This window comes from Equus quagga, chromosome 10 (assembly GCF_021613505.1).
Source record: "Equus quagga isolate Etosha38 chromosome 10, UCLA_HA_Equagga_1.0, whole genome shotgun sequence".
NCBI classification, from domain to species: domain Eukaryota; kingdom Metazoa; phylum Chordata; class Mammalia; order Perissodactyla; family Equidae; genus Equus; species Equus quagga.
Genome location: NC_060276.1, coordinates 83,095,436 through 83,200,391, shown reverse-complemented (window position 1 = coordinate 83,200,391; position 104,956 = coordinate 83,095,436). Strand labels below are relative to the sequence as shown.

At 52.1% G+C, this 104,956-nt stretch overlaps 6 protein-coding genes across 7 annotated transcripts in view; 2 read left to right on the top strand and 4 right to left on the bottom strand.

The window, feature by feature from the left end:
• The window catches only part of PRICKLE3 (prickle planar cell polarity protein 3), a 9,584-nt gene extending 5,334 nt beyond the window's left edge, over positions 1 to 4,250 (bottom strand). Inside the window, exons 1-3 of the mRNA XM_046673637.1 lie at positions 4,073 to 4,250; positions 2,774 to 2,859; positions 1,674 to 1,857 (exon numbers count right to left, since the gene is read on the bottom strand). Coding sequence (XP_046529593.1) covers positions 1,674 to 1,857; positions 2,774 to 2,859; positions 4,073 to 4,114 — 312 coding nt within the window. The 5' untranslated portion in view covers positions 4,115 to 4,250. The remainder of the gene's footprint in view (positions 1 to 1,673; positions 1,858 to 2,773; positions 2,860 to 4,072) is intronic.
• A 1,489-nt stretch (positions 4,251 to 5,739) lies between these two features.
• On the bottom strand, positions 5,740 to 17,193 carry SYP (synaptophysin). Its single transcript, XM_046673490.1, has 7 exons — positions 17,139 to 17,193; positions 15,898 to 15,963; positions 14,611 to 14,735; positions 11,684 to 11,879; positions 10,817 to 11,008; positions 9,238 to 9,568; positions 5,740 to 7,185 (listed from the first exon to the last, which is right to left on the bottom strand). The coding sequence occupies exons 1-6, from the start codon at positions 17,172 to 17,174 to the stop codon at positions 9,242 to 9,244; spliced, it is 942 nt and encodes a 313-aa protein (XP_046529446.1). The 5' UTR covers positions 17,175 to 17,193; the 3' UTR covers positions 5,740 to 7,185; positions 9,238 to 9,241.
• A 3,094-nt stretch (positions 17,194 to 20,287) lies between these two features.
• CACNA1F (calcium voltage-gated channel subunit alpha1 F) lies at positions 20,288 to 43,796 on the bottom strand. The gene is made up of 48 exons (XM_046673369.1): positions 43,772 to 43,796; positions 42,106 to 42,355; positions 41,624 to 41,729; positions 41,281 to 41,420; positions 40,888 to 41,030; positions 40,633 to 40,785; positions 39,828 to 40,024; positions 39,618 to 39,721; positions 38,820 to 39,001; positions 38,485 to 38,577; positions 38,278 to 38,371; positions 38,072 to 38,098; positions 37,758 to 37,918; positions 36,622 to 36,847; positions 35,491 to 35,698; positions 35,278 to 35,398; positions 35,081 to 35,162; positions 34,142 to 34,187; positions 33,904 to 33,955; positions 33,292 to 33,445; positions 32,973 to 33,102; positions 32,429 to 32,488; positions 32,183 to 32,289; positions 32,011 to 32,098; positions 31,484 to 31,591; positions 31,344 to 31,396; positions 30,180 to 30,326; positions 29,185 to 29,386; positions 28,939 to 29,097; positions 27,999 to 28,109; positions 27,673 to 27,756; positions 26,817 to 26,837; positions 26,482 to 26,610; positions 26,073 to 26,138; positions 25,718 to 25,809; positions 25,138 to 25,297; positions 24,776 to 24,903; positions 24,408 to 24,504; positions 24,112 to 24,214; positions 23,745 to 23,846; positions 23,438 to 23,568; positions 23,059 to 23,193; positions 22,637 to 22,806; positions 21,833 to 21,940; positions 21,586 to 21,713; positions 21,375 to 21,487; positions 20,795 to 20,992; positions 20,288 to 20,518 (listed from the first exon to the last, which is right to left on the bottom strand). The coding sequence occupies exons 1-48, from the start codon at positions 43,794 to 43,796 to the stop codon at positions 20,288 to 20,290; spliced, it is 5,925 nt and encodes a 1,974-aa protein (XP_046529325.1).
• A 1,443-nt stretch (positions 43,797 to 45,239) lies between these two features.
• CCDC22 (coiled-coil domain containing 22) lies at positions 45,240 to 58,302 on the top strand. Its single transcript, XM_046672538.1, has 17 exons — positions 45,240 to 45,447; positions 46,542 to 46,719; positions 51,566 to 51,698; positions 52,468 to 52,574; positions 52,720 to 52,786; positions 52,879 to 53,057; positions 54,397 to 54,591; positions 55,122 to 55,184; positions 55,270 to 55,389; positions 55,944 to 56,063; positions 56,153 to 56,269; positions 56,373 to 56,474; positions 56,558 to 56,665; positions 56,924 to 57,019; positions 57,275 to 57,334; positions 57,415 to 57,489; positions 57,935 to 58,302. Exons 1-17 carry the CDS (start codon positions 45,398 to 45,400, stop codon positions 58,046 to 58,048), a joined length of 1,884 nt encoding a protein of 627 aa, XP_046528494.1. The 5' UTR covers positions 45,240 to 45,397; the 3' UTR covers positions 58,049 to 58,302.
• A 2-nt stretch (positions 58,303 to 58,304) lies between these two features.
• Positions 58,305 to 66,102, bottom strand: FOXP3 (forkhead box P3). The gene is made up of 11 exons (XM_046672539.1): positions 65,268 to 66,102; positions 64,638 to 64,742; positions 64,409 to 64,547; positions 63,917 to 64,004; positions 63,743 to 63,847; positions 62,792 to 62,879; positions 62,527 to 62,607; positions 61,635 to 61,785; positions 60,880 to 60,956; positions 59,498 to 59,599; positions 58,305 to 59,295 (listed from the first exon to the last, which is right to left on the bottom strand). Exons 1-11 carry the CDS (start codon positions 65,601 to 65,603, stop codon positions 59,146 to 59,148), a joined length of 1,422 nt encoding a protein of 473 aa, XP_046528495.1. The 5' UTR covers positions 65,604 to 66,102; the 3' UTR covers positions 58,305 to 59,145.
• Positions 66,103 to 77,149: 11,047 nt separating this feature from the next.
• On the top strand, positions 77,150 to 92,286 carry PPP1R3F (protein phosphatase 1 regulatory subunit 3F). 2 transcript variants are annotated; one of them, XM_046674181.1, is made up of 4 exons: positions 77,150 to 78,161; positions 87,561 to 87,616; positions 87,843 to 87,922; positions 90,522 to 92,286. In XM_046674181.1, exons 1-4 carry the CDS (start codon positions 77,170 to 77,172, stop codon positions 91,803 to 91,805), a joined length of 2,412 nt encoding a protein of 803 aa, XP_046530137.1. In that variant the 5' UTR covers positions 77,150 to 77,169; the 3' UTR covers positions 91,806 to 92,286. The 2 variants fall into 2 exon arrangements, with proteins under 2 accessions (XP_046530137.1, XP_046530136.1); XM_046674180.1 differs by having other exon boundaries at positions 87,840 to 87,922.
• Positions 92,287 to 104,956: the final 12,670 nt, after the last annotated feature.

Below are 104,956 nucleotides of genomic sequence, written 5' to 3'. Positions count from 1 at the left end.
AACTCGAAGCTGACCACCGCTCACTACTTCCACTCCAGCACGGTCCTCAGTCCTCATACTATTGCGGTAGCCTCCCTGTCACCGGTCCCCTGCTTCCACCCTCTCTCCTACAGTCCGTTCTACACGCAGCAGCCAGAGGGAACCTGTTAAATCCTAAGACAAATCACATCCCTTTTCTGCTCATAACCCTCTTGTGGCTTTTCCCTCATTCAGAGTAGAAGTCAAAGTCCTCTCCATGGCCTCCTGCCACCTCTCTGACTTCACCTCTGTAGGGGTCTGGAATTGGCCACCCCAGGGTATGTCTCTTTGGCACGATTATTTGAGGCTAGTTCCTTTGCAGACAGGAAAGCAACTGCAAAGTAGAATTTACATACCCTTTGTAAGAGACATTTACATTGTAAAGGAACTCTCCATCTGTAAAGATATCTCTAGAAACTCTTAATCAATAGGGAAGGCAAGGACTTAAATCTGCATTTGTTTATTGTGCTTGTCTGGTAACCTCCTGTGACTGACTTCCCTCCCCCTCACACCGTTGGCATTTCCTTCAGGATTAAGCATCTTTTCTTAGGCTAGGAACTGACTGCTGCGCTCACCTGTGACCACCCAGCTCGAGACAATAGACTTGCCTCCTGCTAAGCCCACCGAGATAGCAGACCCACTATCTGCTGTGCCCATCAAGCGATGTGCCGACAGGGCAATCTTGTGACTATTGTGGGAGGGACATTTCAATCATATGTGAAACATCCTGTTTGGGGGTACATAACCACTCTGTGCACCCCACTTCTTTGGTGCCCTTTCTTCCTTCGGGAAGAGAGGCCCCGGGCCATGGTTCCTCATAAAGCTTTGTTTAATTTTCTCTTGCTATTCTGTCTCATGTGAATTTAATTCGTTCTCCGGCCAGACGAACCCACATTTAGGCAGAGGAAAAGTCTTCCTTCCCTACACCTCCAACCACGCTTGTCATCGCTGGCTCTGCTCCAGCGTACTGGTCTCCTCGCTGTTCCTCACACGTGCAAGGCACACTCAGGGCCTTTGCGTTAGCTATTCCCTTTGCCTGGATCACTCTAAGCTCGGATATCTGCATGGCTCACTCTTCACCTCCTTCAGGAAGCTCAAACATCAAACTCTCACAGAGGCTGACCGGGCACCATATTTACAATTCGAACATCTCTCTCCACCCCCCTTCTCTGCTTTTTGATGCCATAGCCCTTACACCATCTGACACAGTTTTACAGGTTTGCTTATTGGCTGTTGCTGTCTTCGGGAATCTAACGGCCATGTGGGCAGATATATTGTTTTGTGTTTTGTTTACTGCTGTGTCCTCAGTGCCTAGAACAGTGTCTGACATGCAGTCCATGCTCAATAACTATGTGTTGACGGCATTGGTCAGCGGAGATGTGGTGAATGAAGTGCTGGGATAAGACCTGAGATAAGGCGTAGGCTAGGAGTCGGGTGAACAGGCCCTGCGGAACTGGCCCAGTGATCACTCAGGATTCCCTGTGAGTTACGCGGGGCTGACCACCCCTTGATCAGAGGGGGTTCAGAAAGACACATGCAATCTGGCTATACACCCTAGTGTTGTCCCAGAAATAGGTTCCTACCTGAGTGTGAGTGCGTGTGTTTGTGTGTGTGCGCCTACTGGAGAGCAAGAACAGGTGGTGGCCTCTGCTCACCTGCTCAGGCTTGAGACCAGGGGGCACCCAGGCATACTCCTCCGAGGCACAGCCCGAGTCATCGTCGGAGATGGAGTGGCGCTGGAAGTCTGAGATCAGCCGACACATGATGCGTTCCAGGTCCACAGGCACCGCGTGCACGGCGTGCTCCTCCCTCGGGCATTTGCAGTGCTGACAAATCTTTCTGAGGGGGCCAGGATGGGGGTCAATTACTAAGGGGTGGCCCACTTGGACCCCTTGACAGCCCATGGAAGTCCAACTGAGGGGCAGGGACATGCAGATTATCACCACCAAAGGATTCTGAGCCAGGACAGGGCTCTAGGCCTGGGGGCGGGGCTGGGAGCTGGACGCCACGGGGAGTGGGTGCTGGTTGAGGGGCTGAGGGGCCAGCTGAGGGAAGGTCTGTGAGGCAGCAGGGAGGGCATGGCTGGGGAAGGGCACGGCTGGGTGCGGGAGGTGAAGGGGTGGGGCTGTGCGGTTTCAAGGCCATCCCCTGACTTTCAGCTCTGGGACTTGGGTGAGACTCTCCCGGCAGCGGACCTGAGGGGCAGGGCTCGGAGTCTAAGACTGCAGTTATAAATCTAGGGGCTTCCGCTCAGGACTGGCTTTGGACATTGTGGGGGAACTTTCCCTAGAGGCGGGCTCTAGCCTGTGCCGAGGCTCTGAACTTGTGGGTGGCTGGGGCTCCGAGCCTGGGGGTAGGGCTGTCTGTGGTATTTTGTGGGACGTTTTGGGTACAGGGCTCCAGTAGGAGGACAGGACCCTGGGTCTGGGAGAGGAGTTCTGAGCCCAAGAGGCGGGATGGAGTTCAGTGGGCGGTGCTTAGAGCCCAGGACGGAGGATCTCCCTAGGGATGGGACTCAGAGGCTTGGGGAGGATTCTTCCGGGGGTGGGGCTGTGTAGTGGGTGGAGCTCTCCCGGGAACAGAACAATTGGGAATGAGCCAGGGGGCGGGGCTCTGAAATTTGAGCTTGAAGCTCTTTCCCCAGCTGAGCTCCCTGGGCGGATCAGGCTCAAGCCTAGGGGCGTGGCTTAAGCCTCTAGGGGTTCCCCTGAGGGCGGGGCCCTGACAAAGGCTAGGCCCTGGGATGGTCACCTACCTCCAGCCATGCAGCAGGAAGCCGGGGCACTGTTCCCTGCAGGAGTTGCAGGGCTGGCCGCGGTCTGGGTCCTCTGCCTCTGGAGGCTGTAGTGGGCGGGTGTAGACGCGGGAACAGGCAAGGCGCGGTGGAGAGGAGGAAGTCAACGCCTGCCTCTACACTCTAGGCCCGCGACCGCACGCTGGGGCCTGTCCCACCAGGGCAGCCCTGGGCAGGCTGAGACAGCGCCCGGAGCGCGGAGGAGGGGGACACAACCGAGGTAGAGGCGGGGCAGCTGAGGCCAGCCTCCCTGTAAGCCCTCTTTTCAGGGAATTCTCCTCCTCAGGCCAGCTGCGGACTCCCCCAACCCAGCCTCGACACTTCCCACCAGCTTCTGACTCCTCCAGGCCTCACACACCTCCCCCAGAATTCAGAGGACTCTCCCTACAGAGCGCAGAGTCTCTAATCTGGGCGTCCTTTCCCAGGCCTCATCTCGGCCCCGTCTCCACCACAGGCCAGCGACACTAATTCCACAGGGTAGGAGTCTGAGACCTCATCCTTACTTGGGATCCCCACACGAACTCTGCCCGTCTTTTCAGAAGCTCAAGAGCCTCTCCCCCAAACCCCGGCTTCACTCTTTCATACCCAAGAACTGGAGACCCTCCTTCTGGATCTCAGGAGGCCTCTGCTCCAGTCAGAAACCCGCACTCCAAGAAGAAGCCTTGGCCCTTATCCCTCATATCCTAGAGCTATTCACTCCTCTGGACCACCAAACCCAGACCCCACCTAGAGACCCCCTCCAAAGGAAAAGAGAGATCCTGCTATCTAGGAAGTCAAAAGCTCCCTGGCTCAAGTGGAAGCCTGGAAGCCCTCTTCCCCCAAATGCCAATCCTTCGGCCCTCAGTGTTCGGGCACCCCAGGAGTGTAGGACCCCACTCCTCAGCCCACCTTCCGCCAAGGTACAGGGGGAGGTCCCTTCCCTCAGAAGCTCAGGAGGTCCCAGCTCAGTTCAGGACCCCAGGCCCCAATCTTTTGGCTCTCAGAATCCCCTCTCATAATCCACACGGGAGGGGAGCACACTAGGTCTCTGGAATGCTGATAAAGGTGTGCCGAGAGGTGACTAGGGAGCTTGGGCCACCAGAGCTCCACATTCCTTCATCCACACTCTTCCAGCAGCCCCAGCCCCTCTGATCTGGGAATCCTAGGGATGGGGATTCCCAGAACCTCTGTGGAGCGCCTCCTCGCGATCCCTATCCCCTGCCCACTCTCCTGGGCCTCAGTTTACCCCGGACCCGCACCGCTGCCCTGAATCTCGCTCACCGCGCGCCCAGAGCGGCGCCTCCGGGACCCACGCGCGAACATGGCGCGCCCGGGCAGGGTCAAGCCGGGCCGGGTCAGCCGAATGGAATCCTCGCCGCCGTCAGGCCACCGCGCGTCCGGCCGGGAGCTCCGTTCCGTAAACCTGACACCGGCGAGGGAGGAGCCCGCCCCGCAGGGCCCGCCCCTGGGCCTGCTGTCTCTCCGGGCCGAGGCGCCCCCTGCCTAGAGGCGAGGGGCGCACAGCCCAGGAGCGCTGTCCCCAAAACTCCCCTGCCTTCCTGCCCCGGGAGGGAGCGGGGCCTCAGAAGGCACGGCCCCCAGAACCACATGATGCCACATGGCCTCTCACGGGATATTTTAGGACTTAAGGGTTCTGCAGTGGAGGACGGGGGACTTGGAAGAGGCGACCTGATTGCCAGGGGTGGTGTGCTAGTGTACTTGTATTGACACTTCATGTTGATTTATCTTGGATGTTTATTTGGGGGAGGGGTTAAAGCCACCTCTTGGCCCCGGCCCCCCTGGTGATGTTCCAAGAGACTCTTTCCCCCGATGAACGCTCCAAGAATGGTCCCCAACCCCATCGCAGCCCCAGCTGGTGCTCTCTAGCCGGCCTCCATCAGAGAGCTAGATCTTACACCCCCTCCACGCCCCCGCTCCCATCGTCTTTCAGAGCCAGGATTATTTGAGATTTAGGGGGAGGAGGTTAAAGTCACTGGCCAGGTTCCGAGGCCCTCTTCCCCGCCCCTCCTTCCTTACAGGCCCAGCTGTCTGCCTCCTAAATCCTGACAAATAGATCTTAAAGCCTTCCCTCCCCGGCTCCCATTTTTCTCTCTCCAGTTAGCTATCTCTTTCCCTGAGCTCAATCCCAGGCCTGGGAGTCTCTCCTTCGCGCTATCAGGCTTCGCTGTGCCTTGAGGCTGGGAGGAGGGGGTCCCCGGGCCACAGTCAGCACTCGGCGCCCGGCCGGCCGGGGTCTCTAATTAGGCACTGTGGTGGTCAGGCAGGCCTTTCATCGTGGGCGCTGGGGACCCCCTCCGCCCCCCTCCCGGCCCCATTACGCACATCTCTGTCACTTCCCGCTCCTCCTTGCCCCAGGGAGGAGCCGGGGAGGGGTTAAGGGGAATGAATGAATGAACTAACGAGTCACTGCGGCGCCCCGCCTCGAGGCTTTGCCACCTAGTGGGTGTCCCAGTTCTCCAGCTGCGGTGGAGGCAAAGAAATGGAGAGACAGCAGGGTCTGAAGAATATGAGGCGGGTGGGTAGAGGGAGGTCTCCCTGTGAAGTATGGGGTCCTATTAGAACCCCTCGGGGGACTTGAGGATACGGCTCCACTGGGGCTGGGAAAGGGCGTAGCTAAGGGACCAGAATTAGAACTGAGCCCTAGAAAGACTGGACATCCGTGGCCAGTAGTGGGGCAACGGTCAGGGCTACTTAGAGCGTGACTTAGAATAATCAGCAGGCAAGGCTTCACAGAGGATGCGTCTCGTCTAAACACTGTTTTGGGCCTAAAATGGTGGGGTGACTTGAATAGCGTCCAGCAGGTCAGAGGCGCAGCTTCCTCTCGCCTCCTCTCCCTCATCTCTCCCTTCGTACCCCCCAAAAAAGACACAGTGAGAAGCCAGAGCCGGGTGGACTAGGTGGTTGAGGAGTTTATTTAGGGAAGGAGAATTAATCGTATTTGTTCTTCCTCGGGGAGGGAGTCTACAAACAATAGAAGGGCGCGGGAAAGGGGGGGGGTAGTCTGGAGGAGAGGGGGAGGGGCCACAGCCAGACAAAATGGCAACACACGATCACAGGCACTACCGACGTCACAGACACAGCAGAGGGTGCAGGACAGGGGCTCCAGACCGGGTCTCCAGCCACCCCAGGACGGGTTGGGGTGTGGAGGGAGGGAGGAGGCAGGGGAAGGAGGGTGGAGGGGGTGGGTCGGCCCCACAGATCCCTTGACTCTGTCCTCTGATTACCTAGCTGTTCCGCCGCAGGGATGAGCAAGGGTGTGGGGGGGGGGGGGGGGGGGGCGTACTTCTCTCTGGATCTCACCCCTTACCCTCCAAGCCATACCTCTCTGCTCTTCCCAGGGCACCTGAGTCCCCAGCCTTAGCCAGAGATACTACTTCCCCCCCCCAACAAAACCCATCCCGCAGCCCCCAGGCAAGCCTCCTCCCACCACACTGCCAAACCCGCCCACTCTCAAACATGTTTTCTTCACTGCCCTATGGGACGGGGCATTCCAGAATGTTCCAGCCCCACCCCTTCCATAGACTCTAGCCGCAATCCAAGACCCGCCCACTGTGGAGCCTTACCCATTCCCTGGTTAAAGCCCCACCCCTTCTAGAACCAGCCCTCTATGTTCTTCCAGACCCTGTCCCCAGGCCCCTTGTCACACCCCTTTTGTAGAACCTTCTCCTACTCCAAGCCGTGCCCACTCTGGGGCCCACGTGCAGCCTCACTCAAAGTTCCGCCCCTTCTAGAACCACGCCCTCAACCTCCTTCCCAGCTCAATCCGAAATGCTCTAGGGCACCCCTCTTCTTTAGGCTCCAGATCAGGTACGTGTGGAACCTAACCCCTCTGGTTACTAGTCCCCTTGACTCCAGCTCCTCTCTAAGACCACCTTGGGTCCCAAGCCCCCCCAGTCTCTGCCTTTCTCCCCGCTTCAGGGTTGAATTTCCCTTAATGGCCCCTGTTCAGGCATTGCTGGAGGAATCAAGGCCAGAGTGGGAGGAGGGGAAGGAGAAGGGGAGAGGGTCTGAAGTCACTCTTACCCTCCCCACACAACCGAGGTCTGTCTCCTCACTGTCTCCCTTTCAGAGCCCCTCAACCTCCGGGCCCAGGGCCAGGGAACAGAGAAGGGCCAAGGGGTGCAGGGGAAGGGGTAGGGGTTAGAGAGGGGCCCACTCAAGATCAGGCCCCTAATGCAAGAGGGGAGTGGGTGGGGGCAGGGCTCAGACAGATAAATAGATATTTATATATAATATATATATATATAAACAGCAAAGACAGTTAAGAGTCTCCTGGCTTGAGGGACGGAGACCTGGGGTGTAGGGGTGGGAAGGGGGGCAGGCCTTCTCCTGAGCTCTTGCCCACCCATGGGGTCCTCCCGGACTGCGCTGACCTGTGGAGGCAAAAGACACAGAAAGGAGAGGGGGTCCAGACACAGGTGGTGCCCGTAGAGAGGGGCTGGGCTGCTATGCCTCTGCCCTGGCTTTACCCTCTGCCTGCCATGCCTTTTCTTCCTTCTTCCTTCACTCATAGTCCTGCAGTCAGCTTCATACCAGCTGCCCCTACTGGGAAGATATACTTTGCCCCGACTAGGTTAGGTACCAAAGAAATTATGGTTCCCTTTCCCTCAATCCAAAAAAGTCTGTTAATAGGTACTGTTCTAGTCATTGGTGATAAACTATATTGAGCAAAACAAAGATTTTTTTTTTGAGGAAGATTAGCCCTGTGCCCATCTTCCTCTGCTTTACACGTGGGACGCCTACCACAGCATGGCTTTTGCCAAGCGGTGCCATGTCCGCACCCAGGATCCGAACCAGTGAACCCCGGGCTGCTGAGAAGTGGACCATGCACACTTAACTGCTGTGCCACTGGGCCGGCCCCAAAACAAAGACCTTTATCTTTGTGGAGCTTACATTGTGGTAGGGAGACAGACTTCAGACAATGACCATGATGTATAACTGAATTGTTTAGTATGACATAAGATGATAATAAGTGAAACGGAAAAAAAAGTAGACCACGGTGAGGGGATTAGGAGTGCCAGTAGGGGAAGGAAGGTTGCTGTAGTAAGTAGGGTAGTCAGAGAAGACCTCGTTGAAGAAATGACATTGGAATAAAGACTTAAGGAGGTGAGCGAATGAGCCATAGACTGTGATAAAGAAAAGCACAGGGTTCTATGAGAGAGATAAGAAAGGGGACTGGTAAGAAGCTGGCCAGGTAAGGTTATGTGTGTCGGGGGGTGTGAAACTCCAGGCGGAAAGCAATCACCAAGGCCCTGAAGTTGGATTGTGCCTGGCACGTTGCGGAAAGCAATCACCAAGGCCCTGAAGTTGGATTGTGCCTGGCACGTGCGGTGGCCAGTGTGGCCTGAACAGAGTGGGGAGGGAGCGGTAGGAGGTGAGAGGTCAGAAAAGTGGGGGATGGGGCTAGATTGTGTAGGGCCTTGTGGGCCATAGGGAAGGCCTTGGCTTTTAGTCTGAGTGAGATGCGAGCCCCGGCAGAGCTCTGAGCACAGTAGGGCTGTGGCCTGATTTAGGACTTAACAGGATCTCTCCCAATGCTGTGAGTAGAATTCTCAGAATTTGAATGGGGATGGAAACCTGTGAAGATGACCAGGGGAGATGACAGTGAGAAGTGGGAAGGTTATGGGTTTATTTTGAAGGAAGAGCCAACAGGATTTTTTGATTAATTAGATGTGAGATGCCTAATAAACTCCTCCCTACCAAGTGCCAGAAACTACTTCCACCACGTGTTGCCACCTCCGTGTCTTTCCCCTCTCGTGGTATACCTCTGCCTCTTCTCCCCATCTTCACTCCTCATACGCGAGGGAAATCTCAATTGTCCTTTCAGGCCCAGCAAGAAGGTCGGCCAGCCTTTTCAATGCCCCTGACCCTCCCCGCCCCCCCTTTGAAACTCCACACTACCTCGCTCACCTGGAGGGTTGGGGAGGGGTGGCGGATCTATCACCTCCTCTCGGATTGGTGAACTTGTCTGACCTTCATGATCCAAGCTGGATTATCCTGACCATCTATTGGCCTTATCATAACCTACTGGTTTATCAATCACTTCTAAGACCCACCTCCTCTTCCCTTCCTGCCTCCTGCGCTCCCCTGATTCTACACTACCAAGTCCCCTTGCTATTCCCTCCTTTCATTGGTTGTTCTGCCCCCTTCTCTCTCCTCTCCCTTCCCTCAGACCTGCACTTCTACCTCTCTCCCATTGGCTGTTCATTCTGCCCATCTTCAAGCTCCACTCCTGCTCTCCATTCATTGGCTAGTTTTACTCTCTTAACATGTAGCTCCGCCTCTCTATTGGCTCCTTCAAACTCCCACCCTTACTTGTCCAGCAGCTCCCTATGTACCATTCACTTCTGACTCTTATTGGTTTACTGACCCGCCCGTCTCCTTTTCTGTACCCTCCTTGGCCACACCGCCCGCCCGTCACTCACCAGACTACATCTGATTGGAGAAGGAGGTGGGCGCACCCTGAGGGCCGTAGCCTTGCTGCCCATAGTCGCCCTGAGGCCCATAGCCGCCGCCACCGCCGCTGGCTGGCTGTCCGTAGTCAGGCTGGTAGCCGCCCTGGGGCCCGTAGGAGTCCTGGGGCCCATACCCGCCAGGGCCCTGCCCGTAGCCCGCCTCGCCGTAGGCGTCCCCGGGCGCTGGCTGCTTCTCCGGGGCGCCGGGAGGCGCACGCAGGAATGGGGCGGCCCAGCCTGTCTCCTTGAACACGAACCACAGGTTGCCGACCCAGAGCACCAGGTTCAGGAAGCCGAACACCTGCGGGGAGACAAAGCCCGGCTGTCGTCCCGCGCCCATTGCCTTGGCGGCCCCAGGGAACATCGAGGCCGCGCGTCGGGCATGGATCCGCGGGCTCCCGAAGGGTGGTGGTTTCTAAAACCCAGACCCTTGCTTGGAGTCCTAGCGCATGAACGTCAACATGCAAAAAAATCACCTTGGGGGGGGCGGGGCGGGGCATGTTAGAATCCATATTCCCGGGGATGTTGAGATCTATCAGTATTACATATATAAGTATTTATATGTTTGCACATATACATATTACATATACATATATACGTGTATAAAATATGGTAAACCTAAATTTGTAATATAGTACAATGTTAAGCATGTTTATTAAATATACAACTAATAGATGCATATATACACATATGTATATACAAAGTATACATGTGTATATATGTGTAAATACATAATATATGTGTATAAATATGTATGTATATATATAAAGTATATAAACATACTTTTCTTTTAAAAGAAATATATGGAATTTATATAAATATATATAATATAATTCAATTTTGGGACAAGAAGTAATATCCCCACTTTACGGTTGAGGAAACTGAGGACCTGAGAGGCTAAGCTGCCCAAGGTCTCACAGCCAGCAAGTGACAGAAAAAAAAAGAATCAGAATCTTACCATCTGTAACACTTGTATATGACATACCATGTGCCAGGCCCCTTTCTAAGCACTTTGTTATTAGTTCACTAAATACCCAGCTTTGGAACAGGACTTATTATTAGTTTTCAATTTACATGGTCGAACTGAGGCCCGAGAGGCTGAATAACTTGTTTCAGCTCACAGAGCATGCAAGTGGCGGAGCTGGGATTTGAGCTCAGACAGTCTGACTCCGGCCAGTAGGGGGCATCCAGGTGGGAAACACGTCAAATTATTCTTTCACTTTAGATATAAGGAAACTGAGGTCCCAAGAGGGCACTGAGTTGCCAGAGAGTCTACATGACTAGGCTGGGCCTGGGATCCAGGTCTCTCCAACCCAAGTGGACAGAAAGTCTCATGTTCCTCTCCTGGGGACAGTCTGTGATATCACAATGATTACAATTGCTATCTCATCCTTCAAGGCTCTGTTGTTGGCATGCTTCCTCCAGGGAGCCCTCTTGGATTTCCTCTGAATTCTCCTCCTCTCATTCTCTCTCTCCACCACTCCTCATGCCAGACTCTAAGTTTCCCAGCCCCCTCCCTAGCTGGCCCAGCCAGCTTCCCAGGGCTTACCACCGAGGTGTTGAGGCCAGAGGTCACAGGGTCCCTCAGCTCCTTGCATGTATTTCCTGCCTGGTGGCAGACAGACATCTCCTTGATAATGTTCTCTGGGTCTGTGGCCATCTTCACGTCTGACAGCCCCTTGGCCCAGGCCGATGAACTAACAAGCCACATGAAGGCGAACACTGCGGTGGCCAGAAAGTCCTAGGACGGGCAGGGGAGAGGGAGACAGCACTGTGAATGGGTTGCTTCAAGCTGGGCTGTGGGGCCTCCTCATATCACAGGCTTTCTTGCGAGGGTGGGGTCCCCCAGAAGAGGCCTGTCTCTCTCCTGCCTTTTCAGCTCTGAAGCCCCCAACACTCCCTTGAAGGTGGCCCTGCTAGCTTGGGCTCGTGTGTGTATGTGACACAGAGGACGTGGGGAGGGGGTGATTGTGATTTGTGAGTGAGTGTGTGGGGGATTCTGTGGGATGGTTTCTGAACCTGTGGAAAGTAGTGGGTTTTTCCACTTGTGTCTGAATGTGGGAATTTGTGTCATTTTGTGTCTGGGATGAGGGTGTATGAGTGCAGCTGTGTAGGAATCAGTGTGTGTGTGTGGCATGATGACAAGCATGACTGTCCCAGTGAACCTGTGTGCTCCTTTCTTTGATCTCGACTGTGTGGTCGTGTGAGAGGCAGCAGGTTTCCTGGTGTAGGCCTGTCTGGGATTCTGTGTGGGCTGCAAGTACTCAGAGCAGCGGCAGCAGCAGTAACATCTGTGGCTGTGATGGTGGCTGCTTGTATGCGGGCCTGTCTGGGATTTGGTGTGGCCTCTGAATGTGGCTGTGTCCGTGAGGCTCCACGCCCCCCAGCCCTTGCATGCGAGTGACTGGTGGCTCACCAGCATGGGTCCTTTGTTGTTCTCTCGGTACTTGTTCTGCAGGAAGATGTAGGTGGCCAGAGCCCCCATGGAGTAGAGGAAAGCAAACACGGCCACGGTGACAAAGAATTCGGCTGATGAGGAGTAGTCTCCCACCAGGAAGACTTTGGTAGTGCCTCCTCCGCAGTTGGGTGCATCAAAGTACACTTGGTGCAGCCTGTGGAGAGAGGTGGGCAGGTGTGGCCCAGACCCTAAGAACCCCCTCCCCCCGCCCCTCTGCCCAGTCATGGGTCCCCCAGATTCTGACAACATCTCAGGAAGAGGAGGAAACACCCATTCACAGAGCACCTACTGTGTGCCAGTCACATCCCATTGATTGTGCACAGCATCCCGGTGAAATAGGTCTTACTCATCCCTCACTCTAACCCAGGCACTTTGGCCTCTTGGTTATTCGTAGAACATACCGGGCACCCTCCACCCCAGTACCTTTGCACTGGAATGCTCTTCTAGATGTCTGCGTGTCTTACTCCTTTCATCTCCTTCAACTTTGCTCAACTGTCCCCTTCTCAGCGAGGCCTTCCCTGATCTCACTATTTAAAATTGAAATGGAACCATTCCCTCCTACCACTCCTTAGCCCCCTTCCTTGCTCCACTTTTCTCTGTAGCAGTGATACCCCATCTGACATACCATGTATTTTACTTTTTTTTCCTTAATTTTTGCTATAACCTCAAGAGGGCAGGGCTTTTCCCTTTGTTTTGTTCATGGCTGTATTCCTAGCGTCTGGAACAGTGCTGCCACATAGTAGGCGCTCAAAAAATGTTTATTAAATAAAATGTACAGCGGTGGAAATGGGCTCAGAGGGGTGCATTAACTTGCCTAAAGTCACACAGCTGGTGAGGGAATGGCAGAGTTGGGATCTGAACCCTGTGTTTTCCCCCTACATCATGTTGACTCTTCTCCCCACCCGACTTTGGGTCCTGGAGAGAAGAAATGTATGCATAGCAGAGGAGAGCTAGAGACTACAGAATAGGAGGAGAAAGACAGGAGAGCAGAAGGGATCCTGGACAGGCTGTGCATATGTGAGGGGGGATGGGCGGATTGGGAAGGTGTCCTGAAACTCAGGCCTTTCCTGTGGTGTGATGGAGGAGGGGTCATAGGGAGAAAATGCACGTGGAGAGAAGGACTGGGGTGGGGTCCCGGAGCTCTGGCCTCAGATTAGAGGGCAGGATCCTGAGACTGAGCAAATGGTGCCAGTGCCTTCATGTAGCAAAGGTTCTGAGGGAAGGCGTTTATACTTATCGATCACCTACAAAGCACTTGACATAATTGCCTCATTTAATGACCCTCCCCCTCAATTCTCTAAAGCAGGGATTATTATACCCATTTTACAGATGAACAAACAGGCTCAGCAAGGTTAAGTTCTTGCCCAAGGTAGTACAGCTACTAAATGACGAGGTAGGAGTTGAATCTGGGTTTGAATCTCTGGGTTTCTAGTGGGCTGGGATGGGAGAGAGAGTATCCGAGGGGGAATAAGGGGTCCTTGGGGGGGTATTGGGGCTGTGTGGGGGTTGGTAAGGAGGACCCAGGGCAAAGACTTTTCTCCTGGGAGACTTGTGAGAAAAGGGCAGATCCTCAGGACCTGAGATCCTAGGCATGGGAGGTACTGGGGTGGGGAGTCCGCAGGAGATTTCTGTGTTCTTCTGGACTCCCAAAGGGCCTGCTCTCAGCAGTATCCCATGCTGCTGGCTCCCCTGTTTCCCCGAACTCTCTTTCCGGGCTTCTGCGAACCTGTAGTGGATCCCTGGTTGCCCCCCTGCCTCTCAGGCCACACCTCCCTGGCTTTTCCTTTTCTTTAGGTTACTGCTCAGGGCCAGCGCAAGGCTGTCTTCTCTTGTCACTCTTCCCTCTCCTCCCAGGGGAGCTCCTCAGCCCACATTTACCCTTAGTGCTCAAAAATTCCCAATTTCCAATGCAATCCCTGCCCTCTTCCCTGAGTCCCTTAAATGTATTTATTTTACTTATTATGACAAGCACTTATGGAACACTTACTGCGTGCCCGGCACTGTGCTAAGCACTTTACAATAGTCATTCATTTACTGTCCATCCTAACCTGTAAGGTGGGCGTTCCAACCCCTTTTCACAGACAAGGACATCAAGACCTGCAGCAGTACCACAGGAGCCTCATGGGCCTCTACTGGAATGGTGTGTGGGGGTCTATGTCTCCCCGCTCCTCAGGGGGCCAGCATCTCCAGAAGGGCAGTGGCCTTGGCCGCTTGTGCTCACTCTCATGTGCCCAGCACCTGGCTCAGAGGAGGAGCTCAATGCATGTCAGCATTGTTTAACTGGGTTTCATCGTCCCTTACAGCTCAGCAGCACCCCCTATTATTCTCGATCATAAAACTCAGCATGAGGATCCCCTGCTTGGATTTCTCCCAACCTGCAATTATCCTCTTTATTCATTTGTTTATCTGTTATAATGTTGGCTCCATGAGGGTGGGGAGCTTGGTCTGTTTTGTTTACTGTTGTGAGCAGTACCTGGCATACAACAGGTTCTCAAAAAATGTGTATGGAATGAGTGAATGGGAATTAAATAATAATATTAGCTAACAATAATTGAAGACCTACTGCATTAAGGAGATACACACATATATATACTTTTACTTTCAAATCTTGTTCATTGCCAGTCTCCTGCCCCAGTCCTTCACTAGAACATAGTTAGAGGGCAACAGCCTATGCCTGTTTCGTTCACCACATGTCCTAGATGTCCAGAGCTGTGCCAGGCACAAGGTAGGTGCTCAGTGCATGCACAGTGACCCGAGCGGGTGTGGTCTCCTGGGGTGGGGGCTGGGCAGGAGCCACTGGGGAAGAGATGTTGTCCGGTCCGGCCCCGCCCCCTCCCTCTCCCAGGTCTGTCGGGATCCCAGGGTGGGCTGGGGTGAGGACACACCTGAAGGGGTATTCGAATTCGACCTCGATGTTGAGGTCACTCTTGCTTTTGTTGGCACAGTCCACGCTCAGCCGGAGCTCCCCACTGTAACTGCCGCATGTGGCAAAGGCGAAGATGGCAAAGACCTTGGGCAGCAGGGATGGGGATGGCCACGGTGAGCCTGTGTGCACGTGGGATGGGGGTGCCCTCCTCTGGACGGATGGGGGCCCAGCACAGGCAGCAGCAGATGGAGCGGTCCCCACCCCCACCCCCTAATCAGGGCTCATCGGGTCCCAGGACAAGCTGATTACAGGGGTGGGGCTGTCTCTTCTTGTCTTTCTCCTAGTGTCTCTCTCTGTCTCTACCTCTCAATGCTCTGACTATCTCCCTCCTTCTCTTTCTCTTCTGTCTCAGTCTCTCTATTTCTGTCTCACTGTATTTCTGCCTGTCTCTGTTGTTCTCTGTGTCTCTATTTCTCTCGGTGTCTCTCTGTCTCTGTCTCTCTATGTGTCTTTCTTTTTCTCAGATGTCTCCTTGTCTCTCTGTATCTCTGTTTTTCTCTCTGCCTCTGACTCTGTAGTATCTGTGTGTCTCTTTCTGTCTCTTTTTTCTCTGTCTCTCTCTGTGTGAATGTATGTCTCTGTGTGTCTTTCTCCGTCTGTCTGTCTCTATCTGTCTCCTTCCTCTGTCTCTCACCTGGTCTCTGTATGGTTCTCTCTCTGTCTCCCTTGTGCCTCTCCTTCTCTGTGGATGGTTTTCTCTTTTCTCTGAGTGTCTCTTTTTCTCTCTCTGTCTCTTTCTCTCCCCTATCCCATTTTTCTGTCCCTCCTCCTATGTCTATTTCTCTTTGCATTTCTGTTCTCTCTGTATCTTTCTCTGTCTCCCTTTTCTTTGTCTCTTTTGGTTTGTCTCTCTCTGTCTCATCTCTGTATCTCACTTTTCTCAGTATTTCCATCTCTGTCGCCATCATTCCCTGTCTCTCAGTCTCTCTGTCTCCTTCACTGTCTCTGGGTTTCTCTGGCTTTGCATCTCTCCTGCAGCAACCGGCTTCAGGCTCCACCTCCCCTGCCCCTCTCTCACCTCAGGAGAGGAGGTAGGACGTCATAGTCTTCCAGTTCACCATGGGGGTACCCTTGGCCTTACGTGGTGTCACACCACAGCCCATCCATTCTCTGGCCCCAATCCCCTGGGACTTCACCAGGGAGCCCAATTCTTCCTTCCATTACTGGCTCCCCATCCCTACTCCACCCCTGCTCTTCTGGACCCCACTACCTCCCTCTCTCTCCCCATAGCCAAGACCACACTCACCCATTGCAGCACCTTCACGAAGCCAAGGGGCTCCTTGACCACCCGGAACTGACCCCCGGCCACCAGCTGAGGAAAGAAACCGTGGGGAGGGAGTGGGGTTGTTGGGGATGGAAAAGGAGGTGAGGGTCAAGGCCATCAGGTGATGACCCCTGGGGATAGGGCATGTGATCTCGGGGAGGGAGTGATGTTTGGAGAGGAGGTGAGAAGGAGAAAGTGACACTTCAGGGAAGGTGTGAACACAGAATCTTTGAGAGAAGACCCCCCCCCCCCCAGGGTTCAGAACTGGTGGGGAGGTCTGGGGAGATAGTGAGATAGATGGCAGAGGGGGTCAGGGGTGAGGAAGATGGGAATGAAGTCTGGACTAGTTAGGGAAGGGGAGAAGGTCTGAAACGGTGAAAGTGAGTCAGATGGCGAAGGGGATCAGGTGGAGAGAGTGAGGAAGGATTCGGGCTCATTAGGGTGGGGGAGGGGGTCTTGGGCGGTGAAGGTGAGTCATGATAGGGAGGGAGTGGGTTGGCTAGGGTGGGGGAAGGGTCTGCAGCGGTAAAGGTGAGTCAAATGGTGGTGATGGGGGGTCTGAGGCGATGAGGATGGGGAGCGGTTGGTACTGGTTAGAGAGACGGTGAGGTTCTGAGGTGGTGAAGAAGAGTGAGATGGCAGAGAGGGTCTGGCTGATTAAGGCGGGGGAGGGCTGGGACATGGTTTCACTGGATATGTGCTGGGAGAGGGGAGACTAGGGGTTTTGGAGAGGCAAAACCGGATCGTCCTCCTAGGTCTGCTTTGGGGGAAGGAGTGGTCGTCTACTGGGGTACTGTCTCCGTTTGGGAGGGGCAGGTGTCAGCCCTCCCCCCCACCCCCACCCCCACGCCTTCTGTCGCTCTATTTCCTAGCTCATCCGCAGCACCCCCCCATCTTCCTTCCACCTTCCCCTCCCCTCCCCCCTTGTCCGCACCCCAGCCCCAAGACCCCTCTTTCTCCCTTCGCGGTCTCCTGTAAGGAACCGGGCTTCTGGTGGACCCCGCTGCGGCAGTAAGGACGGCCCTCGCTGCGGCAAAGGATGCACTCCTTCTTTTCCTCACCTCCCCATTCCTCCCTTCGCCTGCCGCAGACCCCAGCCCCAGCGCCCGGGACCAGGTGTCGGCTACCAGGACCCTGGCCTCTTAGAAGTCCGCGGACCCGTTGCCACCCGGGCGGGGAGGCTAGGCAGCGGCGGGCTCTGTCCGCGGTGCTGGAATGCGTACCTGATTCACCACGTCCATGTCTGCCAGCAGCAGCATCAGCAATGCGGGGGGCGGGAGGCGCCTGCTAGCAAGGGCGGGCGCAGGGCGCGGCGGGGGAGGCGCGCAATCGTCGGAACAGCCCAGGCAGCCGCAGCTCCGCCCCTTGCGCCCCTCGCCTTGCTTGCCGCGCGCGCCTGCGCACAACGGGCCGTGCCTAAATCTCCCCGGTAGCCATTCCGGCCCAGAGGCTGGAGCCGTGAGAACGCTTTGGGGAGATTGTTGTCTCTGAAAACACAGCTAGAGCTGTGGGGAGAGGTGGGCCGGTCGGTCCTACAATATGACGTTTTGCCAGGCTCTTCACTGAGTTTGTTGAATGTATTCACTCATTTAATCCTTACAACAGCCCTATGTAGTAGGGACTATCAGCTTTATTTTTACAGATGAGGAAAATGGCCCGCAGAGAGGTTAAATGACTTGCACAGGCTCACCCAGCTAGTAATTGGCAGTGCCCAAAGTCCCTGCAATTTAACAGAGGGTTTCTTCTCATCTGCATTTTAAGGACATCTTAAAGACTGCTTGCTCCACCCTCCAACCGTCTCCCCTATTTCTGTCTTCCCCTTAGTCAAATTTTTGCCTACCCCAACTCTACACTTTACATCCTGTTTATTTCTCAGCTCTGTCTTAACTGGACTACTGTTCATGTTACTAAAACTAGGCCCACCAATGACAATTGCCATGTTGCCAAAATCCAATGGATAAGTACAGTTGGAACTTAAGATGCTCTACTTCATTCATTTAAATGAAATGCCTGTAAAAACTAAGATAGTGTTTTTCATCTTTGAGGAGGATGAATGTAAAAAAGTTTGCTAATGCTCAATATTGGCAGATTGGCCAGAAACAGGCATTCTCATAAATTGCTGGTAGAAGTTAAGTTAGTATAACCTCTGTAGAGGGTAATTTGGTAAAATCTAGCAAACTAACAAATTCATATACTGTTTGGCTCAGCATTTACACTTCTAGGAATTTATCTTACAGATGGATTCATACATGTGCTAAAAGATGTATGTATAATGCCATACACTGTAGCACTGTTTATAACAAGAAAGAGGGGACACTCCCTAAATGCTCATTACTGGTGACCTGTTTAAATAAACTCTGACACAGACACAAAATGAAGTACTATGCAGCTATGCTTAATAATAATATAGAGCTATGGAACGATCACCAAGATATTTAGTTAAGTAAGAAATGCAAGATGCCGAACTGTGTTGGAACTGTGTACAAAGAGAAGGGAAGGATTATGTCATTATTATAGAGAGAATAGCTAACATTTTAAATTGTGGCTGTAATGTATTAAGCACTATTCTGAGAGCTTCATATATATCACTCATTTAAATCCTCACAGCAACCCCATTATCAGTACAGCATCCTATACATGTATAAAAGATATTTGATAACACTGGTTGCCTCCAGAGGGAAGGGAAACTTTTCACTTTATACTCCTTTGTGCCTTTTGAATTTTGAACTATCTGAATGTATACCCATTTTTTAAAAACATATGCGCACACACATGCCTTTAATATTTATTCCTGTACAGCTTTGGACATGTAAGATAATTTAAAATGGTACCTATAGGGTTGTTGCACTGATTAAACAAGATGATCACTGTAATGCACTTAGCACAGGGCCAAAGAAATGGTTCGTTTACCTCCTACACATCTCTGGAATCCACTCACTTCTCACCCTCTCCTCTGCCACCTCCCCTGGCTAAGGCGACCATTGTTCCTGCCAATTTTAGCATCTCCAGTCTCTTCCCCCTCCCTTCTGTTTTCAGCACAGCCATCAGAGCATCTATTTAAAATGCAAAGTTAACTATGTCACTACCCTGCTCAAATCCCTCCCCTGGCTCCCCACTGCTTTTAGGAAAAATCCCAGGGTTTGGGGCCTGACATTCAAGGATCTGCATCATCTGGCTTCCAGTGGTCTCTCCCACCTCATCCCCTAACAGTCTCCCTTCACTCTATCTGTCCTGCCCATGACTTGCTGTTCCCATAGTACACCAACCCAACCACTTCAAGCCTTTCTTTCAAGGCCTAGTGCAACTCCATATTCCGAGTCCTAGTCTCCAATTCTGGTTTCTCTCAAATTTCAGTCCTTCCTCAATTGACACAAATTATATGAGAAACTCCTGCTCCGAGAGGTGGGAGGAGAACCCAATCAGACCCTCCCCAGTGGTGGCCCCATCCCACTTCACTCCCAACACTGCCTCCAATTCCTTTGTAGTGGGGCTGACTACCACTTTTGACAAGTCCTCTCGCATGTCTAAGACAGATCAGTTTGCTCTGAGGGAAACCCTAAACAGTACCTGGCACAAGGTAAATGCCTGATAACCCTTCACTGAATGAATGAGACCCCAAGGGCAGGGCAACAAGCAGAAAGAGGAGCCCTGGATCTGTGTAGGAGAGTGAGGTACTCTTAAGTGGTCTCAGGAGAGCCAGGTAGGCCCTGAGTGGGTTCCCCTAGGCTTGGAACCTCGCCCTTTGCTGTCACCCATGTTGTCTTCCTATGGATTCAGATTTTCTTTTTCTAGGCAGAAGGTGGGAGACAGAGCAATTCCAGTTTAGCCTCCCTGAAATTCCCGATGCTATCAGAGAACCCCTCTGCCTAAGATGCATCACATACCAGGCCAATTCCAACCTAGGCCTTTCTACTGGCAGGACTCTCCTCTGGGTTTCCCTACCCTTTCCTTCCCATCCATCTGTCCTTTAGTCTGACCTGACTGACCCGCTCTCTGACTTTCCCCCGACTCCTCATCCAAGCCCCTACACATGCTCTCCCTCTTCTTTTATCCATCTCTGTCCAGTGCCCCCCCCCTCCCCTCCACCCCCACTCTGTCTCCAGCTTTTTTTGGCTGCTGTCTCTTCCTCCTCCTCCTCCCTCCTTCCGTGACGCTGAATACTTTAATCAGGCCTGGCTGTCCTGGTTTCTGGAAATACCCGCGTGTGGGCAGTGGCTCAGGGCTGAAACAGGGGATGGATGGATGGGGGTCTCCAGGCAGCCCCAGACCCCCAGTGCAAAGATGCCAAAATCCAGGGGTGTGGTCCATGCCCGTCTCCCTCTGGGGAAGGGAGAGCAGGAGGTTTATTGAACAGTGGGGGAGAGGTGGGAATTCAGAGGGCATGGACACAGGCCATCTCATCTCCCAAGTCTTCCTCATCGAAGCGAGAGAGGATAGACTCCTCGTCACTATAAAGTGAGCTGGTTCCCTGTGCCAGCAGGTCACTGGCAGCACTGTCCATCTCATCCAGTGTCAGGCGACATGCGTCTGCAATCTCCTGCTTGGCCAGGGCCACGAAGCGCGGGTCTCGGGCAAAGAGGCCCAGGCCCTCAGAGATGAGCACCTAGGGGCACAGATGGGATCAGTGTTGACAGAGGGTACAGCATGGAGATGAAGCAGAGTGCACAGAGAGGTCAGTGTGGATAAACGATGTATCCATGAGGGCATGCAGGGAAATCAGCAGGCGGCTGGTGGTGCCACATCATACTGAGCAGGAGTCGCAAAGCAAAGGGATCATTACATGCACAACACAGAGACTGGGGACCCCTTTTCCCTCCTTCTCAAGCTCCCACCTCTCCTTCTTCCACATCCCTCTTGCCCGTGCCCCTTCTGGACTCACAGCTTCCACCAGGCTGTCGGCACTGCCCCTTTTGCCATGGCTGGGGTCCGAGTGGGTTCCAGGCACATGCAGACAGGTGAAGGTGCGCAGCGGACCGCTGGATTTGCCGAGGTATCCCTCCCCCGCTGCGCCCTCCTCCACCAATAACAGTGGGGCGTATAGGAGCCGACCCCGCTGAGGAGGAGTTGCCCAGGAACCCTGGACCAGAGGAAACGTCATGGGGACAGTGATTGATGGGTGGGACGTGAAGGTCTAGGACTCAGTCCTGTGCCTACCTCTTACCCCCCAAACACAACTGGAGTCGAACCGAATGTGTGTAAATTAGACTTGAGTTTATTTAAGAGCGTGGAAGAGCTGGATTTAAATCTCAGCTCTGCCACTTACTAGCTGTGTGATCTTGGGTAAGCCTCTCTGGGCCTCAGTTTCCTCATCTGTAAACTGGGGCTAATAACCGTACCCACCTCACAGGTATAACGAGGATCATGTGAATTCATATGTGCCCCGTTCTTTAGAAGGGTCTGACATGTAGTGTGTTTGATAAATTCAGCCTGGGCTGCTCCCAACCCCTCTGCCGCCTCACCTGTGCCCTGCTGGGCCCTGAGTTGCGCCCACGGTGATAGGTCCCTGGGATGGGTAAATCTTCACAACTGCCCTGGCGCCGCAGACACTGGATGGTGAAGGAGGGCTTCCGACCTGGGGATGGAGTGGGGGACACCGGGGGCAAAGAGTAATGTCAGTGCCTCCCCAGCCCTCTCCCCTTGGGGGCTCCCAGGACCCATACCCACTCTCACCTGCAGGCGTGGGGGGCAGCAGACGGCGGCGTGGTACATGGTGCCCATCCACGTATCTCTGGGGTCTGTGAGGTGGCAAAAGGATGGGGCGCAGGGCAGTCCCTTCCTGTTCGTCTAGGTAGGAGAGCCTGTGTGGGAAGGAGGGCTGGGGGTGAGCTCAGGCCTAGCCATGGGCGATGGGGTGCCATCAGTCCTGCCCTCCCACACATGGCTCATGGGCTCATCCTACGTATTGTGGCCAGAGTACTGGCTGGGGACTTCCTCTTCCTCATCCTGTTTCTCCTGCCCTTTGGTTCCCTTGGGCTGAGAACTTCCTTCTTCGGGAATGGTGAAAATGAGAACTCCAGAGCCTCTCCTGGGGAAAGTGAGGCAAGTTAGGCAGACCAGATTGCCCCAATATGTGGCCCTGGACCCCTGGTTCCCTCTCATTCCATGCCCCATCTCCTACAGAAACACTGGGCTTTTACTTTTTTGCTTTTATTGGGAAAAATTCACATAACATAAAATTAACCTGTCATCATTTTAAAGTGGACATGACCTTTCCTTTAATAGATGTTTGTCTCATTGGAAGGACCCAACATTTCAAAAAAAAAAAAAATCAAAGGTGGCCTGTTGAAGAGACATCTTCAACATAAGAATTGGAGGTGTGTTGAGGGGTTGAGAAGGAGGCTGTAAAAGCTAGATGTGACCTCGTTTCATCCTTCCATCCCCAGGCAGTAAGGTGCTATTATCATCCCCCTTTCACAGGCAAGGGAATTGAGGACCATGGAGACTAAGTGACTAGCCCAAGGTGACTTAGCAAATGGCAGAGCCAGGATTTGAACTTAAATCCATTTAGTTCCACACCATGTGCTTTTTGCCTTGAACCTTTGCATTGCCTTTCTCACACGAATTTCTCTATTCCTACCTGGGCCCGTGAATCCCCACCGTCCTTCCCAAATTTCTATTCAAAAGCCCTCTTAGGTCCTCCTCGTATGCCCTGTGAACTACCCCAATACAGTGGCTGGTCCCTGCTTTCCCTCACAATCTTCCCCCAGGCCCTTGACCATACCTGTGGGTGTGGGATCCAGTCTGGGGCACACTGGACTGTCTGGAGTTGGGAGCCCCCCCATCGTCATCACTGGGTGCAAGAGAGAGTGAATCTGGAAGTCTGTCCCCAGCAGGCAGAGACACAGAAATTACGGAGCTCCGGCGAGATGGGGGCTGGGAACCCATCGAGGCCTGTGGAAGTCACAGAACTGAGTGTTGCATCTGTGTTATATCTAAGTCACTTGGTCATATAGCGTGTCTCCAATGAGCTCCCCAGGGGCTGACTCTGGGTCTCGCCCTCCACCAGTGGATGGTAGGTACCAAATAAACATTTGTCTATTGCAGGGGGCTTCTCCCCAGAGGCAGTGTCGAAGTCATTCAGGGGACTGAGGAAATGTTTTACAATCAAGAGTCCCTTGGGGAGTGAAAACTTTTTGTCCTTACTTTGTACGTTTGTGAGTCCTTCTCATCTTCCTCCTCCTCTCCCTCCTGTCCCTCTTCCTCCTCCTCCTCATCTGTGTCACAGGTGAGGGCCTGCCGGATCTCAGGACCCAAGTCCTGTAGGCTCCTCAGACCAGCCTAGGGGTGTGGAAAAGGAAGGAAGCAGAACAGCTCAGGGTCTAAACACTCCGTCCATGAGCCGGCTTCCCATGCAGGCATGGGGGTGGGGGAAGGGGCCCCTCAGCCACCCCTGACCCTCTGTGGGTCCTGAGGCCTCAGTTTCCTCATCTGTGACATGGGTTCCATGAGATTAAGAGGGTGGTCAGCCTCAGCCACAGTGTTCCCACATACCCCCACCCACCCTAGGCCCCACTCTGAAGACCTGAAGGGCAGAGGAAGTGCTTGGGGGGGCCTCGGTCCCTAGTAGCCCCTTCTCTTTCCTCCGCCGGAATTTGCGGAAATAGTCCTGGATCAGAAATGTGGCATAGAATTTGCCCACGGTGACCTCTTCCTCTGGGGGCAAAAGAGAGGAGGCAAAGTCACACAGGGGTCTTCTGTTTCCCCCACACTATCCACGGCATGGACATCCCTTCGCCCCTCCCCTTCAGCCAGTGCTGGTTTTGTGGTGATGAGAGCAACCATCTGACATTCAGAGGCGGGCTCAAGGAATTGCGGTGGGGCTAGCTCACCGTCAGCAGGGGGGATGACCTCATCTAGCAGCTTCTGCTTCATCCGCTTCCAGATCTTTTTGATGACAATCCGAAGCTCCTGATTGGCTTGCTCCAGGTTCCCTGCATTGGGAGAGGATGTGCAACATGAGCCAATAGGAAGAGCCCTTCACAACCATTCCCTCACTGTTGGAAGGGGCTTCACAAGCTTCTACTGCAGCCACACACCGCCCCCATTGAACAAGTGGGAAAACATGCCTGGAGAAGCCAAAGTCACCCATTTTGAGGTTCAGAGCTAGGAGTGGGGTCCGTCACTCAACGAGTTTGCTCTCTGTACCCTCCCCAGGGGCCCTCCCGCTCCTGCCCCTTCCCCATCCCTCCCACACACCTTCTGTCTTGATCTTCAGTGATGTCCGAACCAGGGCAAAGAGTGTGGCATTGAATGTCACCGTCCCATCTGAGTTGAGGGGCATATTCATCGCCACAAGTCTCTGTGCATACCAGGGACATGGAACCCACTTTGAGCTAATGCCGGGGATGCAGGCACGAATGCCCAGGGGCAGAAACCTTTGAGGATGTAACCAAATATCTGCTCCCCACCCAAGGCAGGGTCCCTGCGCATCCCTGCTGTGTGGTGGACAGCCCTCTCAGAGGCAGGAGGGCTGAGTGGGGAGGTGCACAGACCTTGCAGGCCACTCGGTGTGGGCACAGCTTCCCGAATCCCAGTGGGGGCTGGATGCGTCTCAGCAGGGCAACCACATCCAGGTGCTTGATGCGGCCCCTGGGGCAGGTAGGGGTGGGTGGGAGGCACCACTGGATTGGAGACACCCCCTCTAGCCCTTTCTCAAGGCTCCGCCAGCTCATCACTACCTCCCCCCACCAATATCCCAGGGCAGTTGGGGTGGAGGGAGGCAGAGGACAGGGGCAGTGGGAACCTTGGGGCATCTACTGACTGGGTAACGAGAGGCATCGGTCAGAGGTTTGGGGGCTGAAGGACTGTGTGGGGCAGTGTACTGGTCCCTGGGATCCCAGGTATGGGTTAGAGGGCATACTTGGCCCCAGGGTCATATTCGGACCAGATCCTCTTGAATTCATCGAGGTGATGGGGGCCCAGGATGGACCAATCTCTGGTTAGATAATCAAAGTTGTCCATGATCACGGCCACAAAGAGATTTATGATCTGTGGGCCAGTGAGCAGGGGGGCGGTTAGGTGAAGGGCAAAGCAAGGTGTGAGGGGTTGGTGGGAGGCTGAGGTAAGCTCATATGGTCACTGGGTCATGAGTCCCTGGGTTGATCTTGTCGCCAGGCCAGCCCTTTCACCCACTCTGAAGATCTGGGCTCCCCACCTCATCCCAGGACCCCTCAGGGCCAGCCCCCATGTCAGTGGTGGTGGTTGTGGGGAAAGGATCCTCACCAGGAAGGCACAGAGCATGAAGAAGCTGATAAAGTAGGCGATGGCAAAATTGCTGCCACAGGTAAACTCCTCGCCAGGGCTGAAGTCAGACTCAGGGTCACAGCGACTCCCGGGAAGGCTGGCAAGCATTATCTCCTGCCATGCCTCACCGGTGGCACACCTGGGGATCACACATGGGTGCCATCCTGGAGAGGAGGCTATGAAGTCATAGCAAGTGGCATTGTGGGGGTGGGAGGGGTGAGATGATCCACGTCTTGCCAGGAGCTACATCCGGCACAGACAGCACTTCAATATTTTCGAAAGCTGGCATGGCCATGTTGATGACAGTCATGTTTGCATTTTACAGATGGGGCACTGAGACTTAAGAAGGGGATACATCTTACAGCCAGAAAAAGGATGTCTGAGGCTAGAATATTCTAGAAGCCTCTTCAGATCACAGCCAGAAAAGGTCTCAGGCAATATGGAGCCCCATGCTGCCCTGTTATTTCCACAGCTCAGGCAGTCTGGGGCCCAGAGAGGGTGTGTGGGCACCTAAAGGCATGCTGCGGACTGAAGTGGCATGGGAGGGGATAGATGTCACCTGAACAGAAGCAGCACAGCCTGTGGAAAGGTCTGGAAGTTGTTGTTTCGGTTGATCTGTGTGCCGTCCTGTAGAGCCACCTTGCCAAACATCTGTGGGCAGACATAGCCTGTGTCAGAGGGGTGAACCCATGCCCCCATAGGTTCCCACCCATTTCACAACTCCTAATACCCAAAGGATCCTCACAACCCTGACGAGCACGCACTGCTGATCCCGTTTCACAGATGTGTGGACTCAGGGTTATCCAGCTTGTCTGTCTGTTTTTCCACCCACCACCCCCACTTTGGGGCTATTCCTACCTGACCCCCCTCAGCAGAAGAGTACCTGAGGGATGCTCCCTAGGGCCCCTACTTGCCTGCATCCCAATGACTGCGTAAATGAAGAATATCATTGCGATGAGAAGAGCCACATAGGGCAAGGCCTATGGGGGTGGAGAGGAGGATAGACACTCAGGTCCAGGCAGAGAACTGTAATCCCCAGAATGCACTGCTGCCTCAAGCCTGGGCCTGCTGAGAGATGTGGTCCCTCCCCAAAGTGCTTATGACTACCAGTGTCTCCCAAACGTGGACACAGTATTAAATACAAGAGTAAGGTCAGTGAGGTCAAGGCAGGTTGGGAATTGAGGGCCTAGAAAAGAGAAAACTGGAAATGGTAAGTTGCAGATAGGTATGGCACGCTGGGAGATGTAGATCTGGAGGTGGTAAAAGGGCAGGCTGAGAGGTGTGAGGTGGGGGCAAGAGGTAGTCAAAGGGATGGGAAGTTACCTGGAAGGACTTGATGAATGTCCAGAGCAATGTGCGGATCCCTTCACCCTTACTGAGAAGCTTGACCAGCCTCATGACTCGGAAGAGGCGAAAGAAGGTGATGGAAATGCGAGAACTGTCCTCAGAGCTCTGGGGTTGGGAGTGTAGTGGATATGTTCAGTCTACATTTGCCCCAGCCACCTCCCTGTCTCATGCTTTGGCCCTCCCAGCCCCCAAACTCCTCAGACTCAAGCCCCGGGGTGGTCAGGGAGCATCTCTAAGGACTCTGAGGAAGAAAGGAAGGGAGGGTGGGTGTGGAAATAAGCAGAGAATCCCTGTGGTGAGGTGGGGGCTACCTCGCCAAGATGGCCACCGTTCTGGAGGGAGATATGGCCAAGACAGAAGTAACAGAGGAGATGATGAGATCACAGGCCCAAGTGAACAAGGGGAGAAATGATGGAGCAGATATAGGGGATAATGGATGGTAGAGTTATTATGCAAGGGACGATGGGGAAGATTATGTGGTAGTGGATCAAGATGGTTGTGGGACAAGTTAATGAGGTTGGAAGGGAAAGGAGAGGGTTCAGGAGATGATGGAGGAGAGATATTGGAGTGAATGGAGGAAATGATGGAGCCAGTGGTTTCATGGAGATGATGGAGATGAGAGGACCGATGGAGGACCCAATGGAGAAGCCGGTGATGGAGATATAGAAGGAGCAGCATTGTCAGTCGAGGTGACAGAACCATGTAGTATCCAATGGAGGAGATGATGGAGCCAACAGTGCAGCCAGTGGTGATGACAGAGCCGTGAAAGACCCAATGTCAGAGACAATGGAGTCAGTGGAGGAAATGAAGCCAATGAAGGAATCAGAAGAGATGATGGAGCCAAAGCAGGAGTTGGTGGAGATGATGGAGTCAATGGAGGGAGATGTAGAGGCAATGAAGGAAATAATAGAAATAACAGGATAGTCATTTAGGAGGTGGTGGATCCAGAGGATAGGTTGCAAATGGAATAAGGAAGCTGGTGGAGGGGGATTTGGCTGAACCCAATGGGGACTCAGAAGAGACAGAGCTAAAATGAGGAGTACTGAGTCTCTAGGAGTGGGGTGGATGTGAGTGGGAGCCACCCACCCATGTGAAAGAAAGCCCCGGGGTTGAGTTGGGGGAAAGTTAGTAGGGGGAGAGTGGGTTTGTGGAGAGGCCAGTCCTCACATTGACTTCAGTGACGGCAATATCCACTATGCTGCCCACCACAATAAGAGCATCAAACGTGTTCCAGGCGTCGGTAAAGTAATGCTGTAGGCAGAAAGAAAGAAGTGCCCTGTCTTAGAGCTAGCAAGCTAGGGTAGGGGGCCAGTAGTGGTAGGGAGCGTTGAGGAGGCAGGGATCTGGCTTGGACCATACGATGGGCCTACATCTGGATCCCTCTCACTCCCTAGTCTCATGACTCCCCGGCTGTTGCCCCCACTGAGAGCTCTGCAATGAGCTCCACCTCAAGGAATTAACCCACTGTGGGTGGGTCTAGGGCTGGAGGGCACCTTGGGTTTGAAGGCGATGATTTTGAGCACCATCTCAACAGTGAAGAGGCCAGTGAAGACCATGTTGAGGATGTCCATGGCGTAGTTGAAGGGAGCAGTCTGCTCATAGTGCTGGAGGAGGAAATCAGATGTGAGACAGAGCCTGAGGCAGAGATCACCCCCACCCCAACCAAATATCTTCTGGCTTGGACTGAGGTGAGTCTGGGGATGTGGTAGCACTATGGGTTGGCAAAACCTCTTACAATGACTGCCTCCAATTTTGGTTATTGGAAAGCCCAGCTCTTGATTTCCCAGCTTTCCTTGGAGCTAGTTCTGACTAACCAGACAGAAACATAAATCTACTGCTGCCTGGGTGGCTTCTGTGAAAAATATTTTTGCTTTCCGATAAAAGGTTCAAATGAGGAGAGCCCCCTACTGCAAGCTTCCCTCCTTTCTCCTGCCTTGAATGTGGCTTTTGTGCCTGGAGCTGTGGCAGTCATCTTGTGATCATGAAGCAACAATCATGAGAATAAAAGCCAACTAGACAAGAATAGTGAAGCAGAAAGATAAAGCCTGGGTCCCTGATAAGCAATGAGCAGACAGCCTACCTCTACACTTCCTGTTATGTGAGCTAACTACCATATTTCATTGACTCCAGGATGCACATCTTTTCACATTTTAGAATCTCTAAAAGTGGGATGCATTTCACAATCAATGGCAACTTACAATAGCCATCTGCCACTTTTTTTTTTTCACATTGTTACATCTCTGAAATCAGGATGCAACTTACAATTGTTGGCCTTAGATTTGAAGAAACATGGGAAATGTCTTTATAGCTTAAGTCTCTGTCAGTTGGGGGGGCTTTGTTACTTGCAACCTAAAGCATTCCTAACAGTTCCCAAGGGATTGCATGGACAGAATAGGGTCAGGTGTGGAAGAGGTTAGAGTGTGAAGCTCAGACCTGCATGGCTAGAGCGACTGTGTTGAGCAGGATGAGCAGGAACATGAGATACTCGAAGGCAGCAGAGTTCACAGTGGCCCACACGCGATACTGATGTGGGTTCTTGGGGATGTAGCGGCGGAGTGGCTGGGCCTTCAGGGCATACTCCACACACTGGCGCTGCATATGGGTGTAGGACATGAGTGAGAAGTGGGGTCCCAAGGCAAGGAGGTAGGGGGTTACTATGGATTAGGGGTCAGAGGTCACCTGATTCTTGTCCAGCTCACAGTTTTGGTACTCCTGCTCGCCCTGGGCACGGAAAGTGATGATGACAAAGCCTACAAAGATGTTCATCATGAAGAATGCAATGATGATGATGTAGACAATGAAGAACACTGAGATCTCCACGCGGTAATTATAGATAGGGCCCTTGTCCTCTGCGTGTGCATCGATGGCCTTGTATAGCAGCCTGGGGAGCCAGTGGGGGCAGGTGAGGGGATATCCCAGCCCCTTCAGACCTGCCCCCAAACACCTTATCACAGACACCTCAGAATCTCCTGATTGGCATCTTAAAGACCCTCAAGTCCCCTGACCTAACCACCTGAGACCACCACATATACCCCAAGAGACCCCCACCAGGCCATCAAAGACCCCAAAATCTCCTGTCCCAGCCCTCCAGAGACCTAGAGATCCCCATACAGCCCTCCAAAGAGTCCCCATACAGGCCCTCAAAGACTCCCAAATTCCTTAAGTTCTAACAGACTCCCAAATCCCCTTCCCCAGCCACCCGGAGATCCCCATGCAGCTCCCCAGAACTCGCCCACAGGCCCCCAAAGATCTCTAAATCCCCTGTCCCATCAACTTGAATTCCTTGCTCCATCCTCCCCAAAGAACTTCAACTAGTACCCTGAAGACTTGTGCAGCGCTCCGGAAACCCCTGTATCTCCAGCTCCATCTCCTCTGAGATCCCTGCCCAGTCCCCCCAGATCTCTATCTGGTCCCCCCTAAATTCTACCCAGTTCTCTCTAGATTTCCACCTAGTCCCTCTGAGACCTCTACCCAATTCTTGGAGACCCCCCCAGGTCCCCAAAGCACCCCCTGGCAACTTCTGGAAGACCCCTACCCAGTCCTGTATATCCACCAGTCCTCAGAAAACTCTATTCAGCCTAGAGAGACCTTCATCATATCCCAGGAGATCCCAAGCCAATCCCCTAGAGACTCCTGCCCTTTCCTCTGCCCACCCCTGGGGCTCTGCCCCTTACGCAGGCCAGCCTTCGAAGGTGGAGACGGTGAACAGGGCCATCATGGCTGAAAGGACATTGTCAAAGTTGAAATCGCTGTTGACCCAGAGCCGTTCTCGGACCAGGGGCCGTGACACATCTCCATCGGGGTAGACCAGGAAGGAGCCCCTGTGGATGTTGCAGACAGGCTGGGTGGGGGAGGAGGGGTGGGGAGCTGTGGAAAGGGGACCGGGACTGCCTCCAGCAGGGAGGCAGTAGGGCACAGTGGTGGAGTTGGATAGCTTGGGTTCAAATCCTGCCCCTCCACTCCGCTTACTAGCTGGGTGACCTTGGGCATTTAACCTCTCTGTGCTTCAGTTTTCCCCATCTATGAAATAAGGGTAATAACAGAACGTATTTCCTGGCTTGTTACATGGGTTAATTAAGTCAGTCATTGAGAATAGTCTCTGGCACATAGTTGGTACCATATATGTTAGCTATCATCACTGTTATCATCATCATCATCACCACCCAGGAAAAAGTAATACTAATAATGGCCAACATTTATCAGCACTAAGTATATGCCAGGCACTGTGCTAGGCTTTCCCTGTAGTAACTTTACATTGTAGTACACTCTCCATGTAGTAACTCATTTACTCCTCACAGCAACCTTGTGTGAGCTGCACTCTTTTTAATCCTCATTTTTCAGTTGAGGAAAATGGGACTCAGCAAGGTTAAGAAATGTACCAAGTCTCATGAGATGGATTTGAACAAAGAGTGTCTGACTTCAAAGCCCATGCTTTTAACCACTACCCTCCACAGGAGTCTCAAGGTGAAAACAGGTACTTGGCAGTGGAGGGCGGTGGAGGGGGGTGGGGGGGGGTGTTTGGGGATTGCTGGGGAATCCAGAATGGAATGTAGGCAGCTCTGGGGAATGTGGAGAGGGGTTTTGGGTAGGTCCTGGGTTGCCTCTTAGCGCTTGGTGAGATCTGAGGGGCTTTGCAGTTCTTGGGGGATTTCTGGGGGTGTATCTTGGGGTCTTGGGGAGTTCTGGGGATCTTGGGGGCCTTGATAAAATCTGGGGGGTCTCTGAAGTTCTTGGGAGGAAGCTCTAGGGGTTTCAGGGGCCTTGGTGAGATCTAGGGGCCTCTATGGCCTTTGGGAGGGGTCCTAGGCTCCGCGGAGGGCGGGGTCTCAGGTACTCACTTGCATTCTTGGGGGGTGTGTTTGGCCTCATCAGTGCAACTGTAGAATTTCCCCTGCAGGGAGGATATTTGTCAAGCAGGTTCATCTTTCACCCCCGACCTTGACCCGTGCTTGGGCCTCCCTCCAGTGTTCTCTCCCACCTTGAAGAGCTGCACGCCAATGCAGGCGAACATGAATTGCAAGAGTGTGGTCACAATCATGATATTCCCGATGGTCCGGATGGCCACGAACACACACTGCACCACGTGCTGCAGGAACCCACGGATATGGTTAATGGACACCACAGGCCATGGTGGCCACTGGGCAGGGACTCTGGGTATGAATGGGGCTCGGGGACTTGGGCTGGGGACATGTGGTCAAGGGGCGGTGATAAGGGCCAGGGATGTGTGGGCATCAGCCAGGAATAAGTGTTTGCCAGGCAGGGGTATGTGGCCACATGGCAGGGACTTAGATCAGAGAAATGTGGCCATTGGTAAGGAATATATGGTCACTTGTAAGGAACATGGATTAGGCTACATGGCCAGTGGTCAGGGATGTGTGGTTACACGACGGGTCCAGGCTGTGTGGTCAGGAATCAGTGCAAATGGTCAGTTTGATTGGTGATCCTGGCCCCAGGGGTGGGGCAGGGCTGGGGTCCTGTGGGCCTGGGGGTGTAGAGCATGGTTACCTTGAGTCCCTTGGCCCTGTTAATGGCTCGGAGGGGCCGCAGTACACGGAGTACTCTCAGAATCTTCACCACCGAGATGGCGCTGGAGCTGGGGAGGAGACAGTCCTCAGGCCCTAGCCTGGGCCTGGCCTTGGCTCTCTGGGAGGAATGGGGTGGGTAGAGAGTCACTCACTGGATGCCAAAGGAGATGAGGGACACGCTGACCACCAGCAGATCCAACAGATTGAACCAGTTACGACAGAAGGAGCCGCGGTGCAGGAAGGCCCCAAACACTGTCATCTGAGGGGTAGGAGGACATCAGTCTAGACCCCAGATCTGAGGATATCAAGGGAAGCTGGGGATGAAAACAGGGGAGGTGGGCTCTGGGTGGAGCATGGGTTGGGGCAACTGGAGGTATGATTGGAGGCCCATTAGTCACCTTTAGCAGAATCTCTACAGTGAAAATGGAGGTGAAGGCATAATCGAAGTACCCCAGAATCTGCGGGGTGAGAAAGAGGGAGAGCCACTGAGTCATGGCTGAAGGGAATCCTAGGTGTGTGTGTGGGTGTGGGTGTGCACATGCGTGTGTACCACTCTGTAAGTTTTGCTGTCCATCCCTCCCTCCCTCTCTCTCTTTCTCCCTCCCTCATCATCATCAAGGACTTCTCTGCAAGCCAAAGCCTTGGCCATCAGGAAGACTAGGGTTCAAATTTGGGCTCCTCTGCCTCTACCCAGCTACACGGGTGCCCTCGGCCTGCTCAACCTCTCTGAGCGCAGCTTCCTCCTCAAATACTGATTCCCCTCCGTGGTGCTTCCTCAAGTGTGGTGCATACACAGTAAAGCCTGGCACTGCGACAACTGCCATTATTCCTCCTCTCTCTCTGCCCAACTAGGGGTATTCTCCCTGTCTCCACCCTGGCCCCAGCTTGTGCCTAGTAGGACACCCCTGGGAGTGTCCCCTCAGCCCCCAGCCAAAGGCTTACGTGGTTGCGGAAGGAGTGGGCTCGGATGGGGTCCTCAGCGGCCAGGGACACACTGCTGAGGATGATGAACACCAGGATAAGATTGGTGAATACATGATGGTGGATGAGGGCATGGCAGGCCCTCCTCAGCCTGGAGAGTGGGGGATGGGCCATAGTCAGAACCCAGGACCGCAGAGTTGATTGGCGGAGTCCGAGGGGTACAGCTCAGGCCCTGTTGCATCCATCAGGGCGTGTACCTGGCAGAGCCTTGGCTGCTCCCTGGCCCTCCACCTGCCCCAGCCCTTCCTGCTTCGGCGCCCTGCCCGCTCCCAGCACTCACGGGTTGGTTTGGCTGAGGCAGAAGAAGGCGCTGCCCTCGGGGATGGGTACCACTTTCTCCTTGGGTACAACTTCTTGCAGGAGTTCCACACGCCCTGCACCCCCTTCCTCCTGTTCCTCTTCCTCCTCCTCTTCCTCCTCCTCTTCCTCCATGTCTGGCACCAGAAGAAGATCAAAAGAGAATTAATTGTAAAACACTTAGATCAGTGCCTGTCACACAGTACATTCTTCCCATCTCCCTTCTAGAATGGCAGCTCCTCAGAGAAGGGCTTTTAGTTTGTTTTGTTCACTGCGGTGTCCCCAGCCCTTAGAACAGTGCCTGGGACAGAACAGGAGCTCAGGAAATGCATGTTGAATGAACACAGCAATCCTTGCTGTTATATACACATCATCTTATAATAAAGGCTCTGAGAAGTTGTGCAGTAAAACAAAACGTGTTCTCTTCTTTAATCTCAATGTCCCATATGTTGCTGGCCCCACACCAAGCCCATTATTTGCAAGATGATCTCAGAAAAGGCTGCTCCCCAGAGAGGAAGGTCTCAGGGGTCAAGAGTTCTGCCTGGGTGCTGTCCCTAAGGTCCCACACCTCCTCCACCTGGACCTGCCCACTTACCTGCTCCTTCATTCTTTGCACCTTCCTCTTCCTCATTCTCTCCACCAGACACCTGGGGACAGGAAGATGGGGGTCATCGATGGTAGGGAAGACACTAAGGGATGGACACAGGGGAGGCATGGAAGGGATGCAATAATGAAGGAATGAATAGGCAGAGGATAGAGGTTAAAGACAAACACACATAGACAGGTATTGGTGGTAGTGGGAGGTGTAGACAGTGCCCAGGTTTCTAACTCACCAACTCTCCATTCTCCTGGTGGGGGTTCTCCTCAGTGCTCTTCTCCCTGTGCGAGGAAATGGGGGGTGATCGCTAAGGATTGTGGCCAATAAGCAAGGCTGAGGAGGGCATTGCAGTCAGAACACACCTTTCTTACAATCTCCTTGCTTCTGTCCTCATTCCCACAGTCTGTTCTTCCCACAGCAGCCAGGGTGATCCTGTTAAATCCTAAGTCTGGTACATCGCTTCTCTGCTCCCACTCCTCCCATGGCTCCCTCTCACTCAGAGCAAAGACTAAAGTCCTCACTGTGGCCCAGAAAGCCTGCCTCAATCTAGCCCCCTATTCTGCCCATTTGAGCTCACCTCCTACTCCTCTCCTCCTTGCTCACTCCACTCCATGGTGTCTCCATGGTGTTTTTTTGAATGTGCTAAGAATATTAATACCTCAGGACTTTTGCATTTGCTGTCCTCTTGCCTTGAACACTCTTCCCCCAGATATTTGCATGGCTCACTCCCCCACTTCACTCAGGTCTCTGTTCAACTGTCACCCCCTAGTGGAGGCCTTCCTTCATGACCCTAACCAAAATAGCAATCTTCACCTCTCTCTATTCTTTTATTCCGCTCTCTTTTTCTTCGATACGTATTATTAACATGTGTTTAGTTAAATTATATTATATATTCATTTGTTTGTGTTTTGCTTGCCTTCCCCAACTAGAATGTCAGCTCCACAAAGGCAAGGTCAAGGGAACTACCGTGACCCCTGCTGTCTCCTCAGCGTCTAGAACAGGGCCTGGTGCGAAGTACGTGCTTAATGAACAGATGTTGAATGAATGAGGACTGATAGGTTGGATCTGGGGGCAGGGGTTGCTAGGCATCCACCAGAGGCATCGCTGGCGGCGTGGGGGGTCCAAGTCAGCGATTCCAGGGAGAGGCTGTCTTGAGGGTGGAGCCAGACCTCACCTGCCTTTGTTCTTTTCAGTGCCTGTATCTCCGCTGGCCAGGTTGTCCACAGCAATGGCGAGAAACACGTTTAACAGGATGTCTGGGGTGAGCTCAGGCTGCAAAGGATGGAGAAGCGGCCTGCCTGTGGACCACTCAGGTCCCCCTATCCACTCCCCACCCTGCCACCATCCAGCCCCCCAAGCCTCTGAGGATACAGTTGCCACAGATGAAGAGGATGATGAAATAGACGCACACCAGCATCCCTGGGAAGAAGGGGCCACCGTAGGCCATGATACCATCATACATGACCACGTTCCAGTCCTCGCCCGTCAGGATCTGAGGGTGGGATGTCACCGTGAAGCTCTTGGGACTCTCCCCCTACCCAAGGGTCCTCTTAACCCGCCCATCCCATGATGTCCAGGCCCCACCTGAAAGACAGTGAGGAGGGCCTGAGGGAAGGTATCAAAGGTGCTTCGCTTGGTGTGGGTCTGGTCAAAGTTGAACTTGCCCCCAAACAGCTGCATGCCAAGCAGGGAGAAGATGATGATAAAGAGGAAGAGGAGAAGCAGCAAGGATGCGATGGATTTCATTGAATTTAGTAGGGACGCCACCAAATTGCTCAGAGATGCCCAGTGCCTGCAGCAGAGATGGAGGGGGCAGGGTTGACATGTCCAGTGGTGAGTTAGGAGCCAGGGCAGGGCTCCAGCTTGAGATGCAACGGGGCGGGCTGGGTTAAAATGAGCTTTGGTGTCAGGGTTGGAAGTGATTTTGAAGTTGGGGTGAGGTGGGAACAAGAAGTGAGGGGAAGGGTGAGTTTGGGGTTAGGGTTGGCATTAGGGGTGCAATGGGACATGAGGTTAGGATGGAGGTTATATAGAAGTTGGTAAAGCTAGAATTAAGTTTCAGGTTGTGACTGGAACTGGTGTTGGGGTTAGGGATTGGGGAGTATTGGGAGTTGTAGATGACTGAATTGTGGATAAGGTTGCGGTTGAAGGTTGGGATAGAGGAGAGGATGGGGATGAGATTGGGGCTGGGGCTGGGGCTGGGAATGGGGTTTTGGTTGGAGATAGGCTAATGGTTAGGAGTTAGGGTTGTGGGGGTTGTGGTTAGTGATGGGGATGGGTCTGCAAGTTAGGGATGAGACTGTTAGGGAGATGGGGTTGGCTTGGGATTGGGTGTGGGGCCATAAACAAGCTTGTAGATGATGAGCAGTTGGGTGTTGAGGTTAGAGATGGTGTAGTGGTTGGGGTTTCGGGATGGGGTTTGGGTTGGGGATGAGTATGGAGTTGAGTTTGAAGATGGGGTTAAGGTTGAGGAAGGGAATGGAGATGGAGTAGACACCCTCCCCAATGGACTTTAATCTTCATGAAGGCAAGAACTTGTGTCTGCTTTGATTCCTGGTGTTTCCTTAGGGCCTGGGAGGGTGCCTGGCACACAGTAGGCACTCGGTGGATGTTTGCTAAATGAATGGTGATACGGATTAAGTTATCATTGAAGCTGGGATGGGAGCTGTTGGGGCTGTGTTTGGGGTCCCAGTCATCCCCCCCCCCCAAACACACCTGGTGACCTTAAAGATCCTGAGGAGGCGCACACATCGGAGCACTGAGATGCCCAGGGGCTGCATGGCGCCCACCTCCACCAGGGTGGTCTCCAGGATGCCCCCACAAACCACGAAGCAGTCAAAGCGGTTGAAGAAGGAGGAGACGTAGGTAGAGGGGCCCAGACCGTACAACTTGAGAAGCATCTCCACCGTGAACAGACAAAGCAACACTTTGTTGGCGTACTCTGTGGGGAGAGGGGCAGGGGTGACTGGGCTAGCCAGTTTCTGTGGTGACACATGAGGAGGTACGGGCCATGGGGCGATCTGAGGTAGCTGGTATTGGGCCGGGCGCGGGCTGATGACGGGGTTAGGGTTAGGGATTGGGGTGAGTTCGTAGGTCAGAGTGGGCGAGGTTTTGAGGGGTTTGGAGCTGGGGCAAGGGGCAGAGTTTGGGTGAGGGCCTCAGTCAGCCTCTATGAGTCCAGAAGAACTCTAATTCAATGGCAGAATGAGAGTTTGGGGTTTAGTTGGGACTGGGGCTGGTTTGAGGGTTGGGATTAGAAGTGTGCTCAGAATTCAGGCTGGGGCTGAAGTTAAAATGAATAATAGTGAGAGCTAACACTTATCAAGTGTTAGCTTTATTTGGGCCAGGCAATGTTCTATGCACTTTTCACTTTAACTCATTTAATCCTCCCAACCACTCCATGAAGTGGATACTATTACTACCCCCATTTTGTAGATGGGGAAATTGAGACACGGAGGGTTAACTTGTCCAGACAGTGTGATGTTAAGAGCCTGGACTCTGGAGTTGGGCTGCCTGGGCTTGCCGCTCACTAGCTGAGTCCTGAGAGTAGTCACTTAACTCTTCAGTACCTTGGTGCTCAGTACTCTGTGTTTTAGTACTTAGTTCACAGAAGGGTGTGGTGAACAGAAGCTGAGTTAGTACATGTAAAGCGCTGAGAACAGCTTGACGCACACAGCAAGCACTACAGAAGCATAAGCTGGAAGGTGGGAGGGACAGGCTGAGGCTTCTGCATTTATTTGGGTGGGAAGGCAGTGCCTGGGGTCTGTGGAACCCTGGAGGTCCTGGATTTGGACTTCTGGGGTGGAGGGAATTGGGGGCTGGGGAAAAGGGCTGGCAGGTGGGGAGCGCACCCTGGGTCTGGGTGAGCCATACGGGCTGCCCGTGGTGCTCTGAGGCGATGGTCAGCGTGTTGAGGAAGACGAGCAGCAGCACGGCCCAGTAGCACGTGTTGGACTTCACAGCCCTCCGGCAGCGCGCCCGTAGGCCTCGGTTGGCTCGGCGGAGGCGGCGGCTGGGGAGGGGAAGGGGGAACCCACCAGCTGAGATCGCCCACCTAAGCCTGCCCTGGGGGGCTCAGATGGGGGAGCCTGGCAGTCATGGGGGGCTTGGAGGTAGAGCTCACAAAGTCATGGGACCCAGGAGTCACATAATTTTCCCAACTCACCAGACCCTGGTTTTCATGATCTTGTTTCTGGAAAAGAGAGGGGTGAGAGGTTGGCGTCAAAAGGGGCTGAGGGGCAGTCAGCAGCTGGGGTCAGAGGTCAGGGGCTGAGGTCAAAGTTTGAGGCTAAAGTAAGGACTGGGGTGAGGCTCTGTATTGGGTTCTGAGCTGGGTCAGGGGTCAAGGGCTGGCGGTGGGGGGGTCCTCACAGGCAGAGTGTACAGCTGGCCAGAGCCCCCTCCTCCTCTTCCTCATCGCCTGGGGTCTCTGCCATCGAACCGGTGTCACTGGCTGGGAGGCTGGCTGTGGGCAGGGTGGAAATAGAGGTCAGCATGTGAAGACCCTGGGGTTCTTCCCTTGGCTTTCTCCTCTGCCTACCCATCCCGCCTCCCTCCGCCATCTGGCTGGACCCCCACCATGGCTGCTGGTGGAGTGTGTGGAGCGGGTGGAGTGACTGAACCAGCGCAGGTGTCCACGTCTCCTATTGGTCAGCTCTGCCAGCTGTGGCCCTGCAGGGACAGGGAGGACGGTTGGGGAGCATGACCCAAGGCAGGTTAGGGTGTGGGGGGCGTTATTTGGAGTCTTTGTTCTGGGTACAGGCTGAGAAGGGTATCTGAGTCTGGGTCTGTGTCCTAGGCCGTAACAGGGGGCTGGGCCTCGAGCTGTTGCAGGTTGGGGCTGGCTCTCGGGAGGGGAGCCCACATCTGAGGCATGCATGGAGCAGGGAAGGGGCCAGCCAGGGGTTGCCTACGGTGGCCGGCCCGGCCCTCTTCAACCACAGAACCATCAGCTGAGGGGTCTTCGATGTCCAGCTCCTCTGCCTGTGTGATCCAGTCCAGGTAGCCCCTCAGGTCCTCCTCCAGCTGCTGCTTCTCCCGCAGCTTCTGGAAGTCTCCTCGTGCTTTGGCCTTCTCCCTCTCCTTGGAGAACTCCCTGAGGGAGGAGGATAGAGGGCCAGGTAGGGGAACCACCCTGGCTCCCTTGCCTTCACCATTCCAGCTACTCTGACCTCCTTGCTGTCTTTGAATATGCCAAGCACATTCTAGCTTTGGAGCCTTTGCCCTGGCTGTTCCCTTTGCTTGGAACACTTTCTCCTCAGATATCCACATGGCTCACTCCCTCATCTCTTTCACATTTTTACTCAGTTAACACCTTCTCAAGGAGGCCAGTCCTGACTGTCCCTATTTATAACTGCAAGATCTCCCCATTCCTATCTTTATCCTTCCTTTCTTTCCATAGCACATATTCCATACTAAACACTGCATATATATGTGTGTGTGCATGTGTATGTACACACATGCATACACTTATTTATTGTGTGTGTTGCTCTTGTCTCTCTCCTCACCAGAATGTAATATTCAGGAAGGCAGGGATTTTTGTCTTTTGTTCCCTTCCTAAAATGGTGCCTTGCACATGGTAGATGCTTAATGTTCATTGAATGAATGAAAGGGTATTTCAGATGGGTTTTGAAGGATGGCTAGGAGTTTGCCAGGAACAAAAAAGGGACAGGGCTGAGGGGCAGGATGAGGTTGGTGTCTAGGCTCCTCACCCGCTCAGGACGCCAAGTACAAGGTTGAGGACGAAGAAAGACCCAAAGATGACAAGACTCACGAAATACAGCCAGGGCAGCTCATACCCCATGGCATCCTGCATCTGGGGAGAGAGAATGCATCCCTCAGGGTGTGCAGGTACTCCCGCCTGAGCTGGAGGAGGAAAGGCAGGTGTAGCCACCTCATTGTGTGCCTGCTGTCCACCTCACCCAGTAGAGCACGTCAGTCCAGCCTTCCATGGTGACACACTGGAAGACCGTCAGCATGGCGAAGAAGAAGTTGTCGAAGTTGGTGATGCCTCCGTTGGGTCCTGCCCAGCGCCCGCGACACTCGGTCTGGTTCAGTGTGCATGCACGTCCCGAGCCTGAAGACGCACAGGGCGACGGGTCCTCCTCCGCTTCCACGTCTGCGGGAAGACTGGAGCTCTGGGCTCCGAAACACGCCCACCCACAGTCGCTGCCACCCTGGAGCCCCGCCCGCCTGGAAAGTTTGACTCAGGGTTCTAGATTTTTCTAAGTCAAGGGCATCCCTTAGTCCCTGACTCTGTTGGGTCAGGATTCTGAACCACCCGGAAGCTGAGTCCCACTCACAGGGATCTGGAGAGTGGGACTGTAAATCTCAGGGCAGAATCTTCTAAATAACAGTAAAGCATGAGTCTGGGGATGGAGTCTTGGAATTTGGGAAAGTCTTTTGAAAAAAAGGGTGGAGGCAAGGCTCGGGCTGGGGTCTGGATGAAGGGCCTGAGTATACGCGGCCAGGCCTGGAGGATGGAGTCTTAAGTGCCCAGCAGGCCCTTGGCCTGTGGGTGAAGTCTTGTGATACGGCGGAGCAATTAGTGAGGGGGGGGGGCGGTTGTAGTTCGGCCTTAGCGGGTAGGGCTTGTTTGCCCGGGGGTGGAGCCTGAGCCTGGGGGCGGAATCTTGTGAATTTCGGTGGGTTTCCTTGCGAACAGGGTGGGGCCTAGGAGCCAGTGGAGGGGGCGTGTCCTGTCCCGGGAGGGGTGGACTGTCTGACCAGATCCCAGGAAGTAGCACGTCTTGTGCATGCGTCCAAGGAACAGCTCGAGTCCGATGATGGCATAAATGATGATGACGAAGAGCACGAGCAGCGCGATGTGCAGCAGTGGCACCAGTGCCTTCATGATGGAATTGAGCACTATGTGCAGGCCTGTGGGGAACGAGGGGCAGGTGAAGTCGGTGGGAGGGGGTCATCTCAGCCTTCCTCCCGCTTCCCTCCTCCACCTCCAATTCTGGGGGTCGTGCCACTCACTTGGGACCCCAGACACCAGCCTCAGTGGCCGCAGCACCCGAAACGCCCGTAAGGCCTTCACATCGAAGCCGCCAGGCTTCCCTCCAGTATGTGGGGCGTCCCCGGGCCGTCCGGGGCCCTGCTCCAGCAGCACGCTGAAGAGCCTGATGGGGAAGCATGGGACGAGGAGGCGGGGATCAGGCCTTGGGGACCCCCTCCACCCCTCACTTCTCTTCGGAAAAGCACAAGTTGCTGTAACTGGAAATGCAAATAGGGTTAAAATGTGTTAATATTCCTGATTCTGGCGGCCGAATGAGGGCAGTCTGAAGCAGTCCCTTCTCTGAGCCCCAAATTCAGCGGACCCGGGGTGAGATGTTGATCTAGGGTGTGGGAGTGTTTCCCGCAGACGCGCACCCGACCACGACGATGATGAAGTCGAGTAGGTTCCAGCCATTGCGGATGTAGGCGCTGGGATGGAGCACCAGTCCGTAGGCCACGATCTTGAGCACAGTCTCCACAGTGAAAATCACCAGGAATACATATTCCACCTGCTCCTGGGGGTGGAGCCCGGGACAGGGCGGGAGATTGGGAAGTTATTTGGGGGTGGGGTTTGACGGAGGCCGGGGGCGGGGGGTGGGGGGGGTTGTGTGGCAAGAGATTGGAGTATAGTCGGACGGAGGGTGGGGCTGGGCAGGGGAGGGTCATGTGGGTCAGAGAGAGGCAGGGCCTGATTAGGGGCAGGGCGGGCGCGCCTCACCAGGTTGTGATTGGCAGTGTTGGAGTCATCCTCTGGGAAGGGGATGTAGACTCCCAGGGCTACGCAGTTGGCAAAGATGGTCAGCAGGATGAGGATGTCGAAGGGCCTCAGGTGGACACAGTCAAGGACCCAGGCAGAGTGGTCTCAGAACCTCCACATTCCCTTGGGGCCCTCCCCACCCAATGTTGACCCTTGATCCCAAAGTGACCAGCCCTGACATTCCTAGGCCCTCCCCTGATCAAGGCCTTGACTTTGACCCCTCTGGAAACCTTAGGCATCCTCAACTCTTGTTATGATTTAGTCCTTGACTATTGATCCCCTCTGGTGACCTTCACCTTTCTCAACTTCCCCTTGAATCCAGTTCTTGACCCTTGATCCCTGGTGACCTCAGCCTTCCTCTATTCCAGCCCCGACCCAAACCTTGACTCTTAGTACCCTGGTGACCCTCACCCTTGAGCCCTGCCCTTGGCCTTTCAGGATGCTTCCACTCCACAATGCTGATGCAGGACCGCCGTAGGGGGTTTGCCAGGGTGAGGCAGAAGAGCGCCCGGGGTGACCGCTGGGCACTGGCCACTGCCACTGTCTTGTGCTTACTGTGTTGAGTCCTTCGCTTAGGGGTCCCCAGACCCGAAGCCCCGCCGGTTTCACCCCCTGATGCTGGAGGCTCAGGGCACAGCCCCCATTCAGGACCAGGGCCTGCTCCATTGGCTGGACTGGGCTCTGGGGTGGTGTCTGTATGGAGAAACCGAGTCAGGGAGGGACAGGATATTGGGGCAATCATGGCTGCCTCCTAACTGATCCCATCTTTCCATCTGAGAGGAGAGAAGAACATGTAAAATTAGGGAGATTTGGGGGTACCTGAGTTAAGGATTGGGGGGTAAGAGTTGGTATTGGAATTGATTGGGGGTAGAGTGAGAGTTTATAGGGAAGTGAGGGCGAAATTACGTTTCCAAGTGAAGTAGGGTTCAGTGCTAGACTTCAGGGTAGAGTTTAAATTGGCATGGGGTAGGATTAAGTTTATACTTGGAGGCAAATTTAGCATTAAATTCGAGTGGTGGATTTTGGGTTGGGTTTCAATACAGGTAGGAGTGGAGTGGGCTTGAGATATGATTTAGGGTTAGGACCGGGTATTTGAATGAGTTGGGATTAGAACTAGGATCAGGGTTAGGGTTGAAGTTGAATTTGGGTGGGATTTGAGTTTTGCATTGGGGTTTTCAGCTAAGGCCATTCCCATGGCCTTGTTTCAGTCTCCAGGGGCAGTGGGTTAGCCTGGTTAAGATCCCCAGCTTTGGAGGAAACAAGCTGTCTGAGTTTAAATACTGACTCTACCCTTGGTAGCTGTGTGTGGCCTTGAGCAAATTAGGTAAGCTCTCTGAGCCTCAATTTCTCTATCTGTATAACAGGATGATAAGAGTACCTACATTATAGGGCTGTTGTGAGGATTAAATGAGTTCAGCATTCAGAAGAATGTCTGGCACATAGTATTATTCCCATTCTGCAGGTGAGGAAACTGATCCAAACAGAGAGTTTAAGTGATTTGATGAAGTGGCTGAATTGGGAGTCAAACCCAGGCAGTCTCTGACTCCTCATGAACTACTACCACCATCTGCTGTGTGTTCTCTCTCTATTTATTTTTTTTTTGGTCCTTAAAAATGGATCTGCGCTCTTTCGGGAAGGTCAGAGATCCACTCACTAAGAGTATTGACATCCAGAGGTTGGGGTTGAGGTTAGGCAACCTTAGAGCTCATGGTAAGGTCTGTATCTACATTGGGGTTTGGGCTCTAACAGGGGTTTGCCCTCTGGTAGGTAAGGTTTGTGTTAGGATTAAGCTTGGGGCTGGCTTTGCAGTTGGAGTTGGGGTTGGCACTAGATAGGGGTTGGGGCCAGGATTGGGGCTGGGTTTCAGTTGGGAACTAAGGCTGTGGTTGGGGCTGGGAGGCCATAGTGGGCAGTGTTTGGGTTAGGCTCCGGTGGCGGTAAGGCTACGTTTGAGGCTGGCTGGGATGGGAACAGGGTGATGTGGTTCTGGTTCCCCAGAGGCTCTCCGGAGTGGGGTCCCAGTGGGCAGTGGGCAGGTCAGAGGGGCTGAGGGTGGAGCAGAGCCCAGGCTTGCTCCAAGGGTCTGCAGGGGTGGAAGGCTGCTCTCACCTTTCCCGCCTTCAGATGCAGACATCCTCCTTTCGAGGTTGAAGAGCCATCTGCACCCAGCCCCCTCACTTCCCCCAGCTTTGGAGGGATTAAGGTCACAGGGCGGGGCCACAACAGGGTTGGATGGGAGAGTGAGCAGGGGGCTAAGATGGGACATTTGTGAGCCAGAGCCTGGCAACTGGAAAGGTGCTGATTTTTGAAAAATGTTTGTACAAAATATATACCAGCACCAAACAGTTAGAAACTAAGATGAGAAAAATGATATCATTTCCCAGCAGTATCTGAAATTTAAAGTACATAGGAATAACTCTAACATAATACATGTGCAAGATCTCCAAGGAAAAAAATTATCAAATATTATCAAGTGATTAAAGAGGCCCTAATTAAATGGAGAGATATATTAAATTTATTAATTGAAATAGTTAATATTGTGAGGATGTCAATTCTTCCCAATGTGGTCTAGATATTCAATGCACTCCCAAACAAAATCTCAAAAAGATTTTTCCGTGGAATTTGACAAACTGATTCTAAAATGTATATCGATATACAAAGGACCTACAAAAGCCAAAATCCTCTGAAAAAGAACAAGATGAGAACTTGCCATATCAGATATCAAGGCTTGTTATAAGGCTACAGTAAGTAAGAACAGAGTTCAGAAACTGAGCTCCACATATATGCACACGTGATTTATGACAAATGTGGCACTATTGAGCAATGAAGACAGGGTGGTCTTTTTAACGAACGGTGGTTAGATGAATGTTTACTGTGTAATTATTCTTTGGAGTATACACATATGTATAACATATTAAAATAAAGCATTTATTGAATGCCTGAATACTAGTAACTACAACTTACATAGTGCTTTTTACCGTATTATGTGTCGGGCACATAGTACAACGTGCTTTACATGAATTAGTTGTTTTACTCCTAGGAAGCAGGCACTATTAATAGTCTCATTTTGTAGACGAGGAAACTTAAGACACTGGGAAGTTACGTAACCTGCCCACGGTTGCACATTTAGCAAGTTGAGTTAAAGACTTGAGCTAAAGAGCTGAGACTCAACCCTAGTCGCTTTGTGCTAAAGCTCTTGCCCTTAACTTGTACTTGACTTGTACACTTCCACAATCTAGAAGATGAATGCCGCCTTAAATGAATGAGTCAAGAAGTCAGTCTCCGTCCCTCCCCTTCCCTCCTAACGCACACACCGACGCACAGACACACACAGAGACAGAGACAGAGACAGAGACACAGACACAGACACACAGACACAGACATAGACACACAGACACACAGACACACACACACACACACACACACACACGCACGCACGCACGCGCGCACGCATTACACTCCTTTGCCCACTTGGAAGAGCCCACGGGACTGCAGGCGGAAGAACTACAACTCCCAGCAGCCATTGCGCGCTCAAGCTTGCGCGTGCACATTCGCACCCGGACACCAGGCATCCGGCGTGCGCTGCACTCACTCTCGGAACTACACTTCCCGTCTCTCCCAGCGCAGCCCGTGACACTCCTTGGACCGCGGGCATTGAGCGGGGTTTCAACAGCTGCGCCTTTCTTGCTCGGACCCGGCCCTGGACCCAGCCCCGGACTCGAACACGGCTCCACCATGGAGGAGGCGGACCGAATCCTCATCCATTCCCTGCGCCAGGCCGGCACGTAAGGACACAGCCCCCGCCTACCCCGGAATGCCCACATCCGGGACTCCAAAACTCCGGACCCAGTCACCCGGGAACCTTAAAACCCCGGACCTTGACATCCAGGGCTCCAACTTCCAGGACCCTAAGACGCCCTGTTCCCCTTACACACACACACACACGCACACGCGCGCTCTCTCACACTCTGACATCAGGGGCCTTCCAAACCCTTTGACCCCGACACTTGAGAAACCCCAAACTCCAGGACCCAGACACCTGGAAACCTTAAAACCTTGGAACCTCAAGACCCGGGACCCTAAAAACTGTGGATCTTGACATCAATACCCTGGGACCTTGATATCTGAAGATCCTAAGACACCTGTATCCTGAGAACCAGGGAACTTAAAACCCCAGGACCCTGGCATTCAGGGACTCCAGAAACCCTGGCACTGGATGCTTGGGAACCTTCAAACCCGGTTTCCCAACGCCTAGGGCTTTTAAAACCCCAGGACCCTAAAATCTGGCGATCTCAATGCTTGGTGACCCTGACATACAAGGACTCCTGCATTCGATGGCCCTAAAACCCCAGGATGCCAACATCTAGGGAGCCTGATATCTGGATTGCTTGAAACTAGGAGGTTTTGATGTCCAGGGATCTTGACATCCAGGGACCCTGACATTTGGAACTTCCGAAGACCCCAGCCTTCCAACATCTAGTCTCGAAACCCTAGCAGCTCAATATCTAGGGACCACTGACATGCAAGGAATATGATATCTGGGGACCCAGAAACCCAGAGACCATGCCCCCTGGGCCCCTTGCCCTTCCCAGACCCCAGAAATTTGGGGCTTTTAAACATAGGGAAATTTGAGATGTTTTGAACTCAAATGCCTTCTATCCACCAATCCTCTACACCAAGGTCTTAGGACCTGAGGACTTTCCCAGTTCTTAGTTTTCCAAATGGAAGTCACAGTCACCAACACCCAGGACCTGTCTGAACTGTGGCCATCCTCCCCATCCCCACCCCAGTACCAGGGCTTCCAGAAGGCAGCACGGCCCAGCTTGATCCCTGTTTTCTGAATGCTCCCCCCCATCGAGCCTGCCCCTTTCTTCTTCAGGGCAGTTCCACCAGATGTGCAGACCCTGCGAGCCTTCACCACTGAGCTGGTTGTAGAAGCTGTGGTTCGCTGCCTGCGTGTGATCAACCCTGCCGTGGGCTCTGGCCTCAGCCCCCTGCTGCCTCTGGCCATGTCCGCCCGGTTCCGCCTGGCCATGAGCCTGGCTCAGGCCTGCATGGTGAGTGCCCTCCTCCCGAATACACACAGCCTCTTCCTTCCTCCTTCACAAAGTCACCATGCTCTTTTGAAACTCTTGCCTTTCCTCTCTGCCACCTCCCCTTGTGGCTTAGTGTTCATTAGTTAAGGCTGCTGGCTCTACGGTCAAACTTCCTGAGTAGTTCAGATCCTCGCTACACCACATGCTAACTGTGTGACCCTAACCTTTCTGGGCCTCAGTTTCCTTATCTGTGAAATCGAGGTGATAAAGGTTGTGTTGTTATGAGCATTAAATGAGTTAATCCAGTTTGTGCCTGGGCTGCCCCTGGCTCCCACATTTTAAGCTTAGCACTGAGAATTTTTTCCCCTATAGTATCCATTTACCAGTTCCAGAAAAGGCCCTCCTTGGTTCACGTGCTCACTCCTAAATTAACCACTGTGTACTCTGATTGGCCCAGCCTGGATCACATGGTCACCCCTGCAGGGCATTGTGATTGGCTGCTCCTTCAGGATCACATGGAGTTGAGGAGGGAGGGTTACCCAGGGGAAGATAGGCCTGTTAACTACAACAGTGTCTGCTGCATTCCCCTGTGGCAGCCACATCCATCCTGCCTCTCGTGAGAATAATTCCCAAACTGTCTCTATCATAGATAAAGGGCCTTCTGATGAAGCCCTCCCACCTCCCCAGAACAGAGCTGTGTCCAGTTACTAGATCCAAGGGCTCAGGATAATGTCATTTCTCCTGGCTCACTAGCTCTGTGACTTTGGGCCAGTCTCTTCAGCTCTTTGCGCCTAAGTTCCCTCCTGTGTAAAATGGGTGTAAGATTGTACCTACCACGTAGGGTTGCTGTGAGGATTAAAAATGAGTTGTTATATGAAAAGCTGGATATAATAAGCTATGTGTAAGTGGTATTACTATTATTAGATAGGCCTGATCTGGCTGCTTGCATTCCAGCAACCTGTGGCTACATAATGAATGTAAACACGGCCGACATACCCCGTCTGTGGTGGTGGAGGGACGATAGAGTAACTACGGTGAAAACTGCCATTTAGCCCCAGGGGACGGGGTGGTCAAGTTTCTTGCGTTAGTCCATGGCTGGTGCAGTTTCTGTCTCTTAGCCCTAGGCCTCTGAGCTCTGCCCATCCCTTAGCTCTCAGGTTCACCTACCTCTCAGGAGTTCTCAGGTCCTTCTGGCTGGGGCTGTCCCCTGGCCTGGGGCTGTATTGTCAAGGATGGCACTGTATGAGGTGGAGGTTATGTCCTCTGTTTGGCAAAGCGAGTGCACAGTGGGGGATGTGGAGGAGGGGCTGGGGCCCAGGCCTCGCCCGATTCTCTGTTGCTCTCTTCTCTCAGTGCCGTCTCCCACTGGATTTGGTGTTGACCCACTTTTGCTCACACTGACTTTAGCGTGGGGCAGAGAGTACGGAGTTTTGGGTGATCAAGAGGTTCATGTGATTGTCTGGCCCCAGAGCCTCAGTTTGCCTGCAGCAGGCAGAAGGGGTGTCTCTCAGCCCAGTTGTGTGCTGCCCCTGTAGCCACCTCTGCTCAGCAGCACCGCCTTCTGGCGTCTGCCTCTTCATGTTCCCTGCTCCTGACACCACTTTCTGCAACTCAGCCACCTCCATATTTTGATGTCTGTCACTTCACACACCCAACTCCTGGAATGAGTTTCTGTATCAGTCACAACTCTTTGATTGCAGGTCTCGGAAAAAACTCAAAGTAAAGTAGCTTAAAAGCCAGTGGTTTTCACACTTTTTTGACTGTGACCTTCCAAAATAGATGTATCTTATGTTGTGACGCAGTACACACATATGCATATAATAATGATGTTTTCTGAGTGTGGACTCTGCGCCCGGGCACTGTGGTAACGTGGTGTTAACTCAGTCAATCCTCATGGCAACTTTCTGAGTAGGTACTGTTGCTATCCCTTTTTTCAGATGAGGAAAGTGAAGCACAGAGAGGTTAAGTGATTTGCCTGAGGTCACACAGTTGGTTAGAGAAAAAGCTTGGATTTCAATCAAGAAAGACTGCTTTCAGAGACCGTGCAGCTCTAGACCAACAGCAACTCTGGCAGAAAAAGGCTTGCTTTCTCTCTAGGCCTGTGTCTCAGTCCCGACCCAGAACCCTGATTGTCTCTTTTATCCCTAAAGCAGCCACATAGGGAAAGTACTGTCGGCCCCATTTTCCAGCTAGGAAACTGAGCTTCCTGGTGGTTAAATAACCGGTCCAAGGCCTTTGAGCCAGTAAGTGGCACAGGCTGGATTTCAACCCCAGGTTTTTTCACTCCAAAGCCTGTAGTCTCTTTAAAAAAAAATTGTTGTTTTGAGTAGGTTATTTTGTCAGTCAGGGTCCAGTCTTGAGACAGAAACCCCAGCAGCAATTTGAATAGGGAAATTTTAATATAAAGAATTTTAACTAGGTAAAAGATGGTTAACTACCGAAAGGGTAAAAGAGATCTCCAAGGTGTGACAGAAGTAGCACGATGGCTTGAGAAGTCTTCCCGGCACTCACTCCACACCATTCACTGTGCTCTTAGCTGTCTGCTGTAAGAGAATTACTTTGGTGAGTTTCTTGTGTATCTTTCTTTTTTAAAGATTGGCCCTGAGCTAGCGTCTGTTGCCAATCTTTTTCTTTTTTTTCTTCTTCTTCTCCCCAAAGCCCCCCAGTACATAGTTGTATATTCTAGTTGTAGGTCCTTCTAGTTCTTCTATGTGGGACACCACCTCAGCTTGGCTTGATGAGTGGTGCTAGGTCCGCGCCCAGGGTCTGAACTGGCAAAACCCTGGGCTGCTGAAGCGGAGTGCGTGAACTTAACCACTCAGCCCTGGGGCCGGCCCTCTTGTGTATCTTTCCAGTTTTTTTAAAAAATGCAGATATAAGCAAACATGAATATATATTCTTATTTCCCCCCTTTCTTACACAAAAGAAAGCATATACCTAGTTTCTTGTCTTTTTTTTTTCCTAACAATATCTCCTGGAAATCATTTCATATCAGACAATAGAGATCTTAAATCATTTTTTCCTTTTTACAGCTGCATCTTAGTCCACTGTATGCAGGTACCATAGTTTATTCAACCACTCTCCTGTGCTTGCACATTTAGGAAGTTTCCAATATTTTGCAAAGAGTGCTGTAATGAATAATCTGGTGTGTATATATTCTTGAATTGTTGGAGGGATATCTCCGTGGTAACTCCTGGAAGTAGGGTTGCTAGGTGGAAGGGTAAACACATCTGTAGTTTTGTTAGATTTTGCCCAATTGCCCTCATTGGGGTTGTTTAATTTTTGCCTCTCCGGAGATAGTGTATGAGAGAGTGCCTGTTTCTCTACAGCCTCGCTCACTCAGGGTACTGTCCGACTTTTACCTGTTCAATAGGTGGGGAGTGGTATTTCAGTATAGTTTCTCCCCCGCCAGCTTTGTACTTTGAAAAACTTTCAGATTTAAAGAAAAATGAAAGTAGAACAATGAACACCTGTATACCCTTCTCCTAGCGTCCTGTGTTGTTAACATTCTGCTCCATTCTTTTCTCTCTCTATAGATACACAGACACACACATTTTTTTGCTGAACCATTTGAAAGTGGCAGACATCATGCCACTTCACACCTAAAACCTTCAGGGTTCCCCTCCTCAGTAAAAGGCCATTGGCCAGCATAGCCACAGTACCATGATCACACCCATGAAATTGAATATTGATAGAATAGTACCTAATATCTAGTACACGGTCAGATTTCCCCAGTTGTCACAAAAATACCCTTTGTGGCTGTTTTTTGAACCACAGAGTCCGCTCCAGGATCTCACGTTTTATTTCACTGTTACGACTCTAATCTTACATGTCAAACAGTCCTCCTTTGTTTTCATTTCTTTGTTTCTTTCACGATAAATGTTTTTGAAGAGTCCAGGCTGGCTGTTTCATGGAATGCCCCACAATTTGAATTGGTCTGATTGTTTTCTCCTGATTAGATTCAGGTTTGGGGCGGGAACACCGCACGGATGATAGCATCTCCCTCCCAGCGTGCACCTCGGGAGAACATACCGTCAGGTGGTCCCGGGGCAGTGATGCTTGTGTGCGCTCTCTCAGTGTGCTTTCAATTTGTGTCCTTTTTTTTTTAAAGCTGAGGAAGATTGACCCTGAGCTAACATCCATTGCCAATCTTCCTCTTTTTGCTTGAGGAAGATTGTCCCTGAGCTAACATCTGTGCCAGTCTTCCTCTATTTTGTATATGGGTTGCCGCCACAGCGTGGCCACCAACAAGTGGTGAAGACTCACACCCAGGAACCTAATCTGGCCTGCAGAAGCGGAGTGCACCAAACTTAACCACTAGGCAATGGGGCTAGCCCCTAATTCATGTCTTTCTTACAGGCAAGACTGGACATATTTGCACATGTTTCAGGGCCATTTTCATTTCTTTTTCTGTGAACTGTCTGTTCCTGTCTTTCACCTGCTTTTCTGTCGCACTGCTGGTCTTTTTTGCTGGTTTAATTCTAAGTACTCTTTATGTACCAAGTAGATTCACTCTTTGCCTGTGATATGAGCTCCAGATATTTTTTCTCAGCTTGTCATGACTCTTTTGACTTTGCTCATTATATTTTTTCTTTAAAATCTTTATTTCATTTCTTGTATTTAGAAATACCTATCTTCTCTTGGATGGCCTCTGGATTTTGAGTCATGGTTAGAAAGGCCAGAGCTTTGCTCTTCTCTCTTGCTCTCTGTGGCACTGACTGTAATTCCTCTGTGGCTCCCCGCAGAGGCCTGGAGGTCTTGGGGAGCCCAGGGGAGGTTTGGAAGGTGGTGGTTGGTGAGAGTGGGAGCATCTGTGGTCTAGGGTCCTGCCTGCCTGCCTGATAGGGGCCCCCTCCTCAACTCCCAGGACCTGGGCTATCCCTTGGAGCTTGGCTATCAGAACTTCCTCTACCCCAGTGAGCCTGATCTCCGGGACTTGCTTCTCTTCTTGGCCGAGCGTCTGCCCACCGATGCCTCTGAGGATGCAGACCAGCCTGCAGGTATGGGGTGCCTGGGGCGTACTGAGAGTGGGGGGAGAGGGTGGCCTTCCTGGATGTTATAGTGGCTGAGAGAGGTGGAGGTGGTGAAAAGGTTGATGGATAGAGGTGGGGGGGTGTCTTTGGGAGAGCTAGGTGAGAGGATGGGGGCTGGGAGAGGGGGTGCAGGGCACGGGCAAGGGGCCAGGGCTGGGGCCCACCCAGGTGGTAAGTTGGTGCTGGGAGGGGCTGCTCTGCCTCACCTCCTGCCTGCTCCCCATCGCCCACTCTGCTCCAACCACACTGGCCTCCTTGATGCTCCTCTGACGCGCTGGGTCACTCGAGCTTCCAGGCCTTCATATTTGCTGGATTATTTTTCCCCCAGATATCCTCACTCCTTTACCTCTTGGAGGTTCCTGTTCACATTTCTCCTCAGGGAGGCCTTCCTTGGGCTGCCGTGTTTAAAATCCCATCTTCTTCTCAACAGTCCTCCTTTCCTGATCACCACCTGACAGTTTTCTGTATGTCCTTATGCCCTTGGTCATGATCTGCTTTACCGGAATGCCAGCACGGCAGGGCAGGGCCACTCATCCGTTTGTTCACTGAGGTATCTTGAGAGTCTAACAGTGACTGGTACATAGCAGGTCCTCAATAAGTGTTCATTGAGTAACCGAGTTGAGAACGATAGCTAGATAGATATGCATCTCGGGGGAGGGGGTCAGGGAGCGATGGATGCATTTTTGGACTTGTGGCATTGTGAGCTGATTGACATTCCCTCCCCACCCCCAAATAGGTGACTCAGCTATCCTTCTCCGGGCCATCGGGAGCCAAATCCGTGACCAGCTGGCCGTGCCCTGGGTCCCACCCCTCCTCCGCACTCCTAAGCTGCAGCACCTCCAGGTGGGACCCTCCAACTCATGTCGATGTTGCTTGTCCATGGTTTGCCTTCCTTCTCCCCATCTGGGTGCTCAGGTTTTTGACCCCCTCCCACTGATGCCCCCCATCACAGTTCATCCTGGAAGCTCTGATTCTGCTTTCCTACCAGGGCTCAGCCCTCCAGAGGCCTTTCCACACCAGCAGGCTGGTCATGCCTGAGTTGAGTTCCAGAGGAGGTGAGGCTGTGGGGAGGGGCTGGCGAGAAGGGTAGAGGTGGGCCTGACTGTGGTGAGGCAGGAGGGCTGACTGACTCTGTTTCTGCCTCCAGAGCCCCGAGAGTTCCAGGCAAGTCCCCTGCTGCTACCAACTCCCACCCAGGTGCCCCAGCCTGCTGGGAGGGCGGCCTCGCTCCTCGAACGCCATGCCATCCAGCTCTGCCAGCACACGGGCCGGGACCACCCTGGGGACGAGGACTGGGTCCACCGGGCACCCCGCCTCCCCACCCAGGTACCGCCCAATGCTTAGCTCCCTGCTTCCAAGGCCCCTGCTCACTGCTGCTCCCATTTCGTCTCCCATTGCTTCTCTCTCCTTCTACTTTCCCCACTTTGTCCCTCTCTTTGTCATCTCCCCTCTGCACGCACCTCCCCTGCTCCCCCCTTGAAAGAACACTGGAGTCAGAAAGACTGTGGGCCTTGGACAAGTCAGTCTCTCCCCTCCGAGCCTCCGTTTCCTGTTCGGAGACGTGGGTGGGGCAGTGCTTTCCTCTCGGGGTAGCATTCAACCGAATAATGTGCACGAGGTTCCTAGCAACCCAAGCAGTCAGGATTTGCTCCCTTCCTCCTTGTTTCTACTACCTTCTTTCGGCCCCTGAGTCTCTCTGTCTCTGCCATTGTCACCGATGCTCATCTCTTGTGTCTCTAGAGCTCTGTGCTGTCTCTTCTCTTCTAGAGGTCACCGTCTTTCTCGTTCTGTGGTGTTGTGGCCCCTCTTTCTTGCCCGTCTCTCTGTCTCCTCATTTCTGTGCTGTGTCTCTCCCCTCTCCCCTCTGTCCACCTCTGTAACCGTCTCTTTCTGTCTGCCCTTGCCCCAACCCCTGCCTTCTCATCCATCTTTGTCTCTCTTTTTTAAACTTACAGGAATTTTCAAACACAGAAGTAGAGAGAACATTCTAATGAATCCTATATGCCTGTCACCCACCTTCAACTATAAGTATTTTGCCAGTCTTTCTTCATCTATTCTCCCCCACCTTTTTTTCCTGTATTATTTTAAAACACATTCCAGACATCATGTCATTCCCACTCTAAATACTTCAGCACACATCTATTAACTCATAAGGGCCTTCACTTTGTAATGTAGCCCCAGGGCCACTTTCGCCCCTAGCAGTTAGCAGTGAGCTCTTCGTACCGTCTCACGCTGAGTCCATGACCAGATTCCCCAGTCGTCCCCACACTGCCCCGTTCTTGTCTCTCTCCCTCTCTGTTCCACTCTCTTCCAGCACCTTCTTTGCTCAGCACTCTGTCTGTCTCCGTCCCCGCATGTCCTTTCAGTGTTGCTCTCGGATTTGGGGGATGCAGGCTTACTTCGCTCCCTTCCCACAGTCTCCTCCAGTGCGGGGAGTGAGTATGTGGAGAGAAGCATGGCTGTGAGGAAGAGGGGGCCCCGTTCTTGGGGAGCTCCCAGACCGGTGGGCCAGGAGCGTGGGTTCCGGGCCCCCGTGGTGGGAGAGGCTGGAGGGCGGGTGTGGCTTGTAGGTAGCACCTTGTCAGGCGGCTCCCTGGAGGAGGCAGGGCCTTGGCTGCCCAGCAGGCCTCTCCACCCTCCCATTTGCCTCACCCTCTGTTTCCAGGAGGATACACGGGCTCATCGGCAGCGGCTGCAGAAGCACCTGGCTGAGCATCTGCGCCAGACCTGGGGCCGGCCGGGGGCCCCCCCACAAGCCGGAGACCTGGGAGAGCTGCTGCAGGCCTGGGGTGCTGGGGCCAGGACTGGCGCTCCCAAGGGCTCCCGCTTCACGCATTCAGAGAAGTTCACCTTCCACCTGGTGGGTGGGCCTGAGTGCACAGGAGGCATGCTGATGGGGCCGAGGCCAGCTTGGAGGGGTGCTTTATGGACAGACACCACACTTTATCCACACAGGTTCCTGTGTTACCAGTGGGTGTGCCCTCTCCCCACTCGGGGCGAGTACCCAGAGGGGTCCCCTGGCTTCTCAGGGATTTCACTGGAGAAAGGGTGAAGGGGTGCTGTTTGCGCAAAACCTCAGCCTTCCTGGGCATTTTCCTCTGGACATATCTTCTCTCCTTGGATGGTCACTCAGAGGGGCCCTCATCCTTCTCACGGGCAGCTGGGGCTTCATAGATGGGGCAGGTGGGCAGGAGCTGTGTCAGGGTCAGGGAAGTTTATTTACGAGTAAACACTCTAGTCTGAGGTCACAGAGAGTACCTTAATCCTCGTACATTTACAGTCTGACAGCCATCAGCGATGGAGTGGGCATGGGGACGGTGCTAGGAGGGCTGGGCTGTCAGAGGTGGGGCCTTCCCTGACAGCCAGGATGCTCCCTTCTCACTTCCCCAGGAGCCGGAGGCCCAGGCAGCCCAGGTGTCAGATGTGCCAGCCACCTCCCGGCGGCCTGAACAGGTGAGCAGAGCAGCGGGGGGTGCCCTGGGCCCTTGCCTGTCTAGTGAACCTGACACCCCAACCCCACCTGGCCTGTGCCTCCCAGGACACGTGGGCAGCTCAAGAGCAGGAGCTGGAGTCCCTTCGTGAGCAGCTGGAGGGAGTGAACCGCAACATTGAGGAGGTTGAAGCCAACATGAAGACTCTGGGAATCAGCCTCGTGCAGGTGAGGGCGGGAGTGGGGGAAGGGCTGCCCGCCTGGGGTTGGGTCACAATTCGGGCCTAGAGGGCTTAGAGGGACTAGAGGGGGCCAAGAGGTACTCTGTAGAGGTCTGCAGATGTCGGAAAGGTTTGTGGGGGCCGCTGGGGACATGTGGGGCTCTTAAGGGTTCAGGGGAATGGGTGAGGATAAGACGGGGATGTAGGGTGTGGGGATGGGAACTGCAGGGGTTAGAGGCACCGGTGGACGTCAGTGGGGCCTTGTGGGTGTCTGTGAGTCTCGCACTCAGACTGTATGGGCAGGACCTTGTGGAGCTCGTCAGGGCTCCTGGGGGTCAGTGTGGAGGTGGAGGGCTCAGGCCTGTGGGTGCCCAGCACTGCTTATAGGTCTCTGTTGCTATCAGGAGGGGGACGAGGGGCCTATAGGAGCTAGAGGGGTGTGTTGTCATCTGTGGGGGCTCGGGCTAGGCCAGGGCTTTCCAGGCTCGGTGGGGGCTGGGAGCCTGTGGTATGTGGCCAGGCTCCTCCACTGACTGGGAGTGGGGGGTCACGGGGTGCCAGGTGGAGACTGAGTGTCGGCAGAGCAAGCTCAGCATGGCGGAGCGTGAGCAGGCCCTGCGCCTGAAGAGCCGGGCAGTGGAGCTGCTGCCCGACGGGGCTGCCAACCTCGCCAAGCTGCAGGTGGGGCTGGTGCTGGGGCTGGGTGGGGAGGGTCAGAGTTGGAAGGGCCCAGCCTGTGTGACGTGTTATCTCCCTACCACCACCTCCAGCTCGTGGTGGAGAGTAGTGCCCAGCGGGTCGTCCACTTGGCAGGTCAGTGGGAAAAACACCGGGTCCCGCTCCTTGCTGAGTATCGCCACCTCCGAAAGCTCCAGGATTGCAGAGAGGTAGGTTGTGGGGTCCTGGGCTGTGGATGGGGCAGGTTTCTCCCTCCCTAGGTGGCCATCCCTGTGCTCTGCTCACTGCCCTCTACCCATGGGGTCCTGGCAGCTGGAATCTTCTCGAAGGCTGGCAGAGATCCAGGAGCTGCACCAGAGTGTTCGGGCAGCTGCCGAAGAAGCCCGAAGGAAGGAGGAGATCTATAAGCAACTGGTAAGGCCCGTGCAGGGGCCCTGGGTGGCTTGGAGCAGGTGGGGTGTGGGTCCTAGGGGAGTGCCTGCTGTATCCCTGCCTAGGTGTCAGAGCTGGAGACCCTGCCCAGAGACGTGTCCCGGCTGGCCTACACCCAGCGCATCCTGGAGATTGTGGGTAATATCCGGAAGCAGAAGGAAGAGATCACTAAGGTACACCATTGTGGCTGTGCAGAGTGGGTCATACAGCCAGACATGCCCAAGGGGCAGATGTGTGTAGCGTGGCCACACAGGGACCTCACACCCTCTGAGGCAGAGCTACCTGGTCACACCCTGACACAGAACAGTCCCACACGGTCCACTCCAGCCACCCCAGACACAGTAATACACAGGCCCTGTCTGGATGTATGAAAACCCTCAGCTGGCTGCCCGCCCCAGACGTGGGCTCATGGCTACCCTGGTCTCTGCCAGATCTTGTCTGACACGAAGGAGCTTCAGAAGGAAATCAACTCCTTGTCTGGGAAGCTGGACCGGACGTTTGCAGTGACTGATGAGCTTGTGTTCAAGGTGTGGGGCAGGCCGGGCCGGGTGGGAGGTGGGGTGGGGCTGGGCTGCTGCCTGCCCATCTGCTCATTGGCCGGCTTGGGCCTGGGCCCTGCATAAGTCTTGTAGGTACACTAATGCTCAGGCCTGGCTTTGCACCCTGGAGGATGAAGTCAGGGGAGTGGGAGAGGGTGGCCATGTGGGAACCTGGGGGTGGTGTGTGTGAGGGGGCGGGGGGACAGCCCACTGATACCTTTGAGGTCCCTTATGTCTGGTCAGGATGCCAAGAAGGATGATGCTGTTCGGAAGGCCTACAAGTATCTAGCTGCCTTGCATGAGGTGAGGGGAGAAGCGTGCTGGGGGGCTGGCTGGGGAGGGGCGGGGTTAGGGTACAAGCCTTCTGCTCCTGCTGTCCCCAGAACTGCAGCCAGCTCATCCAGACCATCGAGGACACAGGCACTATCATGCGGGAGGTTCGAGACCTTGAGGAGCAGGTGAGGCCTGGGGGTAGGAGAGGAAACCAAGGCAGGCCAGGGCACAGCTCCTCAGTTTATGCCGAGAGAGGCTGTGGAACCAGACACAGACTACGGCTGGAGTCTCAGCCTTGCCCCTTAGTAGCTGGGTGACCTAGGACATGCCAGTATCCTACTCTGAGCCCCAGCTTCTTCCTGAGGGTCTTCACAGGGCCCTCTGCCTCCTAGGGCCATTGGCAGAGGCTTCAGCTTGAGTATGTAGTGGGTAACCCTGCCACGCAGCAAAGGACACTTTAGGTGGATGGATGACACATGCAAAGGCCTGGCAGTGGGACAGAGCAGGCTATTGTTGGAGGGGGTGGGAGGAGCGCGGGAGGGGCCCCGAGTGGAGGTAATGGAGGGAGGTGGTGAGCAGGAGCTGGGAAAGGGCCCTGCATGCTGAAGGGATGTGATTTCATTGCCTTAGATTGAGACGGAGATGGGCAAGAAGACCCTCAGCAACCTGGAGAAGATTCGCGAGGACTACCGAGCCCTTCGCCAGGAGAACGCTGGCCTCCTGGGGCGGGTCCGTGAGGCCTGAGGAGCCCCCAGCAGGGGTCTCCCCCCGGCTTAGACAGGGATTTGGGGTGTAGGGGGCGATGGCCAAGCACTTGCCCCAGCCATTCTCTGTTAGCTGTCTAGTTCCTCCTGCTGTGGCCTTGAACTAGACCCCTGCCCACCTGACTCCAACCCTTATCTGGGGTGATCATCCAGAGTGTGGGAGCTCGGCTGCAGTTTATTGGGGACAGCACTGGGGGTTGGGGCCTTGGATCCCAAATAAATGAGGGGCTCTGACTGCAGTCTAAGCTGAGCCATGGCTAGGGACACAGGGCAGGGGTGGGGGGTGGGTGGCGTTTGAGCCTCGGTACATTTTGGTGAGTCAGTGTGTGTGGCCATGCATGTCCGTGTGGGACTCAGGAGACCCGCTGGGGCGCTGTGTGGGTGTGCGTGTGTGCAAGATGCACAGGTGAGTTCTCAAGGGCCGTGTGACTGAGCATATGTGTTAGGAGCTGCTTGAGACCGTGCGTGACTGGTATGTGTCTGCATGGCTTTCTGGGACCTGAGATCCTGTAGGTACTGAGGCTGCTTCTGCACGGGTGTCTGGGCATGGCCTGTGTGACACTGCACCTGTGGGCCCAGAGGCTGGCTGGGAGTGTGTGCTTTGGGGTATGGGGGTTGACAAGACTGTGTTCAGGCGTGATTGTCTGTGTGATTATGCAGATTTGAGGTCATCTGAGTGTACCAAGGCAGGCTCTTTGTGTTTTGGGGTTTGTATTGAGTCCAAGCGACAGGATTGTGACCATCTGTGTGTCTTTTCCAGCCCCAAGGTCATCTGTGAGAGTGACTGAGGCAGGCTGTGTGTGTGGTTGGTTGTGAAAGCTCATTTTGGCTGGAGAGCCCATCGCAGGAGGCTGGGCCAGGGGTGTAGGGCTGGGGCCCCTCTGAGCAGCCTTGGTGCAGAGCATATGATCCAGGAGGGTGGTCAGCTGGGGAGCGGGGTCCCCGGCAGGCAAGACAGTGTGCACCTCACTTCTTGGTCCCTGCGGGCAGGTCCAGGGCCTATCACCCCTGCCCCCTGCCACTTCCATCCCCCAATTTGGCCCCTGTCCTTCCTTCCTTCTTTCCTTGGTTTCGAGGTCAGGGGCCAGGTGTGGGGTTGGAACACCTGCTGGGCCTCTGGCTCCTCTTCTTGCGGAACTCGAACTCATCCACGGTCCACACAGCCCCCTTCTCACTCTCCACCCGCACGAAGCACTTGTGCAGGCTCAGGTTGTGGCGGATGGCATTCTGTGGAGGGAGGGCCAGCCGGCCGGGGGCGGGGGGAGCGGGCGGGCAGTCATGCTCTGAGGTCAGCAGTCCTCACCAAAACCCGACCTCCTGCCCCCTCCCAACATGCCTACAAGCCCAGCCCCAGGCCCACCTGGCTTGGCCCAGCACCCTGGTGGCATCTGAGGCCCTCCCAGCCACTGCCACTTCCAGAGGAGCTCACCTTCCAGGTGGCAGGGTGGTTTCTGAAGAAGGCGAACATGCGTGTGAACCAGTGATAGATCTCGTTGAGTGTCCGCTGCTTCTCAGGAGCCTCCAGGATGGCCTGGGGGTTAGGGGGTGTGGGGTAAGGGGAGCCGCTCTCCCAAAGTTGGGCTGAGAGGGGCAGTGGCCCACCCTGGGCCATCTGACATGGGGTGGAATTGTGGGGGCAGGGGAAGGGAGAGAGGGAGATGGTGTGGGGTCAGAGACAGGGTTAGAAGTGGGGTGAAGATGGGGGCAGGAGGGGGTTAGGTAAAGGATCAGGGTTGAGGTTGGAGTGGGGTCTGGTTAAGGGTTGGCGCTGGAGTTAGGTTACAGGTCTGGGATAGAGTTGGAGTTGGGGTTCTTTGTAGCGGTGACATTTCAGGGTTTGGGAAGTTAAGGGCCAGGAGTGGGATGAAGTTAAGGATTTGGAAGGGGTAAAGGACCAGGCAGAGTTCAAGGTGAGGGAAGGGATTGGTTAAAGGTCAGGCTAGGGATGGACTGGGGTGAGTTGAGGGTCGAGGGATGGGATGGCATTAGGTCAGGAGTCAGAGATGGGCCTAGTTATCTAGCTACTTTATGTGTCAAGGATGTGGTTAGGTTCAGGGTCAATAATGAAGTTAGCTGTGGCGAAGTGGAAGTTAGCTGTGTGTAGTCATTAAGGGGCATGGCTAGGGCTAGGTGTGGAGTGAGGCCAAGGGTCAGTCAGGGCATTGGATTTGTTTGGATTTAAGAATGGGGTTAAATCCAGGGTCAGCGATTACGGCTGCCATGAGGTTTTGGGTCAGGATGGGCCTTGGTAGGGGAATCTGTGGCATCGTGTAGGCCTAGGATGAAGGTCCGGGCAGGCTCTAGTGATGGTTCTGGGAAGGCATTAGGGAGATTCAGATGAAGGAGTTGGGATGGGGTGAGGTTAAAGGCCAGGTGTTACAAGGAAGGGGTTAGGGATGGAGTCCCGCTGGGGGATGTGTTGACATAGTGGGGTATGTCGGGGCTGGGGAAGGAGTTAGGATAATACCTGGGGTGGGTTTAGGGCCAGGGGAAGAAATGAGGTTCGTTTTTGGGCTATTTATAGGTCTGGGAGAGGGTTAAGTATGGGGTTGAGATGGACATCAGGAAAGGGGTGGGTTTAGGGCCAGAATTTGGCTTGCACTGGCCTGAATGGTGGTTTCGGTTTGGGTTCAAGGGTAGGTCTCGGGTGAAGCCAGCACGGGGGATCACATCTGAAGCTACGGGTTTGTTCATGAAGGAGCCCGCCCTGGGGGTGCTCAGCGGGGGCGGGGTGGGTGGGAGTTTGGGAGGCAGGTCCCCCCCCACCCCTTCTTTCTCTTCCTTCTCCTCATCCTGAGCTGCCCTGCTTACCCAGCGGATGAGAGTGGCATAGGTGAAAGGGGGCCGCATGTTGTGGAACTTGAAGTAGTCCATGTTGTGGAAGAACTCTGCTGGGGTGGGCGGGGAGAATCAGGCCCCATCCGGGAGCTCCTTGCTCCCTCCCCCGCCCTCCACTCTACAGCATCCTGTCTGCACGCCTGAAATCCCACCCTTAACACCAGTTTCCATGATCACGGGTACTGTTTGCTGAGCACTTGACATAAATTGTATCATTTACTCTGCACCCCTTCCAGCAAAATGGGGCTTGTTTTCCCTGAGGTTTAGAAGAAGTGAAGTAACTTGCACACCAAAGGGATGTAACTGGTTAAGTGGCAGAGCCAGGATGACACTCAAGGGTCCTGATCCCTGTTAAGCCAATAGCGTAGGCCTTGCAGGCAGTAGGAGACTCATGAGCTCGGGTGAATCACCCCACTTTTCCTGGGGGAAGGAAGGGAGAATCCCTGGGAATTACTTAGCTAGTTCCCTCCCTTCTGATGGCCAAATGGAATAGCTGAAGCCCAGAGTAAGTGAGCCCCAATCCCCAGGGGAGACAGCTGAGACCATAATGGGGCCTTGCAGGCCATGGAAATCCTGAGAGGAAGCTTTTGCAAGCAGATGTGTTGTTCCCAAAGGCTGGGTGGCAGTGGTGGGGAAGAGCAGTATGGAGCTCCTTTCTGTCCACCCCTCACTCCCAGTGCCCATTAGGGGCTCGGGGGGGCACGACGTAGTGCACGGACCAGCCTTACCCGGGAATGTGCTGTTTCCGTGGCTGCCCCAGAGGTGCCTCCGCACAGCAAACAGGCCATCTGGGGCCTCCTGGGGGCTGGGCCAGGCTGGGACGGCGGTGCCCGGAGTGCCAGTGGCTGCGAGGCGGCAGGAGCCCTTGTCAGATGATGCCTGAGTGAGAAGGGAGAAGCTGGTGACCCAGAGGCTTAAACTTTCCACTTTACTTTTATATAATTAAAGTGTTTTTAAAAGCCGGGTTGCCCTGCTCTCAATTCCAGTCTGATGTGGAATCCCATGAAGCAGCACAAGCCATATTTATTAGAGTGTGGGTGTGGACACTAGCGTGTGAGTGCACCGGTGCTGTGGCCATGAGCTGGGGCCGAACTTGGCTCCTCTACTACCCAACTGTGACCTTGGCAAAATCACCGAAGCCTCCCTGGCCTCCATTTTGCTCGTCTGCGAACTGGGGGCGATAATAATACCTACCTCACGGTGGCCTCACGAGGATTAAATAAGTTAACATGAGCCAAGTGCTCAGCAGTGGTGCCTGGCCCCCAGGCTGGCTTCGTGGGCGTGTGACCTGTGCAGTCGCACAGGGCCCTGCACTTTGTTTAATGCTCTGCGGACCTTATCTTGAAATCTGAGGCCTGCATTTTCATTTTGCACTGGGTCCTGCGAGTTATGTAGCTGGTCCTGCCAACGGCGCATGATCTACATTCAGTGTCTTTGGCTATTTGCTATTGCTTTGAAAAGTCAAAATCGCATTGTTTCGGGATCTTAGGGTCAGAGGGTTTGTAAGTGGAGGGGGACAGATTCCCAGGTCTAGGTGCAAGGATAGGTCCCCTGCCCCCTGCAGGGCCCCTCCCCTGCCCCCCAGTAGTCTGTGCCACCCACGGGCCTGGGGTGGCTCACCGCAGACGGAGCCTTGGTCAGGGCCATCTTCCCAGCCAGGTGGGCCTGCATAGCGCCCAGCTTCTCCTTCTCCAGCACCAGCTGTGAGGACAGGCACAAAGTGAGGCCTCAGCTTGGCCTTGTCTGCCACATCTTTGCCCAGGCCATGGCCTTCCCTGGGAGTGCCCTGCCCCCTCCCTTCCTTTATGCCAGCCCCCATCCTGGAGGAGCTTGGCTCCTGGCACAGGGTGGACATGAGGTTCACCATCTCCCCCCACCATGTCACCTGCTGCTCCAGAGACTGCACCACCTCCCTCTGGAGGAGACACTGCGCCCTGCCCTTCTCATCCAGGAGATGGTCCGCCTGGCAGTGCCTGAGGAGGGGAAGATTCCAAGCAGGTGACCACGGTGGGCCTGGCCTCTTGGCTCAGTGTTCTGAGTGGGGAGGGCCTGACCCTCTGGGAGGTCCCTCCTCAGAGTCTCAGCCTCCCTCCCCTCTCTCTACCTTGGTCTCCCTCTTGCACCTGTCATTCCTTCAACACATGCTACTTGACGTCTACTGTGTGCCAGGCCTGAGCTTGCCATGTGAGCCTGGCCAGGGTGTTGGAGATGTTGTGGGAAGGGTGGTGAGCTGAGAGTGGGCCAGGTAGGAAAGGCATTCCAGGTAGAGGGGACAGCCTGTGCAAAGGCCTGGTGGTGACACTGATAGTTGGGTGTGGTTGGAGAAGGGGTGTGTGTGTGTGTGTGTGTGTATAATGGGGCTGAGGGGAGGCAGCAACAGCCATTGTGAGGAGTTGGGACTTTGGGGATCAGTAAAATCAGGCTGGTGTGTTGGCATGAGGGGTAGCAGGGCAAAGCAGTTAGGAATGCGGATTCTAGAGCCTGGCTGCCTGGGTTCAAATCCCAGCTCTGTTGCTTAGGAACAGGGTGATCTTGATCAAGACACTTAGCCTCTTTGGCCCCAGTTTCTTTGTCTGTAAAATGGAGGTAAATAATAGTACACCTCTATTATTATGCCCCAGTATACAGATGAGTAAACCGAGGACCAGAGAAGCTAAGTAACTTGCCTGAGGTCACACAGCCGGTGAGTGATAGAGCAGGGATTTGAACCTGCAGTCTCAGCTTTTGCCTCTTTCATTTTACTACCTATCGGAATGAGGCCTGAGTGGAGACCTGCACCCCAGATCTCCCACAAACTGGGGACTCCCCCAGACTGGAATGGGCTTAGCCCACTCACTTGAGGAAGTCCTCTGGCTCCTCGAAGACCTTCTCGCATCCAGGCCACTTGCAGACGCCATTTGCCAGCAGTGAGTAAGAGCCCTGGGGCATGGTCGAAAGGGTGCTGGGGGGACAGAGGGTGTCAGGGGCGGGGATGGCAGGGTGGGAGTCCTTCCCAGCCCTGCCCGCTCACCTGTCTTTCCTGGGTGCACTGGGGCTTGGGAAGGTGCAGAGCAGTGCTGGTTCCCTGGACACCCATTCCACACTGGCCACGTTGATCCCTGCAGGTGGGGACAGGGCACTTCTGGGGACTGTGGGCCAGGCTCTGGAGCTCAGTTCACAAGGCCTATCCTTTTTAGTTTCCCACCCCCGTGAGCCTCGCAGGCCCTGACTCCCAGGGGGCTCTGTTGTCCCTAACGTCCAAGGCTTCTGGTGGAGCAGTTCAAAGACTGCCATTTGTTAGTGCTGACATTTTGACTAACTTTGCAAAGATCTGCAGTTCTGTGAGTTTGACATTCTGCATCTTTAAGGTTCTGAGCCTGACATTTTTTGGAGGTTGGAGTTTCCAAGATGATAAGAACTGACGCCTCTGACCTCCTGAGGGCCACGATTCAGCAGCCTACACTGCTCCCGTGCAAGGACTCGGGGCTCTGGGGTTCTGTGGAGCTGCGGGGTGTGGTGTTACCAGGTGGCAGGCCGGGCCGGGCCTTGAGGGAGAAGACCCCGGTGGCAGCAGTGGGTGGTGGAAGGCTGATCATAGCTGGGCTGTCCAGTGGGCGCACCTGCAGCACTGGGGTCCGGGCATGGGTGTCCACCGTTGAGAGCTGGGGGCACATGTGGGCCATGGTTCAGCCTGGCCCCCCTCACCAGTTCTCCCATCTGCTCCATCCTCCCTGCCCATTCAGGGTCAGTACCTGGTGCATGAAGTGTGGCCTGTCCTGGAGGAGTGCCTGCAAGTGGGGTGAGGGACCCAGCCGTGCTCCGGAGGGTGCCACCATGACTAGAGGCACTGTGGGCAGCTGGGGGGAGAAGGCAGGCAGGTGAGATGCCATCTTCCTCCTCACTGTTCTACGTGGCTAATTCATCCACTCCTCACCACAACCCCATGTGGCAGGTACTATGACCATCCTCATTTTACATATGTGGAAACTGAGGCTCAGAGAGATCGACTGATTTTTTCAAGATTAAACAGCTAGTATGTGGCAGAGCTGGCCTCAACCCTGTCACCTCACCTCCTTGGGCCCCAGTCCTCTCCTCTGTCACATGGGGATGGGGACACATGGCCGTGCCCGCGGGACCATGAAAGGGTCTCCTCTCCTGAGACAGGGATTGGGAGGTCGAGGAGAGCCTCGAATCTCTGAGACCTGCTAAGTGGGGACTTTCTTGGCCCTGTGACATCTGCATAAGTCACAGACTTGCCTGGGACCCAGAAAACCACTTCCTGTGCCCCAGCCGGGCCCCCCGCCCAGTGCCACAGTAAAGGTCGGCACCTGTAGGCCCAGGTACCCCACCCTGCCTGCCCCATCCTGGGCCCTGGGCCTCACCTGCAGCTGCGATGGTGGCACGGGGTTCAAGGAGGAGGAGGCATGGGCCCCACCTCGGAGGTCCCGACCCTGGAAGGCTGCCCCTGGGCCCTTGGCCCCCAGCAGGTCCGAGGCCTTTGGTGCAGCTCTCCAGCTGGGCGAAGTTCCTGGGGATGGGCCGAGCGCCAAGGAAGGGGCTGAGGGCTTGGCTGGCCTGGAGTTGGGCATTGGGTCCTTGTCCGAGGGCAGGCTGTGGGGACATAAGGGGAAGGAGTTACACATGTGCTGGGGGAGGGGTGAGAAATACTCAACCACTTGGATACCCCCTCTGATCAGAGCAGGCATTGGCTGGGGCATGTCCCAAAGGGCCCCACAGCTGGACCCCCAGCTCGAGTCCTGCACACACACACATTGGTGTCAGGAATACAGGGATGCGTGTTTCTCCATGCATGCCCCACGTGGAGACGTGCACGGGTCCAGCACATGGCTTGCCTGCGCATGCGGGTCCAGCCCTAGTGGGATGTGTCCTCCATGAGGGCAGTCGGGAATTCAGGGTGGTTTGCACGGCCTCAGCCAGAGCGGGTCTCAGCTCTTCTCCCCCACCACTTGAGGCTTGTCTCCAAGCCTCAGCCATCTGGTCCTCCCTGTACCCTGCACGGGCCACACAACCTTTGCTGATTCTGCTGGGGCTGGTCTCTGACTCTCCTGGTGGCATTCTTTTACCTCAGTGACTTGGGCATATCTGGGAGTGGAGAGGGGCATGGACTCAAAAGTTCCCTTGGGCTGCCGTGAGCGGGACAGACTCTAGGAGGGCGAGGGCAGGAGCTGGGGTACTGGTGAGGACACTACGCAACAGTCCAGGCAAGCGACGGTGGTGGCACAGACCAGGATGGCGGCAGTGGAGGTGGTGAGAAGCGGGTGGATTCTGAGTGTTTTGAAGGTGGAGGAGAATTTGCTGGCAGCTTGGATGTGGGGGGTGAGAGAGGGAGGGTCAAGGTGACTTTTGGGTATTAGCCTGAACAGCTGGAAGGACAGAGCTGACATTACCTGAGATGGGGGAGATGGGGGGAGCAGAGTTGGGCATGATGATCCACGTGCAGAGGGACATGAAGAGTCTGGTGTTAAACATGTGGTTGGAAATGCCAAGTGGGCAGCTGAGTGCAGGAGTCGGGAGCTCAGATGGGGGCAGGGTCTGCTCATTGCTGAGCTCCTGCCCTGCACAGAGCTGGCATGGCAGGTGCCAGAGAGGAAGAGAGACAGGCTCTTGAGCCAGGGCCTGTGGGAGCTCCTCGACTCAGCCTACACCAGAGTTCACCCCAATCTCTGCTCCCCAAGCCTGACTCATGCTATTTGCTCATGCTATTTGCCCTGCCTGGAATGCCTGCTCTTCCTCTTCCCCTATCCAGACAGCCCTCCATAATGGCTCCAGGCCCCTCTGCTGAGCCCCAGAACCTTACACTCCCCATTGGGCAGGGCTTCGCTTTCTCCGAATCCTGTAATCCCCAGCTAGAGATGGAAGGGACTGCTTAATCCAACCTCCATTTTATTGAAGGGAACATCCAGCTGCACAGTCCCATGGTGACTTGAGAGCTCCACTTCTTTCCCCAGAAAGCGTGCGTGTGTGCACATTTCACAAGCCATCTGCTATGGGGCTGTGTGTGTGCGCGCGCGCGCGCGCGTAACTCCCCACCCCACCTCACCCCACTGCACTGAGTTGGACACACAGCTGCTGATAGCAGCCTGGGGGAGCACAAGGAGGGTTCTGGGGGATCAACACTCCTTCCTTTCTTTGCTGGCAGCTCATGGGGTTGTCAGAGCTGTGGTGCTGAGGGAGGAGGGTGTGAGAATCCAGGTATTAACCTCAGTCTCTCGGGGGGAGCCCGCATCTATGGAGGCTTAGAACAAGGGCCTGAGAGAATGTCGGTGACTGTGAGGAGGTGAGTGAATGAATGAAGGTAGAGACCGGGGTGATGCTTCTACAAGCCAAGGAACGTCCGATTGCCAGCAAACCATCAGAAGCTAGGAGAGAGGCACGGACAGATTCTCTCTCGTGGCACTAGAAGAAACCAGCCCTGCTGACATCTTGATCTAGGACTTCTGGCCTCCAGAACTGTGAGACAATAAATTTCTGTTGTTTAAGCCCCCTGGTTTGTGGCACTTTGTTACAGAGGTCTGAGTAAAGTAAGATGGATTTGGGTGAGTGAGTGGATGTTTTCCATCACTGTAGCCTGGCCCACATGTCTGGCCTGTGGTCACTTCTGAAGCTGCCTGGACACTTGGCGAGAGCTTATAAGAAACGTCCTCCCCAAACACATCTGGAACAGCCTGACTCAGGGAAGCACAGATACATTCTCAGAAAGGGGACGTGGATATGGTCTGTCTGGTGGTGGGGTACCTGGAGGGCTGGGCTGGGCAGCCGGCTTCCTGCACTGTCTGTTGGGGCGTCCCTTTCTGACTGTTTCTCAGAAGCTGCATGGAGGATGTTTCTGGGACACAGATTGTGTTTTCCTATCGGGGTCTGCATCTGGGCCCTGTTGTCACAGCCCCCGACTTCCCCAGATTTTTCCGCCATTGACGTCATGGCGGCCGGATGCGCTGGGCTTCATCGGCACCAAGGAGGAAGAGAAAGGGGCAGACACCCCACCCCACAGGTTTCGTTCCGAGAATTGGCTGGCCCGTCCTGCAGCCAGCTTGGCCCAGGTGGGGTGATGTGGGTGCTGGCGGATGTGGTGAGTGACGTCCATCTGGCCACCATGACAAGCCCTGGGCCCTGTAGACCTGGCCCTTCTTGGGCCATGGAGATACCCAAGGTTTGATGCTTAGGGAGTGCCATGCAGACCCCACAGATACTGGGACCCTCAGGGTCTTCAAATTGTACTAGGCCAGAAGCTCAGAATCATAGAACGTTATTTCTTAGATTCAAAGGATCCCAGAATCTCAAACCCACAGATTCTGTGGGGCCCGTGGGTCCAACTTCTCACTAGTGAAGGCCAATGTCCCTGGTGTCCAAACTCACTGGAACTCCCTGAAGGACAGGAGGCTCACTACTCATAGTGCCTCGTGCCTACCAGGCCTGGAATTGCAGCAAGCCTGCCCTCAGCCTTCCTCATAAGTTCTGTGAAGGCAGGAGGGTCAGAAGCCTTCTACTTTCTCCACCCTGGGGGCAGGCTCTGCCACTCACTAGCTGCAACTCTCCTCAGGCTCATTTGTGCTTTGGGATTGTAATGGTACCCATCTTCCAAAGTTAATGCACATGAGACACTTAGCAAAACGCTAGTGATCGGCAAATGGACACCTGCAGGGCCTCGGTCTCCCTGTCTATTCTGGGACAATATTCCCAAACTCACAGCCACTCCGCCAGAGATGGGGAGGGAAGCACGGGGAGGTAGAGGCTGGCGTGCCTTCAGCTAGGGCCTCGTGGCAGGGAGCAGGAAAAGCCCTGGCTTTTGCCGGTAGAGAGCCCACCACCAGGCTCTCTGGAGGGGCCCTGGGATGGAGGTTTTCAGGGACCAATGCCAGCTCTGGGGACACAGCTGAGCTCTGTCCACAGCCAGACCCACAGCCAGACTGACTGACTTATGTCCCTCCAGTATCACCGCCCTCTGGCCACGAGGCCTCCTAACCCATGGGGCCCTGGGACCGCACCCAGCCTAGCTCTTGTGAGGCTGGGCCGCACACCATGACCGTGGATCCTCCTGCCCGAGTGAGGGTCCAACCTGTGAGAAGGCAGAAGCCTCCCTCATGGGGCCTGAGGCATAAACTGAGGCCCACAACAGGGAGAGAGACAGAGCCAGGGTCCCACCAAGAATCCTCAGGTCTGAGCTTGGGTCTCAACTCTGCCACTGTATCTCTGTGAGGCCTTGGGAGAGGCCCTCACATCCATCTCTGGGCCTCAGTTTGCCCCTCTGTACGCTGGGGAGGGGAGAGGTGTGGAGTAGATGAGGGCCAGGGCCCTTCGGCTCTGCGTCTGGGTGAGTTGTTAGATGTCTGCAGGGCTTCAAGTTGACAACTGCCCCTCTATCCAGGGGACTGGCTGAGAGACAGGGATACATAGAGTCAAAGAGAGACAGAAATAGAGAGAGATAGACATAGGGGAACAGAGAGACACAGAGAACAAGAGAGACAGGGATGGGATAGACATGAGGTGGGACAGAGATAGACACACACAGTGACAAAGAGAATGAGAGAGACGCTGAGAGAAGGAGAGACAGAGTAACGGGGGAGCGGTGGAGAGGGACTCATAGGAGCAGAAAGTCATAGAAGTACACACAAAGTGGGAGACAGAGATGAAGGAAACAGAGAAAGAACAAGAGAGACAGAAACAACACCACAAGTAGAGAGGAGGGTGGGGGAGAGACAGAGAGAGACAGAGAGAGAGAGGCCCCAAATAAGAATAGTCGATGGTCTTTGGCTGGAAGAACTGATGCTGCCTGAAATAACGAGGAACAACAAAGGGCAAGATGCCTGGGGCCTCAGCCGGCTGGCTGGCAGACGGGTACTACATTGTATTGCAAAGCAACAATCAGCCAAGCAGTGTGGCCCTGGTACAAGAACAGACATTGAGGGACAGAGCAGAATAGAAAGCTCAATCGCGTTTGTGATGAATGTGGCATTTCAAACTGGGGGATGGTGGAGGATAGAGTGTTAAACAAATGTTTCTGGGATAATTAAGGGAAAAATAAAGTTATTGAATGAATAATCAGTCCATTTTCCCACCAACCCCTCCCTGCCCAGTTCGAAATGTCACCATCATCATATACCTTAAAATAAATTTCAGATCTACTAAAGAGATAAATAATAATATCTAATACTGATCTTGGGTTTATTGTATGCCAGGCCCTATGCTAAGCACTTAACATGGTTAATAGATTTAATCCTTATAACCACCCTTTGAAGTAGGTACTATTATAAGCATCACAGTACATATGAGGAAATGGAGGTACAGAGAGGTTAAATGCCTGGCTAAAAATCACACAGATGGCTTGGGGTAGGCTGGGTTTGTCCCAGACAGTCTGGCTCCAGTACCCACACTCTTAACCTCTACACTAAATGGAAAAAATGAAGCCATAAAAGAGATCAGAAGCCAACAGGGGTGAACATTTATCTCATTTTCAAGTGGGAAAAGACTTTCTAAGCACAAAACCAGAGACAGTAACCACAGAAGAAAAGACTAACCTATTTGACTATATAAAAACATCATAAGCATCACAAAACACCGTAAACAATACAAAAAGCAAATGATGAATTGGGGGAAAATATTTGCTATATATGTATGGCTGATGGAAGGTTAATATCTTTTCTAAATAAAGAGCTGTGACAAATCAATAAGAAAAAATATGAACACCTTATTAGGACTAAGGACATGATCAGACAACTAAAAAAAAGCACATATGGTCAATAAACAATATAAGTAATCAAAGAATTCAAGTTTCCACAATGTAATTTTTTTCTTACCTGTTATGTTGAGAAGGGATTAAAAAATGATAATACCCACCCAGGGTTAGCTTGAGTAGAAGGAGCATAAAACAGGACAACCTTTTGGAAGAGCAATTTGCAGAGAGGGTCAGAAACCTTAAAAATGCACATACCCTTTGCCCCAGCAACTCCATTTTCAGGAGTCCAAGGAACAAAGCAGGGATGATTACGGGGAAAAACTAGAAACGACCCGAATATCCAATAATCGGCACTTGGTTCGAACCAATCATGGTTCATGCCACTGTGAGGAGTCTTGACAGCCATGAATGATCATATGTTGAAACAATTTTTAGTGATCTACAAACATGCTCCTATTAATTGAATAAAGCAGAAACAAAATCAACAGATAGCATGATTCTAATCTGGTTAAAAAAAATACTAAGAGCACTTGCTAAGCCTACAGAGACAAGCTTGCCCTAGTCCTGAACAGCCTGCTCTGGTCCTGGATGTGGACTCTGGCCACACACAGACACACACACACACACACACACATGAGGTCCTGGGGGTAGGATCACACAGCTAAATCACGACTGACAAATGCATGACGTGCCCCCAGAAGGGTCTCTTATGCGGTGCAAGTACAAATTCAGTTAAGCGTTCAGCCTGACCCAACAGCTCACAGTCCTCCTCCGATCAGAGCAAACAGAATTGATGCTCAGTCTTGCAAAATGTAAATGTCCTCATTGACGTTACTGAACACACTATTATTAAGCTCCAACTGTGTATAAAGCTCTGTGCTGGATGCTGGATGAGAAGGCAGGAGGGGAAGGCAAGATGAGAGCAGGAGAGACGGTGAGAGAAAGACGGGGAAAGGAGATAAACGGTGTTTGGTCAAGGTGGAGGAGACAGAGAAAGACAGAGGATTGAGTCTGAGTGCCAGGGAAACAGACAAGGAAAGAGAGGGGCAGAGAAACATGGAAAGACTGAGACAGGGCGCGCAGAAGCAGAGAGAATGGGAGATATTGAGGGAGAAGAGATGAAGAGATGCGAGAGATGTAGTTGAAATTTCCAGTTACTCCTGGGCAGTGTTTCAAGTTGTTCAAAGCTCTGAAATTCATAAAGACTGGAAGTTGACCTATTTTAAAAATCCTACCCATCTACATCTCAATCAATTTATTTAACTTTGCCTCCGCCCAAGCATTGATTAAGTACTTTACCTGTCAGTCTTCTGGCATTTATTATTATTATTATAAAAGACACCTTACCTGACCGGGACCACAGTAGCTGCGTGCGCCTGGACTGTACCGGAGGGCCCCTGACCCTCCAGTGCCTACCTCACTGCCATCTCTTCCATTGGACCTGCATCTGGTGGGGGAGAGTGGGGACACTCACCTTCGTGAAGTGGACTGACAGAAAAGGATCAGCCTGGCTTGTGGGAAACTGTCACATATCAAAAACAACTTTGCTTTTATACCGAGAAGAAAAACCACGGTGTGGAAGCCACAGACCTCTCTCTTCTAATAATCCAATTTTTTTTTTCGATCAGTGTGTGCGCTGATAATCACGGGGTGGGGGGGGTTCTCATAGTTCTCTCTCTCTCTCTCTCTCTCGCTCTTGCTCTGTTTCTCCTCTTCTTGATTATGAGACTTAAACGGAAATTTTGAAATTTTGGGTTTTTTCTTTGCCCTTTACGAGTCATCTGAAAATGTGATTTCTTCCCCTCACCACAGAGGTTAGAGGTATCAATGAGATAACAGGTTCATGAGAAACCACAGGTTTTTAAACAAAAGTGTGTAGAGTTAGGAAAAAAAAAAAAAAAAACAAGGGAAAAGAACTTAAATAAATCACAGGGGCGTCCCAGGCAGGCAGAGACCACTCTGTGAGGGAGAGGATATTTGCGGGTCTCTGGGGAAAGAAAGAGCAGCACTGAGGCCCTATGCGTGGATGAGAAATACCAGGGAAAGACAAGGAATAGGGTTGAGTTTCCAGTGGCTTTGCCCTGCGCCATGCCTCAGTTTCCCCTTAGGTGGAATTGATATGGTCATCACGGCTCTTACTGGCCAGGGAAGGGGAGCTCTGGACACTCTTGCAACACATCTTCCCACAGAGGGTGAGGGGCAGGGAAGTTACTTCATGCAGAAAAAAGCAGGGAGTGCCTCCCCCCACCCCAATTCACAGAATCGAGGTCTGTGAATCACTGGCTCCCAGAATCCACTGAACAGCACTGAGGGAGAAAAGTTTCACCTCATCATGTCTTAGGGCCTGAGAGCGCTAACCCCAAGACCACCCTACAGGGAAGGTCCCAACCAGGCCCCCAGTATTAATGCTTCCATCCTCATGAAGCCCAGAGGCCCACTAGGATCCCAACGCTCTCAGAGTCAGGGGCACCATGGCCTGATGCTTCTGAGGCCCTCAGCCTTTGCAGTTTTCTACTTCAAAAAATCCCACTTTCCAAATATCTGCCATCATCCCTGTAGCTGCTATTTATCTAAAATTTTTCACGTGTCAGACGCAGTGCTGGATGCTTCTCACAAACGATCACGTTCAATCCTCACCACAGCCCCGTGAGGTCCATCTTGTCATCGTGGCCGTCATACAGATAGGAAAACAGAGGCACAAAGTAGTCGAGCAACTTGCCCAAGATCACAGAGCTGGCGAGTGGGGGGCCTGCCTTCCTTGGCACCGGGCTTTGAAACCCCCAAGTTTCCCTGTGCCCAGTGTTCTCAGGTTTTAAATTCTAGGATGCAATGACAGGGAGGTTCTGAGATTTGGAGATTCTTCTGGGGGCTTGAAGCTTGTGAGGTTTTAAGGTTGTCCAAGAATTAGCGATTGCATTTCCTCTCCTCAGCGGGCACCCCCTCCAACCAATGGTCAACAGAGGAGACTAGCCCCCAGGGGCTTCTCCTGACAGGCCACGGTCGAGACTCTCAGGGTCTGGCTCCCCAGTGCTCTGCATGGCCCAGGGTTCTGTCATCCAGGGTCCAGTCCGACCCCTCTGCAAGACTGGCTTCAGGCCTAGGGAAGAGAAATTGGAAACGGCTATTTATTCACATGATACAAACTTAGTAGCCAAGACCCACCCCTTCACTCCTTTGCCTTTTTCCTCCCCCCACCTCCCAAGCACTCAAAAAAAGGAGAGCCTCTTTCCTCAAGTCAGACTTACCTTTCTGGAAGAGCCCAGAGAGGGCCTGATGGCCTGGCTTTGTGAAGACAAGAAAAAAAAGAAAAAAAAAAAAAAGGTGAATAGAAAAAAAAAGACCTAAAAAAAATCAGCCAACAACAACAATTTAAAAAAAAAACCAACCCTCCCTACCATTAGTTCAAAACAAAACTTTTGCTCGTTGAGGCTTCTGAGTTGGTGGGACATGTCAGAGACCCAAAGATGCTCTGTGAGTGCCAGGCAGCCAGGGGAGGCACAAGGTGGGATGAAGTCCTCAGGCTGGAGGCTTGCAGGGCCCCTGTGTACAGCAGGGCTTAACAGATGTTGCAGCATGTGGTTGGGAGCGAGAAGGGGCGAGGAACAAGCTTGTCAGGAAGGAGTCCTGGGAAACCAACTTTGGAGATGTCCCCAAGGTGAATGACCCCTTACTCCCTGTGAACTTGGGTCTGAACATTCCCTACACCTCCTGTGTAACTATAAACCAGGCCATTTGAAGAAGCTGAGGCCTCATTCCCTGCCCTAGGACCTGTCCCCTCCTGAGAGAGGGGGCTGCTTTTCTCTTTTAGGGTCAGAGTTGTGGGCTGCATCCTCCTTACACCCTCCCCAGACCATCTCTCCCTTACTGTCACTTGCTCCATGAGAGGAGTGGCCAGGGAAGTAGGAGGAAAACTGAGTGAGAGGTGTGGCCCAACGAGTCCCAGGAGACCACTTGAGCGGGACCTGGGTGTGGGAGGGGTGATGCTGCTGCTGCTGCTGCGAGCCAGGACCCTTGCAGAGTGAGGACTAGGGGGTCAGGTGGGCAGAGAGGGGTGGAGGTTACCACCTCCTTTCTCTACTGGACTATATCCTCTCACAGGGAAGGCTTCTGGGGAAGAGTGGGCAGGATTAAACAGAGGTGGGTGAAAGTCCCCAGAAAAGGGGGCTTTTGACAAAGACTTGAAGGAGGTAAGGAAGGGAGCCATGTAGATAACTGAGTAATTCCAGAGGAAACAACCAGCAAAGGCCCTGAGGTGGGAGGGTGCCTGATTTGCTCAGGGTCTACTAAGGAGGTTGGTATGGTTAGAGTGGTGTGAGCAAGAGGAAGAGGGGTAGGAGGTGAGGTCAGAGAGGGGACTGAGTGGCTTAGACCATGCAGGACCTTGTAGCCCACAGTAAGGACTTTGGCTTTTACTCTGAGTGAGAGGGGAACCAAGGGAGGGTTGTGAGCAGAGACATGTGAACTGTCTTAGGATTTAACAGGATCCCTCTGGCTGCTGAGTGTAGAACAGACTGTAGGAGAGAGGGTGGAAGCAGGGGACCGGTGAGAGGGAGGCTACCGCAATAGTCCAGGGGACTGAGGACCGTGCTGCAGTGGACTGGGTGAGGGTGGATTCGGCAAACATTTTGAATGGAGAGCTGACAGGATTTGTTGAAGGATGAGAGTCTTGGGGCCAGGCCAGGACACAGACAATGCCCTAAATGGGTGGGCAGAAAGGAGTCCCTGGATTACTTATCAGCTTGAACTTGTAGGTGAGAAAAAAATAAAGTTCTACCTTGCATAATCTCCCATTCTTTCATGATTTTTCTGTTACTTCCAGCTAAACATATTCTTTCCTGACCCATGACCCCATCCTGGACACTGAGACATGAGGAAAAGGGGCCTGCTGGGGGGATTGCCTCCCTCCTAGGGATGCTGTGTGTCAGAACCTTGCATACAGTAGGTGTTGAGAAAATCCTGCCAGGATGGAAGGAGAATGTATGAACGGACATGTTCAGGGGAAAAAAGTTACAATTCAATTCCCGCTGGAGGTGAGACCTCAAAGGAAGGGTGAAAGGGGAGCGAAAGTTCATTAGATGGAGGAAGCAGAAGCAGCGCTCTTGGGAGAGGGGACAGTAGGAGCAGAGACGGGCACAGAAGGAAGGTAAGTGAGGCCACTGTGGGGTGTGGAGGGCTGAGTGGGGCAAGAACGACAGGCCTCTGATTTGTGATTACGTTAGTCAACGTAGGCCAACATGCCGGATCAACCGTCGGCGGCGTACAGTCAGGCTCAGTGTTTTCCTGAGCTGAAGTTAGAAAAAGCGCATCTTCCAAAAAAGCTCAATTTCTCATTTGGCCACTCATTCGTCAAGGGTGTCACGTGCTGGAGAATGCTGAGGGTGACTATCAGGGGCATTCTTGGCTAGTGGTACCCCACAAGCAAAGGCTCGGAGGTGGGCAGGGGAGACCCAGTAACTGCTACGAGAGAGTCCGTTTTGCTTTCTTAGATCTCATACTAGGGTGCAGTCTAGGTCTTCAGGGGCTCTGGGCGTTCAAAGCTCTGGGGCAATGGGGAATCACAGGGGTTTAAGGAGAAAGTAAATGCATCCAAAAGAGGCACACTCCTCCCAATGGCTGCCAGCATTCTACGGTTCTGCGGCTGGACGACCCTACAGCCCAGACTGTCTATGCACCATCCTCTCCTCTGGCTTCCTTATTGGCTGTTCATCCCCTCCTTTACACCATCTGCAACACCCCGTTGGCCCTGCTCTTTCCCGTCCCGCCTCCGTGTCCTTCCTGCTACACTTTCCAGCCTCTGCATTGGTTCATCCCGCTCTAGCACCGCTCTTTGCGGGCTCAACTGCCTTCAACTCTGGCTCTCCCATTGGCTATCCGCTTTCTCTCTTCCTCGCTCCCGTCTTCATCGCACACCCCCATTGGCTCTGCCTCTCCAGTCCCGTCTCCGAGGCCGCTCACACACCGCCTCTTGGGCTTCTTCTAGCCTCCGTATTGGCTAGCACCACCCTAGCACCGCCCTTTGAAGGCTAGTGCACGCTCACAAGGCTCCCCATTGGCTAGCTGCAGCTATTATCGTCATCCTTCTTCTATACACCCAGCGCGTGACTTCCCATTGGCTGTTCGCTGTCTCTTCCATCCCGCTACCTACGCAACCTACAAATCTCCTACTTTTCACTTGCTCACTCCCTGCTACCCCCATCGCTTGTAGCCAGTCCATTTTCCCCGCCGCCCACACGCCGCTCCCGCTCACACTCCCCCACTAGCTGTCCTACTTGTGTCTTCATCTCGGACCAGCACCCCCCATTCACGCCTCCCCATTGATCTCCGATCATCCTGCCTCCCACACCGCCCACTCTCGGGCATCCCCATTGGCTGCATGCTTCTCCTGCACGCGACGCACCGCCTACGTCATCCGTGCGCGGCTTCCCATTCGCTCTCTGCTATGCCTGTCTTCAGCTCACCGACTACGCTCCCCGTGAGCCGTACCCCCCCTGCGCTGGCCTTCCTATTGGCTGCCCGCCCCTTCAGGCCCTGCCCCCGCCGGTCCCGCCGCCGGTGCCGTCGGTGCCGCCGCCGCCGCCGCTGCCGCCGATATGGCGCGCACGGCCCCTGCGGAGCCCCCGCTGCGGCATCCCGCGCCCCCCTCGCCGGCCGCGGGCGAGCCCCGCACCTCTGTAGAGGCAGCGGCGGCCCCGCGGAGGGTGCTGTTCGCCGACGAGGCCCTGGGGCTGCCGCTGGCGCAGCTGCGCCGCTACCGGCCGTGGGGCGGGCCCGGGGCGGGCAAGATGGCGGCGGCGGCCGGGCAAGATGGCGACGGCGGTGGGGCTGATGAGGACGACGATGGCGAGGATGGGGATGAAGGGGAGGAGGAAGAGGAAGCTTACTCCGAGCCCTCGCCGCTGTGCCCCGTCCCCGCCGGCGGGGGGTTTTACCTGGTGCCCACATTTTCGCTGCCGCCCGCGCCGGGCCGTCTGGAGCGCTTGGGGCGCGTCATGGTGGAGCTGGAGGCGCTGCTGCCGCCTCCCGGAGCGGTCCCCGGGGGTGCCGGAGTGTGGGTGCCTGGGGGGCGCCCGCCGGTGCTGCGCGGGCTGGTGCGCGTGCTGAACCGCTCCTTCGAGAAGGCGGTGCACGTGCGTGCCTCACACGACGGCTGGGCTTCCTTCTGCGACCACCCCGCGCGCTACGTCCCGCGCAGCCCGCCGGGGGCAGGAGTGGGAGGACCAGGAGCAGGAGACCCCATCCTGGATCCCGGCCTGGGCCTGGGCCCCGGCCAGGCGTGCGCCTCCTCGCCCGACGACGGCGGCCGCACCGACCGCTTTGCCTTCCAGCTGCCCTTTGCTGAGGGCGCGGGCGATGGGGCGCGCCTGGACTTCGTGGTGCGCTATGAGACCCCCGAGGGCACTTTCTGGGCCAACAACCACGGCCGCAACTACACAGTCCTGCTCCGGATTGCACCCGCTCTCACACCCACTGATGCCGAAGGGCTGCCCCAGCAGCAGCAGCTGGAGCCACAGCCCGAGTGCCAGGGTCCCGTGGAGGCTGAGGCCAGGCAGCTGAAGAGCTGCATGAAGCCGGTGAGGCGCAGGTAATGTCTGCCAGCGCCACCTCCGCCAACACAGGGCTGTGTTTAGGATGGAGGACAAGTATCCCGACTCAGGAACCCCTCAGGCCTGCTCTCCACGACGGGGAGGAGGGTGCAGTCAGTCAGTCAAAGAGTAATGGAAGCCAAACATGTGCTAGGCTCTGTTTTAGATAACTGGGGTTTCATTCATTCATTTATTGAATTCCACTGTAAAGCCCTGAACAAGACAGATATCTTCCCTGCCCTCAAGGATCATGCAGGCTTCTATGGGAGACAATTCGAAAAACAATCAGAAAGCAGATAAGATACATAGGCATAAGCTTAGCTGCTGAGGGGAAAAAAATAGAGTAAGGCGATAGTGTGGGAGGGAATAGCTGCTTTAGACAGGGTGTTTGGGGAGGGCCTTTGAGGAGGTGAATCCTGGATGATGATAAGAAGAGTTGTGCATAGTAATGGGGGGGGAGAGTTTGTAGAAAAGGGAAGAGGGAGGACTTTTCTGAGAAGGTGCTGTTTAAACTGAGTCCTGAATGATAAAGAGGAGCAGTTATGCACACATTGGAGCAAGGATGTTCTAGACAGAGGGAACAGCAAGTGCAAAGGTCCTGAGGTGGGAAGGAGCTTGGCGTGATTGATGGGCACTGTGTTGAAGTGGAAAGAACTGCAGTGACAGTGTGAACCAAGGGCCTTGCCGGTGGGAGGCAGGGAATCTGATTCTCACTCGACAGAGCAGGAAACGAGGGTTCTAGAGGGAGAAACTGGTTGAGGAAGTGATGGTGCCTGGCTTTTCCAGTTTGGCCACGTCTGACCTTGAAGTCTGTACACTCTCTTTACTGTTATGCTCTAACCTAGTCGGAGGCTTTCTGCAGAGGCGAGGGGCTGAGTTGCTCTCACAGGGAAGCAGTGGCTCTGGCAGAGGCAGAACCAGATGGGCCTGGACTTGAAGCTCGTGTCCTTTGTTTTTGCCATAGCACCTGTGACCATTCAGGGCCTGGGAGAAGGAACCAGTTAACCCCCAGGGGGCCCTGATACAAGATTCTCCTCGGGTTTTTCCATCAAGCTATGAGTTCTTCAAGGGTAGCAGCTAGGCCTGATTCTTTTTGGGGTCACCTAAGTCCAGCCTGGGATGAGTAGATTCTCTGTGCATGTGTGGGAGATGCATACATTTCCCTGCTCCAGGGAGGTCTGGGAATGGGAACATGCTTTTTGGACCTTGTGTGTGCTTGATCAGAAGCCTCTGGCTGCAGCAAGATATTTGTGCTCCTGGCAAGGCCTTAGGCTGTGAGTGGTTCAGAAAGGTCTAGCTTGGGCCTGGTGGGCAGATGTGCCTGGGTCACTGAGCAAGCACCCACTTACCGACCTGTGGACCCTACAGTCACCTGAGACTTCGTCTAAGGCGGGCAGGCAGCATGGCTCTCCTTATTGCATTAAGAGAGTGGATTCTGTCATCAGAGCCTGGGTTCAAATCCCAGCCCTGCCATCTGTTGGCCTTGGGACCCTGGCCAACTCATTTAACTGTACTGTGCTTCAGTACCCTCATCCGTAAAACAGAATTACAGCATCTGCTTCCCGGGAGACGAGTAAAGGCACTCAGAACCGAGCCTGGCTCAGAGCAGTGCCACGTAGGTGTTAGCTAGTATTTATACTTAGGAAGTCACACATACACTTCCTTGGATTCCGCTCCCAAACTCTGCTCTGCCTCTCGTCAGCTGTGTGGCCTTGCCTCAGTTTCTTCATCTGCTGAAGGGGAATGACAGTCACTGTGTGGCCAGATTGGCCGCAGCAAAGATGGGCAATGTAACTGAACCGTGATGGCTGTGAAGGAGAACGGTGGCCAGCATTTACTGATCTCCATGCTAGGAGCTTCAAGTCTGTTCTCTCCTGAGTCCTGCTCTGCATGCTGTGTGGTGTAGGTGCTGTGATTATGCCCATTTAGTAGCGGGGGGGAACCTGAGGTAGCTCAGAGAGGTGAGCCAGCTTGTTCAAGTACACTCAGCTAGTGAGTGACAGGACTAGGGAGGAGATGCTAGGGGCTTTTTAAAAAAAACTACTGCTCCTCTTGAAGGCCTGATAGGATTCAGGGCAAATTCTGCATTTTGCTCCTGGTCTTCCCAGCATGTCATGCTTTCCTTTTACCTCCCCCCACCCGTTATTGAGCTATCCCTACATAAAGTATACTGAGCTTAAGTGGAGGGCTCAATGGATTTTTACGTATCTATGCTTTTGTGTAACCAGCACCCAGATCAAGATATTGAGCTGTTCCAGTGCCGCAGAATCGCCTTTATTTCTGTCACTTTTCCCAAGTCGTCATCCCAGCTGGCTGTCATGGGAGCCCTGACTGTAAGATGCGACAGTTTGGGTAATGGAGTTTGGTCATTTTACAGTGTGAAAGGAAGGGAACAGAAATCAAAAGATGGCAGATGGGCCAAGGTGGGTGGAGAGGGTGTTTTTCTTTTAAAATACATGGGTGGTTTTAAGGAGAAATTGAAGCAGCCCTTTCAGACAATTGTTTTGGTATCTGGCCCCAGGTCTGTGGTTCCTAACATGACTTGTGATATTATTTTAAGTGGGCAGATGGCTTTTTGATAGCTTCTTTATCTTTTGATCTCAGCTCTTGCAAAGGGGAGGTTGGTGCTCATTGCAAGATCAGCGATAAGATTTTCTTTGTAGGTCGGTGGCTTTCTTGGCGAGTACATTCAACTTATTATTGTTTTAAAACCTGTGTGCTGCTGGTGACTTGGAGCGCTGTTGAAGAACAGCCACCCCCTGCGACTCAGCCCTCCTGGGAAATGGTGCAGGATCTCAGGGGATAGCCTTAATCTGTGGGAGCCCTGTCACAGAGGGCTTCCCGTTCAGGAAGTGTTGGCCCTCTGTGCACCGGGTGCAGCCACATCAGGTGGGGGGCGTGGGAGAAGGGTGCAGCCATTGGGATACAGCTCAGAAGGCGAAATGGCTGCACTTCTTGGGTTGCTGGACCAGGCTTTTGATAACCCTTAGGCTTAGAGATGATCCATCGGCAGGCATTTATTGAGAGCCTAACTATGTGCTGGGCACAATGCTGGGTTCAAACAGGGAAAAAGATACAGGCTGGTGCAAGATGTCAAAGGGCTTGTAGTGGAGCTGGGTGGGAGGGGTAGGCACAGAGGGCTTGTTGTGTGAGACCTGGCCGAGACCCTGCTCTTTGCTAGGCACTTTGCCGAGTATTTGCATGCAGAGTCTCATCCAATCCTTTCAATGCTTCCTGTGAGATAGACTGTTTTTATTCCTTTCCTGGATGAGCAAACTGAGGCTCTCAGAGTCCGAAGTTCCAGGGCTAGTGTGGGGAGGAGCCCTCCTGGTCCGCCTTGGCTTAGCACCCTTATGAGATGTCCTATTCCTCTTAAAAATAGAGACCAAGAAAGCCTCAGCATGGCCTTCAGCATCACCTGCTCTCTCCCCCAATCTGGCCTCCATGGCGACTAGTCTCCCCTCATGCCGTCCTCTGCCTTCTGGGCTCCTATCACTGTGGTCTTTCCAAGGTGTCTTGCCCCTTTCTACCTCAGGGCCTTTGCCTGTGCTGTTTCCGTCACCAGGAATGTTGGTTCTGTGCCCCTTGCAGTCTCCTCATTTTGAGCCTTCGGTTCTAAGAGTGCTTCCTCTGGGAAGCCTGTCCATCCCAATCTCCTCAAACTCCAGTTTTTCATAGCGCTGGTCAGCCAAGCAGGCATGTGAGAGAATGCCGTTAGCAGAGGAGATGAGCATCCCCAAAAATTCAGGATTGTTTTCCACCCTGCCTGGCAGTCCTATGACATTTTTCTGATCCACTCTTGTCTCTTCCCTCATGTGACTCTTTGGAATGTTCTTACCTTCAGACTTTGCTTCCTGCTTCAAAAAACCAAACAGAAGACATGAGAATGTAACTCCCCACAACTTGCAGCCTCAAGCCTGCAAAATGACTCCCCTCCCTTGTGGTATAGGGGAGGAGCGGGCCCCTCTCCTCCCTCAGGCCAGCTCCCCCACTGTGCTCTGGGTTCCATTTTCTGCCCCTTGCTCCAGAAGCTGACATAATCAATTACCCTTTCTCTCCTGGCAGTTTTTCACTGCCCTCCTCACCTGATCCTCTATTGGCCCTTATACATGCCAGCGTCTCTACTGTCTTCAAAAGTTGTCCTTTGACCCCACCTCTGCCCCTGCTGCTCCTGGCCGGCACCTCATCACTCTCCTCTGCTTCATTGCCAACCCCCTCTAAAGAGTTGCTTACGCTTGCCTTCTCCACTTGCTTCAGCCCCCGCATCTGCCAGAGTCCATAGGCGGTTTTTGGTGTACTTCTTGAAGTGATTGAACTCTCTTACTTAAAACACTTTCTTCTCTTGCCTTGGAACCATGCTCTGCTGCTTTACTTTGAACTCTCTGGCCCTTCGCTTTCTCCTTGCTTTCTCCTTCAGCCTCATATAGCCAAACTCGCTGTCTCCACTTGGCTGATGTCCCAAAGATGCCTCCAGCTCCCCTCATTCAAGGTTGAATCCATCATGCCCCATGGTGTTCTGAGCAGCCTCCCACTCCCCTTCCCCTCCTTTGCTCATTTTCCTTGACCCTGTCGTGTGGGCCAGGGCCCTTTGTTGTGGAGCATCTTGCCTTTTCTGAAGGCACTGACCTCAGCTTGTCGTTAGACCTTCTTTAGGGGATTATTGGATGACCCTCTCTGCCCTGCTAGACTGTAAGCTCCGTGAGGGGTAGGGACGTGGTCTGCCTTTGTTCACTGCTGTGTTCCCACAGGGCCTGCCATGTGCCCGGCACTTAACTGGTGGTCAATAAATGTTTGTTGAAAGAATGACTGTGAGTATTTTTTTTATGTCTTCCTCCACACTAAATTGTAAGCTTCCTGGTCGGGTTTGCTCACTATTGTGTCTCCAGGGTCTGTCCCTGGGCTGATGCACAGGAAGGCCTCAATGATTTTTAGGTTCACTTGTAGCTGAATGGATGGAGACCCACCTTGCTCTCTGACTTGGCAGCCTTAGGGGAAACCAGAACAATCAAAGTCAAAACAGGATGGGCCACAGGTCATCTTAGTTGTCTGGAGAGTGAGGATTTCGTGTGAAAATGATCCTCTTTTATTCCACAGAAAACTGGCAGCACATCTTGGTTAAGGATGTGGGCCTGAGGCCACACACTCCAAAAGTGGCAGAGCTGGGACGGTCCTCCTCTAGTGCCCCAGTTTTCAACTGCTGTACCAGGCTGGGTGACAGGCCTTACCAGCCGGGCAGTACTGGGCAAGTTGCTTTCCTTTTCAGAGCCTCACTTCCCTCCGTGGGAATTTGGAAGGGATTACTGTTTGTTAAGCACTTTACGGGCGGTTTCCCGATGTTTCCTCAGTCTGTTCAACAGCTTGCTGAGGTAGGTATTACTATTATACCCTCTTCGCAGATGAGGAAACTGAGGCATAGAGAGATGAAGTAACTTGCTCCAGGTCACACAGCTGATAGGTGGCAGAGCCAGGGTTATTCATAATTACTTGTCCTTGACCCTTTACGAGATGTGAAATCAATTTACTGGATTCCAGCAAACATTGAAAAAAAGAAACAGCGTAGAAAATAGAGTGCATGACAATGTGTAGTAAAGGTAAGTGGTGTTTCATGCAAAGAACGACTGTTTTTCAGTTATATCTATGTATATATTTACACATGTATGGGTGTGCTCGGTTATGATGTAAAATGTGTTTCTTACTGTGTTTCATGGCCACATGAATGAAGCCACTGCTGTAAAAGGAGCTCATAGCACAAGGCACTGCTCTCCTCCCCGCACCCCGCTGGGTGGTCCGTAAGTCCTAGAGTTGGCACTGACCCAGACTGTAGCTCGGGGAAGCAGAGCGATGGCCCACATAACTTGGTGGCTTTCACAGCCGCCTTCAAACCCTGTTTTCGGAAAGCAGATGGCTCAGGGTAACCGGGATTCCAGGTATCGCGGGGCAGGTTTCTGAAGCCACCTGTCCCCCCGGAAAGTCAGCATTATCTTCAGGTTGACTGCACGGGAGCCGGGGTCTGCTGAGTTTCCCTTGGGGTTTCAGCGTGTGACCCACTTTGGGTTGGCCGAGTTCTTTGAAAACACGAGCGTTGGGGGTGCTCGCAGAGGACTCGGGTGGCGGCAGTGGTGATGGCAGTGACGTGACTGCTCTGAAAGCCTGCTTTGCTCTTCGTGGGGTTGTCAGCCCTCCCCTGCTTGCTCACTCTCACTGTGGCAATTCACATTTTTGTTCTGTCTTTGCTGGCTTAGGCTGGGGCCAACGGCACCTCTTTCTGAAATCTTGCCTCTTGGCCTCCCCGGGTCCATTTGAGGTTAGTGGCCACTCAGTTTCCTGATGGCAGGAAGAATTTTCATGCCCAGGAGACTGGCACGCAGGCCTGATAACGGCCCCTTCTAGGCTGCACCGTCTTGACTAGTTCTTGCTGGCACCCAAAGGATGTGTGCCTAAGATGTCCCCAGGTCTGTGTGCTCCGGCCCCCTACTGCCCACTGCCCTTGAGGAGACACCACGTGGCATTTGTGGGGCTGGTGCCAAAAGAGCAGGTTTCCTTCTCGAAAATTAGCAAGCACCCTGGAGGTACAGTTTTGTTCTTAATCTCCTCCCTGCCCATTTTTCTAAGAACCCCTCCTCCCCGTTACTGATCAGTGAGTCAGTATACATTGTACTCCATTTCTCTCACTCTCCTCCTTTTGATTAAAGTCATAGCTGCCCCCGAATGTTTACTGTGAAAGACAGTTCAAGGATATTTAGGGTTTTTTTTAAGCCCACAGTTTCAAATGCTGTCTTCAAAATGGAGGCCTCTTTGCATGTTATCAGTGTGGTGTGTAATTAGTGGGCGTAGAGACACGGTTCCTTGAGCCTCAGTTTCTGCATTTGTAAAAAGGAAAGGGTGCTGTTTTGAAGGATAGGTGTGAAGGTTTTCAAATGACTTGGTGTGTCAATGACAAGGGCCCATGCAGGAAGGGTGAACAATAAATGCTTGTGCCTCCTGCTTTTGTCTCTGACTTCGGATGGAGGGAGAGTGACCTGTGAGCTTCTGCTGACTTCGTGGATCTTGGGATTGGCTGAATTGCCTGCCCCGATTTTTGCATGTTCTGCCTCTTCTTACCCTCCTTGGCTGTGGACAAGATGCTCTGGGGGCTGAGGGATTTGTTCTGTATTTGTTTTTCTTCTCTCTCTTCTTCCTTCAAACTGGACTGTGGAGTTCTTTTCCTGCTGGTTGGCTGCGTCCTGAGTTCCTCCCTCCTCTCTTCCATACATCTAGGACTCTCGCCTGGCTTTTAGAAGCCTGATTGTCATGCCTGTCAGCACTTGGCTAGATGGCAGGGAATGGCTTGCCTAGTCCTGCTCCTGAGAGGGAGGGCTGCCTTTCTGTCTGTTTGTGGGTCTTCTTGAAGACGCTTGCTGGAGAAGATCCTAGGAAGATGACGGTTTCTTTAATGACGGACTGCACCAGCAAAAGAAGTCAGCAGAAATCATGTTGGGCCACAAATCCAAAGACCTGGATTAGACCTACTAGGGGACCAGTGCAGGACCAAGCTGGTTTGCTCTGAATCCCCCTCTCTTATCCATGATGCACAGGAGTTGATGGCTGGGCACCCTGAGTCACCCGCTTCACGCGCCGCAGTATTCTGATTCAAATGCCTCTGCTGGGACGCATGAGCCCTAGTCCATGGAGAAAGACAGATGCTCCCTTCCGGAGCTTCCAGACTGTAGATTCATGTACATAGTTCAAGCTTCCTCCCTGAGGGGGTGATAAAAAGCAGTTCTTGCAGCCACTTCTGTGTCTGGTGGTCTCCTAGCCGCATGTCCCGTGAAAGCAGGGAAACTAGGGATGAATATGTGGGCAAGAGGCAGGTCCAAAGAAAAGCCTGAAGGAAGGAGGAAGGAGGGATCTTGTCTGTTCTTGCTGCCTCCCTCTATCCACTTCTGGAAAGGATTGGAGATCGGTTTGGGGTAAGACCCTGTTCTCCCGCATCCAAGAAACAGCAGTTCGTTGGTTAGGAACACAAATGTTGAGCTGGAAGCCCTGGGTTGTGATCCTCGCTGCTTGACATTGAGCCGTTTACTTGGCTTCCATTTCATCATCTGTAAGAGGAGGATAATAATACTGCCCACTTCAGGGGATTGCAAGGCCCTATCTCACAGGGTTGTTGTGACGAGTGAATTAATGTATGTGGAGCGCTTAGACCGGTGTACTATATGTGGGTCAGCTAGTGATACTCTGTTTCTGTGAAGGTAATTGATGATGTGTTTCCAAAAAGTTGCAACCATTTCCAGAAATGTCAACATCATCACATTACCTCTTAGGAAGAAAAAGGTCTGAGAAGTTGCCTCAGCTCCTCTCAGGTCTCTGAACATGTTTTAGTTAATGCTTCTCTCATTTGCCTTAATCTGTAAACATTTGCTACTCATTTGTGAGAATGACAACAGTGATTTCTCCATGATCCCCACGACCCCACCCCTGGCAGGGACTGGCTGAAATACACTTGGCATATGCCACTCAGACCTTGGGGTCTGACGTGCCTGGTGAAGCAGGAACAAGACAATAAATACCTATGATTGATTCAGCCCTTGCTCTGTGCCAGGCCCTGGTATCTGGCTTGATGTCCTCATTTCTCTTGACTCCCCTGTGCTCCATTTTAAGGTGAGGAGGCTGAGGCTCACGGAGGTTAAGTGGCCTGCCAGGCTGATGTGGTGATGGGCAGAGGGCTGGCAGAGGGACCCAGGCCTCTGTGACCCTGGGTTACTTCCTTTTTCGGCTGACCTTCCCATTCTCCAGTTGCTTCCTTCCTCCCTTTTGCTGCTTCCTATGCCCCACAGTCCTCACCTGCCGTTTCTTGGGAAAGACGGGTTCCTCCACAGACAGGAGTTTACCTTAAAGAAATGATCCAACATGTTCATGAAGCTATGCCCAATGGTGTACCCTGAAGTCTGCTTTGTGAGAGCAAAATGAAGGAAACCACCTAGCTGCTCAGTAGGAAGGGAATGGCCACATACATTATGGTGAGTCCATATGAGTAGTAAGCAGCCATTTCAAATGTTTACAAAGGTATATAATGATGCTTCTTACTGTTAAATGGACAAAGCCAGCTGTGAAATTATGTCTGCAGAATCTGAATAATTTCATAGAATGTCTGGAATGAAATTTTCCAGAGTGGTAATGGTGGTTGCTTCTGGCTAATGTGTGACTTTTTCCTGCTTCTTTATGCTGTCTTGTATTTTGTGAATTTTCTACAATGAATGTGTAGGACTTTTAAAATCAGGGCATCGAAAGAGGCAGCAGAAGAGAAAACAGCGCTGTCAGGTGAGGGTGGGCCACCACAGAGGCTCAGAAGGTGCCGGTGGCTGGCAGAACTGGCCTCTGGGGCGTCAGCTCCATGCATTCTCTCCTCTGCCCCACAGGCCTAACGAGGAAGAACTAAGGATGAAGAGCATGGATGATAATACCCCTGCTGTGGGTAAGCAATTGGCAGCCTGCCGGAGTTTTAGCTCGTATTTACCATTTCTTTCTTCCTCCCCTTTTCCTTTCTGTATAAATTAAGAGGCACCCTCTGCCTTAGACTGTCACAAAAAGCTTCAGAGGCAAAACTGCCAATTGGCTAGAAGAACAGATTTTCTTAACCAAACCAGGCCTGCTTGTATACCTGCCTTGCCCCAACGCTGCCCTTCTCTTCTCTCCAGCAGAACGTCCTGATGTCCAGGAGTCAGTGGGTCCCCTGGTGGCCCCCACCCCTCTCCGTCCGTGGCCCCAGATGACACTTCAGGTAAGCAGGCCCTGGCAGGCTCTGGATGCACAGCCCAATGGGAGGCTGGGCGGTGGGGCGTAACTTTCTCTTAGTCCACCCTAGTTTGGAGGGAAGTCCCCCAAATCAGAACCTGATGGTGGAGGTGTAGAATGCAGTTACTCACTTGGGCTTATAGAAATGTCATTTGCTAACTTAGCAAATATTTATTGAGTGCTTGCTCTGTGCCAAGCACTATTGTAGATGCTGGGAATACGTTAGTGACCAAAAACCCTGTCTTCATGGGGCTTATGTACTTTTCAGTGGAGTGAGATATAATAAAACAAAATAATAGTTAAAATATATGGTATGTTAGATGATGGTGAATGCCAAGAAAAAAAAATAAAGGGATGGGGGAGGGAGGGAGAGAGAGAGAGAGTCTGTGTGTGTGTGTATGTGTGTGTGTGTGTGTATGTGTGTGAGAGAGAGAGAGAGAGAGAAAGAGAGAGAAGTGCAGGGGGCATTTGCAACTTTAGATCGAGCGGCCAGGGAAGACCTTAGTGGTAAGTGAGATCTGAGCAGAGATCTGAAGGAAGTTAAGAGTGAGCCACATGGACAACTAGGAAGAACATCCCAGGCAACTGCAAAGTCCTCGAGGTGGGGCCATGACTAATGTGTGTGAGGAACAGTAAGGAGCAGAAGGTGAGGGGGAGCAGGAGGAGGTGAGATGGGAGAGGAGGTGGGGACACATTGTGTAGGGCCTCCTGGACCATGGAGAGGGCTCTGGCTTTTACTCTGTGTGAGAGGGGAGCCACGGGAGGGTCGGGGTCGTGAGCAGAGGAGGGCTGTGATCTGAATACGATTTAACAGGTTCCCTCTGACTGCTGGGAGGAAAATAGGCTGTAGGGGTGAGGGTGGAAGCAGGGGGACCGTGAGGAGGAGGCTACTGCAGTGTTCCGGGACAGCGATGCCGAGGCTGGCAGGGAGATAGAGAGATTCTGGAGATGTATGTTAATGTGTGTGTGTGTGTGTTTTAACTTTTTATTACAAAGATTTTCAAACATGTATGAAAGTAAAGAGACTAGTATAATGAACCCCCATATACCCATCACCCAGCTTCAAAACAAATTTCAACACATGTCCATTCCTACTTTTTCTACACCCCCGCTCCCTCCCCTCCCATTCCCTATGGAATTGTTTTGGAAAAAATCCAGACACTATTCCATCCATAAATACTTGAGTTTGTATCTCAGAAAATTAAGCACTCTAAAAAAGCCACGGTGCCATCATCACTCCTCAGAAAATTAACAATAATTCCTTACTATCTTAGTATTTGGTCAGTGATCACATTTCCTTATCTCATGAACATTTTAGGATCCAAACAAGATCCACACTTTGCATTTGGTCGATGGGTCTTTTTAGATTTTTAAATCTCCTCCACTTTTCTTGCAATTTGTTGAAGAAAACTTGTTTGCCCTGTAGAGTTTCCCACAGTCTGGATTTGGCTGTTTGCATCCACGTGGAAACACATTTCTTACTCTATTTTTATTAATTTATTAATTCTATTTAATTAATTTGATCTATTAAATTTAATTGATTTAATTTATTAAACTATTAATTTTATTAATTTGTTAAATATAATCTATTATTTATTAAATTAACTTAAATAGAGTTGTTCTATTTAATTCTCTTATTCCCACTTCATTTATTAGCTGGAATTCTTCTCTAAAGAACAACTTTCTCACATCAACTGTCTGGCTACCTTGAAGGTATATACCTTGAGGGTATATAGTTTGTATAGAAAAAGCTGTATAAATGCTTAATTTTTCCCTTCTGTTTACCAGTTTTCAGAAGTAATGTGCTTTTCCAAAGGTGACCAATTAAAGGAGTTTTGGTTTTGGTATATCATTATTAACTCGAGAATTTTAAACATTTTTGTTGAGTTTCCATCCGTTGCACTTATTTATTTTGCTGCTTAAGTAGAACTATCTCTGGCCGTTGGGAGCTTACTTAGATTGGCTTGAGTCCTTTTGACACATACCCATCATTCTTTCAGCCCTTCCTCACATTCTGGTATGACAGTATGTCCCAGACTCATCCTGTACTTTCCCTGCCCCAAACCTGGAAACAGCCATTTATTCAAGGAGCCCTGGTTCCTTTTACTGGAGAATGGTATTTAGAAACCAAGATCTGGGTGCTAGGTGTGTTTGTTGCTGCTAGATTGGTCATTGTTTCTAGGCCTTGCCAAAAGAGCCAGGAAATAAATTTTTTAAAAAGAGAAGAATGCATGAATTCATATGGATATTCTGGATGTGTTTCGGAGGTCAGCCAACAGTATTTACTGACAGCTATTCACCAGATCTTGGTGCCCACTGAGTTCCTCCGCTTCATGATCTGCAGGAAGCCCAATTTTACTCCATCTAATTTTGTTATTTTAATATAGACAACATAGTCTTTGGAGTTTAGAGAATTATAGAGGGCTCTTTAAGGAGTATTTATCTGGAAACACCTGTGGGGCTGAATGTGGGCTGTCACTAGTTCTTACTGTCTCTGCTTGTCCCATCTCTTCCTCTACTTCATTCCCTTTCCTTTCTCTCCCCTCCTGCGTCCCCCCCCCCCCCCCCACCTCCAATGGCTCCAGGTTTCTGAAGTTACAGTGACTGGCAAACCCCCAGAGGAAGGTGACATCCCCAGAAGCAGTCCACCTGTGGCTTTCACAGAGATTCCCCAGGCACCGATCATCAGGATTCCTTCCTCCTCCTCTCTCTGTGGCCTGGGTGGCTCCCCCAGGGACCAGGCCTCAGGGCCCGATGCAAGTGAGGGGGCAGCTGGGCCTTTCCTGGAACCCAGCCAGCAACAGGTGGAGGCCACATGGGAAGTATCAAGCGAGAATGGAGGGGGCCGGAAGTACTCCATGGGGGGTACTATTATGGATGAGCCCCTCGGGGGTCTGGAGGTCATGAGTGGGTTGGAGGAGCTGCTTGGTGAGGACACCATTGACCAGGAGCTAGAGCAGCTCTACCTTTCCCATCTGAGCCGCCTGCGGGCTGCCGTGGCTGCAGGTGGGGCAGGAGGTGGCGGGGAGGGCCTCACAGATGGGGGGCTGTCCCCCAGCCATCCGCTGGGCATACTCACGGACCGAGATCTGATCTTGAAGTGGCCTGGCCCTGAGCGGGCCCTGAACAGTGCCCTGGCTGAGGAGATCACACTGCACTATGCCCGGCTGGGGCGTGGTGTGGAGCTCATCAAGGACACTGAGGACCCTGATGAGGAGGGGGAGGGCGAGGAGGGGCTCTCCAATATACCCTCCAGCCCAGAAGGGGACACCCCCAAGGAATCGCCTCCGGAAATCCTCTCTGGGGCTCATTCTGTGGGAGATGTGTGGCTCCCATGGGCAGAGGGCTCGGGATGTGACAGCCCTGTGGTTCTGGGTACAGAGGGTCAGTTCACTAGGGCTCCAGAGAAGGGGATGGGCAAGGACACTGACTCTTTGCACATGAATAGGGTGATAGCTGGGGTGACCGAGTCCCTGGAGGGGACAGAAGCCCAGATAGAGTTTACCACTAAGTGGACAGACAGTTTGGTTCCTGTATCGGGCAAGGAGCCAGCTGCTCCAGTCCTGTGGGGGCAAAATCTCACCCTCCTTGGTCCCTCAGGGACTGAGATGTATCCTTCCAGCCTGGCCAGGCCCCATCTAAGCTCCCAGGATAAAGAGGGTTCAGGCCCAAGCCTTGAGCCCCCAAAGGGGTCTCCCACCCTAGCAGTCCCTGCAGAATGTGTGTGTGTATTGCCTCCCCAGCTCCGGGGGCCCTTGACCCAGACTCTGGGGGTCCTGGCTGGGCTGGTGGTGGTCCCTGTGGCTCTGAACAGTGGTATGTCCCTCCTGGTGCTTGCGCTGTGCCTCTCTCTGGCCTGGTTCTCGTAGGAGCTGCTTGTGGGCTCAGCAATAACAGGCTTCCCCCTCTCTGGGGTCTGGGGAGGGGCAGCCCCTGCACCACCCCCAGAGGGTTCAGAGGGGATGTGTGGCCTGTACAGTGAGGTGTCCTTTGCTTCTGAGAATGTTCCAATGGAGAGAGGCCTTCCCGTCCCTGAGCTCTGCAGTCAGCACAGGGCTCCCTGTGGTGATACCAGTGGAGAGGAACAGGGCATAGGTGGATGGTGTGAGTGAGGACTTTCAGAATGGGATTGGGCATGTATTCCCTTCCTCCCCTCCCCCTGAGCCTGTATTTATTTTTGTATAATTCTCTGGACGAGGGAGAGTGGTCGTGAGCTGGTCTTGGGGCACAATTACCCAGAGATATATTTATTAACAGCCAACCTGTGCAACCTGCTGGAGCTTTATTTTTAATTTAATTTATATAGAGTACCTATTATTATATGCCACAATAGAGCTCTATGAAAAATGATGTGTCTTGCTGTGCAGTGTTCTGTTTGGGCCTGTGTGCAGGGTGGTCACATTCTGTGGGAGGACCATGGTGGGGAGTGGGGGGGTGCAATGTGGTCATGCCTGCTGCTGCTGATTCAATATATCCTTGAGGATCTGTGTCACCTCACCTTATGGTCTTAATCCATGTGGTCAAGTGGTCTTTGAGTGGAAGGCCCTTTGGTCTTTTCCCTATTCTTCCAGGGAGGGAGGAAGAGTGGTGGCCACATGAGGGTTTGGTGTTACACACGTGGCTGCAGCGGTGGATGTGGTCAGCTGTGGATGTGGGCATATAGGTTGTGAATCAGCCACAAGGTTTTGAGGTTACTGAGAAAAACAACCTTTGACACCAGCAGGGAGATCCCTCTGCCCCCAAGATTGGGAAGGCTCAGAAAAGACGGAGTTCATGTGCTGTGAAAAATTTATGCCAGAGTTGCTGTCCACAGATATCGAATTTCTAGCTTGAAACAGGAAATCCAGAAGCTTTGAAAGAAGGGATAGATATATTTACTGCATGCAGATAAAAAACTCTGCCTAGCCAAATAAAACACCATATATTTATTTACTTCCCTTCACAGCAAAACTTTTATGCCAGCTTTCTGTGGTTCTTCTACTCCAGGACTCCAGTGCTTTTCTGAAACAGCTCTAATCAGATTTTTTTTTTGCCCAACCACTTCAGCAAAAGTGCTGAAGTCACTGTGTGATATTCACATTGTTACATCAACGGTCAAGTCTCAGACCTCATCTTACTGGGCCTATTGGCAGCATTTGACACAGTTGATCATCTCCTCAACCTTGAAATCCTTTCTTCACTTGGTTTCGAGGACACCACACTCTCCTAGTTTTCCTCTTTCCTCACTGGCCACTCTTCTAGAACAGTGCCTGGCACATAGTGGGTGCTCAGTAAATACCTATTGAATGAAATAAATGGAGGAACAAACAAATGTGTGTGGGAAAATGCAGAGACATGGCTAGAGAACTTAGTTGGTCATTCAGTGGTAACAAGCTTAGTTCAGTTCTGCAATTGTTGACTGACCACCTCTGCTCTGCTCTGAGGACACACAGGAAGGAGCTTACAGTCTCGTGGGGGAAGACAGACACAGAGAAAGTATTTCAGTGCAGTAAGGTTAGTGCATTAACAATGATGGATCCAGTGTGCTGTTGGGGCCCCAGGACAGATGCTCAGCCCAGTGTGGGGACTCTGGACGTCTTCTTGGAGGATATGGTGCCTGAACTGAGTTTTAAAAACGCAAAGGAATCCACCAGGTAACGAAGGGGAAGAGAGGGCGGTCCATTCAGAAGGAATAGCATTGTAGAGGTCTGGAAGTGGAAAACAGCTAGTGAAAACAAATTCAATGCACCCATATTTCACTTGTCTTTCAGTGAAGACATTCCTACTTTGTTAAATATCGAAGTCCAGACATGTGTCTGTAGCGCTCCACGATGTGATAATTTGCTCAATGTCTAAAAAGTCAACTTTATGACAATTGGGTTGAAAAACTAAATAAAGTGGACAAATTACTACAGCCATATGACTTGCCAAAACTGTCTCCAAAAGAGAGGAAAACTTGAGTAGTGTTATAACCATTAAAACAGCAGAACCTGTAGCCAAAAGTTTTCCCATACAGAAACTCTGGGCCCAGATTGGCTTCACTGGTGAAACACTCAAGGGACAAATAATTCCAATTTTACAAAAGCAATTCCAGAGTGTAGAAAAAAAGAGAGTGTTCCTAGTTCATTTTATGGGGCTGATAGAACCATGATACTAAAACCTGATGAATGAAAAAAGAATATTACAGAACAATCTCAAGAAAATAGATGCAAATATTTTAAACTAAATGATAACTGCCTGTCTTAGTCCTTTCAGGCTGCTGTAACAAAACAGTGTAGACCAGATGGCTAATAAACAATATTTATTTCTCACAGTTCTGGAGGCTGGGAAGTGCAAGATCAAGGGACTGGCAGATTTGGTGTCTGGTGAGGGCCCTCTTCCTGGTTCATAGATAGCTGTCTTCTTGCTGCGTCCTCACATGGTGAAGGGGCAAGGTTGCTCTATGGGGTCTCTTTTATAAAGGCACTAATCCCATTCGTGAGGGCTCCACCCTCATGACCTAATCACCTCTTAAAGGCCCTCTGTCCTAATACCTTCACATTGGGGATTAGGTTTCAACATATGAATTTTGAGGGGACACAAACTTTCAGTCTATAGCACTGCCTGAGTCCAATATATTAAAAAAGTATAATATGACCCAATTGGATTTACTTCAAAACTGCAATGTGTTTTAACATTTGAAACCAATCAGCATAATTTGCCTCATTAGCAGATTAAAGGAGAAAAACCATGATCATCTCAATAGATGTAGAGAGAGAGATAAAATTCGACATCTATTCATGATTTAAAAAATCTTAGATTAGTTGAATAAATTTTCTTAACACAAAGGGTATCTACAAAGACTTGCAGTAAACTACATACAGTACTTAAAAGTAAAATATTAAGAGCTTTGACATTTGGAACGTCACAAGGATGCCTGCTGTCACCATTTCTTCTCAGCATTGTACTGTAGGTCTTAGCAAGCCAAATAAAGCAAGAAAAGAAAGAAAACATTTAAAGACTGGAAATGAAGAGTAGAATTGCCATTATTTGTAGATGATACCACTGTGTATATAGAAACTCCAAAATAATCCATGGATAAATTATTAGAATTATTAAGAATGTAAAAAGATTTCTGATACAAAATTCATATTTAAAAAATCTATTGCTTTTATATGCTAACAACAAACAGAAAACTTTAATAAAGATACCATTTATGAACTACTTAGAGTAACAAAAGAGGGCAAGATCTTTCTGGAAAAAAATATAAAACCTTACTGAAACATTTTAAAAGACTAAATAGATATACATGTTCATCAAATGGAAGAGTCAATGTCTAAAGCTTTCAGTTACCTCTAAACTGTTTTGTAGGTTCAATGCAAATCCAGTCACAATTTCAGTAGATTTATGTGTGTGTGTGTTTAACAGGTTTAACAGTTAAGAAGGTGTGCAAGGGTAGACAAATGACCAATGAAAGACAAGTAGACCAACGAAAGAAAGTCTCAGGAACAGACCCACTCATATATAGACACAGAATAGGTGGCCAAGGAGGTATTGTGAGACCAGTGGAGAATGGTTGGACTTTCAATACATGGAACAATCAGTTATCTATATTGAAAAATGAATTGGATCCTTACATCACAACACAAAAATAATTCTAGGTGGATTCAGAACCTAAATGTGAAAGGCAGAACCAAAGGGCTTTAAGAATTTAGTATAGAGGAATACCTTTGTATACTCATGGTAGAAAAGTTTTTCTTAAAGAAGACATGAAAGCGCTAAGCATAAATGACAATTATAAAACATTCAATTACATTAAAATTAAGAATGTCTGTTGATCAAAGAACACCATAAAGAGAGTGAAAACCACAAATAGGGAGAAGATAATTGAAACACATATAATTGATTAAAGGCTCAAACCTAGAATATATTAAAAACTACAAATAGAAAAACCAGATGTGCCAATAAGTGTATAAATAAATTGTATATTCACAGAATGGAATATTGTATAACGAGAATGAAAGATCTACCACTACATGGAGCATCCTGGATGAATCATACAGACATGATGTTGAGCAAAAGAAGCCCAACGCAAATGGTTACACACTGTATGACCCATTTACACAAAGTTCAAAAACAGGCAAGACGAACCCATTACTAGTGGTAAAATTATAAAGAAAAGCAAGAAAATGATTATCACCAAGTCATGATAGTGTTTACTTCTACGGGAGGAGGGGATATGATTGGGAAGGGATCCAGGAGACTTTTGGAATGGTAATAATAGTCTATTGCTTCACCTAGGTGCTTGTTCGTGGATGTGCAATTCATTAATATTCATTAAAATGTAAATTTCTCGGGCAAAATAAGAAATTGCGACTAAAACAAAATGCAGTGAGAAATGAGAGTAACGTGGCTCTCCAGGACTCCTCCACACAGGCTCTGAGCAACTCGGTTTCCTTGTCTAGACTAGGAAGTGTAGGTGGCCTACTTCCTTCAGAACCTTCCCTGGGGTCAGGGTCTTGCCTTCAATCCTGGAAGTTACTGAGGCTCCCTCAGCCCTCTCTGTGGAAATCATGTTTTGGGAAATTATTTATTCTGTGTCTCCAGGCACCAGCTATGCAGTGGGGACATCGTCTTTCAGGGGATGGATAGGATCTGCCCATTTTGTCCTCAGACATTGGAGTCCATCTGCCCTTGGACCTCATTCGCACCCATAGTAACTGAGGACACATGGTTTTAGAGCCTGGCCAATCTTATTTAAAAGCCAGAACCACCAAGTCCTGGTTGTGTGACCTTGGGTGAGTAGCCTCAGTTCCTCATTCATAAAAGAGGGCTAAGTGCCCACTGGGCTTTGGGGAAAGCCATGGCCCTCACTCGAGACCACATTTGATTGATCTAGTAATGCAGTCAGTGTAGTGGGGTGGGCAAGAGGAGGGGCTCTAGAGTGACACAGTCTAGGACTAAATTGCCACCATGTCACCACGGGCAAGTTCCTCAAGCTCTCTGTGTCTCCCTTTGCTCCTCTGTCATCACGGGTAACAACTTTCCCTCCTCACAGGGTTGCGTGAGGGTTGAGTGACATAACACGTCAGTCACCTAGGGCAATGCCTGGCACAGAGCAAGCACTGAGTAAACGTCAGCTGTTATCAGCCCCCTCTGGAACTCTTACAATCACTGTCACCTGTCCCCACGCTCAAGTGTGTGTATTGTTATAGTGGTGGATGACGCGCAGGGTGAGGGTCTCCTTCTACCCCAGGCCCCTTCCCAGCCTGCCCCCTTGAGATCCCCACACACCCTCCCCAGGGGACGTGCACCCTCCTCAGTCTCCCCCATCTCTGAGGCTGACTGAGGGTACAGAACCACCACCTCATCCCAGGGCCACCACCTCATAGGGGCCGCAAGACTGGGCATTTCTGATAGCAGTGGAGGCCTGAGAGGGAAGAAGGAAGGAAGGGAGTGGGGAGGACATGTGTATCCCCGTCTAGTATTTCCTATTAATGATGTAACAAATTAACAGCAAACTTAGTGGCTTAAAACAACATGAATGTATTATCTTCCAGTTGTGGAGGTCAGAAGTCTCACAAGGTGCCCTCAGGGCTGCGTTCCTTTTGGAGGCTCTAGGGGATAACTCACTCCCTTGCCTTTCCCAGCTTCTACAGGCCTCCTGAAGGCCTTGGCTCGTGCCCCCTTTCTCCATCTTTAAAGAGCAGTAGCCAGTTGAATCTTTCACGTCAAATCACTCAGACTCTCCCTTTCCTGCCTTTCTCTTTCACTTATAAGGACTGCTGTGAGTACACCGGGCCCACCCAGATAATCCAGGATCGTCTCCCCATCTCAAAAAGCTTAAATTTAATCACATCTGCAAAGTCCCTTTTGTCATGTAAGGTGACATATTCCAGGTCCCGTGGTTTAGGATGTGGACATCTTTTGGGGGCCATTATTCTACCTATCAAACACCCCCTCCCTCACCAGGCCTCTGTGGTGAATGCCAGTGTCCCCACAGAGGTGGACAGATGGGGCTTACCCTCGAAGGGAGCAAGGTGCCCATCCCGTGGGAAGAAGAGCATATCAACAGTTAATTAAGATCGAGTGATTCTTGTAATAGTAACAATAACAATACATCAGCATTTACCTCACAGTCACTCCGTGCCAGACACTGGCAGATGGCTTTCCATGAATCATGCTCTTCTCACACCAACTCCGTGATGTAAATTCAACTATTATCACCAGTGTACAGATGAGGAAACTGAGGCCCTGAGTGCCTTCTGTGTTCTCATCAGCCCAGAGCACAGTCCTTTGCAGGGGCCTTCCTGATCTTTTGGGATCCTCCTCCTCCTTGTTTTTTTTTTGTAAGTATGGTTTTTGGTGAGGAAGATTGGCCCTGAGCTAATATCTGTTGCCAATCTTCCTCTTTTTTTTTTCTCCCCAAAGCCCCAATACATAGTTGTAAGTCCTTCTAGTTCTTCTATGTGGGATGCCACCACAGCGTGGCTTGATGAGCAGTGTGTAGGTCCGCACCCAGGATCCAAACCGGCAAACCCTGGGCCACCAAAGTGGAGTGCCCAAACTTAACCACTACTCCACTGGGCCAGCCCCCGCCTCCTTGTTACTGGGCCCAGTATCTTCATCTTACTGTGGCCCCTGCTCTGAGCCCTCAGCCTGGCTGTCACCCAACCACATGGAGCAACCCTTGCACTTCCCATTCTGGATGTCTATGGTCCAGAGTGAGTCCAGGCCCAAATCTGAACTTCCTGCTAAGTCAACGTGGACTTTTCCTCTCATTCAGGGAAGCCTGACTGAAGCCTTGGTCTCATGGTGAGGTCTTGGTGTCACCAGGCACAGCTCAGCCGTGGACTGTCTACATTACAGCGACACCTGTCTTTGCCAGCAGGGAGCGTCTCATCTCCAAGGCCAAGAAGGCTTCAGAGAAGACAGAGGAGGGACAGAGGCTTAAAATTCACACCTGAGAAGGTACAGGCCTCTGGGTGCATGAGCTCCAGGCCTGAGTGTCCCTTGGAGCCTCCCTCTCTGCGTGTGGACAGCTGGGGACAGCCGGGGGCCAGCTCTGCCTCATCCTCCTGGAGGACCCTGGTCTTAGTGCTGTATAGAGTCTTCTGTAGCTGGCCTTTTCCCCCCACCTGCTCTTCTTCCTCTTACCGGAAGCTCATTTTCATGGTTAAAGAAAAGTTTTCATATTTTTAATCTTCTTTTTTCTCATTGAAAGTTTGCATTGTATGCCTTTTTTCCCCACAAGATGGACTGGCTCTGTGGCCTGGACCCAGGGGCAGGTTAGGCCACAGCTCGGCCTGTCCCGAGGGCTTTGCCCTCGATCCTGAAGGCACTGGGGGCAGCTCCAACAGAGCCTGGGTGTTAGGAAAAGGCCACTAAATTCTCATTTAGATCCTGGCCAGCTGCCAGCTCTGCCTCCACCCAGTCCCCTCCCAGGGCCTGAATGCTGGGTCTAGAACCCCTAGCTGGAGAGAGTAGATGCACCAGGGCTGCTGGTCTGGAGGAGACACGGGCAGGGAGGGCCCCTCAGAGGAGGAGGCAGCAGAGAAACTCCCTACGGCGTCACGGGATATACGGCTGTGGGGTGAGGTTTGGCCCACCCACAACCTACCCACTGATCTGCGTGGGGCTGCAGGCCCAGCTCCTGCCCTCTCTGGGCCTCACTCTCCTCACCCACACAATGGGCACAATTACACTCCCAGCGTGCAAGGGATGCTCATGAATGGAGGGGGATCTGAAGCAATGAGAAGCAGATTTAGCCAAGAGGAGGAGGAGCTGCTCAGAGTCGGTGGGGAAGTACTGACTTGAGCCGCCTCAGCTATGGCCTCGGGCTGCTTTCTTGGAAGTACTCAGGGCAGTCAGGCAGGTGGGGGAGCTCTGAGATCAGAACCCTGGGCCAGGGACCAGTTGAGGTCCTCTCTGTAGTGCTCTGTGATGGCTGGCTGTCTGTGTCACAGGCTCCAGGTTTGTCCTCATCTCTGCCCTCAGGGAGCCCTGAGATGAGCTCAGTGCCCCATCTGCTGTCGTTAGAGCCGTGAGTCATCATCTTAACACCCCCGGTGAGCACTAGCGTCGCTTATCCAAATTGGGGCTCAGATGTTTTGAAGTGATTTCAATGACATGTCACACTTATTATAGCCGGAGTTTATTTAGTCATTCTTCTACTGGATGGTTAGGTTTACTAACCATTTGCTTGATTTACTTTTTTGCCACCCTAAACTAGCTGTAGTGAGCATTCTTCAACATACAGGTAAACCTGGGAGAGATACACGAATATTCTTATAGTAAAACTATTTGTAATAGCAAAAAACTGGAAACGACTCGATTAAACATCAACAGGAAATGCATAAATAAATTGTGTTCTATTGACACCATGGAATACTACACAGCTATGAGATGAAATGAACTAAACCACACACAGACAAAATATTAACTGAAAGAAGTCAGATACAGAGAGGACCTGCTATGGGATTCCCTTTATATATAAGCTCAAAAGCAAACAAAACTACCGTTGAGGCATATATACACCTGTGTTACATACAGTTTTACAGAAAGCAAGGATTCCCACCTACTTGATTGACAAAATTTTTAAAAATTTAATTTTAAAAATTATCATACCATAAAATTGGCTTTGGACGTTCTGTGAATGTTAACACACGTATAGATTCATGTAACCACCACCACATTCATGATACACGACTGTTCCATCACCTTACGGCATCCTCTTGTGCTGCCCCTTTCTAGTCATGCCCTCACACCCAAATACGGTCAATTGATATTTTACAAAAGTCTGTCTATCCCTTTGCCAATACCACACTGTCTTGATAACCGTTTGTTGTTAGTGCCATCAAGTCGATTCCAACTCCTAGTGACCTAGTACGGCGGAGTAGAACTCTGCCCGGTCTTTTTGCGCCATCCTCTCACTTTCTGTGCTGTATCGGACAATAGTCCACTGCCATTCATAGGGTTTTCATGGCCAATCTTTTTGGAAGTGGGTGGCCAGGTCCTTCTTCCTAGTCTGTGTTAGTCTGGAAGCTCCATTGAAACCTGTCCACCACGGGTGACCCTGCTGGTATTTGAAATATGATGGCATAGCTTTCAGCATCACAGCAACAGGCAGCCGCCACAGTATAGCGACCAACAGACAGGTGGTGTGGTTCCTAGACCAGAAACAAACCCGGCCGTAGCAGTGAGTGCGCCCAATCTTAACCATTAGACTGCCAGGGCTGGCTTTGATTACTGTAGCTTTACAGTAATTCTTAAAATCCGAGTTAGTCCTCCAATTTTGTTCTTCCTTTTCAAAATTATTTTGACAATTCTAGTTCCTTTGTTTTTCCGCATACGTTTTAGAATCGATTAGTCTGTATCCACAGAAACACTCTGCTGGGATTTTGACTGGAATTACATTAAATCTATAGATCAATTTGGGGACAACTGACACGTTAACTATATTGAATCTGTCAACCCATGAACATAGTGTCTCTTCATTTATTTAGGTCTTCTTTTATTTCTTTCATCAGCTTCTCATGGCTTTCAACATCCACAGATCCTGCACATGTTTTGCTGGATTTTTTGAGGAGCTACTGTAAAATAGTATTGTGTGTATGTGTGTTTCAAATTTTGGTTTTCTTTGTTCTATTGCTGGTGTTTCGAAATATGCTTGATTTTTGTGTGTTGAACTTGTATTCTGCTATGTTGCTAAACTCACTTATCAGTTCGAGTATCTTTTAACATAAATTCTGTGGATTTTTCTGCAGAGAACCATGTCATCTGAGAATCGGAGTGGTTTTATTTCTTCCTTCCCAATCTGCAAGCCGTTGATGTCTTTTTCTTGCTTCGCTGAACTGGCTAGGACTTCCAATACAGTGTTAAATAATAAGGATGAGAGCAGACATTCTTGCCTCATTCCCGATCTCAGGGAGGAAGCGGTGCGTATCTAATGAGCTGCCCTGGTAGACAACACTGCACACGTTATCACGATTCATTGCTAGAGGAATGAATTGTGTGACTCCACTGGGAAAGGACTCTTTGAAGCTTGCACTGCTCTCCTCTGGACTTCACCCCGTGCACTTTTTTCCCTTTGCTGATTTTTCTTAGTATTCTTAAGTTGCAATAAATTTTAGCCATGAGTATAGCCACATGCTGAGTTCTGTGAATCCTCTTTGCAAATAACTGAACCTGGGGTGGTCTTGGGGAATCCCAACACAAGTGCACATACATTTTAGATTATTACGTATTCTTGGTGAATTTTTTATCAGTTTGTAATATCTCTCTTTATGCCTGGTAATTTTTGTTCTGTAGTTTGTCAGATATCAATGGAGTCACTTGAGCTTTCTTTTTATTAGTGTTTATCTGGTATATCTTTTTCCATCCTTTTATTTTAACCTACCTATATCATTATATTTGAAGTTAGTTTATTTTATATAGCATTTAGTTGGGTCATCTTGCCTTTTTTTAAAGAAAAAAATCCATCTTTACAATCTTTCACTTTTACTTGCATTTAATGTAATTACTAGTATGGATTTATGTGTATCATTTGTTTTCTGTTTCTTTCCTCTGTTTTTTGTCTCTCTGCTTTCTTGCTTTCCTTTGGGTTATTTGAACATCTTTTAGTATTCTTTTTAAATTTATCTATTGTGCTTTTGACTGTATCTCTTTGTATGCTTTTTAAAGTGATTCGTCTGGGAACTAAAATATGCATACTTAAATCTTCATTGACTACTCAGAGTCAGTATTTTTACCATTTCCCATGGAAGTAGAAACCTTACCACCATATAGGTCCCTTTAGTCTCCCCCCTCTTTATGTTATAGTTATCTTATATATCACATCCACATACAGTGAAACCCCATGAGACAATGTTTTAATTTTTGCTTTCAATCCTCAAATATACTTTAATTAATTCAAATTAAAGGAGAAGAATAGTCTATTATATCTGAGCAAATATTTACCCTTTTCTGCTGCTTTTCCTTCATTCCTGATGTCCAAGTTTCCTTTTGGTGTCATTTTTCTTCTGTCTGAAGAATTTCAATTGCATTCTTTTAGATCTGCTAACAATACATTCTCTTTGTTTTCCTTCATCTGTGAATGTCTTTTTTACATGTTCATTCCTGAAGGATATTTTGCTGAATGTAGAATTCTGGGTTGACAGTTATTTTCTTTCAGCACTTTAAAAATGTTGAGACACTTCCTACTGGCCTCCGTGATTTCTGATGAGAATTCTGCAGTCATTTGATTCATTGTTCCTCTATAAGTAATGCATCCTTCTTCTCTGGCTGCCTTCAAGATTATTTTTCTTCTTCTTCTTCTTTTTTGGTGAGGAAGATTGGCCCTGAGCTAACATCTATGCTGATCCTCTTCTATTTTTTTTTCTATGTGGGATGCTGCCATAGCATGGCTTGATGAGCAGTGTGTAGGTCTGTGCCCAGGATCTGAACCTGTGAACTTCAGGCTGCCCAAGCGGAGTGGGTGAACTTAACCACTATGCCACTGTGCCAGCCCAAGATTTTTTCTATGTCTTCAGTTTTCAGCAGTTTCATTATGATATGTCTAGGCACGGATTTTTTGGGGGAGTCTATCCTATTTGGTGTTTGCTGAGCTTCTTGAATCTGTAGGTTTATGTCTTTTGCCAAATTTGTGAAGTTTCCAGTGATTATCGCTTCAAAAAATATATTTTTAATCACTATACTTTTTCACTTTTTCTTCTGTTTCTGATGGTAAAAATTATGAGTGTTTTAGTATTTTCCCCTAAGTCCTTGAGATTCTGTTCATTTTTATTTCAATCTCTTTTTCTCTGAGTTGCTTGGATTGAATAATTTCTATTGCTCTATCTTCAAGTTCACTATTTTCTCGTCTCCATTCTACTACTGAACTCATCTGGTGAAGTTTTTATTTTATCATATTTTTTTACTTCTAAAATTTCCATTTGTTTCTTATTTAAATATTCTCTATTTTTTTTGGTGCCAAGACTCTATTTTTATGTTTATTTCAAAAGTGTTCATGGGGCTGGCCAGTGGCTGAGTGGTTGGGTTCCCACCCTCCGCTTCCGCAGCCCAGGATTTGGATCCTGGGCAACGACATGGCACCACTCATTAGGCCATGTTGAAGCGGCGTCCCACATGCCACAACTAGAAGGGCCCACAACTAAAATATACAACTATGTACTGGGGGAATTTGGGCAGAAAAAAGCAGGAAAAAAAAAAAAAGAAGATTGGCAACAGTTAGCTCAGGTGCCAATCTTTAAAAAAAATTAAAAAAAATGCTTGCTGAAGCATTTTTACAATAGTTGCTCTAAAGACTTAGATAATCCCAACACCTGTCTTCTCTGCGTTGGTGTGCATTGGTTGTCTTTCCCATGTGAGTTGAGATGTTCCTGGTTCTTCATATTCTGAGTAATTTTGAATTGTATGCTGGACATCTTGAATATTAGGTATGGACTCTTGGTCTTGTGTAAATCCTATGGAGTGTGTTGCCATTTCTGTTTGAGGAGGCATTCTCTTCACATGCAGCCACCATAGCTCTTGTCGTCGTGGCGGGGTCAGGACAAGGGAGGAAGGTGGGCCGTGGACGGGAAGGGGTCAGATGGAGTGGGGTGAGTCTTTTGGGGGCATTACTGGAGGTATCTGGGTCCTGGGGGCACCAGGAACCGCCAACACAGGACAGACTCGAGAGTCCTCAGGGGGGCCCGGGTCGGGGGGTCGGCGAACCCAGCCCGCCGGGCAAAGGCGGACGCAATGCGCATGCCCGGTGCCGCGCTTTCCCAGCAGCCCTCAGCGTCCGGGGTGCGTAACGGTCAGGGCGCCGGGCTGTGCGGGTTCGTCTTGTGGTCGTGCTTCTTTTCCTCTTGGCTGAGGCTCAGTCGGTAGGTCCGCGGAGCAGTCCTTCCAGGAGTCTAACCGTGAGTGAGTGTGAGGAGGGAGCCAGCAGGCTTCGGCAGGTCGGGGCGGCATGGTTCCTGGCCCGGAGGAGGAAGGTCCTCGAGGTCGTCGTCCTTGTCCTCACAGGCATTGATCGCAGCTGCCATGACCTTTGTTGTGGCGGTGCCGGGACGGGACG

What these genes read in the sequence shown, in the direction of transcription:
- SYP (XM_046673490.1), bottom strand. Translation starts at nt 17,174, where the DNA reads ATGCTGCTGCTGGCAGACATGGACGTGGTGAATCAG. An exon ending in GAATTCGAATACCCCTTCAG is followed by an intron (nt 11,880 to 14,610) that starts GTGTGTCCTCAC and finishes CTCTCTCCACAG; the next exon opens with GCTGCACCAAGTGTACTTTG. An exon ending in CTGGCCTCAACACCTCGGTG is followed by an intron (nt 9,569 to 10,816) that starts GTAAGCCCTGGG and finishes GTCTCCCCGCAG; the next exon opens with GTGTTCGGCTTCCTGAACCT.
- CACNA1F (XM_046673369.1), bottom strand. Translation starts at nt 43,796, where the DNA reads ATGTCTGCATCTGAAGGCGGGAAAG. An exon ending in ACCAGGAGAATGGAGAGTTG is followed by an intron (nt 33,956 to 34,141) that starts GTGAGTTAGAAA and finishes TCCTGTCCCCAG; the next exon opens with GTGTCTGGTGGAGAGAATGA. An exon ending in CAGTCGCTCTAGCCATGCAG is followed by an intron (nt 28,110 to 28,938) that starts GTCTGAGCTTCA and finishes TTCCTCCTCCAG; the next exon opens with CACTATGAGCAGACTGCTCC.
- CCDC22 (XM_046672538.1), top strand. Translation starts at nt 45,398, where the DNA reads ATGGAGGAGGCGGACCGAATCCTCATCCATTCCCTGCGCCAGGCCGGC. An exon ending in AGAAGTTCACCTTCCACCTG is followed by an intron (nt 54,592 to 55,121) that starts GTGGGTGGGCCT and finishes TCACTTCCCCAG; the next exon opens with GAGCCGGAGGCCCAGGCAGC. An exon ending in AGCTCCAGGATTGCAGAGAG is followed by an intron (nt 56,270 to 56,372) that starts GTAGGTTGTGGG and finishes GGGTCCTGGCAG; the next exon opens with CTGGAATCTTCTCGAAGGCT.
- FOXP3 (XM_046672539.1), bottom strand. Translation starts at nt 65,603, where the DNA reads ATGCCCCAGCCAATGCCTGCTCTGATCAGAGGGGGTATCCAAGTGGTT. An exon ending in CGGAAACAGCACATTCCCGG is followed by an intron (nt 60,957 to 61,634) that starts GTAAGGCTGGTC and finishes CCACCCCAGCAG; the next exon opens with AGTTCTTCCACAACATGGAC. An exon ending in ACCACCCTGCCACCTGGAAG is followed by an intron (nt 59,296 to 59,497) that starts GTGAGCTCCTCT and finishes CTCCCTCCACAG; the next exon opens with AATGCCATCCGCCACAACCT.
- PPP1R3F (XM_046674180.1), top strand. Translation starts at nt 77,170, where the DNA reads ATGGCGCGCACGGCCCCTGCGGAGCCCCCGCTGCGGCATCCCGCGCCC. An exon ending in ATGAAGCCGGTGAGGCGCAG is followed by an intron (nt 78,162 to 87,560) that starts GTAATGTCTGCC and finishes TCTGCCCCACAG; the next exon opens with GCCTAACGAGGAAGAACTAA. An exon ending in GGCCCCAGATGACACTTCAG is followed by an intron (nt 87,923 to 90,521) that starts GTAAGCAGGCCC and finishes CAATGGCTCCAG; the next exon opens with GTTTCTGAAGTTACAGTGAC.